Raw genomic sequence first — 126,230 nt, forward strand, 5'->3', positions numbered from 1 at the left:
ACTCAACCCGCTGCGCCTTGGTCCACTACGTACGACGACCGTTACACCAAGGAAATACCCAGTTTAAGTTTGGCCAGCAACCTTTTTTGATTCATCACAAAGCGTGCTGGCTCAGTCCTGATTAAGTTTTAATAACACCATCATGGAGAGTTCACTGAACGTTAAAGTGAATAAAGCAAAAATACTGTTTAATAAAATCCTATTTTCCAGCCCAGAAACATAAATAGACTCAGATTATCATGGAGGTCAGACTACTTTGGATTCTGTGTTTTCTATCTGGAAAAATAAAGGCTTGATAAGCTTCAAAGACCTCTGCAGTTTTAAAGATCTTTGTTCCAAATATGGTTTGCCACTTAACAACCACTTATAATACATTTAGCTTTCTCCATCATGATTTGACTCCCATACTGTTTCATGATGTTGACCTAGACTGCCTCTATAGATAACAAACTATTCCCTCTAATATGACTAGTGATATTACCTGAACAACTAATTCCCACTCCTATCTACTACTTTCTCTTCTGTCTTTCAATTTTTCTTTCCTTTATAAATCCAAAGGGTGGGAGGGTGGGATGGGATATGTTTCATATATGGCTATTTTTCTATTTTCATTTATTTGGTCTTTGTTGCTTGCTAGGTCTGTGCGTATGTTATAAATGTACATGCTCTGACAATCTAATTGTTATTTGTCCAATGATTTATTCTGCCTATTGCTTGAACATATAATACAACAATTGATCGGAAACCGTATTTTTATGCTCTGTGGCTCAATGATTTCACTTGCCATCATTAGTTACTGTAAAGGATCGGAGTTGGGCTGCCTGTATAAACGCAGCCATATTGTCCTGTGACTTGGGCCCTGTATTCTGATTGATCTTGTCTAGGACCAGTTGGTTTGGTAGGTGGGCGGCAGGTAGCCCAGCAGTTAGGAGTGTTGGGTCAGTATCCAAAAGGTTGCTGGTTCTGTCAATGTGCCCTTCAGCAAGGCACTTAACCCTAGTTGCTCTGGATAAGACTGTCTGCTACATGACTAAAATGTAATTAGCCCTGTAATATAAGTCCATTACATTAGCCCATTTCATATAGAGTAAGACAACAGTTTAGGTTGCTTATCCGTAATACCCTCAGTTGATCTGGTCAACACTATTTAATGGAATTAATATGTTATTATGGTATAAACGTAAGTCATTCGGTCCCATAAAAACTCTCTCAACTTTCTGTTCTTCCAAAGGTGCCTATTCATCCTCTTCATCCTTATTAGTCTGTCTGGGATATGTGTGATTTATATAGATACATAAGTAAACCATACTATAGATACTGTAGTGGTGAAGAGTTTTTTAGAACAGTTTAAACACACAGATTGCTCATCTCACTTCCTGTGTTTGTGATTGCTCTGGAAAATATATGCCAAACCATCACGGCTCCACAATACAAAACACACAGATGTGCGACTGATCACAGTGCCATGTAATTACCCTGCGTAACAACAACAACACCAGTATTATCCAGAGACCTAAACCTGCAACAGTCATGAAACAAACACATGTATCTGTCAATGCAGAGCAGGCAATGACTTGCTGAGAAAAGACTCTACCTCTGCAAGAACATATGCTGCTGTGTGTCTGTCTGGCCCCTGTACCCACACAAAAATCAATCACCTTTCAGATGCTCCTTTAAAACTTCTTTGGGATCTGGGGGCAGTATTGAGTAGCTTGGATTAATAAGGTGCCCAGAGTAAACTGCCTGCTACTCAGACCCAGAAGCTAGGATATGCATATTATTAGTAGATTTGGATAGAAAACACTCTGAAGTTTCTAAAACTGTTTGAATGATGTCTGTGAGTATAACAGAACTCATATGGCAGGCAAAAACCTGAGAAAAATCCAACCAGGAAGTGGGAAATCTGAGGTTGTAGTTTTTCAAGTGATTGCCTATCCAATATTCAGTGTCTGTGGGGTCATATTGCACTTCCTAAGGCTTCCACTAGATGTCAACAGTCTTTAGAACGTTGTTTCAGGCTTCTACTGTGAATGGGGAGAGAATAAGAGCTATTTGAACCAGGTGTCACGTTCATCGTAAAGATGGGACCAAGGCGCAGTGGGAATGTGAATACTCATCTTCTTTCTTAAGATGAAAAAAACCAAAACAAACACTTAAACAAAACAACGACGAGAAAACAGTCCTGTGAGACATACAGCTACACTTACGGTACAACTACCCACAAAAACCCATGAAAAATCACCCCTACTAAATAGGACCTTCAATTAGAGGCAACGAGAAACAGCTGCCTCCAATTGAAGGTCAAACCAATAAACTAAGCATAGAAATAGATAAACTAGACACATACATAGAAATAGACTAACATAGAACAATGCCCAACAAACCCCGAAACACATTAAACAAACACCCCATGCCACGTCCTGACCAAACTACAGTAACAAATACCCTCCTTACTGGTCAGGACGTGACACCAGGTGTCTGGAAAAATGCCATGAGCTCAGTCACGCGCGCAACCGTGAGAGTGAGTTGAGTTCCTTTTCATTTCTGAAGACAAAGGAATTGTCTGGTAGGAATATTATTGAGGATTTATGATAAAAACATCCTAAAGATTGATTCTATACATCGTTTGACATGTTTCTACAAACTGTAATGCAACTTTTTTGACTTTTCGTCTGGACTTAGTGCATGCGCCTTCTGCATTTGGAATAGGGAACTGAACATGCGAACAAAAAGGAGGTATTTGGACATAAATATGGACTTTATCGAAACAAAACAAACATTTATTGTGGAACTGGGATTTCTGGGAGTGCATTCCGATGAAGATCATCAAAGGTAAGTGAATATTTAAAATGCTATTTCTGCTATTTCTGACTTTTGTTGACTCCACAACATGGCAGATTATCGCATGGTGTGCTTTTGTTGTAAAGCTTTTTTGAAATCTGACACAGCGGTTGCATTAAGGAGAAGTGCATCTTTAATTCTATGTAAAACACTTGTATCTTATATCAACGTGTATGATGAGTATTTCTGTAAATTGATGTGGCTCCCTGCAAAATCACTGGATGTTTTGGAGGCAAAACATTACTGAACATAACGCGTAAATGTAAACTGAGATTTTTGGATATAAATATAAACTTTATTGAACAAAACATACATGTATTGTGTAACATGAAGTACTATGAGTGCCATCTGATGAAGATCATCAAAGGTTAGTGATTCATTTTATCTCTATTTCTGCTTTTTGTGACTCCTCTCTTTGGCTGGAAAATTGCTGTATGTTTTTTTGTGACTAGGCGCTGACCTAACATAATCATATGGTATGCTTTCACTGTAAGGCCTTTTTGAAATCAGACACTGTGGCTGGAGTAACAAGAAGTTAAGCTTTAAAATGGTGTATAACACTTGTATGTTTATGGAATTTTAATTATGAGATTTCTATTGTTTTGAATTTGGCGCCCTGCAATTTCACTGGCTGTTGTAGAAGTGGGACGCTAGCGTCATATATCCCAGCGTCACATATCCCAGAGAGAGCTGCACCGCAAATAGACTGATTATTCCTCCACCTCCTATAATTATTATACAGTTACAACACATTTACTCTTTATCTTTCCCACCCTAAGTGCGACATCTGTTGAAATTTGCATAAATTAGCAACACTGTTTCCTATTTCCCAGATATTAATTTGTTCATTTAACCTCCTTTAGAATATTCAACGCATTTATCACATGATTTCTGCGTGTTGGTTGCTGGGCAGGACGGGTGCAGAGTGTGGTTAGCATCTTACCAGGGTCTCTGTCTAAAGGAATGTACACTAGGTATGTTGGTGTCTGATGGGTGGATGACATCACATGCATCAGGGCTCTCCAACCCTGTTCCTGGAGAGATACCCTCCTGTAAGTTATCACTCCAACCCTGTTCCTGGAGAGATACCCTCCTGTAAGTTATCACTCCAACCCTGTTCCTGGAGAGATACCCTCCTGTAAGTTATCACTCCAACCCTGTTCCTGGAGCGATACCTTCCTGTAAGTTATCACTCCAACCCTGTTCCTGGAGAGATACCCTCCTGTAAGTTATCACTCCAACCCCAGTTGTAATGAACCTGATGCAGCTTATCAACCAACTAATTCTTAGACTCAGGTGGCTAGATTGGGGTTTGAACGAACAGCTACAGGACGGTAGCTCACCGACAAATTAACCTGGGCAACTCCAGTCCTCGAGGTCCTGATTGGTGTCACACTTTTTCTCCATCCCCTATCATACACAGCTGATTAATCAAATTGCATTCTAAACTGAAGATCATGAGGTGATTATTGGAGTCAGGTGTGTTAGCTGGGGCTGGGGCAAAACTGTGACACCAATCCGTCCCTCGGGGACTGGAATTGCCCACCCCTGTTTTAGACATACAGTAGCTAATTATATCTGTCCATGGCTAAAGGAAGTGTCAAACCTGCCGCTGTATCCGTGTGTGAGAACTAATGTAATATTTATGTTGCCCTACATTACTAAATGTTGAACAGCAGTCAGTGCTTTATGTAATGACACGTGTAATCTTTATTAAACCTAATATACCCTACAGACCTACACCCTACAGGCCTCTCCCAGTCCTAACCAGAGCTTCCTGAACCTGAAAGCCTACAGCTCAACCCAGATCAACACAGTCTCTTTACCCAGGTGTGAGCCCATATAGCCCTAACCCTGTATCCTAGTCGTGTTTACTTGCTATTTAAAAGGTTTGCATTGGTATTAATGATGTAGGTATTCAGCCCTGGATCTGTCAAGTGTGGTTTTACTGTTTATCTTAATCTAATCTTTAAAGCAATGTAAACCTTAATCCAAATTTAGTCAGCTCATGCACAGTGTTAGCTGTCCTAGTGGTTAAATGAGTAACATTAATTGGCACATAATTCAAGATCTAAATCAATAGAATAACCAGAACCATATAAAGTCCCCCTATACTCCTCCTCAACTTCCTCCCACCACTCCTCCTCCTCTCCTACCCTCCCCTCTGTTTCCTTCCCTCTGACTTCACCCCCCCTCCCCTTACCCAACCCCCTTCCATGTGTGGAACATTCCAGCGAGCGACATGGAATTTGGATGAGGCACTTCAAAGAGTGTGTCCGATAGCTCTGCTGGCTGTACGCTCAAATGAATTGTTTGAGCATTCCTGAGGTTTAGCGCTATGATTTCAGAAAAAAAACGCCCACTGATGTAATAAAATAGCAGCCGTGCTGTGAGTGGTGTGTGTGTGTGTGTGTGAGCATATGTGTGTGTGGTCTGTAAGAAGTGCCTGGTTTGAATGCATTGTACTGCCTCTTCACTACCCTGAGCAGTTGGAAGGCAACTCTGCTCTTCTCATTTTTTTACACAGCTTTTATCTTGATCAGCCACTCTTGATGTGCTATGTGGTCCGCAGGCTGCGGGTCTGATGATACAGTATGATACAAGTCTGTACAATACTGAACCATGTCTAAGTTGCCTGCAAAACTGACAGCAAGAAAAAACATTATGTCCCTCCATGTGCTTCTGCAGGAAACAGAGAAATCTAGATTAGGAAGTGAGTACTACAGGTCACTACAAGGTCATGTTCCTCTCTAATGCCATTATGTCTGACAGTTCTATACTGTTTCAAGTCTCTCTCCCCTCCTTCTACCTCTACCTCTTTCTCTCTTTTTCTCTTTCTCTTGTTCCCTCGCTCTGAAGACTGAATGTGGAGCACACATGAGTCATCCAGGTTGGCAGGTAGCCTAGTGGTTAGAGCATTGGGCCAGTAACCGAACAGTTGCTAGATTGAATCCCCGAGCTAAAAAAGTAAAAATCTGCTGTTCTGCCCATAAACAAGACAGTGAACCCACTGTTCCTAGGCCGTCATTGTAAATAAGAATTTGTTCTTAACTGACTTGCCTAGTTAAATAAAGGTTAAAATAAAAAATAAAATCCAGTCACATCTTGAGTTGTTGACCACCCAGAAGGAGAGGAAGTCACAGAAGGTGGGCTGGAGGCTTGTGGGCTGAGAGGCCTAGGCATGTGGGACAAATAGCAGCACATTTAAGTGGAGAAATGCCTTGTGGGGTAAGCATTTCACTTCAGTGCCAGTTGTGTTTTCCACAGAGCAGGAGTGGTCTATTACCAGCCCAGAGCCCAGCCCCGGTCCGAGCTCCAGTCCCAACACAGCCTTGCCCATGGAGAGTCCTGTGGTCCTAAGAGCAAAGTTGTTACAGCCATGCATTCATCCTAGTCAATGCTATTCACTGATTACATTTTAAAGGTTCGCACACATCACATCTGCCGACATGATGCTCTATACCTACATGATGTCTGTTGGAATCTTTGTGTATTTTAAGTGAACACGGAGCTACCCAGACCAGAAACAGACACAGATATCTGAGCTAGGAGAGAGAGGCAGAGCGAGGGAAATAGAGATGGAGAGAGATAAGGTGGGCCAGCCATGCCTCCTGAAACTGAGCAGACGTTACAGTAGGCCACCCTGCCAGACAGAGGGGCTGGCATCATGTACAATCATTCATCTGCCAACACAAATGAGAGAAATGTGTTTACCCAGATAAAACAAGCATGATATCCTCGACAACACCTCAACACAGCCGAGATGTCATGTTCCACCCAGCCTTGGTATAAACTGGAATATAATTAAATAAAATTATGGAAATGTTTGTCGAAACAATCTAGAATGAATCATTTTAACCCAAATTAATCTCTGTTTACTCTTTACTCCTCTTGAATTATCTCAATGCAGAGACACACGTTGGGTTTTGTTCCGGCAACACTGAACTCTAATTAGATTTAACGGTATTATATATTTAGGAGCTTCTGCCTGCCTGGCTGGCTCAGAATGATTCCAGCTCCCTATCCTCTAGATTAGCAGCATCAAATGTATATAACAGAGGTATTATGTTGCTGTCTGACTGACTGTCAGCAGATACCATAACAACACGAATGTGTCCACAATAAAAAGATGCACTATCCTTAAAACCGATGTCCTCGCCCCTGTCAATTTAAGGAAAGAGAGTTGTAGGGAGCAAGGAATGTAAAAAGGGAGAGAAAGAGAGAGAGAGCGATATTAGGGGAGAAAGAAAGGCTACTGTGTTCTGAGCCCCTCACTAATCCTGCAGATTAACAGAGGTGTTTCAGGACTCCGACCCCAGAGGGGACTTCCACATTGCTGAGCAACATGGTTCGAAGGTCTTCGTCTGGATATTTTTAACTATTAGAAAAAGTCCCATTTAGCGCTGATTGGTGTTACACCAAGCCCCCCGAGACCTGTGACCCTTAATCTTACTGGAGTCATGTGGCCTTGGGAGAGTTTCTGCTCTCTACCTCTCTACTCCTCTCTCTGCTGTGAGTGCCAGTCAGCCAGCTCTGACCAAGCGGTGGTGAGGTGACACTTTATCTACAAGGTTGTGTGTTCATACAGTGTTGTTAATATAATAACACAGTGTTAATAACAGGGTTTATGGAATGTGTACTCTAATTAAATAACGTGTGGAAGGGATGACATTGAGCGGACGCTGTTTTTCGCCATGCGGTTATAGTTGTGGTCCTGTAGACTTGAACAGTCTTCAAGATGGACAGGGTGTAATGGTCTACAGATGGCGCTCAGCGGTCGGCTCGGCCTGCAGACGAGGAGCAGCGGGAGGCCAACTGAAAGCTGCTCCACATTTTACTGACTGAGTCCCATGTTACTGAGCCCCACATCTACATTACTGAGACCGGGGCAGGAACTAACTGGAGCCTCACATGGCTGACTGGGGGACCTGACCTGCCACATATCTGATCCCAGCCTACACCAGACCTACGCCAGACCCTCGACCCACCTGGGTTCAAACAGTGTTTGACATCTTTCAAATCTAAGAGCGTTTGCTTGAGCCTGCCTGGACTGTCAGCTGAGTGGGGGTTTTGCACTTACGGGAGTCTGCCATTGGTTCCATTGCACCATGCAAGCTCAAATAAACACAAATGAAATATTGCAAAGGTTTCAGATACTACTTGAACCAGGTCTGGCTCTCGCCACCTCTCCAGCCCAGAGCAGACCAAATCAAATCAAATCAAATGTTATTGGTCACATACACATGGTTAGCAGATGTTAATGCAAGTGTAGCGAAATGCTTGTGCTTCTAGTTCCGACCATGCAGTAATATCTAACAAGTAATCTAACAAATTCACAACAACTACCTAATACACACAAATATAAAGGGATGAATAAGAGTATGTACATATAAATATATGGATGAGCGATGGCCATGCGGCATAGGCAAGATGCAGTAGATGGTATAGAATACAGTATATACATATGAGATGAGTAATGTAGGCTATGTAAACATTATTATAGTGGCATTATTTAAAGTGACTAGTGATACCTTTATTTAGTCCATTTATTTAAGTGGACAGAGATTGGAGTCTGTATGTTGGCAGCAGCCACTCAATGTTAGTGATGGCTGTTTAACAGTCTGATGGCCTTGAGATAGAAGCTGTTTTTCAGTCTCTCGGACACCAGCTTTGATGCGCCTGTACTGACCTCGCCTTCTGGATGGTAGCGGGGTGAACAGGCAGTGACTCGGGTGGTTGTTGTCCTTGATGATCTTTTTAGCCTTCCTGTGACATCAGGTGCTGTAAGTGTCCTGGAGGGCAGGTAGTTTGCCCCCGGTGGTGCGTTGTGCAGACCGCACTACCCTCTGGAGAGCCTTGCGGTTGAGGGGGGTGCAGTTGCCGTACCAGGCGGTGATACAGCTGTTGGGGTTCGTTCCTCCTTGATCCTTGTCAATCATTGGCTCATTGGTGAAATTAGCATTATGACAATATCTTTAATTAAATCATTCAAAAACCTTTATTAATGCAATGCAGACAGAAGTTGACAGTCAGGAACATAGCATGCATGTTTCCAAGTAAGTTCTGCATCAAAGAAAAGGTCCCATGTTATTTTATCAAACCCGAAGTCCAGCCTTTAGTGATGTCACTACCTACGTCATTACCTTTTACTCCTGAGACCAAAACCATGCCTACCAAGCTATATAAACAAGGCTTTTAGTGTTATCTAAAAGCTTAGCAGTAAATGTCCACTCCCCAAAGTTGATTTATTGTGGAATGTCTGACTAGTCTTATCTCCTACACTCCCCTGCAGAGTTCTGTCTCAGTCATACATTTCTCAGAGGGGTTTCTTTATAAGAGAGAGAGAACTAGAAAGCAACTGTGGAACATTTCTTAACCTCTATAATGAATATATATATTGTTATTCTGTAGTCTAGGACCCTATAAATGTAAGGAGGGAGGAGTCTTATGACCCCTCCCCTTTAATTAATACAACATAAGCATAATCAATTATTCTAATACATCAAACATTTGTACAGCCCCAATCATGACCCCTAGGTGAAACTCTAACACAGCCCAACAGGATGCTCTCGATCGTGCATCTGTAAAAGTTTGTGAGTGTTTCAGGTGACAAGCCAAATTTCTTCAGCCTCCTGAGGTTGAAGAGGCGCTGTTGCTCCTTCTTCACCACGCTGTCAGTGTGGGTGGACCATTTCAGTTTGTCCGTGATGTGTACGCCGAGGAACTTAAAACTTTCCACCTTCTCCACTACTGTCCCATCGAAATGGATGGGGGGTGCTCCCTCTGCTGTTTCCTGAAGTCTACGATCATCTCCTTTGTTTTGTTGACGTTGAGTGAGAGGTTATTTTCCTGACACCACACTCCGAGGGCCCTCACCTCCTCCCTGTAGGCTGTCTCATCGTTGTTGGTAATCAGGCCTACCACTGTAGTGTTGTCTGCAAACTTGATGATTGAGTTGGAGGCGTGCATGGCCACTCAGTCATGGGTGAACAGGGGGTACAGGAGAGGGCTGACAACGCACCCTTGTGGGGCCCCAGTGTTGAGGATCAGCGGGGTGGAGATGTTGTTTCCTACCTTCACCACCTGGGGGCGGCCCGTCAGAAAGTCCTGGACCCAGTTGCACAGGGCGGTGTCGAGACCCAGGTTCTCGAGCTTAATGACGAGTTTGGAGGGTACTATGTGTTAAATGCTGAGCTGTAATCAATGAACAGCATTCTTACATAGGTATTCCTCTTGTCCAGATGGGATAGGGCAGTGTGCAGTGGGATGGCGATTGCATCGTCAGTGGACCTATTTGGGCGGTAAGCAAATTGTAGTGGGTCTAGGGTATCAGGTAGGGTGGAGGTGATATGATCCTTGACTAGTCTCTCAAAGCACTTCATGATGACAGAAGTGAGTGCAATGGGGCGATAGTCATTTAGTTCAGTTACCTTAGCTTTCTTGGGTACAGGAACAATGGTGGCCATATTTAAGCATGTGGGGACAACAGACTGGGATAGGGATTGATTGAATATGTCCGTAAACACACCAGCCAGCTGGTCTGCGCATGCTCTGAGGACATGGCTAGGGATGCCGTCTGGGCCGGCAGCCTTGCGAGGGTTAGCATGTTTAAATGTTTTACTCACATTGTCAATGGCACAGTATTGTACTCAAAGCGAGCAAAGAAGTTGTTTAATTTGTCTGGGAGCAAGACGTCTATTTCCGCGACGGGGCTGGTTTTCTTTTTGTAATCCGTGATTGACTGTAGACCCTGCCACATACGTCTCGTGTTTGAGCCGTTGAATTGCTACTCTACTTTGTCTCTATACTGACGCTTTGCTTGTTTGATTGCCTTGCCTTGCCTCAGCCTATGCTGCCCTTCAGTTCCTTGATTTTTTTGGCCCTGACGGAGAAATGGATCACCCCAGAGAACACTGCTACTCCAGCTGCACTTTCTTCATCTGTCTATGTTTTCTCTCATAGTCCGAGAGCATCTGGTCGTCGAGGTTGTGGCACAGGTCTACTCATTTCTCCTAAGTGGAGATGTTCTCTTTTCTCCTTTGCTCACCTGTCTATCTCCTCATTTGAATTCCATGCTGTCACTGTCACTTGTCCACTCAAGCTTAACATTATTGTCATCTATCACCCACCAGGTGCCCTTGGAGAGTTCCTCAATGAGCTTGACACCTTGATAAGCTCATTTCCTGACAATGGCTCACCACTCTTCGTACTTGGCGACTTCAACCTCCCGACATCTGCCTTCAATTCATTTCTTTCCAGCTCTCTCTTTCCCCTCCTTGCCTCTTTTGACCTCACCTGTTCCCAATCCCCTCCAATTTACAAGGCAGGCAATATGCATGAACTCATCTATTCTAGAGGCTGCTCGCCTACTAAGCTCGCTGCAACCTGATCACTAATTTGTTTCCTTCTCTGACTCCCTTTCCTCCAATCCTAACCACTCAGCCCCTACCCAGATGGTCATGTGCCATCACAATCTTCGCTTTCTCTCTCCCACTACTCTCTCCTCTTCTATCCTATCATCTCTCCCTTCTGCTAAATCCTTCTCTCTCCTGATTCTGCCTATTCAACCCTACTATTTTCCATTTCCACATCCTATGACTCGCACTGTCCCCTTTCCTCCCGGCCGGCCCGGCCCTCCCCTCCTACTCCGTGTCTGAGTGACTCATTGGATTTACAGAACAGGGCGGTTTACAGAACAGGGCTGCGGGCAGCTAAGCAAAAATTGAGAAAAACTAAACTTCCGGAGGACCTATCATCCTTTCACTTCCTCCTCTCTGCCTTTTCTTCCTCTGTATTCACTGCTAAAGTCCCTTTCTACCACTCTAAATTACAAGCTTCTGCCTCTAACCCTAGGAAACTCTTTTCCACCTTCTCCTCCCTCTTTAATCCTCCTCCCTCTTTAATCCTCCTCCCTCTTTAATCCTCCTCCCTCTTTAATCCTCCTCCCTCTTTAATCCTCCTCCCTCTTTAATCCTCCTCCCTCTTTAATCCTCCTCCCTCTTTAATCCTCCTCCCTCTTTAATCCTCCTCCCTCTTTAATCCTCCTCCCTCTTTAATCCTCCTCCCTCCTTAATCCTCCTCCCTCCTTAATCCTCCTCCCTCCTTAATCCTCCTCCCTCCTTAATCCTCCTCCCTCTCTGCGTCCCCTATGACTTCAAAATGGCCAGAGTTGCTACCCGTCTCAAGAAACCAACACTCAACTCATCTGACGTCAAAAAATATAGACCTGTGTCCCTTCTTTCTTTTCTTTCCAAAACACTTCAGTGTGCTCTCTTTGATCAACTTTCTCGTTATCTCTCTCAAAACGATCTTCTTGACCCTAACCAGTCAGTCTTTAAGACGGGTCAATCAACCGACACTGCTCTTCTCTGTGTCACGAAGGCTCTCCGCACTGCCAAAGCTGACTTTCTCTCCTCCTAGATCTATCCGCTGCCTTTGACAATGTGAACCATCAGATCCTCCTTTCCACCCTCTCAGGGCTGGGCATCTCAGGCTCTGCACACTCTTGGATTGCATCCTTCCTGGCAGGCCACTCCTACCAGGTGACATAGAGAGGCACTCTCACGACTCGTTCCCCCCAGGGTTCGTTCTAAGACCTCTCCTCTTCTGTCTATGCACCAAGTCACTCGACTCCGTCATATCCTCACATGGTCTCTCCTATCATTGCTATGCGGTTGACACTCAACTACTTTTCTCCTTCCCCCTTCTGACATCCAGGTGACGACATGCATCCCCGCGTGCCTGGCAGATATCTCAACTTGGATGTCTGCCCACCACCTCAAGCTCAACCTCGACAAGACAAAACTGCTCCCAGGGAAGGCCTGCATGCTCAAAAACCTCTCCATCACAGTTAACAACTCTACAGTGTCGCCCTCCCAGAGTGCAAAGAACCTTGGCGTGACTCTGGACAACACCCTGTTGTTCTATGCAAACATCAAAGCAGTGACCCGCTCCTGCAGGTTCATGCTTTACCACGTCCATAGAGTACGACCCTACATCACACAGGAAGCGGCACAGGTCCTAATCCAAGCACTTGTCCTCTCCCCTGTGGAATACAGCAACTCGCTGTTGGCTGGGAACCCCACTTGTGCCATCAAACCCCTGCAACTTGTCCAGAACGCTGCAGCCCGCCTGGATTTCAACCTTCCCAACTTCTCTCATGTCACCCCGCTCCTCCAGACACTCCACTGGCTTCCAGCCGAAGCTCGCATCGACTACAAGACCCTGGTGCTTACCAACGGAACAGCAAGAGGAACTGCCCCTCCCTACCTTCAGGCTATGCTCAAACCCTACACCCCAACCCGAGCACTCCGTTCTGCCACCTCAGGTCTCTTGGCCCTCCCACCTTTACAGGATGGCAGCTCCCACTCAGCCCAGTCCAAGCTCTTCTCTGTCCTGGCACCGTAATGGTGGAACCAGCTTCCCCCTGAAGTTAGGACAGCAGAGTTCCTGCCCATCTTCCAAAAACATCTGAAACCCTACCTTCAAACAGTATCTTAAATAATCCTCACCTTGTTAATCCCCCGTCATTTGGTTACATTCATTTCTGTTAATGAATGTATTAATTACAGTCACGTACCTGGCATGCTGGCTGCTGCGTGCAAATATAGTAAAGTGCCCATTTGGCAATGCCGGATTTTGATTGTCTTAACTCACCACGTCCACCACTAATAAACTAAGCTTCTCAGTCATTTATTCTTCACTTGACACATTTTAAACAGTCTTTTTTTATTATATATATTTTTTTTTACATCCATTGTGAATTATAGTTCCTCACTATTTGAAAAATCTTTCCAACACTCCAGACCTATAATCACTAAGCCTCGTCAGTGTGAAAGAGCAAAATATCATGATCTGATGGTCCTATATGCAGTTGCATGTATTCATGGCTGACAAGGGAAGCCAGGCTGACAAGGGAAGCCAGGCTTCCTCCAAAAAATTAAAAGAAAAATACTTTTAAAATAAAGTCTATTTCTTCTCTGTTTTTCATAAATGTCCTTCAATTTGCAAGAGGCAGAATGTATCTCACTGGAAAAAGCATCCGAGCAAACAAAACAGTGGCCCTCTGTCTCAGTATGTGTATCGTCTCTATCTCTGGTCAGAAACAGTATGACGTTGTCGCCTGTAGTATTGAATGCAAGGTAAGCCAGCAAGCATTTGGCCTCCCTTGATAATAAAAAATAATACTAGTTGCCAATCAGCGTTGAGCTAAACTAGTGAGCTCAGCTGTGAATGGTCCTGGCACACCAAAAGAAAGTGCAAAGCGAAGCCAGTTTGGATTTGGCTTCAGACCAATCACATCACAGGCCAGTATTCATTATTGACAGAAAAAAAATTGAATTCTTGTATCACGTTTAAGTGTTCTCCACTGGCCAGCTAGCTAGCTAAAACCATCCCTTTCCTAAATTAGCCATCAATGGAGATCGGGATTTTCTTAATTCTCCATACTATCCAATGATTATAACGGCAATTCTGATCCAACCCCAAATTCATACATTGTACCCCTGGCCTGAGAGGATGGAAGTTCAACATATAGCTAGATGTAGCATGCTAATGTTAACTAGCTGGCCTAGCATATCATTGCCCATGAAAGTAAGTTAGGCTAGCAACCAAGTATTTTAGCCAGGTAGCCTAGGACAACAAAAACAAGCATGTAGTGTATGAAAGAGTCATAGACCATTTAGGCAACATGAAAGAGGAGGATGGCATGGCATTTCTCTACAAGTGGGGTGAGTCAACATTTTCTTCACACACACACACATAAATCAGTACCATGGACAGCCACATCATATTTAGCTTACGTTGATTGGACTAAATAGTTTTTGGTATCTTTTAGTTGTCACTGTATTAGACTAAGCATAGTTGAATAGATTATGTTGAAATGTTGAATTTGAAATGGTGCTGGAAACGTGGAGGCAGCTACTGTGTTCTTTGCAACTTGCGGTAACTCTGTGGTTCTAAATTAGTAGTTTAGTAGTCAGAAAATGTCAGAAATATTACCTTGCTTGACCATGCTGTAGGTCTTCCCTGTGGCTCAGCTGGTAGAGCATGGTGTTTGCAATGCCAGCATGGTGTTTGCAACGCCAGCATGGTGTGTGCAACGCCAGGGTTGTGGGTTTGATTACCACGGGGGGACAGTACAAAAACAACAAAAAAATATGCATGAAATGAAATGTATGTGTTCACTACTGTAAGTCGCTCTGGATAAGAGCGTCTGCTAAATGACTAAAATGTAACTGTTTGTTACATGTCATATGCTTTGTGGACTTCACCGTACAGATGTTGCTCTCCGGTTTTGTAATGAAACAAATGTGTGGTTGAAGTTATTCTGCCACTGTGTCTTCTTATTGTCTCGGCCTTAGGCCTATACAACGCATTCGGGAAAGTATTCAGACCCCTTCATTTTTACCTCATTTTGCTACGTTACAGCCTTATTCTAAAATTGACTAAATATTTTTTTTTCTCATCAATCTACACACAATACCCATTAATGACACAGCAAAAAAATTTGCAAATGTTTTTTTTTTTTAACTGAAAGTAAAAACTGAAGTATTCAGACCCTGTGCCATGAGACTCGAAATTGAGCTCAGGTGCATCCCGTTTCCATTGATCATCCTTGATGTTTCTACAACTTGATTGGAGTCCACCTGTGGTAATTTTTAACTGATTGGACATGAATTGTAAAGGCACACAACTGTCTATACATCCCACAGTTGACAGTGCATGTCAGTACAAAAACCAAGCAATGAGGTCAAAGGAATTGTCCGTAAAGCTCAGAGAAAGGATTGTGTCGGGGCACAGATCTGGGGAAGGGTACCAAAAACGTTCTGCTGCATTGAAGGTCCCCAAGAACACAGTGGCCTCCATTCTTAAATGGAAGAAATTTGGAACCACCAAGATTCTTCCTGGAGCTGGCCACCCGGCCAAACTGAGCAATTGGGGAAGAAGGGCCTTGGTCAGGGAGGTAACCAAGAACCTGATGGTCACTCTGACAGAGCTCCAGAGTTCCTCTGTGCAGCATCATGCTGTGGGGATGTTTTTCAACGGCAGGAACTGGGAGACTAGTGAGGATCGAGGGAAAGATGAACAGAGCAAAGCACAGAGAGATCCTTCATGAAAACCTGCACCAGAGCGGTTCAGGACCTCAAACCTGCTCAGGACCTCAGACTGCGGTGAAGATTCACCTTCCAACAGGACAATGACCCTAAGCACACAGCCAAGACAACGCAGTAGCAGCTTCGGAACAATCTCTGAATGTCCTTGAGTGGCTCACCAAAGCTCGAATTTGAACCCGATCGAACATCTCTGGAGAGACCTGAAAATAGCTGTGCAGCAACGCTCCACATCCAATCTGACAGAGCTTGCGAAGATCTGCAGAGAAGAATGGTAGGAACTCCCCAAATACACGTGTGCAAAGCTTGTAGTATCATACCCCAAAAAACACAAGGCTGTAATCGCTGCCAAAGGTGATTCAACAAAGTACTTATTACAGGCTCTGAATACTTATGTAAATGTGTCATTTTCTTTTTTGGTATGAAGAAAATACAAACTGTTTTTGCTTCATCCTTATGTGGTATTGTGTGTAGATTGATTAGGGGGAAAACAATTTAATCCATTTAAGAATAAGGCCGTAAAACATAACAAAGTGGAGAAAGTGATGAAATCTGAATACTTTCTGAAGTCACTGTAAATGGAAAGGGAGACTATCCACTCACTGTTATACTGCTCCCAAAAAGGCCTATTTTTTATGAACATAATCAAACCGCATTCACACATCTCCAGAAGCCACGGACGTTGTCACAATAAAATCAGGAAGGTGAATCATTCTAATAAGTTTGGTTGTAATAAAATTCTATGAAAAACAAGCAATCCGTTGTTATTTTAAAACAACAACAATAAATAAATACATGTAAAATGTAATGATATCATAAAATCGCATAATAAAAATGATCAGCCTCCATTATAGTAGGCCTAAGGGAGGGCTTTGGTTTGAACATATCAAACAGAAAAGCAATTTTTTGCAGGTTACAGATATCTTCTAAATATGAGGTTCACCGGTATTCACCAAGGTTCTCATCTTCATGATGTGCATGGACACGTAGCCTAAATCATGGAGGGGGTTTTAAGCACGTCCAAAACGTGACCTGCATGGTTAAAATAATGTGGGCCTGCCTACCTTGCATAGATAAATATGGAATGACAGCTCACTATTTTCCTCCTCTCAAACTTGATATTTTAATAAGGCTTTGGTGATTAAGATGTATTTACAAGCGGTCTCAGGAGCCAATCCCTTTATTGACAGCCTTGACTACTTTGCGATTGCAATGGGCAGACAAAAAAGCCTTCATTAAGAGGAGGGGAGGTTATGCTTGGTTTTTAATAAAATAATACTGAATTGGGAAAAAACATATGTTGTTTATGTTTCTAAATACAAAGTATACAGGCACCAAAAGAACATTAGTCTACTCTAGGTCCATGAGCATATGGGCAGTGTAAGTCACGGCTGGATAGGCTGCGTTTCCACTGTCAACATTTGTACCATAACTAACTGTTACCGCTAAAACCAGCTTTTGGTTGGTCTTAAATATCCCTACCAGCACTGTTTGAAATTAGCATTTTGGATCATGTTTTTAAGGACTAACTTCAAATATACTGCTCAAAAAAAATAAAGGGAACACTAAAATAACACATCCTATATCTGAATGAATTAAATAATCTTATTAAATACTTTTTTCTTTACATAGTTGAATGTGCTGACAACAAAATCACACAAAAATAATCAATGGAAATCCAATTTATCAACCCATGGAGGTCTGGATTTGGAGTCACACTCAAAATTAAAGTGGAAAACCACACTACAGGCTGATCGAACTTTGATGTAATGTCCTTAAAACAAGTCAAAATGAGGCTCAGTAGTGTGTGTGGCCTCCACGTGCCTGTATGACCTCCCTACAACGCCTGGGCATGCTCCTGATGAGGTGGCGGATGGTCTCCTGAGGGATCTCCTCCCAGACCTGGACTAAAGCATCCGCCAACTCCTGGACAGTCTGTGGTGCAACGTGGCGTTGGTGGATGGAGCGAGACATGATGTCCCAGATGTGCTCAATTGGATTCAGGTCTGGGGAACGGGCGGGCCAGTCCATAGCATCAATGCCTTCCTCTTGCAGGAACTGCTGACACACTCCAGCCACATGAGGTCTAGCATTGTCTTGCATTAGGAGGTATTTGTTTTATGTGGTTCAGGGTTTAATGGTATATGTATTTATGTAAGAGGGGTGTTTGATTTATGTGTTCCGGGGTTATTGGGTAATGTTCTTGTTTTGTATTTCTATGGTTTTCTATGTTGTGTATTTCTTTGTGTTGGCCTGGTATGGCTCTCAATCAGGAACAGCTGTACATCGTTGTTGCTGATTGAGAGTCATACTTAGGTAGCCCTGTGTCACCTGTCCCTTTGTGGGAAGTTGTGTTTGCATAGCTGTGTGTTTTAGCCTGCAATCCTGTTAGTTCGATCGTTTTCTTGTTTTGTTTAATTTTGTGTTCAATAAAAGTCATTGTGAGCACTCAACCCGCTGCGCCTTGGTCCACTACGTACGACGACCGTTACAGGACTACAGGAAAAGGAGGATCGAGCACGCCCCCAGTCTCATCAACAGGGCTGTAGTGGAGCACGTTGAGAGCTTCAAGTTCCTTGGTGTCCACGTCACCAACAAACTATCATGATCCAAACACACCAAGACAGTCGTGAAGAAGGCACGACAACCCCTATTCCCCCTCAGGAGAGTGAAAAGATTTGGCATGGGTCCTCAGATCCTCAAAAGGTTCTACAGGTGCACCATCGAGAGCAACCTAACTGGTTGCATCACTGCCTGGTATGGCAACTGCTCGGCCTCCGACCGCAAGGCAATACAGAGGGTAGTGCGTACGGCCTAGTACATCACTGGGGCCAAGCTTCCTGCCATCCAGGACCTCTATGCCAGGCGTGGTCAGAGGAAGGCTCTAAGAAATTGTCAGAATCCAGCCACCCTAGTCATAGACTGTTCCGGAGGGCCAAATCTAGGTCCAAAAGGCTTCTTATTAGCTTCTACCCCCCAAGCCATAAGACTCCTGAACAGCTAATCAAAGGGCTACCCAGAGTCCTCTGTTTATTATCTATGCATAGTCACTTTAACTCCACCTACTTGAACATATTGCTATTGTTATTTTACTGCTGCTGTTTAATTATTTAAAAAAACGTTTTACTTTAAACTTGGTTTTCTTAACTTCTTAAAGCATTGTTAGTTAAGGGCTTGTACAGTTGAAATCGGAAGATTACATACACTTATGTTGGAATCATTAAAACTCATTTTTCAACCACTCCACAAAATTCTTGTTAACAAACTATAGTTTTGGCAAGTCGGTTAGAACATCTACTTTGTGCATGACGCAAGTCATTTTTCCAACAATTGTTTACAGACAGATTATTTCACTTATAATTCCCTGTATCACAATTCCAGCGGGTCAGAAGTTTACATACACTAAGTTGACTGTGCCTTTAAACAGCTTGGAAAATTCCAGAAAATGATGTCATGGTTTTAGAAGGTTCTGATAGGCTAATTGACATAATTTGAGTCAATTGGAGGTGTACCTGTGAATGTATTACAAGGCCTACCTTCAAACTCAGTGCCTCTTTGCTTGGCATCATGGGAAAATCAAAAGAAATCAGCCAAGGCCTCAGAAAAAAATTGTAGACCTCCACAAGTCTGGTTCATCCTTGGGAGCAATTTATGAAAAACCTGAAGGTACCACGTTCATCTGTACAAACAATAGTGTGCAAGTATGCAAGTGTGCAAGTGTGCAAATCAATCCCAGAACAACAGCAAAGGACCCTGTGAAGATGCTGGAGGAAACAGGTACAAAAATATCTATATCCAAAGTAAAACAAGTCCTATATCAACATAACCTGAAAGGCTGCTTAGCAAGGAAGAAGCCACTGCTCCAAAACCGCCATAAAAAAGCCAGACTACGGTTTGCAACTGCACGTGGGGACAAAGATCATACTTTTGGGAGAAATGTCCTCTGATCTGATGAAACAAAAATATAACTGTTTTGCCATAATGACCATCGTTATGTTTGGAGGAAAAGGGGGAGGCTTGCAAGCCGAAGAACACCATCCCAACTGTGAAGCACGGGTTGGCAGCAGCATGTTGTGGGGGTGCTTTGCTGCAGGAGGAACTGGTGCACTTCACAAAATAGATGGCATCATGAGAAAGAAAAATTACGTGGATATTTTGAAGCAACATCTCAAGACATCAGTCAGGAAGTTGAAGCTTGGTCGCAAATGGGTCTTCCAAATGGACAATGACCCCAAGCATACTTCCAAAGTTGTGGATAAATGGCTTAAGGACAACAAAGTCAAGGTATTGGAGTGGCCATCACGAAGCCCTGACCTCAATCCTATAGAAAATTTGTGGGCAGAACTGAAAAAGCATGTGCGAGCAAGGAGGCCTACAAACCTTACTCAGTTACACCAGCTGTGTCAGGAGGAATGGGCCAAAATTCACCCAATTTATTGTGGGAAGCTTGTGGAAGGTTACCTGAAACGTTTTACCCAGGTTATTAAACAATTTAAAGCCAATGATACCAAATACTAATTGAGTGTATGTAAACTTCTGAAATAAATCATTATCTCTACTATTATTCTGACATTTCACATCCTTAAAATAAAGTGGTGATCCTAACTGACCTATGACAGGGAATTTTTACTAGGATTAAATGTCAGGAATTGTGACTAACTGAGTTTAAATGTATTTGGCTAAGGTGTATGTAAACTTCCCACTTCAACAGTAAGTAAGCATTTCAGTGTAAGGTCTACACCGGTTGAATTAGGCCCATGTGACAAATAACATTTGATTTGATTTGACTGTCCGTTGTGTGATCAGTTTTTTTCTATTTTTAAGGACTGTATATTTTATTATGTTAATTATGTAATAATGTAGGCTACTCCTGTAGTATGTTATTGTGATTGTAAACACCTCAAGGCAATGCTACGTCTCTCTCTTGCTCTCTCGCTCTCTCGCTCTCTCACTCTCTCCATCCCTCCCTCACTCTCTCTCAACATCTCTGTGTAGTTCTCTGCCTCACTCCCATGAATGGAAACATTGTTAGGACTACTGATTTCTTGTGTCAGGGGGAGAGAAGAGAGTTTTTACGGTAATATTGTCCTGTCAGACAGTAGAACACGCTCACTGCTGCTGTCACACTAACATTCTCCAAGCAGAGAGAATAGAATCTTTGAGTTTTGACCGTTTTGCCCGGCAAAGACATGCGCCAGAAACTCTTTAAATGAGTCTGACCTCGCTGATGACCTCAGTCTGTTTCTGTGTCTGTACTGGAAAACAAGATTTCATTTTTCTCCTCTTCAACCCTAAGTGTTATTAGAACTTAATCAGGAATTAGACAGCATACTTTGTGATGAATCAATTAAAAGTTGCTGGACTGAACTGTAACTGGTTATTTCCTTGGCCTGTCCCTCATGGTTGTAGTGACCTCTGCTGGCCATGTGATATATTATAGTTATGTCAAATCACATTTTTTTGTGTTTCTATTTCAGAAAAGTATTTGTATTTTTAAAGGTGCAATAACAATAACAACAACAACAACCACAATACACACACACAAAAAAAAACGACTCGTTTTAGTCCAATCTCTTTATTAATTGTTGAATGCATCAGGGCAAACATGTGGAGCCTTGAGTTTTGCCTGGTCTCAAAGGAGAGCTGGAAACATCATTTCAGTTGATCTGACTTCATCCTCGTGTAGGTTAGGCTGTTTAAAATCCCCTTTCTGCAACAACAGGGTTGGTATTATTCATCAGCAATCCATACACATACACAGTGAGGTCCAAAACTATTGGGACGGTGACACGTTTTGTTGTTTTGTCTCTGTAATTGTTTTATCTCAGCACTGAATTTGAAATGATACAATGACTATAAGGTTAAAGTGCATACTACCAGCTTAAATGTTAGGGTATTTTCTTCCATATCGGGTGAACTGTTTAGAAATTATAGCACTTTTTGTACATAGTCCCACCATTTTAATGGACCAAAAGTATTGGGACAAATTCACTTATGTGCATTAATTAAAGTAGTCAAAAGTTGAGTATTTTGTCCCATATTCCTATCAGACAATGATTACCTCAAGGTTGTTGGATGCATTTTCTGTTTGTTTTGGTTGCGTTTCCAATTATTTTGTGCCCAATAGAAATGAATGATAAATAATGTGTTGTTTCATTTTGGAGTCACTTTTATTGTAAATAAGAATAGAATATGTTTTTAAACACTTCTACGTTAATGTGGATGCTACCATGATTACAGATAGTCCTGAGTAAATTGTGAATAAATATCATCCCCCCCAAAAAATGCTAACCTCCCCTGTTATTGTAATGGTTAGAGGTTAGCATGTCTTAGGGGTATGATATAAAATGCTAACCTCCCCTGTTATTGTAATGGTTAGAGGTTAGCATGTCTTGGTGGTATGATATAAAATGCTAACCTCCCCTGTTATTGTAATGGTAAGAGGTTAGCATGTCTTGGTGGTATGATATAAAATGCTAACCTCCCCTGTTATTGTAATGGTTAGAGGTTAGCATGTCTTGGTGGTATGATATAAAATGCTAACCTCCCCTGTTATTGTAATGGTTAGAGGTTAGCATGTCTTAGGGGTGTGATATTTGTGAGTCTAACTTTCTCACTTATCATTATTCACGATTCATTCAGGACTATCCGTAATCATGGTAGCATCCACATTGCTTGGTGCCTAAAGGCGTCCACGTGCTTCCCCGCCAAATCAGTTCGGAAGAGTTTGTGCATATATTACGATGAAATCTTTTGATGTTTATTTTTTATTAATTTTTTTTACGGCTGTTCGGGCACACCAATTTTTTTCTGGAGGCAAGCCGAAGTTCAGAACAGGTCTAGAACAGCCCTTAGCCCTGGTATATTGGCCATATACCACACCCCCTGTGGTCTTATTTAAATGATAATGCAGAGAAGCCGGTGTTTGGAGGATATAGTGGCACAGAGGTTGTTAGGCCCGAGACAAAGTCGAACGAGCAATTTTATACAACAGGTTACACACGTTCAAATAATGATTACACACATGTTCAAATAATGATTGGCATATTTTCATTTAAAAGGTTATTTTGTTGAGTTTATTCATACTATTTCATCCTTCCACAAGATATAGTCCCGACACAAATCTAGGGTTGCCACCCAAGCCGGCCGGTCGTTCGTTCTATCGGTTTGGTCATTAGAGACGCTACCCAGTAGTTCAGTCTTTTTGTTCTGTATCTATGGATGCGACCCAGAGCCACCTTTTGCAGAAATTACAGCTGCAAGTTTCTTGGGGTATGTCTCTATAAGCTTGGCACATCTAGCCAATGGGATTTTTTCCCATTCTTCAATGCAAAACTGCTCCAGCTCCTGCAAGTTGGATGGGTTCCGCAGGTGTACAGCAATCTTTAAGTCATACCACAAATTCTCAATTGGAATGAGGTCTGGGCTTTGACTAGGCCATTCCAAGACATTTAAATGTTTCCCCTTAAACCACTCTAGTGTTGCTTCAGCAGTATGCTTAGTGTCATTGTCCTGCTGGAAGGTGAACCTCCATCCCAGTCTAAAATCTCTGGAAGACTGAAACAGGTTTCCCTCAAGAATTTCCCTGTATTTAGCACCATCCATCATTCCTTCAATTCTGACCAGTTTCCTAGTCCCCACAGCATGAACATCCCCACAGCATGATGCTGCCACCACCATGCTTCACTGTGGGGATTGTATTCTCAGGGTGATGAGAGGTGTTGGGTTTGCGCCAAACATAAAGTTTTCCTTGATGGCCAAAAGCTACATTTTAGTCTCATCTGACCAGAGTACCTTCTTTCATATGTTTGAGGATTCTTCCAACATGCCTTTTGGCGAACACCAAACCTGTTTGCTTTTTTCTCGACACTCTTCCGTAAAGCCCAGCTCTGTGGAGTGTATGGCTTAAAGTGGACAGATACTCCAATCTCCGCTGTGGAGCTTTGCAGCTCCTTCATGGTTATCTTTGGTCTCTTTGTTGCCTCACTGATTAAAACCCTCCTTGCCTGGTCCGTGAGTTTTGGTGGGTGGCCCTCTCTTGGCAGGTTTGTTGTGTTGCCATATTCTTTCCATTTTTTAATAATGGATTTATTGGTGCTCCGTGGGATGTTCAAAGTTACGGATATTTTTTTATAACATAACCCTGATCTGTACTTCTCCACAACTTTGTCCCTGACCTGTTTGGAGAGCTCCTTGATCTTCATGGTGCCGCTTGCTTGGTGGTGCCCCTTGCTTGGTGGTGTTGCAGACTCTGGGGCTTTTCAGAACATGTGTATATATACTGAGATCATGTGACAGATCCTGTGACACTTAGATTGCACACAGGTGGACTTTATTTAACTAATTATGTGACTTCTAAAGGTAATTGGTTGCACTAGATCTTATTTAGGGGCTTCATCCCAAATACATATGCACGCAACCATTTTCCATAAATAGTTTTTATAATTATTTGAAAAAAGTACTTTTTTTCAGTTCATTTCACCAACTTGGACTATTTTGAGTATGTCCATTACATGAAATCCAAATAAAAATCCATTTAAATTACAGGTTGTAATGCAACAAAATAGGAAAATCTGTATGTATCCATATAAATTATGCCAGCTGATTCATGATTTCGACTGGCTGAGAAACGCTGCCTGCCTGTCTGTCTCGTCCTGACTTCTGACATGTTCATGTCTTTGAATATTGAAACAATGTTGCAAATGTCAGAGAGACAGAAAGCAAGGTTTATACAAATCTCTGGTGTTGAAAACTAAATGTTAGTCTAAAAGACATGTGAGATAACATCTAGATGCTTTTTTTGTTTATTTTATTTCACCTTTATTTAACCAGGTAGACCAGTTGAGAACAAGTTCTCATTTACAACTGAGACATGGCCAAGATAAAGCAAAGCAGTGCGACAAAAACAACAACACAGAGTTACACATGGAATAAAAAAACATACAGTCAATAACACAATAGAAAAACTCTATATACAGTGTGTGCAAATGAGGTAAGATAAGGGAGGTAAGGAAATAAATAGGCCATAGTGGCGAAATAATTACAATTTAGCAAAAGATGTGCAGAAGTTGAATGTGCAAGTAGAGATACTGGGGTGCAAAGGAGCAAAATGGGGATGAGGTAATTGGATGCGCTATGTACAGGTGCAGTGATTTGTGAACTGCTCTGACAGCTGGTGCTTAAAGTTAGAGAGGGAAATATGAGTCTCCAGCTTCAGTGATTTTTTTTATAGTGGAGTTTAGAACTTGCCTGGCTGGGCTGATGAGACAGTGGTTTGCTCAGTCAGATGGAACAGAGTAAATAGGCATTTTAATGTCATAGATTTAGCCGTTGGTAACTTCTGGAAAAGACACTGGCTGGTATGCAGTTTTAACCAATCAGCATTCAGGATTAAACCCATCCGTTGTATAATGCTTAATTATAAACTGGGTGGTTTGAGCCCTTAATGCTGATTGGCTGACAGGTTTGGTATATCAGACCGTATACCACGGGTATGACAAAACAGTTATTTTTACTGCTTTAATTACGTTGATAAATAGTTTATAATAGCAATAAGGCACCTCGGGGGTTTGTGAGATATGGCCAATATACCACGGCTAAGGGCTGTGTCCAGGCACTCCGGCCCTTGGCCGTGGTATATTGGCCATATAAATCAAATCAAATCAAATGTTAATGGTCGCATACACATATTTAGCAGATGTTATTGTAGGTGTAGCAAAATGCTTGTGTTCCTAGCTCCAACAGTGCAGTAGTATCTAACAATTCAGTACAATACACAAATCTGAAAGTAAAAGAATGGAATTAAGAAATATACAAATATTAGGACGAACAATGTCGGAGTGGCATTGACTAAAATATAGTAGAATAGAATACAGTATATACATATGAGATGAGTAAAGCAGTATGTAAACATTATTGAAGTGACTAGTGATTCCGTGTCTACAGTATGTACATAGGGCAGCAGCCTCTAAGGTGCAGGGTTGAGTAGCCAGGTGGTAGCCGGCTAGTGATGGCTATTAAACAGTCTCTGATGGCCTTGAGATAGAAGCTGTTTTTCAGTCTCTCGGTCCCAGCTTTGATGCACATGTACTGACCTCGCCTTCTGGATGATAGCGGGGTTGTCACGTCCTGACCAGCAGATGGAGTTGTGGTAGTAGTTTGGGGGTCAGGACGTGGCAGTCTTGTGTGTGTCTTGTGACTCCTGATCAGGAACAGCTGGGAATCGTTGTTCCTGATTGGGAGTCATATATGTAGGAGTTGTTTGTCACTGGGGTTTGTGGGTGGATGTTTTTACACTGAGTTTTGTATGCCTGTAAGACTGTCACTGTGGTTTTTATTGTTTTTTCAGTGGATGCTCTACTCCTTTTTTGAAAATTAAAATATGAGTATCCACACTTCCGCTGGGCCTTGGTCCTCCTTACAACAGCACGAAGGATTTTGTGACAGGGGTGAACAGACCGTGGTTGCTTAAATAACCCTTGCCGAAGACCAAAACGAACAAAAACGTCACAAAATGTCATCATAATATATGCAGGAACTGTTCCAAACTGTTCCGGCTGGGAAGGATCCGAACGCCTAAAGATAGGGGCCGGTGTGCCGGCGACAGGCTACTACAGGCCACAGTTACACCTAGAGCAGACACTGCTGTCAAAGTAATACCCCAGAGTCCAGTGTTGAGAGCAACTTTGTTGCATTTTCTGGGGAGAAAGAATACTTTATTTAACTTTTCAGCATTGATTTAGTTGAGCGCTCTCCCTTAGTAAACTATTGGACTATGTTCAGATACACAGACAGACAAACAATAAGTCCGATTGTTTGTTTGATTGATCAATTGGTAAACCGGAGCGGAGAGGTCAGCTAAACACCAAGCAGAAGTAGAAATTAAGGGAAAGTGAATAGACAGACCAAGAGATATAGAGACAAACACTATCAGTTTAGATGATTACAGGTGTGGCACAGGTAGTTGATGGGGAACAGAAATGGACAGTGTTAGTAATAATCCTTGGAACCCAACATTAGAGTCTGCCCGACTGCAGGTGTTGCTGCGGTGACCAGAAGATTGCTGGTTGGAGCCCACTGAGAGACGGACATAACCTACTCTGTTACAAACACAAGTCATAAAATATTCCTGCAAATTCATCTTTATACTATATATAGTATTATACTGATACTATCTGTAGACTGACTGTAAGTTAGGCTATTTTATCAACGTCTGTCTGGGTCCTCATGCCGACCGTGCCAACATCCCAAAAATATGGGCATGTGCAATGACATCCACACTCCACTGGACTGCAGTCTAAGCTTGAGACAGGTCGTTTTTGACGCATAGTCTAGTTTAGTAGTATGTCAATTGGTTCAATACCAGACCAATATGAACTACGTTACCTAACATCTGATTTATTTATTTCTGGTCAGTCCATAATACTCAATTTGTAACAATGATTAATGTTTTAAATATTACTTTGACAAACTTTGTTACTATCAAAGTGACACTTCTGATCTTGACCAAACTGTTATGATCTCAAATAATACAATTATTATAGATCCTACATAACATAGTAATATCTTAAAGTCATGGATATTTTTCAGATCCAACTTTAGGCCTAACTCCCACATTCTGTTTGAGGCCTTAATCAGAATGAAATGATATTCACTTTTGGTTTCTTTATAGTACACACAATAACACAACAGGCCTAGAGTAGAAAAACATGAGTGTTTAGAATGATGTTTACAGTTTGAGGGGAGGAGGTAGCTTCACACACAGAGTCAACAGACACCCAGCAGGTCAAGAGATGCTCCCGTAGCCTCGCAGCCTGGAGCAGAGGGCTGGGCTGCAGCTGTTCCGTTCTGCAGGCGTCTCCATGCCGCCAGAATGCAGACAGTAAACCTGCAGACACAGCTTCACACATACATACGCACACACACATACATAAACACACACACCATGACCATGCTGCTTTATACAGTTACAGAATTCTCTATCCTCATGGCTGGCCCTGAATAACTTGGTGTCTCTTGTCTTTCTTGGCACATTATGTGGATCTCTCTAAATTATTTCTAGTGAAAAAAATAGGACAAAGGGGTGTAAACCAGTTTGTATTATTCAGTGAGTGAATGATGTATGATTTTTAAACTAGGTTATTGTTCTCAGTCAGATTGAATCGTTTCAAAATGCTTAGGCTATAAAGCAATAACGCCCGAGGGGGTGTGGTATATTTAAGCAATAAGGCCAGAGGGGGTGTGGTATATTTAAGCAATAAGGCCAGAGGAGGTGTGGTATATTTAAGCAATAAGGCCAGAGGTGTGGTATATGGCCAATATACCATGGCAAAGGGCTGTTCTTATGCACGACGCAACGCAGAGTTAGAGCAGTAAAAATACATGTTTTGTCATACCCGTGTTATATGGTCTGATATACCACGGCTGTCACCTAATCAGCATTCAGGGCTGAACCACACAGTTTATAATGCTTATTATAATGCTTATTATAAACCAGGTAGTTTGGGTCCTAAGCATTATAAAACTGGGTGGTTCGAGCCCTGAATGCTGATTGGGTGACAGCCGTGGTATATCAGACCATATACCACAGGTATGACAAATCATGTATTTTTGCTGCGCTAATTACTTTGGTAACCAGTTTATAATAGCAATATGACACCTCGGGGGTTTGTGGTATATTGCCAATAAACCACGGCTAATGGCTGTATCCAGGCACTCCGCAAGAACAGTCCTTAGCCGTGGTATATTGGCCATGGCATCGCGTCCCCTGGCGTCTTGGAGGACGGGTGTTTTGGGAGGGTTGAAAGCTGAAAACGTTCACGCAGGAGCTCGATGATGTCATCTGCGAACTCACTCCCCCAAGTCAGAGGCACCGATTTGTTGTCTTCGTTTTATTTCCCCGCTGAAGTTTCACCAATGCGTCGCGGACCGCAGCACAAACCGAGGAAGTCAGATAACTAAACTTTGCCGTCTAAACGACGTGGGATTTAAGGGATTTAGCGACTGGACATAGACCCGAACAGCCCCTTTTCTGTGGGCGCGCGCGTGAACTTTTACTGGAACCGCAAAAATGAATCGGAGTTTTAATAAATCCCAATCTTCCCTGCAATATTTTGATTGCATCGCGGTTGAAGTGAAAAGCAAGGTAAGCCGACTAGCCTGTCGATGGAACACATTTAGACACCATCATGATCATTTTCTTTGAAGTAGGCTAAATAAGTTAGCCTAAGCTACTTGACATGCTCTGGAATGGGGTTTCTGGCTAAATAGACTCGGCTGTGGTGGAAGAGGTAGTAGACCGTACTGCTACTTGTCTAGATTCGACCTGCCACATGCAATGGGAAAACTCACAAACTCTCAACAATTAAGCCACAGTTGGTTAGTTGATGAATTGGTTGTAAACTACTGTGATTTTTCCAGAAGGCAACTTTTTCACATTTCTAGTGGAAAACCCGCTGAGGATTGGGACTATTCATGCGAATCCAGATGCCATGGCAGATGTTCTAGAAAAACTGGTTTTGCATTGAAGGGTCGATTAAATGTGTTAATTATTCTAAGGAAAGTCTCCTGGTAATTCGCAAGAGTAGCGGTCGAGATATGGTTATTTTTTGCAACATTTGTTGCAACTACACTTGATTGTTTTGCTACTAACAGAGTTGACACTGACAGCGTGTTGATTTCAACACAACAATACGCCGACTGACTTTACAATATTATAGCCGAGCTTTCTCAACCAAATTACATTCCAATAGACCCAACACCGAGCTATTTAGATATGTTAACACAAATATGCTCTCTCATTGTTGCAAAACTAAAATGTAATCGTCTATCGATGTGGGCTAGATACCGAGACACGTTGTATTTATTAGGACAAGCAGCTCTTGACCTGCTGGGTGTCTGACTCTCTCCTCACACTGTAAACATCACTCTACATCTGGAGTGTGTGCCAGATGCCTACCAACCAACAGACACTGGTGGGTGATAAGACGAAAATGTGCCGTTGAAGCCATTGGTGGAATAGATCAGTTCAGACGACTAGATCTCTTACTACTGGCCCATGTCGTGTCCTTCCTCCATCCTGACATGTCAATATATTGTACTGATAGTATATTCTTCTACTACTATGATATCTGTTGCCCAGGTTATGTTCCTCCATCATTCCTCTCTTTCCTCCTCTCGTACAAGGTTTAGGATGGTGCTGATGTTTAGTTTATCCTCAGGTGGATTTCACAGCCTGTACGCTTCATAGGCAGGTTGTATAATCTTTGTGTAGTATTGTGGCTGGCAGTGTTTTGAAGGCTCAAGGCTCTCGTTGGTGAAGTGCATCATTGCACCGTGCCTGCCCGCCGCAGAGCTGATCCCCTCTATTGCTTCAGAGGGCTGAGTGAGTATTCAGCTCTAATTCAGAGTTAATATTCAGTCTCACTAATTCATACCGGGGCTGGAATCCTGCTGACCCATTGTCTGTCTCTCTGTCTGTGGTGAAAGGAGGTCCTCTATCAGGAGCCCTATCAGAGGGTTAGGGCCCCCTTCTGGCTTGTCTCTCCTGGGAACCCCTTAAGGAGCAAGCAGTTTAAAGTTTTGTTTGTGTGTTTGAAACAACCTCTGACAGGTGGAGAGGAAACTTGTCATCAAGAGCCGTATTGGGTTGGGCTAGGTAGGGCAGGACTAAATATGTCATCACAGAACTAATTGGCTGTTGTAGTGAGTCAACCAGTGTCATCCTCTAGTGACACAACCTAACTCACCATCACCACTCTATTCAGGCCTGTTGGAGTGTGACCTCAGTCAGGCACCATCTCTCCCCACTGAGGGAGTCAATCGGTATCAGCCTCTTAGTGATGTCATAAAGGAGTTTAGTTCCTGTTTTTCACCGACCCAGGAGGAGAACCTATTCTCAGGTGGTGTTCTGATAACACCAGACTAGAACAACGTGGCTTCTCAAAGACGAGCTGTGTTGCAACGGGCTGGTTTGTCTCAGCGCCAGGTGTTCTCTGTAGAGCTGTCTTAAGATGGTACTGTAGCATGTCTTCACTCACCCGGCAGTATCTCTCACCCTCTCCCTCCCTCACCCATCACGGTTCATCTCTCAACCACTGGAATTTGCATCTCCACACAAAACTGTCTGTAGCTCGGCTGGGTAGTTTAGATTGTCACACGGGGAAGAAACGTGATAAGACAGAGAAGCCATTAGCAAACTTAGTCTGGCCTCCATCCGTGTCAGTCAGCGTGTCGGCCTAATGCTTGAGCAGCGCAGCCTGTCAGTCTGTACCTGTCAGGACCCGATAACATTCTCCTGTGAAAGAGGAGGAGGTGCTCTTTGTTAGTGTGATGTATTATTTTCAGGTTCTGATTCAAATTTAGCTCATGATCTTGTCCAGACTTGTAGCTGGCTGATTCCCTTCAGGCTGTGTTCATGTTTTAAACACAGGCTGGTTTAACAACTCAGTCACACGGATGACACGGTAACATACTGAACCTGAAAAAGTACACTGACGTCTACTTTTCAACAGCTAACATATCTAGCACTTTTTTAGGATTCTGTTTTTGAATCCATTTTATTTCGGGGGTTTTTCTCATAAAATCATATCATGACTCAGTGGTTTTCACAAGACCTCAGCCCACAAGCTGAGCGAGAACAGTCTGTCACAAACTCATCACTTATTGTTAAATGTAGGTTTCATTTGATTTATTTTGGTGTGTGTGTGTGTGTGTGTGTGTGTGTGTGTGTGTGTGTGTGTGTGTTTGGCATCAGTATGAGTTGGATAACACACCTGGCATCACACTGCCTCACCAACATGTTCAGATGATATTTCGCGTTGTAATGACAAACTGCATGACAGGCCCAGTCTAACACTAACCTCCCAGCAGTCTAACCTAGGCCTTCCTCTCTGAGAAGATAATTACCGTACCATAGCATACTGCAGCACAGTGCGCCACCATCTACAAGTGACTACTGTTATAATGTGACTGCTATTGTCAGAGACAAAGCCTAGCTTGTGTTATGCAGGCCCAGTGCCCACGCATACAGTGATAGTTTCTACTGGCCATGTCAGTCACATGACCAGAGCTGTGACCCCTGGGTCACCCCAGCTGCTCTCCATGGTGGTCCAGTCTCTCTCTCTCTCACACACACAGACACGCCAGTACAGACAATCACGCCTCTGGGCATCCTGTCTGAGCAAACCTTGGTGTGTGTGTGTGTGTGTGCATGCTCAGTCAGTTCGTCCACCCCCGTATAATGTTGTTCTGACCCGAACTGTTTTGTCTGTTGGCGTCATCTCATCCAGATAGGCTTGTTTACTGCTGACTCATTCACCTGCATTGTTCCTTTTGTTTCAGGTTCCTTCCCAAATGGCACCCTACTCCCTATATAGTGCACTACTTTTGACCAGGGGCCTTGATCAACAGTACTGGACTACAGTGAGCTCCAAAAGTATTGGGACCGTGACAATGTTAATGTTGTTTTGGCTCTGTACTCCAGCTCTTTTGATTGGAAATGATACAATGACTGAGGTTAAACTGCAGACTGTCAGCTTTAATTTGAGGGGCATTTTCATCCGTATCGGGTGAACCGTTTAGAAATGAAAGCATTTTTGTACATAGGTAGCATCCACGTTAATGTAGAAGTGTTTAGAAACATTCTATTCTTATTTACAATAAGTGACTCAAATGACACTACATTATTTACTATTAATTTATATTGGACAGGAAATGACCTGAAGCACAACCAAAATAAACAGCAAATGCATCCAACAAGTTTGTAGAGTCACAAGCTTGATGTAATAATTGCGTGCTAGGAGTACGGGACCAAATGCTAAACCTTTGACTACTTTAATACACACAAGTGAATTTGTCCCAATAATTTTAGTCCCAACATTTTAGGGGACCATGTACAAAAAGTGCTGTAATTTCTTAACGGTTCACCCGATATGGATGAAAATACTCTCAAATTAAAGCTAATTAACCTCATAGTCATTGTATCATTTCAAATCCAAAGTTCTGGAGTACAGAGCCCCCAAAAAAAAAATTGTCACTGTCCCAATACTTTTGGAGCTCACTGTGTATTTAGGGAAAAGGGTGCATTTAGGACAAGCCTAAACCTCCACTTCCCCCTTGCTTCAGTGGGATAAATGGAAGACGTGGACATAGCAATACGGCTCTTTTCTTTACCTGTGTCGTGGCTTGTTTTGAGCGTTACATTGTGTAAATAGTTTTATTGTGGTTAGACTGTCTGTGAAGTTCAGGAAAATCATCTTCTTTAGCCATCCTGAAGGAACATTGTGTCTGTCTGCCAAATTCTGTTTTGGCTGAACATCGTCTAACCTTGGTGGTGGATTAGAGAAGAATGTGAAACAGTTGTGACACTGTGATTACTTAGCGTTTTAGGACTCTGTCCCACTGAGGTCTCTTATGTCTTACTATACGTTTATAGGCCAGGTCGATATCGATCGAGATTCAAGTATAAGGTTGGCTCAAATTGTGTTCAGGGCTGTGCTCTGTCACCAAGCAGCTGTCTTGCTAACCCATCCCTACGTGTTGTCCCTGCAGTATGGAGCAGAGTTCCGGCGGTTCTCCGTGGACCGTGTCAAGCCGGGGAAGTTCGAGGACTTCTATAAGCTCATCGTGCACGTTCACCGCATCGCCAACATGGAGGTCATGATTGGCTACGCTGACATCCACGGAGACCTGCTGCCAATCAACAATGATGACAACTTCTGCAAGGCGGTGTCTACGGCCCACCCGCTGCTCCGAGTCTTCATACAGAGACAAGGTGAGGATGAGCTAGACTAATATATGGTGTTGCAGTTTGCTCTATCGGAAACAATCGTTTTCTTCTACGTAGTCATTGGTTATGTAATGATTAGGGACTGTTTTCTCACCTAGCGGTCAGGATCCTTTTGTTTCCCTCACACTGGGGGGGGTTACTGTCCTGTACTGCTGGTCCTCCATGTGTGTGTGATGGATCAGTCCTGTGTGCTAACTAAAAGGGGAAATGCTTGCAGGCGAAAGGAGGTCGATGGGAACGTCTTCTTTCATGCCAGACATTACTGAACAAAAGCCCTGCTTGAATGATATGCTCCTCACTATGTAAGGCTGAACTGAGCGCTGCTCATCCAAAGGCACCGCTCCTAAACACTGAATGGGAGCCGGCATCCCTCCCCCATATACACAAGGCCTGCGGAGGCCTCTTCCCCTGTATACCAGGCATGGGACCGGGCATGGGACCAGGCATGGGAAGTCGACTGCAGCCGGCCCCAGCATACAAATGCATCCATCACCTTTCATGTGGAATGTTCACGTCATTGGCTGTGTTGTGTTTCCTGGTGTACTGTCCCGCTACGTACTGCTACAGTTCGTTTTATGACAATACTCCCAATGATTTTAATACAAGAGACTGAACAAAGTGGGGTGTTATCATGGCACATTGCTGACACAAAGGATTTGTCTGTTGAAAGGGTGCCGCTCCAGTAGGAAGGAAGATTATACAATGCCTCTCCTAACAAAGAGTTAGTTTTATCAGGTGTTTTTTTTTGTGAAGGGTTAAGTAATGATAGTGAAGTATTCATATGTGTGCAGCAGGGCAAGGTGAACTTATTGCACTGGAACTCATGGTGTAAGCGTGAGTACTATTTACAGGAATTCGCACTGTAGTTTCTTTGGAAATGAGTCAGCATTCTGGAGCTGTGTATTGAACCTTACTGGAGGCCATTGTTCTAACATCTAGTCATACTGAGGCCTATTCCTGCCTGTGTATCTGGGAGTAAAAATCCCCTGTGGTGAGTAGCGCTGGGTAGTACCAACCTACAAGCACCACAGGTTTCAGTCACGCTGTCCAAGTATCTCCTGACCACCCGGAGAACAATCCAGGCCTATGTCAGAGACGGTCAGTAGCTAGAAATACTGCCCTCTGTCAGGGCCTCGCATAGAGACATTAGTTTGACTCAGCGTCACGACTCTGTCACTCTGATCACACTGATCCTATTCTAATGCAGTATGGGTCGTCTGGACCCGCAGACTGACTGAACAAACACTTAACTAGACTCTAACCTCACAGAGACAACAATACTGCTCATAACAGCAACAGTCTTAAACATTGTCCCTCTCTATGTTTTGCGAGAAAGCTGGTAAGGAAATTCCTTATGCAAAACACCCCCTCTCTGAGTGAAACTCTGGAATGGGTTTATAAGACTGAACAGAGCAGGTAAATATCCCTGACAATGGAGTTCCAGAACCCCTCACTGTCTGTCAATTTATAGTCTTCTCTCTTCCACCACATGACCTCGGACCCAGCCAATCAGAGTAGAGACATAAAGTCAAATGAGGCCCCTGGGGCCAGGGTAGGGTGGTCACTAGATCACCTCCATGGTCCACTGCCATGACAAGGATCCATTTGATGTGCTGCTGCAGAGGTGCACTTCTCCCCTCTGCCCGGGACCCACTAAGACCCTCAGATCTCTGGGTAATGACTAATCTGAGTACAGGGGGGAACTGAACCTGGAAGAGCCCCGCAAAGGGCCCACTTCCTCCTGGTTTAATTTGAACTCACCACCCCACCCCCTACCTTTCCCAACCCCCTCCCGCGTGTGAGTGTGGAGACCTTGCTGCTGTTTTTACAAGGTTGTCTCTCTCTCTGACTGGTAACCAGGCCTGTCGTTAGTTTAGATGGATCAGTCAGTAGCCACATGCATCATTGCATCTGGCTTTCACCCATCCTGCCTGCGCTCTCTGTTGTTCAGTGAGTTATGAGGTTGTAGGACAATCAACATCAGACTGAGGAAGAGCGGGTTAAGGATCTTTCTCCTCCTGCTGTTATACAGTAGTTTCCTCTTAACCTCTCTTGGGTATGTGGGACGTGACCGTCCCACCTACGGGACACACTATTCAACAGCCAGTGAAATAGCAGGGCGCCAAATTCAAAACAACAAAAATCTCATAATTCAAATTTCTCACACATACAAGTATTTTACACCATTTTAAAGATAATCTCCTCGTTAATCCAACCACATTGTCTGATTTCAAAAAGGCTTTACGGCGAAAGCATAGCATTAGATTATGTTAGGACATCACCTTGACAAGAAAAACCACACAGCCATTTTCCAAGCAAGGAGAGGCGTCACAAAAAACAGAAATACAGCTAAAATTAATCACTAACCTTTGATGATCTTCATCAGATGGCACTCATAGGACTTCATGTTACACAATACATGTATGTTTTGCTCGATAAAGTTCATATTTATATCCAAAAATCCCATTTTTACATTGGCGTGTAATGTTCAGAAATGTTTTGCCTCCCAAAACTTCCGTTGAATGAGCACGTCAATTTACAGAAATACTCATCATAAACGTTGATAAAATATTAAACTGTAATTCAAAGAATTATAGATACACTTCTCCTTAATGCAACCGCTGTGTCAGATTTCAAAAAAACTTTACAGCGAAAGCACACTTTGCAATAATCTGAGTACAGCGTTCAGACACGAAACCAAACCCGCCATTTTGTGGAGTCAATATAACTCAGAAATAATATTATAGATATTCACTTACCTTTGATCTTCATCAGAATGCACTCCCAGGAATCCCAGGTTCATAATACATGTTTGTTTTGTTCGATAAAGTCCATAATTTATGTCCAAATACCTCCTTTTTGTTTGCGCGTTCAGTCCACTACTCCAAATGCAGGAAGTGCGCCGAAATGTCACGACAAAAAGTCAAAGTTCTATTTATGTTCGTAGAATTATGTCAAACGATGTATAGCATCAATCTTTAGGATGTTTTTAACATAAATATTCAGTAATATTCCAACCGGACAATTCCAATGTCTTCAGAAAAGAAAAGGAACACAACTGACGTGAGCGCGCGCCTCTGAGCTCATGTCATTTCCTCACTCATCTACTTCCAGGCCCTCTTGTTCGCTTCAAATTCACAGTAGAAGCATGAAACAACGTTCTAAAGACTGTTCACATCTAGTGGAAGCCTTAGGAAGTGCAAAATGAACCCTAAGTCACTGTAGTTTGAATAGGGAATCAATTGAAAAAAAACTACAATCCTCAGATTTTAAACTTCCTGGTTGGATTTTTCTCAGGGTTTTGCCTGCCATATGAGTTCTGTTATACTCACAGACATAATTCAAACAATTTTAGAAACTTCAGAGTGTTTCCAAATCTACTAATTATATGCATATCCTACCTTCTGAGCCTGAGTAGCAGGCAGTTTAATTTGGGCACGCCTTTTATCCGGACGTCAAAATACTGCCCTCTACCCTAGAGAAGTTAAACGGGGAGATCCAGGGAGATTGGAATCATTTCTTTGCATAATTTACTAATCCTGTTACTGGAGCCACATCTGTTTGCATAATCATGATTAATAAAGTGCAGAGATGGGGAAGCTGTGGCCTCGACTAGTAAGCTGGTTACGGAGGGGGAACAGTATTAGGATTGTCCTGTAGACGTATAGAGCAGAGACAGTTGAACTATTCTAGTGTATAACTGTTACAGTTCGGGAGCTTTGGAAGATACAGCATGAGTATGAGAACAGAGGGGAAAGGAGTAGTGGAAAGCATGCCTGTATTCAGGCTCCCTGCCTGAGACAATGTGTGGGTGTGATTGTAGCTGTCCAGTCATGTGGAGCCTGCTGGTCACTCACATTAGCTCTGGGTCAGAGAGCTGCAGGGGTAGAGCTTTGTCTGGCCTCCCTTGTTCTGCAGTGGTGGAGCTTTAGGTTGTCTCTGAAATGTCACCCTATTCACCATATAATTCACTACTTTTGACCAGGGCCCTATAGGGAGCCATTGTGGAAGCGGCCTTAGTCTGGCCTCTTCTTTAGACCAGCTCTGGCATGACCACTTCTAATGTAGCTCAAGCTGATAATTGCTGCATAGGGTTAAGGTTCAACTTGTGAGTTGTAACTTTTAATAAAAATCTTTGCCACAATGCAAATTGATTCAAATTGCATTATAAATACAGAATGAAATAGCTGGCACTCATGGTATGTATCAGGGGTAGGCAAATAGATTCAGCTGTGGGATGATTTATGTCAGAGTGAAATGTTGTGGGGGCCGGAACATAATTCTAATATTGACCCCAAAAAAATTGTATTTGAAAATAACAATTTCATACAGTGCCTTCAGAAAGTATTCACAACCCTTTTCCACATTTTGCTGTGTTACAAAGTGGGATTAAAATGTAATTTCTTTTGTAAATGTTATACACAAAATATTCCCGTTCCTCGATCCGGCCCTGTGGATGACATGGAAAGAGAACGGTTGTAAAGCAAGAAACCATCTGGCTATTCGGTTGTTATTGTTTCTCTTACCAGCCATCCACGTGAGGGGCGCATGGTCCGTAGCTAATGCAAACCTCCGACCCAGTAGGTAGTACCGGAGATAATCGAGGGCCCACTTAATGGCTAGGGCCTCTTTCTCTACAGTAGCATATCTCTGTTCCCGATCGCTGAGCTTTCTACTTATAAAGAGAATCGGCCTCTCAGATTCGCCTTCACCCTGAGCTAGTACGGCCCCGAGCCCCGTATCCGAGGCGTCTGCCTGTACAATGAACTCTTGTGAGAAGTCCGGAGCCTGTAGGACGGGATCAGAACACAGGCCCTCTTTTAGCAATTGAAAGGCCTCCTCCGCCTCATCTTTCCACTCTACCCGGTTTGGCAAGTTTTTCTTGATGAGGTTTGTGAGGGGGTTGGCAATGGTTGCATATCATGGGATAAAACGGCGATAATATCCCGTTATCCCTAAGAAGGCCCGAACGCCCCGCTTGGTCTGGGGTCGAGGCCAGTCCCGAATTGCCCTGGTCTTCTCTGCCTGTGGGCGTATTTTCCCATTCCCCACGGTGTACCCCAGGTATTCCGCTTCGGACAGACCCATCCAGCATTTTTTTGGATTGGCCGTCAACCCTGTGGCTTCCAGACTCATGAGCACCGCCCGTAGTCGTAGGAGGTGACTATCCCAGTCCTCGCTGTGGATGACCACATCGTCTATGTACGCCGCTGCGTACTCTTGATGGGGCCGTAGAATGGCATCCATGAGGCGTTGGAAAGTTGCAGCAGCACCATGCAGTCCGAAGGGCATCCTCACATACTGAAAGAGCCCCTCCGGTGTGGCGAAGGAGGTCTTTGGGCGGTCCTCTGGAGCCACCGGCACTTGCCAATATCCCTTCGTCAAATCCAGGGTGGTGATGAACTTGGCCTTTCCTAAGCGCTCCAAGAGTTCATCCACGCGGGGCCTGGGATATGCGTCGAATGTAGAGATTGCATTCACGCTCCTAAAGTCGTTGCAGAGTCTCATACTACCATCGGGTTTGGGGACCAGGACTATGGGACTGGACCACTCACTCGTCGATGGCTCGATCACACCCATCCTCAGCATCTCCCTTACCTCGTTCTTGACGATGACTCGGCGGGCCTCAGGAATCCTGTACGGACGGATATGCACCTTCTTGCCGGGTTCAGTGTGGATATGGTGGAACAAGACATCTGTTTGTCCTGGGAATGGAGAGAATACCCGGCCGAAGTGAATAATCAGCTTGTCTAGCTGTCTCGACTGTTCCGGCAAGAGAGTTTGGCCATGGCGCACCTGTGGTAGAACCTCTTCTTTTCCTTGGCCCTCCATGGCCATCAAAGTCACCTCCTCCTCTCTTCCATGGTACTTCTTCAACAGGTTTATGTGATAGAGTTGGGCCTTCTTCCTCCTGTCGGGTTTGGTTTTTTTCTTCTTTCCTGTCCCCCTTCTTCCCATGCATAACGTCATCTGCCGCAGCTCTTTTATATAGAGGACAGTCTCTCCCTATCAATAATGGCACCTTCAGCTGGGGTACTTTCCCTGCCCTGACTGTACACCTTCCTTTCGGAGTGAGAATAGACAGATTCACGGTGGGGTAATAGTGGGTGTCTCCATGGATACAGGACACGGCTACTTTGTCTGGTATCAGTGTTGCTGAGGTCACCATCCGCTCCTCTACTAACGTAACCATACTTCCCGAGTCGAGAATGGCAACCACATCTTGTCCTTCTACTCGAACCGGAATCTCTGGGGCTGGGGCTATTTCTGTTAACCAACAGTGTTGATCATGCCCTCTCGAACCGGGATGCGTGGAGATGGGCAGCGATGACTCCATGACCATGGACTCGTCCTTGCTAGGACATTGTGAGGCATAATGGTCTGGAGACTGACATTTACAACACCGACCCTGCTGTGTGGGGGATGACTTCTCCCACCTCCGGAGGGGGTTTGGAGGTTTCGGTGGCGGACGTGCCGGGGAGAGTCGTGGTACGGGATTAGCAGAATCCTTCCGTTCCTTCTTGTCCTCTTTTAACAACTCCCCTGTAGATCGGTATGTTTCCACCGCCTGGGCTATGTCGTCGGCTGACAACGGGTTGGTTTGACCCACAACCCTTTTTAAGTCACTGGGTAATTCCCTCAATATCTTGTCCACAACGAGGGTCTCTATTACATGTCCTACTCCCTTTCCGGGTTCCAGCCACTGTTTCATCAGTCGTATTAGAGCGAAGATCTGGGCACGGACGGGTTGGTCAGTCATATAGGTCCACTGATGGAACTTTACAGCTCTATCTCTGGCAGTCAGCTGGTACCGGGACAGGATCTCGGTTTTTAGTCGCCCATAGTCCGCAGCTTCGCCGGAATCCAGGTCAAAATAGGCTTCCTGGGCCACCCCGGTCAAAAGAGGGGCTAATGCGCTCGCCCATTCTGTGGGCGGCCACTCTTCCAAGGTGGCCGTCCTTTCGAAGGTCATGAGGAAGGCCTCGATATCATCCTCCTTGGAGAGACGAGGTAAGATGGCATGAGCAGCCGCTCTAGGCTTCACTCTAGGTTCTTCTCGCCCACTCAGCTGTCGTTGCAGGAGTTCTATGGTTGTCTGCTGTGCCGTGATCAACTGTTGTAGTAGGGCGTTGTCCATCGTTCTTGAATGGTTCCTCTGTGTCTACTGGAAGAATCTTGATTTACTCACTTATCCTTGTCACTCGTCCACCTAGTGCCCACATTCTCCACCAATGTGAGCGGACCAAGTCATTTGGTGTCACTCTGAAGTGGAAAGGTGGAATAAACGAGTCCAGAGTAGGTTATCTTGATTCAACACAGTTCTCTATTGAGGGATTTCTGACAATACAAACACTCCAACACAGTCAATGAGAATCTCCAAAGGAACAACATACATCTTCTTTAGATGACACAGGATCACATTACGATTATCTTCAAACTATAACAACAATCACATATTCATCACCGTCTTAATGGCTCTTCATGGATAGCACCTCTCTCTCCGTAGCCATTCCCCAACGATAGTTTATCTTCCTCCTTTCTTGCTGGTTCCATCCTCTCTCTTGTAGGGGAAAGAGAATATCTCATTAGTACCGTCAGCTGTGCTTAATTGACTCTGGTTACCTTGTCTCACATGCCTTGTTGGGCTACTATCCGTGAGCCCAGCCTGCCCTCTGGTGGTCCTTTCACAGTGATTATAGCTGAGAGTCTTTCTGGGTAAGCCCATTTTATTCTTTTCAAAATACTTCTTGCTCTGTCAAATTGGTTGTTGATCAATGCTAGACGACCGTTTTCAAGCAGATATAGGTCATCTGTAACTCGGCCACACAGGTGCGTTCACTGTCTTGGTAAACAACTCCAGTGTAGATTTGGGCTTGTGTTTTAGGTTATTATACTGCTGAAAGGGGAATTCATCTCCCAGTGTCTAGTGGAAAGCAGACAACCAGGTTTTCCTCTAGGATTTTACCCCTTGGCTCCATTCCGTTTATTTTTTATCCTGAAAATCATTAAGTAATGGGGAGTTTAACGGGGCCCGACTGGCGCAGCTGTCTAGGGCACTGCATCGCAATGCTAAAGGCGTCACTACAGACCTGAGTTCGATCCTGAGCTGTATCACAACCGGCCGTAATCGAGAGCCCCATAGGGCGATGCACAATTGGCCCAGCGTCGTCCGGGTTAGGGGGGGGTTTGGCTGGGGTAGGACGTCATTGTAAATAAGAATTTGGTCTTAACCTTTCTGGGAAGGGGGTTCCGCTAGCGGAACACCTGGCCTACAGCCAGTGAAATTGCAGGGCGCCAAATTCAAACAACAGAAATCTCATAATTAAAATTCCTCAAACATACAAGTATTATACACCATTTTAAAGATAAACTTCTCGTTAATCCAACCACAGTGTCCGATTTCAAAAAGGCTTTACGGTGAAAGCGTACCGTGCGATTATGTTAGGTCAGCGCCTAGCCACAAAAAACCATACAGCCTTTTTCCAAAGAAGGAGAGGTGTCACAAAAGTCAGAAATAGCGTAAAAAATTAATCACTAACCTTTGATCTTCATCTGGTGGCACTCCCAGGACTCCATTTTAGACAAATGTTTGTTTTGTTCGATAAAGTTAATCTTTATGTCCAAAAACCTCATTTGAAATTGGCGTGTTATGTTCAGAAATACATTGTCTCAAACAAACATCTGGTGAAAATGCAGAGAGCCACATCATATTATAGAAATACTCATCATAAACATTGATATAAGATACAAGTGTTATACATAAGATTAAAGATACACTTCTTGTTAATCCAGCCGCTGTGTCCAATTTCAAAAAGGCTTTACGGTGAAAGCACACCATGCGACTATGTTAGGTCAGCGCCTAGCCACATAAACCATACAGCCATTTTCCAACCGAGGAGAGGTGTCACAAAAGTCAGAAATGGCATTAAAATGAATCACTTACCTTTGATGATCTTCATCTGACGGCACTCCCAGGTCTCCATGTTGGACAATAAATGTTTGCTTTGTTCGATAAAGTTCATCTCCAGTAATCCAAATGCACAAAGCGCGGGCACAAAGTCTAGACGAAAAATCAAAAAAGTTCCATTTGAGTTCGTAGAAACATGTCAAATGATGTTTCTAATCAATCCTTAGGGTGTTTTTATCATAAATATTCAATCATGTTTCAACCGGACAATAATGTTTTCATTAGAAAGGAAAGGGAACAGAGCTCGCACTCACGGACATGCGCGTGACTAAACTAAAGGCTTTCACCTGGGCCATCTGCTTAGAGTGCTCTTATTCACTCCCCTTTCACAATAGAAGCCTGAAACAACTTCTATAGACTGTTGACATCTAGTGGAAGCCCTAGGAAGTGCAATCGGACCCCACAGACACTGGATATTCGATAGGCATTCACTTGAAAACTACAAGCCTCAGAATTCCCACTTCCTGGTTGGATTTTTCTCAGATTTTCGCCTGCCATATGAGTTCTGTTATACTCACAGACATTATTTTAACAGTTTTGGAAACTTTAGACTTTTCTATCCAAATCTACCAATTATATGCATATTCTAGCTTCTGGGCCTGAGTAACAGGCAGTTTACTCTGGGCACAAAATTTTCCCAATGCTACCCCGTATCCCTAAAGAGTTTTAACTGACTTGCCTAGTTAAATAACTATTTTTTTTAAATACAATCGTACCCATAACATGATGCAGCCACCACTATGCTAGAAAATATGGAGAGTGGTACTCAGTAATATTTTTGGGGCAAATCCAATATTAGCACAGTGAATTGCTTTGCAAAAGTTTTTGCAGTATTACTTTTGTGCCTAGGATGCATGTTTTGGAATATTTTTATTTGCTACAGGCTTCCTTCTTTTCACCCTGTCCTTTAGGTTAGTATTGTGGAATAACTAGAATGTTGTTGATCCATCCTCAGTTTTCTCCTATCACAGCCATTAAACTCTTTAACTGTACTTAGTCACCATTAGCCTCATGGTGAAATCCCTGAGCGGTTTCCTTCCTCTCCGGGAACTGAGTTAGGAAGGACGCCTGTATCTTTGTTGTGACTGGGTGTATTGATACAGCATCCAAAGTGTAATTAATAACTTCACCATGCTCAAAGTCATATTCAAAGTTGGCTTTTTTTATACAAACACACACACACACACAAAAACAAACAACTTTGGGGGGACCAAAATAAATGACTAGCTGGCTGATTTTTGTGACAGGCCACCTGTTGCAACCACTGGTATACATGCAAAGCATAGATAGATGGGTTTTATTGTTTTACATTGGGTCAATTCCACAAGAATGGAATTTCAATGTTTAACAAACCATTCAACTCTATGCACAAGGATTACTTTTAACAATTTCCACAGAAAAATGTATTAAAAATAATTTAGTGGAAGAGCTGTGCTGATGTAAACTTTGGTAACAGATTTTTTTAAAAATCTCCCTCAGGTTTTAATGCGACCACGTTTGCCAAGAACTCTGTTAGATATCTGCTCCGAATTTTACTTTTACCCCCTTTTCTCCCCAATTTCGTGGTATCCAATTGGTAGTTACTCTCGTCTCATCGCTGCAACTCCCGTACGGACTTGGGATAGGCGAAGGTCGAGAGCCGTGGATCCTCCGAAATACAACCCAGCCAAGCCACACTGCTACTTGACACAATGCCTGCTTAACCCGGAAGCCAGCCGCACCAATGTGTCAGAGGAAACACCGTACACCTGGCGACTGTGTCAGTGTGCATTGCTCCTGGCCCGCACAGGAGTCGCTAGAGCACGATGGGACAAGGCCATCCCTGCCGGCAAACCCTCCCCTAACCCGGACGACGCTGGGCCAATTCTGCGACGCTCCATGGGTCCTCCCGGTTGTGGCCAGCTGCGACAGAGCCTGGACTCGAACCAGGTTCTCTAGTGGCATAGCTAGCACTGCAATGCAGTGTCTTAGACCACTGTGCCACTCGGTAGGCATCTGCTCCAAATTAACATGACGCATGGTTATTGGTTATTGAACTACAGTAAGTGAAGTGGATTTACACCCAGTAATGGAATTACATCACGGGTCCCTGATCTGTACTACACAGAAATGCATAATTATGGATATGAATGAGATTCTCCAAATGTCATGTTTCACAAGTTTCGACAGCACAGCAGAACAGTGTAGGGTTCCGTACAGTGCAGTACAATCTAGCAGAGTATAGTACATTATACTTTACTGTACTCTTTCTTTACTGTATTGGACTGTACTCTGCTCACTGTATTGTCCAAACTTGTGAAACGTACGTCTATGATTGGTTCAGATTTGGTCCAGTCCATCTGTGGACTTTAACAGCAAGGCCAGGGGGGACTGACCAAATTTCAACTACTTTTCAACGTCCATGGATGTCCGGTGTTGGTCGGTGCTCAGTGGGTGAGAATGCTGGTTACAGTAAATGGAAAGAGAGGGGGGTGGCTCATGGGTAGGTGAGTGAGTGAGATTCTCCAGACTCTTAACACTCTCTTGGTTTTACCAAAGGACAATAGAAAGACAGAGAGAACTGCTATGAGCTGAACATAAGTATGCCAGTGGAATGGAGGACAGTAGCAGGTGACCCAACTGTGGTTTGTGACTATTATTTCCCATTGTTGCCAATTCACTTGTAGTAATTCTGTTACTTAATCTAATTTATTTATAAAGCCCTTTTTACATCAGCAGATGTCACAAAGTGCTATACAGATCCCAGCCTAAAACCCCAAACAGCAAGCAATGCAGATGTAGAAGCACAGTGGATAGGAAAAGTCCCGTGTGGCTCAGTTGGTAGAGCATGGTGTTTGCAACGCCAGGGTTGTGGGTTCAATTCCCACGGGGGACCAGTACAGGGGGGAAAAAATGATGAAATGTATGCATTCACTATTGTAAGTCGCTCTGGATAAGAGCATCTGCTAAAATGACTAAAATGTCATGTAAAATGAAAAACTCCCTAGAAAGGCAGAAACCTAGCGAGGAACCAGACTCTGAGGGGTGGCCAGTCCTCTGCTGGCTGTGCTGGGTGGAGATTATAAGAGTACATGGCCATTAATGCTAGATTGTTCTTCAAGATGTTCTAACGTTCATAGATGACCAGCAAGGTCAAATAATAATCACAGGGGTTGTAGAGGGTGCAACAGGTCAGTACCTCAGGAGTAAATGTCAGTTGGTGTTACTAATGTTTTAAAATTATTTTATTATTCTGAATTTTAATCAGTTAATAATGAATAAACAAAATTGAAATCAGTTAAATCACTACAAGTAATTGGTAGGTCGACCATTACTTGTTACTTTTGTGAACTTTCATTATCCTCTCTCATGAGGGAGCGAAATTAGAAAATATCTTAAAGATGAGTGGGATTTTGATAATTGAATTACAAGGCGTATGGAAATATTTCTTACATTTACAGAAGCTAAAAAAATTCTACAAAACTATATATAAGTGTTGAAATTAGTCGGCATGGCTCTTTACGTCAACATGTTTGTGTTTTGATGTATTTCTCATATGGTCATTTCCATGTAAAAAGACCCATGAACACCAACATGTGAAGTTCACAGAAGCATTTCAAATTTGGTGTCAAATAAATGCTAAGAGTCTCTATATTTCAGGAAAATTAAGGCATATATACATTTTTCAGCCATTTCCATCCTAAAAATTAGGACTAAGCAAAAGGCTTTGCTTTCTGATCAAACAGAAAACATCTTCCAGAAAAAGTCTTAAAGGTATTAGAAATGCAAAGCACAGTGATGTTGAAGTAAAGACCCCTGCCAACTAATATCAACACTTATATTTCGTTTTGGAGATATTATTCTGCCTGCTTTAATTTTAATAAATATTTCCTTGTGCCTTAATTCCATTACCAAAACCCAAATCTTTCAAATAAATTCAAATTTCTCTCCCTCATGGAGGATAATGAAAGTTCACAGAAGTAACAAGACATATCAATTACTTAGTGTTTTTACTATCACTTTTGTTTGTTTATGAATTAAGTGATTAAATGTGAAATTCTGTTACCTTTTTGGTCGTGTCAGGTAAGTGTCTTGCACTTTTGTCGTGTAGCTGTTTTTGTTTGTCTTTCTGTTTTTTCCTTTGCGAGTTTGACTTTGAGCATCTCTGGGTGTTAGCATGTCCTCATGGATGGGTAGGTTGGTTCTGATGCGACGTCCCATCAACATTTGCGCTGGTGAAAGTCTGTTCTGCAGCAGTGCGCTGTGGTAGATCATTAGACTTTTCAGGAAATCCTCCTTCCCATCGTGTGCCTTTTTTCATCAGACCTTTGCCAATTTTGACTGAACTCACTGCTAAGCTGTTGGGGCTGTAGGTGTTGTCTGAATCCCCAATCGGTAGCGAATGATTGGAATTCGGAACTTGAGAACTACGGGCCATTGTCGGAGTACAGTTCAGACGCAACCCCATGTCTTGTGAAGACTGATTTCAGGTAGGTGATTACAGCTTTGCTGGAGGTAGTTGGCAGTGTTGCTACTTCAGGGTAGTTTGAGTAGTAGTCGGTAACAACAATGTGACTTTTGCCATTGCAGTCAAAGTCAACTCCAACTTTGTGGTAGAGTCTGTTGGGTGCTGGAGGAGGCATTAGCAGCTCTGCTTGCTGCTTTGGCCTGTAGGTCAAACGCAGTTCACATGAAGCAGTGGTCTGGCTGAGTTCCTGGTTCATTCTTGGCCAGTACATCACTTCTCATGCTCGTTGTTTGCATTTTACCTCAGCCAAGTAGCCCTTGTGTGTTTTCTGTAGCATTGCTTTGCGTAGTGTCATGGCAATGACAATCTTGTTGCCTTTGAACACTGTCATCCACAACAGTGAGCTCTGCTCTGCACATCCAGCAATCCTGTATTTTCTTTGGACAGTTGTTTTTCTGTGTGGGCAATCCTATCAGTATTGTTTCTTTCTACTCTGTCATTCTTTGGTCAGCTGCTGTCTCTCTTTTGATCTGCTCCATTCTCTCAGAAGTCACAGGAAGTGATGCTACGATCATATCGACATAGGCCTGAATCTGATTTTCTGTGTGTCGGCGCTCTCTTTCTTGTCAACTACTCGAGAAAGAGTGTCAGCGGCAGACATTTCACTTTCACGGGGTGTATATCATCTTCACGTCATACTTTTGCAGTCTGATCAACATTTTCTGGATTCTTATTGGACAATCATTCAGTTGCTTAGACATGATTGACACCAGTGGTTTGTGGTCAGTTTCTACTTCAAAGGCTTATCTGTAGACTTATTGGTGAAACCTTTTGCAAACGTATGTTCGCCAGTAGTTCTTTCTCTATTTGTGCATACCTTGTTTCTGTGCCTGTCAAGGCTCTGGACGCATAAGCAGCGGGTTGCCATGTGTCGTCATGCTGTTGCAGAAGAACTTCTCACAGGCCAAACTGTGACACGAATGCAGAAATCCTTGTGCTTTTCTCTGTATCATAGAACCTGAGCACTCGCTCTTCTGTGATTGTCTTCAGGTTGTTTTTTAAGCAGTTTTCCTGTTTGAGTCCATATCCATTTGTTTGTCTGTTCCAGAAGACATCTGAGTGGTGTGTACTGTGCTGACAGTTGAGGTATGAATTTTGCAAAACTTTTCAGACGCTTCATGCCCATGAAGCGTCTGACGTCGTCCTTGTTCTTCGGGTACTCCATATTGTTGATGGCTGATGATTTTCCTCGGCTTTGGTTTGACTCGATCCTCTGAAAGTGCGTCTCCCACAAAGGTATGTGTTTTCACACCAAACTCGCATTTGTCCTTGTTTAGTTTCAGGTTGACTTTCCGTGTCAGGTCCAGCACTTGTCTCACTCTCACGTCATGTTCTTCTTTTGTGGACCCCCAGACGATGATATTGTCCATCATGGTCTCTAGTCCTGGAATGTGCTCATAGATTGTCTTGTGGTAGGCCTCTGGCGCTGAGAGAATCCCATATGGCAGACAAAGAAATCTGTACCTTCCCTCAGGTGTGTTGAATGTGCCTAGCCTTGAGCTTGCATCATCTAGCATTATTTGCCAGAATCCTGATGAGGCATCAAGCTTACTGAACCACTTTGCTCCAGCAAACTGCAACATTATCTCTTCTCTGGTTGGCAACTTGAAATGCTCTCGCTTGATAGCTTTTTTGAGATCTCTCGGGTCTAGACATATCCTGAGATCACCGTTCTTTTTCACCACAATAACCAGTGAGCTTACCCAATCTGTAGGTTCATCCATATTTGTGATGATGTCCATCTTTTCCATGCGTCCGAGGTCCTCCTTGAGCTTTTTTCATGCACAACTGGAGTATTTTTGTCATCGATACATATTTTGTGTTCTCCAGGTTAACATCCGAGACCCTAAAACACGTCCTCGTACTCAGTCAGTAGTGATTCTTGGTCATTTTCAGTCTGTCACTACATACTCTTTTCACCAAATTTAGCTTTTCACAAGCACTGATTCCTAGGATAAGCTGAACACTCTTTTCCACGTTCAGCAGCTGTGCTTTGAAATGTTTTTCCTTTGTGCTGTAAAGTTACTATGTAGCTTCCTTTGACTGCTATGTTCTCCCCAGTATAACTAGTAACCTCGATTTTCATTGGGTGTATTTTGCTCTTCACATTCAGTGTTTTGTAGTCATCCAGCGACAACAGGTTTACCTGCGCTCCAGTATCGAGCTTGGATGGTATTGTAGTTTAATTCGCATTCAATGGCACAATCCATTCAGCTTTTGTAGTTATATAATTTGCCATATGCAGGGCAATTTTTTTGGCTTGTGGATAACTCCACATTTTCCCCATGTGGTATTTCGATTTTTCTCTTTTGGTGGTTTTGTGTGTGTGTGTGTGTGTGTGTGTGTGTGTGTGTGTGGCTCCTCTCTTTGTATTGCATACACTGACGTCTCATCCCTGCGCAGCTCTTTAGCTTGTGCTCTGGTGGTTTCAGCTGCTCGACACATTCACTACTTTATCCAAAGTTACATCTTGCTCACGCAGCAATCTCTCCTTGAGTCAATTATCAAGTATGGCACAGACAATCCTGTCTTTCACTAGTGAATTTGAAAATCTGAAAGACACATGTTTTGCTCCGTGTGTTCAGCTCAGCCAAGTACTGGTCAACTGACTCCCTGTTTCTGATCATTAGATCAACTTTTATCTCTCGAACGTGATGTTCTGGCTCGATACAAAGTGCTGCTCAAATTAAGCCATGAGCCCTGTCAATGTCAAGTTTGCCTCGTCTAGCTGAAAGCTATTGTAAATGTCCAATGCATCCCCAACAATAACATGCGGAAAAATTGAAAGCTTCCATTTATCTCCCCTCGCTCCACTGGTTGCTATGTAGATATTGGATTTCTGCTTGAAGCGTTTCCATTTGTCGGCTAGATTGCCTGTTAACTGCACAGGAGTAGGAGGACTAAGCCTATCTATGACCGGGAAACGGGTACAGTTTCAATTTCTCTTCCGTTAGTTGCTCATCAACTTGCTCATCAATATATTCCAATACAGCCCCTGTTCTTCGTTTGATGACAAACCGGAGCGTAGGTTTAACTACTTTTTAATAAACAGATACGTCAGCTAGAAATGTCCTTGAAGTATGCATGGCATGGCTACACAACTCCCCCACCCTCGCATAGCCTGCTGGGTGACATAGTCTTAATGTTTTTAACACGTAACAACACAACTAATGTTTAATTCTTAAGATGGACTTAACATGTTACTGAGGTGCACACAGTCAACATACGTTTTCCTTAAGGATCTTATTGGCCTCCATTGTCAGGTACAGTTAACTGTTTTTCTTCTGGCTCAAAGCACTGCTTGTTTGACGTACCCGAATCCCCTCCACTGCAAGGAATGAATAAAAACAAGACAAAAACACTTATGTAGAGTTCTAAAGTTAATGTTGAGTGTGTGCCAGTCATAATCCTACCTACAACTACACTAATGTAGTGGACTTCCTGCCTTCAAGCAAAATATGTTTTTGCTTTGGTTTTGGGGGAAATGTTTTTTAAGACAATGCCAGCGCTGAACAGACTGAACTTTAAACAGACGTCAAGAGCATCTCTTTCGCAAAACCCACAGTTTAAATAAATACTGGGAACTTGGGAACGAGGAGGTCGGAGATATAGGCCAAGGTCGTCTCGGTGGCAGTGTAGCTTGTTTAACATGTGGTGTTATGGGTACATAACCTGATTAACCTTCTGGAAACCCACCTGGGACACTAGACTGATAATAGTGTTAGCAAAACAGTGTCTCGTTTTAGTACAAATGCACAGTACTGGCTGTCAGAAGGAAACTGCTTTATCAACATTTTAAGTTGAACTCTTAGTGCATCTTGAAGCGTTAAATGTGGATGAGCTATTGTAGAATTCTCTTCGCCATTTCCTGGTTGCAAAAATTCTAATAGTTCTCCGAATTTCAGTTTGTGACAAAGCAAGCAAGGATAGTGTAGAGAATCATTGTACCATCCAAACCGCTGTGAAATATATTTTCCATAACCAAAAATATTGTATTTTCATCTGTTTTGAAGCTGGTGTACAAAAGTAAAAGACACAAAACCTAAACTTAGGAACCGGAATCATAGAACTAGCGCACATAGAACATATCTACCGCTTTTTAGACTTGCTTTAAATGAGAATGACAGATCTATAACACACACACACACACACACACACACACACACACACACACACACACACACACACATTTCTATGTGGGTTTGGTCAGGTCGCCCAAAAAGATATCTATTGCAGCTTTAATGTGGCAAGGAGAACTAAAATTCAGTCCATCATAGTGAACCAATTGTTACTATTGTTTTTGCTGCTTTTAGACTCAAACGTGTATTGAGTTGTTTGCACAGCAGACGTTCAGGGAAAGTATTATTCTAATTACACTGAGTGTACAAAACATTAAGAACACCTGCTCTTTCCATGACAGACTGACCAGGTGAATCTAGGTGAAAGCTATGATCCCTTATTGATGTCACTTGTTAAATCCACTTCAATCAGCGTAGATGAATGGGAGGAGACAGGTTAAAGAAGGATGTTTTAAGCCTTGAGACATGGATTGTGTATGTGTGCCGTTCAGAGGGTGAATGGGCAAGACAAAAAATATAAGTGCCTTTGAACGGGGTATGGTAGTAAGTGCCGGGCACACCGGTTTGTGTCAAGAACGGCAACGCTGCTGGGTTTTTCACTCAACAGTTTCCTGTGTGTATCACGAATGGTCCACCACTCAAAGGACGTCCAGCCAACTTACATTTACATTACATTTTAGTCATTTAGCAGACGCTCTTATCCAGAGCGACTTACACTTGACACACCAGTGGGACACATTAGAGTCAACAAGGGCCAGCATCCCTGTGGAACGTTTTCGACACCTTGTAGAGTCCATGCCCTGACGAATGTATACTCAGTGTATAGACTATTTCAAGCATAAATCGGTTGTTGAGGAATGTAAATTGGCATGGTCTGAATAGAGGAATGTCATACACACTGCAACAGAACCCTGCTGTGGGGCAGTGACTGGACTGAGTGAACCAGCTGCTTTGTTATATTTCTGTAATTGCTAATCAAAGTGTGGTGGTGCTTTACAAAGTGTTCGAAACAAACATCCCTCTCCTGTAAGTATAATTTAATTCCCCAGAGAGGATGTGACTCCAGACCAGTGTCTGAAGTCCCAACAGAGGTCTAAGATGGGGAGCCAAGACTGCAGACTGTATTGGCCAGCTAGAAACATAGAGAAGGCCCAGATGACATCTAATTGGGTCGAACTTGTAACGAGATGGAAGTAAAATTGTTATTGCCATTTTAGATTTAAATTTTATCCATAGTTAATCTTCCGTGACGTTGTTTTTCTTAGATCCATAAGTTTCTCCTTCTCATCATGATAATGTGTTATTGTTGGAGGAGAGTCCTTTTGGCATTTAGCATGCCTCTGTTAGCAACACGTCTCCTTTCCCCCAGGTGTAGCCCCCCTCCCAAATTCCTGAAGACTTGCCTGTAGCTTCACTGCGCCATTAGTCTGTCAATGCATCCCTCCTATGAAGGCTGGGTATTATTTGTGTCTGTCTACCACAGCAGCCAACCACGGGGTACTGTCTGAACATCTGGTCTACCCAGACCCTTCACGACGACGGGGCTTCTGAGAACGCTCCCTGGAACAGGACCACGATTTGTTACCACCGTCATTGTACTGGAGACTCCTCCTGAAGAGACGCACACCTGACAGCTGTGTTTTCACCTCTCCACCAGTGTAGTGTACAAAGCTGTGCCCTCTGAGCGTTTTGAACCAGGGTGTAGAGTCATATAGCATTAGCCCTTTATCCCCCCCAGTCAGACCAGTGACAGCAGAGCAGGGTTAGGGATGTCACTCCTGTGCTGAGCTTGGATTAGATGTCTGATTAGTTTAATGTAGTATTTATTCATGCGAGAGTTCTGCCTTTCTCCTCCTCTCCAGGCCTTATGTAAGTGTGCTACTGGATTATGCAACTCACATGCTGCCTGGCCAGAGGAGAGGACTGCAGCAACCCTTGTATTATCGGCCATGGCTCCCTTCCAGAGGACAAAAGAACGGCTACAGCGTGAAAGTGGAGGCCTGCTGTCAGGGCCACGTTGACTTGAAATAAAAAAGAATCTGAGCAAGAGATGGACAATGAGACAAGTCTACTGCACAGTTAATTAGTGATGCACCGATATGACATTTTTGACTGATACCGATATCCAATATTTTCCTTGCCAAAAAAACTATTTTATTTTTAAATCTTTGCGGCCTTTTAAGCATTCTAGTACAGTTAAAGAGTTAACACACACACACACACACGGACGCAGCGGTCTAAGGCACTGTATCTCAGTGCAAGAGGCGTCACTACAGTCTCTGGTTCGAATCCAGGCTGTATCACATCCGGCTGTGATAGGAAGTCCCATAGGGTGCCGCACAATTGGCCCAGCGTCGTCCGGGCTGTCATTGTAAATAAGAATTTGTTCTTAACTGTCTTGCCTAGTTAAATAAAGGTTACATACACACCACACTGACCCCAAAAATATTTTGTTGGCATTTTACGTATGTCCCCATTACCAGTAAAACATAATCAAAACCTATTTCTTTCACTTACTCGCTGTGCTGTTTCGTTGTTCAGTCATTTCATTCTCAACCAGGATTTTTATGGAACCCTGTTTGGGTCTTTTGCATGTCAAAAAAGATACACGTCAAATAACACGACATCATCTGTTTCAGTAGCTATAGTTAGCTAGCTAACTATACAGCTTGGTGTCATCTAAAATAACCCTAATTTATAAGACAGTTCTTATTTGATTAATGGTGGTTGGACCCATCTATGTGAAGCTAGCCACAATAAGGATTAGCCACAATAGTGGACTTTGCTGTTAGCCTTCAAAATAAAAGTATGGCATAATTCTACTATTTGTATTCACTGTCAATGACATACTTTTATTTTGAAGGCAAACCGCAAATTCCACTATTGTGCCTAATCCTTATTGTGGCTAGCTTCACAACACATAACAAGGTCCGGTCGAGCATCACTAGCCAGATGAAGCTAGTTGGCTGCTTATAATGTTAGCTTTGGGCAACAGGGTTAAGTAGCTGGCTAGCTATTGATTTTTATGAACTGAAGTTCAATTTCAATAGGCGAACAACAAGTAGCAACCTAGCTAATACTTACTCACAAGGATTCCTAAATCATTGCTAAGTATAATGAAAATGACTGCAGTTTCTACTGGTCATTGTTTTCAGGCTGGTTGTATTGGTGCTAGCTAGGTACCAAGCTAAAGCTAGCTACCCCAGATGTTGCGGTCGAAGAAATGATGCTTTATTACCAATGCGGTATTGTAAACACATCGTTCGTGGCCGGTGTTTGCTTGTTTGCAGACTTTGTTTTGTACATCTTTGACAGTGTTACTGTATAGTTTATGACACTCAAAGACTCAAACGGCGTTCCATAGTATGTATGTCGTGAAGCTAATAGCAGTGACGCTATTACTGTGTAACTCCGGTAGGGCAACATCTGAAAAATAGCACCCTTGGTAGTGTGTACCGGTGCTCGACCAGTCATCGGAAGCCAACATTACCCACAACGGAGAACGGTTGATTGTCAAGGGCAATGAATTCCATTATCTTGGCTTTGATGGATTTCGCATTTGAGTTGTCACGCTGAAATGTTCTTACACTTTCAAATGACTGCTGGACTTGTTGACTGCTCGATCCACACAGCAGACATTGTGGGCTAGGTTAGGAATGCTGTGTTGCACGTGCAGCGCAACATTTTACTTGGTGTAATTACGTCATGTACCTACATTATATAGGTATGCACAGTAGCTTTTACATCGGTGTTAAAGTAGACATCGGGCCGATACCGATGTTGGCATTTTTAGCTAATGTTGTCCAATTTCGATATGTTCACCGTCTTTTTTAAATTTTTATTAAAATGTATTTATTTTTTATTATTTTTTAAATATATATATATATATATATATCTCGTGCATCCCTACAGTTAATGCATTTCCGATGTCTGAATGCTCTGCAGGGATAAAAGCCTGGTTCTGTTTGGAATAGAGTGGTTATGAAATGGGTCCATATGTATGAGCTGGTCTACATGTTGCTCTTGAAAGGGGAGGAAGAGAACCAGCTGTCAGTAGCCCCTCCACCCCATGTGCCCCTCCCCCACTCCCCAGCATTAGGTTTCTTTCCTCTCACTTTGGTGAAAGTGCTGAAGCTGACAGTATGACTGTTCAGAGAAAGTCTGAAAGAGGTTGAACCGAAAGGGAGAGAATGGCCTCTACAGGTTTAGGCTAGTCCAGTCTGCTGTGGTTCTGTTATTCCTCTGTCAGACATCAGACAGCCCTGTCTGGGTCATTGGTAATCCCAGTCATATCCAGAGGGGAGACAGTCTGAGCATCACAACACCATGCTGGACAAATAACTCCCAGAGAGGGGGGGCACTGGCTGGCTGCAGATGAACAGACCGACATGCTGTTCATTGAAATGCCTTCTACCTTCTTATATGTTTTATAGCAGGTCTGTATTTGGCTTACCTCTACAGTATATTTGGTTATCCTGCCTGCTTCTCGTAGTAGGCTGTCCTTTGTGTGTTCCTGGACCATGTCAAGTGTATCTATGCTAAGGTGGCAATTATTTATTTATTTATTTATTTGTAATAATGACAATTACAACAATACTGAATTAACACTTATTTTAACTTAATATAATACATAAATACTATCAATTTAGCCTCAAATAAATAATGAAACATGTTCAATTTGGTTTAAATAATGCAAAAACAAAGTGTTGGAGAGGAAAGTAAAAGTGCAATATGTGCCATGTAAAAAAGCTAACGTTTAAGTTCCTTGCTCAGAACATGAGAACATATGAAAGCTGGTGGTTCCTTTTAACATGAGTCTTCAATATTCCCAGGTAAGAAGTTTTAGGTTGTAATTATTATAGGAATTATAGGACTATTTCTCTCTCTACGATTTGTATTTCATATACCTTTGACTATTGGATGTTCTTATAGGCACTTAAGTCTTGTCAGTGTAACAGTATACAGTGGGGGGGAAAAGTATTTGATCCCCTGCTGATTTTATACGTTTGCCCACTTACAAAGAAATGATCAGTCTATAATTTTAATAGTAGGTTTATTTCAACAGTGAGAGACAGAATAACAACAAAAGAAATCCAGAAAAACGCATGTTTGCATTTTTAATGTGTTCTTAATCTGACTTGCCTAGTTAAATAATGGTGTAAAAAAAAAAAAATTTAAATCGGCGAATCGGTGGCCAAAAATACCCATTACCGATTGTTATGAAAACTTGAAATCGGCCCTAATTAATCGACCATTCCGATTAATCGGTCGACCTCTAGTTAGCACCATGCCTGATTGGGACAGGCCCTCTCTGTCCGCCTCCGGCTGCCTGCTCTGTTGTAGCAGGACCATTATCGACAGTTTTAGTTGGGGCCCTAAGTCAACCCACTTGTTAGGGTCTCAGTCGTGCCACACCACCCCCATCTCCACCCCTGCTCTTCCCATCAACAGGGGGCCAAATAGTTTGGTTTAGTTTACCCAGGCAATTTTTTTTTCTTTTTTTTTCACCATGGCTTTACTTTGACGTGTCTTGGTGTTTGTTGGTGTTTTGTAGTTTAATGGTTGTTTGTGGAGTTAGTCATTATACGTTCATGCCAACAACAACACAGCAGCTGCTTGTTGTTGTTTAGGAGTTTGACAGGAGCAGGGATGGTTGGGATGAGAGCAGACGTGTGGAGGATTGGTGAGAGGAATCTGCACTCCTTCCTTTGTTCATCTTCCCCCCCTCCTTGGATTCCTACTTCCTGGTCGCCTCTCTCCTCTGTCTGCTCCTGAGATCACACACACTCCTTCCCATCCTCTCTCTCTGATCCCTAAACTAGAGTGGAGGGAGGAGTGTGTTCACTTTAATTAAACTCTAAACGTGTGTTATATTTGGCAAACTTGGAATGTTTTTTTTCTCTCTCTCCCTGCTTCGTTTTGTTTAACGACCTGCTTTGAAAAGGCCTCGCTGTGTCAGCTCCCACAACCTATGTTTCCAGACACACTGCCATGATTCCTGTGTGAGTTTCTCTCCCACATAATCTGAGACTGTTTCTGTACCAGTACATGTTAGCCTATACGACCTGTTATGGCTGTAGTTCTCCAGAGACTCACAGTTTAACAACTACCACCAAACCCTTTCTGCCAGCTGTCAGCGCTGTAAATACATCCGTCTACCTATTCCTTTCAATCCTGCAGCAGCTTCAACCGTGAGTGTATGTTTTTACACTGGGTAAAGGAGGGGAGGTTAAGCCTAGAGCGAGGCTATCGTTGTTTATAGCCCCAGCCAGGCTGTGTTTAGTGGATTCTGGACCCGACCCAGTCACATGTGGTTTAGGAGAGAACTATCCCTGTGCTGGGCGAACCCTGGAAGAGGTTCATTGTGGGTGCTGGTCGGGGAGGGAAGCGTTTAGTGTACTTTGTCTGCGGGCTATTTGAGCAGAGGGAGAGGTTAGGATGGGAGCAGGCAGTGTATCTATGCAAACCAGAGACCAGCTCTCTCTAGTTCCTCTAATTACTGATCTACTGTAGGACAAGGCCGTGTGTGTGTGTGTGCGTGTGTGCGTGCGTGCGTGCGTGCGTGTGTGTGTGTGTGTGTGTGTGTGTGTGTGTGCGCCGTCACAGCTGAGAACAAAAGTGCGTGCTTGTGTGGGGATTATGGTGCCCTTAACCTAGTTCCTTCTCTATCTTGTTAGAACGTCTCGCTGCTTGCTGCATTCACTGTAAATTGGCACAGACATGCCTCGTCTCCTGTTGAGTGCTGTACTGACATGACGTCCTTTATTCTAGTTCTCACATTTTTTTAACCATGGAGTCTATTTCTGTTAGTTTTACTGTCTCGTACATCGTGGTAAGACTATATTAAGGTTAACTTTTGCTTTCAGCATTTTTCTTGTCTTTCACAAAAAAAATGGGTCTCTCTCTAAAGCATTCTGGAATGCTGTAAACATGAATATCTCTGTCCCTGTAGATTCCGGTGGTGTTTGATGACCGGGCAACGGAGAGATGAGTTCTGTAGCAGTCGTAATCAGCCCCATCTCTCTCTCAGGCAGCACAGCTACATGTGCTACAGTGTCCAGGCCCTTTAACAGTCCCAACAGCTTGTGAACACACACACAAAAAAAACAACATTTTTTTTAATGTAACCTTTTATTTAACTAGGCAAGTCAGTTAAGAGCAAATTCTTATTTACGCAGACGGCCTACCAGGGAACAGTGGGTTAACTGCCTTGTCCAGGGGTTTGAGCTGTGAGGAAAAAGTGGTGTGAGTGTCAACGGAGTGGTGCAGGGAGAGTTGTTGTGTTCGAAACATCGCCACTGCCTCCTCTGCCACCGTTTTTCTTTCTGGAGGACATAATTACTAAGGAGGGCCTCTCCTCCTCCTCTACTCACAACACCAAACACCCAGCAACACACTGGTCTGTCTGGGAAGCAGAGATATGCTATGGACCATGAAACAAGGAATTAGAAGAACAGAATTGCTCTAGGAAGCTTAGATTTTATTATTTAGGGACGTCCACATGTATTCCTTGCAGTATTGCCCGATACCTAGTATGTAGGGATCTGCATATCCCGTCACCTGAAAGCCATCACATCTTCATCCACAAGACCAGCCACCCTGTGTACATGTTGGCGACAGTCAATATCTAGTCCATGAAGCAATGAACAACAACATATCTGCATGGTCCCAAATTCACTTTGCCTGATCAAGCCCTGCTGGGGGGAGGGGGGGGGGCTCTCACTACATATGTTTGTCCTACAAAGGCTCAGTTGTGACTTGCAGTCAGATGGGGTGTTCTACAGGGTGTTTTCACTATTGTTTATATGCTCTGCCGTTCCCCCTGTGAGAGAACAGCACTGAATCAGACATTTGTTGTTTTGTTTAGAGTGGGAGGGGGATTGTTCATCTGCTTTATTCTGGATCACCTTGGCGATAGCATGTTACATTCTGATTCTCTGTTTGTCCTTGTTTCTCTGATCTCCAAATGGTGTGATGTATAGATTAAATATGAACAGGCTAAAACAACACTCTTCGGACTGTAGTATGGGCTTCCAGTCCACGGTTGGTGTTTGGGAGTGGTAGTTGGGGGGGGGGTGGGGGGGTGTGTGCTGAATCCGCTGAAGGGGAATTAAAGGAACAATTAAGCTGAGTTTAGAATGTGTTCAAAGAAGAGGCATATATAGGTCATCGTGCTGTAAAACAATGAGACAGCCTGCTATGCCATACCCCCCCCCCCTTAACTCTAACCTCCCCCACCCCACCAGGACCAGGGAGGCACATGTTTGATTGGCTGCAGTGGATCAGGAGAGCTGTCAATCACAAAAATATTTTTGCTGATTGGCTGAGCTGGGACGTGCAGGCAGGCAACAGACCTGAGCATGAACTTTTGAAATAAAACACTGATGCCCAACCTCTTAGTCATATTGCAGAAATTATATTTTAGAGTGTGACTGCACCCCAATAACTGACAGCAGACAGACGCAGAAAGGGAGGTAAGGAAGGAAGGATGGAGGAGACGGCCCCTTTTACAAACATCTGGGCTTTTGGCCAATCAGGCCAGCTCAGCAGTTCAACCGTTCAGGGCAGTGGGATGGCGGGAGGAGGAGAAAGGAGCTCCGACTCTTCTCAGGTGACTCGTGGAGACTAGACTTGTAGACAATATGAATCGTTTACATTTGTAGACGATAGATACTGACAGCTAGAATAGAAGCACTTCTGTTGATCATACAGAAGTTTGGCTCTGCAATCTGTGGAAGTTCTGATGCTACATTATAATACCTCCATTTATTGAGTACAGTTTGTGTTCCTGTCTTATCACTGTTGTAAGCAGCCCTGACATTTAAAGTAGAGGCCTTCACTGGTCCAAAATCAGGTCTTAGGTATTTGGGTACAGGTGGATCCGTGACGACCACTACTCTAAACTCTTTGGATATTATCTCAGGGGGCCCATTGTATTTCACTTTTTTGCTTTGTTGGAGAAATTGAGATGTGGGCAGGGTAGGATCTCGTTAGTGTGTGTCATCGTCTGCAAACAGAGTCAGTGGAGCCTGGCAGGAGGCGGGCAGGAGTGGAGAACCTGATACTTCAGAAGCACACAGGAAGCAGTCTGGTTGTGTACAAAGGTGTGGATGGTTCAGGTGTAGCAGCAGAGCTCCAGACCAGTCCTGTTGTTGTTTCAGGTGTAGTTCTAGACGGGCCTGTCCCAGCATGCAGCCTGCCTAATGGTTACCCAACAACACCCAGGGAACGTGAGCCTCAACTGGGGAGGAGAGAGGCTGACACTGCCCCGTGCGGACAGTACCAGCCTCTGTGTCTTACACAATGTAAACAGGGGAATTTCACAATGTGATACAGTATTATGGCATAATAATGAAATATATGCTCTGCATCGTAGGACCTAACATACGCAGGATATTATCAGATTATCTCACGTTGTTATGGAGATGTGATTTACATACAGTAAATTGAATTTCATATTCTTGTCAACCACAGAATAAGATGCACCTGTCTCTGAGAGGGAATCATAGTCAAAGCAGTTTTACTGTGGTGGAATTAACCCCTAATCAGCATTAGCTTACTGTGTGTGTGTGTGTGTGCTTTGTCTTTCTTTAATGGTGGATGAAACATGAAGCTTTGCTACCGTTAGACTGCAATTATCCATCCAAATCCCTTCTTTCCCGTTCCACCCCCCCCCCCCCCCCACCATCGTTTTAATGGTACGTACTAGTTCACTTCTCTCAGTGCCTGACATGAAAACCACACGTTAATAGGCTGCGGGTGAAGTCCCAACTCCACTTGGCCGCTGGTGTAATTCTCACTAGTACGTGAGTTTGTGTTTGCCAGTGTGAGTCGTGTGTGTGTGTGTGTGTGTGTGTGTGTGTGTGTGTTTGCCAGTGTAAATTGATAGAGCTGGAATGTGAATGTCAACCTGGATTGTTGTGCTTGGACAGGCTGGGTATTAGGATTAACATCGGTAACCAGGATCCTGTCCCGGTAACACTCCACATTTTCAATAATGCAATTCCCCAAAATACACATGTGCAGTAGCAGATTAGCAAAACAATAAAAGAACACATTATCCAAACAGGTTGTAGCATGGAAGCCACAAAGCCGCCATAAATTCAAAGCGCACGGTTAATTGACACTGCCGACTACACACATGACCCAAATGCAGTTAATAAAACCCTACAAGAAACCCCTACAGTATAGCCAATAAAATATGTGCCTCTGATCTGTCATTGTGACTCTTCAGACAGTCACAAATGTGATCGGCCTACACACAATACACTACTGTTAACAATTCAGAGAGACATGAATGAAAACGCTATTGTCCTAGAACCTAGGCTATTTTTCTATCCAGTCCCAATGCCACTGAAACCCAAAATCATGACTCCTGTCTTGCGTGAAAGTTCCTAACTTTATTCTGTAATCCATAGGTTGCATTATCAAAGCACGTCTCTCACCTATGCATGTGATCAACAAACGGTATGAGAGTAGTGATGAATTTTTAAAACGCAGTTGGCCACCGTTAAGAGAGCTTGCTATTTAAACGATTTCCACCCTTCATCTCACTGTTTATTCATGGGCTCATTCATTTGAAGGAGGTTCTCTAGCAAGTTCAGTGTGTGTGATTCTATAACGCTATAGGCTTACTCGGGGTGCGCCCTGAGCGCTCTCTGGGTCGAGATAATTGACTGCTGAATTAATTGAGGAACATGATAAAGGCCTGCTTGGCAATTCACAACAATGTCATTGGTGTTCAAAGGTAGTTACTCTATCATTACTAAACATCAGTTTAATTTATGCTGAAATATTCACATAGTGGCACAGCCAATCCTTATTTTGGGAGAACCCTAGCATAGTGACCATATTTTGGTTTTAAACCCTTTAAATTTCCCGGGACTCTCGGGATAAATGAATTATTCCCGGTATTAAAACATGGTAGATTTTCGGGCACAATATTCATCCCTACTGGGTATAGAGCACCATGTGGCATGGTAGTCAGACTCCCCAGATCCTCTCTGATGAGGGGGAGAAGTGGGGTCAGGAGGAGATGTTGGATGGGGATAGAGAGAGATGGGGTGTCTGTCGGTGGGGGCACAGTCTAGAGGTCAACCGATTGATGATTTTTCAACACCGATACCGATTATTGGAGGACTAAAAAAAGCCGCTACCGATTAATCGGCCGTTGTTGTTTTTTAAAATTAATCTTTATTTATTTATTTATTTGTAATAATGACAATTACAACAATACTGAATGAACACTTTTATTTTAATTTAATATAATGCATAAATACTATCAATTTAGCCTCAAATAAATAATGAAACATGTTCAATTTGGTTTAAATAATGCAAAAACAAAGTGTTGGAGAAGAAAGTAAAAGTGCAATATGTGCCATGTAAAAAAGCTAACGTTTAAGTTCCTTGCTCAGAACATGAGAACATATGAAAGCTGGTGGTTCCTTTTAACATGAGTCTTCAATATTCCCAGGTAAGAAGTTTTAGGTTGTAGTTATTATAGGACTATTTCTCTCTATACGATTTGTATTTCATATACCTTTGACTATTAGATGTTCTTATAGGCACTTTAGTATTGCCAGTGTAACAGTATAGCTTCCGTCCCTCTCCTCGCTCCTACCTGGGCTCGAACCAGGAACACATCGACAGCCACCCTTGAAGCAGTGTTACCCATGTAGAGCAAGGGGAACAACTACTCCAAGTCTGAGTGAGTGACGTTTGAAACGCTATTAGCGCGCACCCGCTAACTAGCTAGCCATTTCACATCGGTTACACCAGCCTAATCTTAGGAGTTGATAGGCTTGAAGTCATAAACAGCGCAATGCTTGAAGAATTGCGAAGAGCTGCTGGCAAAACGCACAAAGGTGCTGTTTGAATGAATGCTTACGAGCCTGCTGGTGCCTACCATCGCTCAGTCACACTGCTCTATCAAATCATAGACTTAATTATAACATAATAACACACAGAAATACGAGCCTTTGGTCATTAATATGGTTAAATCCGGAAACTATCATTTCGAAAACTAAACGTTTATTATTTCAGTGAAATACGGAACCGTTCCGCATTTTATCTAACGGGGGGCATCCCTAAGTCTAAATATTCCTGTTACATTGCACAACCTTCAATGTTATGTCATAATTATGTACAATTCTGGCAAATTAATTACGGCCTTTGTTAGGAATAAATGGACTTCACACAGTCCGCAATGAGCCAGGTGGCCCAAACTGCTGTATATACCCTGACTGCTTGCACGGAACGCTAGAGAAGTGACACAAATTCATGTTAGCAGGCAATATTAACTAAACATGCAGGTTTAAAAATATATACTTGTGTATTGATTTTAAAGAAAGGCATTGATGTTTATGGTTAGGTACATTGGTGCAACGACAGTGCTTTTTTCGCAAATGCGCTTGTTAAATCATCAACCGTTTGTCGAAGTAGACTGTGATTCCATGAGAAATGTAACAGGCACCGCATCGATTATATGCAACGCAGGACACGTTAGATAAACTAGTAATATCATCAACCATGTGTAGTTAACTAGTGATTATGTTAAGATTGATAGTTTTTTTATAAGATCAGTTTTAATGCCAGCTAGCAACTTACCTTGGCTTCTTGCTGCCCTCGCGTAACAGGTAGTCAGCCTGCCACGCAGGCTCCTCGTGGAGTGCAATGTAAGGCAGGTGGTTAGAGCGTTGGACTAGTAACCGGAAGGTTGCAAAAACGAATCCCCCCTGAACAAGGCAGTTAACCCCCGTTCCTAGGCCGTCATTGAAAATAAGAATGTGTTCTTAATCTGACTTGCCTAGTTAAATAAAGGTGTAAAAAAATTACAATTAAATCGGCAAATCGGTGGCCAAAAATACCGATTTGTTATGAAAACTTGAAATCAGCCCTAATTAATCGGCAATTCCGATGAATCCGTCAACCTCTAGTACAGTCCTTATCCTAACTTCTCTCAGGACCTGTTAGTTGTTACCCAGAACCTGGGGAGATTAGAGAGAGGGTTATGAGGAGGTTAGGTTTAGGAGGTCTGGCTCTGCTCACTGACAGAGACAGCCAGGCTAGTGAGGGGGTGGAGAGAGGTCAGGCTAGGCCACACCAGACCAGGCCAGGCCAGGGAGAGGCTGTATCTAGTGTCCAGGCAGGGATGGGATCATCGGTACACCCTCATTGACCCCCACACTGAGTTTATCAGTGGGCCCTCTTCCCTCCCCTGCTGCCCAGGCAGATGTCTCACTGGGACAGTGGTGGAAAGACTTCTCTTTGGAGTTTAGGAAACTCCATTATTGGGCACTTTAATCAAATGGCACGCCCTCTCACCCCCTCCCCTGAACTAATAAATCATTCTGATATCATTACTGGAACATCCAATGATGCCGTTGATTTACAGTCTAAATGAGGCTGTCTATGACTAATACAGCTCTGTGAGTCTAGTTTATTAGGTTACTCCTCTTCAGCCTGGATCAGTGTAAATTAGTTCTAATGTATCCACTAAGGACACATACATGTTCTCTCATAATGAACAGTGTGAACCAGATCGAATAGAAATCTAATCTTTCAATCCGGAGCTGGTTAAACATTATTAAAGGACTAAAGAGTCTGAAGCTCTCGCTAATTTAGCTGTCCTCTGTCAGTGTGCTTTGTCTGACTCCTACTCTATAGTGCTGTCTCTGTCTGTCCCTTCCTGCTCTGTAGTGCTGCCTCTATTCCTAAAGCTAAAAGCTCTATTGTAGCAGGCTAGAAACGGCAGCAGTCTCCTGCTGTTGTGGTTCAAATAACATCTGTCCCCAATGCACCATGTCTCCCCTCACTCTCACGCTCTAGTGGACTAAGATGGCCATGAGCTCTAAATATGTCATTTTTTATAAAGAAGATTTTTGGACATCCTTTTTGGAAGCTTTTAGAAATCAATTTTTTCCCCATTTTTGGAAAGTAGGAGGCCGTTGGACTCCCTCCCTGGTGAGGTCCAGACTCCGATGCCTATTAGGAGAGATGTATTCCTGTGTTTTCTCTCTCTCTCCTTCCAGTCTCTCTCTTATTTGTAAACAGACAGGTGGCCCTGACTCCCAGCATGCCACTGTAATTTAAGTCACCCTGCTCCGATACGCTGCCAAAATCTGTCCCACAACCTTCTCTGTTTCTAAATTCTGCTGTGTTTGGCTGCTGCTGTAAATGTGAAGTGGACAAAATAACAATGCTTTTAGCCTGTATTCACAGATCACCTGAGATCTAGGATGACCCCCCCCCCCATATTCATTTTGATCTAAATGGCAAACTGCGATGTCAAATATGGTCCCTGAACTCCCAATTTACTGCTAAAAGCCTTGCCTTCCATACTTGTGGACAGTGGTAAGAAAACACTCAACATTAACCGCCAACACGTGTTCTGACTTCTCTGGGTGGAGACCATTTATCATTTAACCCCCCCAACCACTAGACAAGTCGGCAACTATGACCTGTGTTAAAAAATGTGATGCGTCTGAAAAAGAGGAGGAGAGAAGGCCTATCCTCCCTCGTAGTGTTGCCATTCCTATTCTCCACCCTGATCTCTTCAGCAGCAGCCCCCTAACTGGTCCCAGATGTCTGGTGGTAACAGGCAGGGGGAGAGGGGGAAGGGGGAGGGCCGTGCTGCTGACTGTGCACTCTCAGGGAGCACGAGCTCCTCCCTCGCCCCGTCTGTCTCTTGAGAGTATTTGAGTAAAGTCAAATCTCCAGAGGCTTTCCTCTGTCTTCCCCTGTCTCCAGCCTCTAGCTCTGCTCCCAGTTATGGAGGAGCGGTGGCTGGAAGGGGTCAGACTAATAGTTCTTGCTCGGATTCTTTGAATTTTGTGTGTGACGAGCGAGACGACAGGATATTTCTGTGGTTATGGTGGAGCTGGAACTTAAATAACTTCCTCCCTCAACGGCCACTCTAGCTGTCATCTACTATGTATATGTGCTTAGGCCCCTAAACATTCCCCCCCTGACCCTGCTACCGTGGGAAACATGTTGGCTTATTTTAAATTCTAGGCGATTCCCTTTTTCCAAGTTAGTGTTAAAGGAATAAGGGATGCCTTGGCAGCAGTCTTCCTGCTGCAACTCAGACCTCCCTGATGCTGGAGGGACAGACGTGATCACACAGGTTATAGAACTTCTAACTGACCCTTTCCCTGCAGGTGATGCAACACCTCTGGTGGCTGGTGTGGAGATGAGTGGATGGGGAATTTCTCCAGTACTCTCTGGCCAGGGCCAGGCTAGCCACGGTAGCCAGTGACATAATGGGAAAGGCAGCTGTGTCCCGTGCCCTGCATACCCTCTATACACCTCTCTGTGGTGGTTATGGTCTTTACCACGTGTCAAACTCATTCCACATCAGGTTTTCGCTCCTCCCTTGCACTTGATTGATTGAATTAAGGTCACTAAAGAACTTCCCTCACCTGGTTGTCTAGGTCCATGGAATGAGTTTGACACCCCTGGTCTATACTGGCAGTAAGAGCAGTTAGTCACTGTTTAGTCCGTGGGTAGTCACTTTGTTCATGTGGTGGTGGAGGAAAGACCCTTTTTATTGTCTCTATGGAAGATGGATAGCCTAGCTGTGTTGTGTGAGTGGTGTTTGCTTAAGCCAGAGTACAGCCAGAGTAGTTTGTTGGCCCAGAGTATTGGTTACCCATGCTGTTTTTAAAGGAGGCTCTTGATCTTTGAGGTCATGTGTTCTTCAGTGAGCTGGCTGTTCAGGCCTAGCAGGGGTCTGTAGCAGGGTCACGTCTAAATACTAACATCTCTTCCAGGGGTCACTCCCAGTGGCTAACCCAAGCCTGGCCTGGGAGGAGGATGTTCTCACCCCTCTCTCTCCCTGACCTCTAACCTCCGATCTCTTACACCAGCCTGGCAGAAACCTGCTGGTTTGTTCCTCTCTGGCTACTGCTCGCTGACCAACATGGTTCTGAGGAGTCTCTGTTTAGTAACGTACTCAAACTGAAGGAACATTCAGGGTCTAGTTCCCGTAGGCTACACCCGGTGAACAGAGGGGATCCTAGATGCCTACAGTATACCCGGTGAGCAGAGGGGATCCTAGATGCCTACAGTATACCTGGTGAGCAGAGGGGATCCTAGATGCCTACAGTATACCTGGTGAGCAGAGGGGATCCTAGATGCCTACAGTATACCTGGTGAGCAGAGGGGATCCTAGATGCCTACAGTATACCCGGTGAGCAGAGGGGATCCTAGATGCCTACAGTATACCTGGTGAGCAGAGGGGATCCTAGATGCCTACAGTATACCTGGTGAGCAGAGGGGATCCTAGATGCCTACAGTATACCTGGTGAGCAGAGGGGATCCTAGATGCCTACAGTATACCTGGTGAGCAGAGGGGATCCTAGATGCCTACAGTATACCTGGTGAGCAGAGGGGATCCTAGATGCCTACAGTAGACCTGGTGAACAGAGGGGATCCTAGATACCTACAGTATACCTGGTGAGCAGAGGGGATCCTAGATGCCTACAGTATACCTGGTGAGCAGAGGGGATCCTAGATGCCTACAGTATACCTGGTGAGCAGAGGGGATCCTAGATGCCTACAGTATACCTGGTGAGCAGAGGGGATCCTAGATGCCTACAGTATACCCGGTGAGCAGAGGGGATCCTAGATGCCTACAGTATACCTGGTGAGCAGAGGGGATCCTAGATGCCTACAGTATACCTGGTGAGCAGAGGGGATCCTAGATGCCTACAGTATACCTGGTGAGCAGAGGGGATCCTAGATGCCTACAGTATACCTGGTGAACAGAGGGGATCCTAGATGCCTACAGTATACCTGGTGAGCAGAGGGGATCCTAGATGCCTACAGTATACCTGGTGAGCAGAGGGGATCCTAGATGCCTACAGTATACCTGGTGAGCAGAGGGGATCCTAGATGCCTACAGTATACCTGGTGAGCAGAGGGGATCCTAGATGCCTACAGTATACCTGGTGAGCAGAGGGGATCCTAGATGCCTACAGTATACCTGGTGAGCAGAGGGGATCCTAGATGCCTACAGTAGACCTGGTGAGCAGAGGGGATCCTAGATGCCTACAGTATACCCGGTGAGCAGAGGGGATCCTAGATGCCTACAGTATACCCGGTGAGCAGAGAGGGATCCTAGATGCCTACAGTATACCCGGTGAGCAGAGAGGGATCCTAGATGCCTACAGTATACCCGGTGAGCAGAGGGGATCCTAGATGCCTACAGTATACCTGGTGAGCAGAGGGGATCCTAGATGCCTACAGTATACCTGGTGAGCAGTGGGGATCCTAGATGCCTACAGTATACCTGGTGAGCAGAGGGGATCCTAGATGCCTACAGTATACCTGGTGAACAGAGAGGTACTGAGATTCCCAGACATCTCTGCATCATAACTATTGCGTAACGGAGGTGTAATATGCCACGTGTTGTCGTCCATCACAAACACCAACAAAGACCCTGAATGTTCCCTCAGCTCAGATCGTTAGGCTCACGTCAAACTAATTACTAAACAGGTTACGCAACGGAACAAGTCAACATGTGAGTTATGTTGCTTATTAACATTCTGTAAAGCTAGTGTTTGGTGTTTATTAACGTTCTGTAAAGCCAGGCTTATGATTGGTTTGTCACAGAGGTGTAGAATGTTACCATTTATAAACCAGTTTTTGTGTCATCGGTACCAGTCTTTGTTATGCAGAGTTTATTTTTTACATTTTAATTTTTTTACCATTTATTTAACTAGGCAAGTCAGTTAAGAACAAATTCTTATTTACAATGACGGCCTAGGAACAGTGGGTTAACTGCCTTGTTCAGGGGCAGAACGACAGATTTTTACCTTGTCAGCTCGGGGGTTCGATCTAGCAACCTTTCGGTTACTGGCCCAACGCTCTAACCGCTAGGCTAAATCAAATCAAATCAAATGTATTTATATAGCCCTTCGTTTATCAGCTGAAATCTCAAAGTGCTGTACAGAAACCCAGCCTAAAACCCCAAACAGCAAGCAATGCATGTGAAAGAGGCACGGTGGCTAGGAAAAACTCCCTAGAAAGGCCAAAAACCTAGGAAGAAACCTAGAGAGGAACCAGGCTATGAGGGGTGGCCAGTCCTCTTCTGGCTGTGCCGGGTGGATATTATAACAGAACATGGTCAAGATGTTAAAATGTTCATAAATGACCAGCATGGTCAAATAATAATAATCATTGTAGTTGTCGAGGGTGCAACAAGCACGTCCGGTGAACAGGTCAGGGTTCCGTAGCCGCAGGCAGAACAGTTGAAACTGGAGCAGCAGCATGGCCAGGTGGACTGGGGACAGCAAGGAGTCATCATGCCAGGTAGTCCCGAGGCATGGTCCTAGGGCTCAGGTCCTCCGAGAGAAAGAAAGAAAGAGAGAAAGAGAGAATTAGAGAGAGCATATTTAAATTCACACAGGACACCGGATAAGACAAGAGAATACTCCAGATGAAACAGACTGACCCTAGCCCCCCGGCACATAAACTACTGCAGCATAAATACTGGAGGCTGAGACAGGAGGGATCAGAAGACACTGTGGCCCCATCCGATGATACCCCCGGACAGGGCCAAACAGGCAGGATATAACCCCACCCACTTTGCCAAGCACAGCCCCCACACCACTAGAGGGATGTCTACAACCACCAACTTACCGTCCGAAGACGAGGCCGAGTAAAGCCCACAAAGATCTCCGCCATGGCACAACCCAAGGGGGGGCGCCAACCCAGACAGGAAGACCACGTCAGTGACTCAACCCACTCAAGTGATGCACCCCTCCCATGGACGGAATGGAAGAACACCAGTAAGTCAGTGACTCAGCCCCTGTAATAGGGTTAGAGGCAGAGAATCCCAGTGGAAAGAGGGGAACCGGCAAGGCAGAGACGGCAAGGGCGGTTCGTTGCTCCAGCCTTTCCGTTCACCTTCACACTCCTGGGCCAGACTACACTTAATCATAGGACCTACTGAAGAGATAAGTCTTCAGTAAAGACTTAAAGGTTGAGACTGAGTCTGCGTCTCTCACATGGGTAGACAGACCATTCCATAAAAATGGAGCTCTATAGGAGAAAGCCCTACCTCCAGCCGTTTGCTTAGAAATTCTAGGGACAATTAGGAGGCCTGCGTCTTGTGACCGTAGCGTACGTGTAGGTATGTACGGCAGGACCAAATCGGAAAGATAGGTAGGAGCAAGCCCATGTAATGCTTTGTAGGTTAGCAGTAAAACCTTGAAATCAGCCCTTGCCTTAACAGGAAGCCAGTGTAGGGAGGCTAGCACTGGAGTAATATGATCAAATTTTTTGGTTCTAGTCAGGATTCTAGCAGCCGTATTTAGCACTAACTGAAGTTTGTTTAGTGCTTTATCCGGGTAGCCGGAAAGTAGAGCATTGCAGTAGTCCAGCCTAGAAGTAACAAAAGCATGGATTAATTTTTCTGCGTCATTTTTGGACAGAAAGTTTCTGATTTTTGCAATGTTACGTAGATGGAAAAAGCTGTCCTTGAAACAGTCTTGATATGTTCTTCAAAAGAGAGATCAGGGTCCAGAGTAACACCGAGGTCCTTCACAATTTTATTTGAGACGACTGTACAACCATCCAGATTAATTGTCAGATTGAACAGAAGATCTCTTTGTTTCTCGGGACCTAGAACAAGCATCTCTGTTTTGTCCGAGTTTAAAAGTAGAAAGTTTGCAGCCATCCACTTCCTTATGTCTGAAACACAGGCTTCTAGCGAGGGCAATTTTGGAGCTTCACCATGTTTCATTGAAATGTACAGCTGTGTGTCGTCCGCATAGCAGTGAAATTTAACATTATGTTTTCGAATGACATCCCCAAGAGGTAAAATATATAGTGAAAACAATAGTGGTCCTAGAACGGAACCTTGAGGAACACCGAAATTTACAATTGATTTGTCAGAGGACAAACCATTCACAGAGACAAACTGATATCTTTCCGACAGATAAGATCTAAACCAGGCCAGAACTTGTCCATGTAGACCAATTTGGGTTTCCAATCTCTCCAAAAGAATGTGGTGATCGATGGTATCAAAAGCGGCACTAAGATCTAGGAGCACGAGGACAGATGCAGAGCCTCGGTCTGACGTCATTAAAAGGTCATTTACCACCAAACAAGTGCAGTCTCAGTGCTATGATGGGGTCTAAAACCAGACTGAAGCGTTTCGTATACATTGTTTGTCTTCAGGAAGGCAGTGAGTTGCTGTGCAACAGCTTTTTCTAAAATTTTTGAGAGGAATGGAAGATTCGATATAGGCCGATTTTAGTTTTTTATAATTTCTGGGTCAAGATTCGGCTTTTTCAAGAGAGGCTTTATTACTGCCACTTTTAGTGAGCTTGGTACACATCCGGTGGATAGAGAGCCGTTTATTATGTTCAACATAGGAGGGCCAAGCACAGGAAGCAGCTCTTTCAGTAGTTTAGTTGGAATAGGGTCCAGTATGCAGCTTGAGGGTTTGGAGGCCATGATTATTTTCATCATTGTGTCAAGAGATATAGTACTAAAACACTTTAGTATCTCCCTTGAGCCAAGGTCCTGGCAGAGTTGTGCAGACTCAGGACAATGGAGCTTTGGAGGAATACCCAGATTTAAAGAGGAGTCCGTAATTTGGTTTCTAATGATCATGATCTTTTCCTCAAAGAAGTTCATAAATGTATTACTGCTGAAGTGAAAGCCATCCTCCATTTGCGAATGCTGCTTTTTAGTTAGCTTTGCGACAGTATCAAAAAGAAATTTCGGATTGTTCTTATTTTCCTCAATTAAGTTGGAAAAATAGGATGATCGAGCAGCAGTGAGGGCTCTTCGATACTGCACGGTACTGTCTTTCCAAGCTAGTCGGAAGACTTCCAGTTTGGTGTGGCGCCATTTCCGTTCCAATTATCTGGAAGCTTGCTTCAGAGCTCGTGTACCAGCCGCAACATTATACAGAGCCGACAGATTAGTCTAAACTAATGCATGTTAGTTTCCCCATCAACGTGAACTTATTATCACGACAACACTACATCACAACAATATGCACTGTTCTTAGATTTGAACTGAACAAATGGGCTCAGAAATAGTGGCTCAAAATATAACGTTTCATTTTCTACTTTGTGTTTATTGTTGTACTCTGTGCTGGCCAGTAGGCTACATTCAGCTTTCTGGCCAACACATTCCACTTGCTGGCAAATACATACATTCAGCACTAAACGTACAACAAAGTGTTTTGAGAACAAAGCACATGGAGAGGCCTAATGACTGATCATAAAACCCTTTATTGGACTTGAAAAGAGGCTCTTTTTCACAGGTACAGTTAACAAGGAGGAGAGGAGAGCACTGTAGGGAATAGGATGCCATTTCAGACCTAGCCCAGCCTAAAGGGGATGCAGGATTAGGACTAGGCAAGGCTAGAGTAGCCACAGCTACAGAAACTGAGTTAAGTTAAACCTATCCAGAGATATCTCCATATCCATCAAGCACCACATTCCTGACCGGTGAAACCCTCCAGAGCCAGCCTGACAGTCTGACCGGATTGTGGGTGGGAGGCCCTCTCGGCCCTCTTACAAACAGAGAAATTTAGGCACTTCACCTTTAATCCCTAAACCCTGACCCATACTGGGATGCGAGAGCCAGGTCAGGTGACTGGCCAGCATCACATGGCTTGTTTGAGGCTGTTTATTGTTGTTGTACCTTAGAACTTAATTCACTGTGACGCCATCTGAAATGGCACCCTATTCCCTAAATGGTACAGTACTTTTGACCAGAGCCTATGGGGATGCCATTTCGGGTGCCACCTAGTTAGTTTTCAGATTAGTTCTCTTGGGGAAGATGCAAAAGTTTATTTGGTTCATGTCAGTGTTTTCAGTTCCATACCAAACTATTTAGCTGTATTCCCTTGGCTCCGCATTAGTACCTTTATTACATGTTTTGTGCTGCGTCAGTCAACATCAGGCTGAAGCTATTGACTCTGGAAGCATTCGGACCTTTTCTAAATTCCTTTTCCCCCCCCGATGCTCTAGAAGCCACATCATCATTCTCTGATGATCATTCTCATTTATCCAATAGGGTTGCAGCTCTTACATTACTGGGCTAATTGTCCTTCCATCTTACCATCCAATTATTTGTTGGTATAAATTCTCTTTCCATTCTAGTCAGCAGTCTGTTCATGTGGCCTGGATCTTGGTGAGATGCCACCCTTTTTCGCTCAACTTTGTTAGTTTGGAAAGGACTTTGGGATTCAGTGGGGGGGAGATACGTTGTTCAGTTTCATCAGTGTGTCGCGTGCCTGGGGTTTTGGGACGAGGTGTGCCTGGGGTTTTGGGACGAGGTGTGCCTGGGGTTTTGGGACGAGGTGTGCCTGGGGTTTTGGGACGAGGTGTGCCTGGGGTTTTGGGACTAAAGGCGGGACAGTGGAGGGAAGTGTTGGTACACCAGTCCACCTTATTAATGAGATGGAGCAGTACAGCCTCAATGTGTTTCCCATCAGCAGACTTGCACTTGTGGCATAAATTCCTCCCCATAATAAAAGCCTGTCTGGCTTTAATCTAAATAATTATACTTCCTGCTGCCTCGACCGACAACTAAGAATAATTTCTGCACCCTACTTTGATGATATTCAGAAGCTTTGGGAAGCATTCTTAAAAACACGAGTTAAAAGCAGCAGTGAAACAGAAAAGGGTGTCTACAGGTATTTTCCAGCCTCTCTCTGACAGGGTGGGCAGGGCAGGAGCTGGAGCTGGCAGGGTGGGCAGGGCAGGAGCTGGAGCTGGCAGGGTGGGCAGGGCAGGAGCTGGGGTGGGCAGGGCAGGAGCTGGAGCTGGCAGGTTGGGCAGGGCAGGAGCTGGCAGGGTGGGCAGGAGCAGGAGCTGGCAGGGTGGGCTGGAGCTGGCAGGGTGGGCTGGAGCTGACAGGGTGAGCTGGAGCTGACAGGGTGGGCAGGGCAGGAGCTGGCAGGGTGGGCAGGGCAGGAGCTGGCAGGGTGGGCAGGGTGGGCAGGAGCTGGAGCTGGCAGGGTGGGCAGGAGCTGGAGCTGGCAGGGTGGGCAGGGCAGGAGCTGGCAGGGTGGGCTGGAGCTGGCAGGGTGGGCAGGGCTGGAGCTGGCAGGGTGGGCAGGGTAGGAGCTGGAGCTGGCAGGGTGGGCTAGAGCTGGCAGGGTGGGCAGGAGCTGGCAGGGTGGGCTAGAGCTGGCAGGGTGGGCAGGGCTGGAGCTGGCAGGGTGGGCTAGAGCTGGCAGGGTGGGCAGGGCTGGAGCTGGCAGGGTGGGCAGGGTGGGTTCTATATGAAAATCCACAGTAGAGCTGGCCAGACTGGGTTCTGTACCTTCGATAGCTGTGGCTAGAGTTGCACATTTTGGGGAATATTCAGAGGTGGAAACTTTCCTTGGGAATATATGGGTATTAATGGAAATATATGCAAATTCATATTAATATCGTTTAAATGTTGATCTTTTTTTGCATTGGGTATATTTACCATATTATATGGAGACAAACATAAACCTTTTACCTAATCATAAGTAGACATAATTGCAAATGATTAAATCCTTCCAATAGAAAAAAAAGCTATTTAGTTACGAATTGAACTTTAATTGAGTTGACTTCACATGGGATGATTTCAATGAACAACAAAAGAAAGGGAATATTCAATGATCCGTCGCATCTCCCAAAAACATTTTCAACATACATCTGTAAAATGATTGAACTAAAGCTTTGGTTGTCTTCCTCTCAGGCTTCCATGTCTTCTCCCTCCTCAATGTCCACCTCTTGAACATCAGACTGAGGGCTCATCTTCCCTGTCACTTTCCAACCTTGTTGAGGATGGCTTGTTGTCAGGCTCAAAAAGCCTCAAATTTGCCCGGATGGCCACCAATTTTTCAACTCTTGTATTGGTCAGCTTTGGTGTGTGTGTTCCCAAACAAGGACCAGTTGCGCTCTGAGGCGGCTGATGTTTGTGGGATTTGGAGGAAGATGGAGGAAACGGGAAAGAGCCTCAGATCCACAAAGTCCCACCAGGTGGCTGATGAGATATGTTGGCACGAGTGCCATATTGCATCTCCATCCCAAAGCCCTTGCTTGTAAATGTACTTTGCCAGACTGCCAAGAACCTTGCCCTCATCCAGGCCAAGGTAGCGAGACACGGTAGTGATGACACTGTAGGCCTTGTTGATCTCTGCACCAGACAGGATGCTCTTGCCAGCATACTTGGGGTCCAACATGTACGCTGCGGTGTGTATGGGCTTCAGGCAGAAATCTTCACGCTTTTTAATGTATTTCAGAACTGCAGTTTCCTCTGCTTGGAGCAACAGTGAAGTGGGCAGGGCAGTACGGATTTCTTCTCTTACATCTGCAAGCAGAGTCTAAACATCAGACAGGATGGCATTGTCTCCCTCAATCCGTGTAATGGCTATTGCTGTAGGTTTCAGGCTGCTTACCACTCTCTCCCAAAATACATCATCCAGGAGGTTCCTCTTGATGGGGCTGTCCATATCGGCAGACTGTGATATGGCCATTTCTTGGAGAGACTCCTTCCCCTCCAGGAGACTGTCAAACATGATGACAACACCACCCTAACGGGTGCTGCTGGGCAGCTTCAATGTGGTGCTCTTATTCTTCTCACTTTGCTTGGTGAGATAGATTGCTGATATAACTTGATGACCCTTCACATACCTAACCATTTCCTTGGCTCTCTTGTAGAGTGTATGCATTGTTTTCAGTGCCATGATGTCCTTGAGGAGCAGATTCAATGCATGAGCAGCACAGCCAATGGGTGTGATGTGAGGGTAGGACTCCTCCACTTTAGACCAAGCAGCCTTCATGTTTGCAGCATTGTCTGTCACCAGTGCAAATACCTTCTGTGGTCCAAGGTCATTGATGACTGCTTTCAGCTCATCTGCAATGTAGAGACCGGTGTGTCTGTTGTCCCTTGTGTCTGTGCTCTTGTAGGAGATGTAGTTAATTATTCCTTGTCCATGAACATTTGACCACCCATCAGAGATGATTGCAATACAGTCTACTTTCTCTATGATTTGCTTGACCTTCACTTGAACTCTGTTGAACTCTGCATCCAGCAAATGAGTAGATGAAGCATGTCTGGTTGGAGGGGTGTATGCTGGGCGAAGAACATTCAGAAATCTCTTCCAATACACATTGCCTGTGAGCATCCGAGGTGAACCAGCTGCATACACAGCTCAAGCAAGACATTAATCCGCATTTCTCTGACTACGTTCCTCCATTGAGTCAAAAAAAAATTGATTCCAGGAGGAACATGAGCTGTTGCTATCGATAAGGTGTGTGTGTGTGAGTCATCATTTTCACCTCGAATAGAAATAGAGGGACTTTTGTCAGAGGTTGCTTGTTGTGAGCGCTGAGGGAACTTTATGCACTTGGCCAGATGATTCTGCATCTTTGTTGCATTCTTCACATATGATTTGGCACAGTATTTGAAAATGTACACAGCTTTTCCTTCTACCTTAGCTGCAGTGAAATGTCTCAACACATCAGATAGTACCCGTGGCATTTTCCTGTAAAGATTAGACAAAAATGAGTAAAACAAATATATACAATTCCATGTACAGATAAATAGTTAAGCAAATTTGATTAAACTCCTTTGTAAGATAAATGTTTTAAAATGAAACATGTATGGAAACAGGTGAATTAACACTCCTCAGTTAGCAGGCTCAAGCAAGCTAAAACCCACATGGTAGCAAGAACTAACTAGCAGAAATTGTTAACAAGTTAGAAATGATTTAAACACACTTTGCTGTAGGCTACTATTTACTAGTTAACAAAAAATCATGTATGGCATATAAAATATATTCATCCCACCCAGTATTGTAATCAAAACTTACCAGAAAGCATGTTGTCCTTGGCTCAGACAGTGTAGTAGTGTGGGCTCAATAGCATCTCATTAGTGTGCAAGATCTTGAGAATCAGCTGCACATGTGATGGAAGAATGCACTGTGCATGCGGAGGGTTGCAATTCCATTGAATTGGGGATAGTTTAACCAAAATATGCCACAAGACCTAGAATTGCCTTATATGTATCCCACAAAAAAGGTTCACTGTTATAAGCTAACTTTTTTTGATGAATTTAAGCAAAATTCCCGGGCTTAAAGTCCCATGGAAAATTTCTGGGAAAATTCTAGAAATTTACCGGAAAGTTACTGACCCTTTGCAAACCTAGCTGTGGCCATCTGTATCTGTAGCAAGGAGTGCAGCAGTTTGCTTTCAGAACAGTGTTATTAAAACAGTGTATTGTGTCCTGTCATTAGATTCCTTCATTAGTGGGGAGGAGATGCAGAAAGTCATTAGTCAGCCTGGGAGTTATGGTGCAGTACAGTGGTGCACAAAATACTCCCACTGAAACTATTAGCACAGAGAATTGTCCACAAAAAATACTTCAGCAAGGAAGTAACACACTTTTCCAGCAGAGGGAACACATCTATACCATGTGACCATATAGTTATCCCACTTGCATATGCTATAACGTCAAACACATACACCCAGGCAAGTGTCCACCCCAGTAGGGACTATGACTCATGGCCTATTGCCATGGAAGTGGTGGATGTCCCCCCCCGTTGGACCTCTAGTTCCTGTTCCTGCAGCACTGTTCTTCACACCGTCCGGACAAACTTCCTCCTTGGATCTGGATCAACACATCTAGCAGTACAGACATGTCCTAGAGGAAGGTCACAGGATGAGTTTATTATGCCTGAGCAGTCCTCTCACTATCATACTGTATCTCTGTTTCTGGCATTCTCTGTCTCTCCATGTCTCTCTTTATTTCTCTTCCTGTCATTGTCAAGTTGATTAGATAGTAGCTACCTAATGTCATTTTCAGTGAGTGTGGACATTTTACCATCGGAAGTAAACGAGAGAAATTGTGCAAATGAACAAAGTTGTGATGAATGCTTTTCTGAAGGAAGAGCATTATGTGTACAAGGAGCAGAGGGGAGAATAGAAAACCGCTAGTAGGAAGCACAGGGAAAAAATGGCAGCTGTACAGAACTCATCCAGAGCTTTTTGACTTCTCAAACATGGCAGAAAGACGTAAGATATCTGATGGCAAAAATGTAGTAGTGAATTGCATACAGGTGTAACTTCATCACCTCATGTGTGCTGCACAACAGAGACTTGCCGAAAGATATACAACGCTATGGACTCACCAGCTCCCGCTTTCTCATGTTGTGCTATTTACAAACAAACACGTGACTGGCTCAACTGTTCATAATGTGAGGGGTGGAATGAAAAAGGCAATCTGCTTTGTCTCCTAACGTATTGCACAAGTTGACTGTAGGTATTAACTTAAAAAGTTGCTAGAAATATTCAAATGTATTGAACAACCTCAAAGGAGTAGTTTTGACGGTATTGAAAAACCATCCTGTTTTTTCCCCCCCAAATACCCCAGTATATCGTGTATAGCCTAAGCCTAGACATATTGGGTTGGTTGAAATGTTTTTATATATTTTTTGAACTGTGAAAATAGTTTTGCGTGAACACACTCCGTTGCCCTTGCTTGCAGACAGCGAGTCGTGTACAACTGATGATCAGAATGATCGGTATTCCAACTGTAATCCCATCCTGGTGTTTGGTTTGATTACAACTGTTCTTCCCGTGTTCCACCCCACTGACTGCAGAGCTACACCAGACCAGCACAGCACTCGTCAGGCTTTCTCTATGGCCCAGAGTGCAACAGGGTCTGCCACAAGTTCAGCCCAGTTAAAGCTTTGTTCTGAGGTGGAGGGAAAGGATTTCACAGTAAACAAGCTGAGGAGTTTTAATGATACACTTCCCATTGTCCTCAACTCCTTGTGTGGGTGTTTCTTTAGACTGGGACTGGTAAACAGTCAGTACGCTGTGACTCTGGTCCCATTTTGGCCATGGTTTGGCTTGGCAGGCAGGCAGGGCCTCCCCAACAGCAGCTGTCTAAGCAGTACCAGTAAAGCGGGACAGCACTGTCAGCACAGACAGGAACGCCCCACAGACACACCCCCACACTGTCAGCTCTGCTCTGCCCTCTCAGCGTTTTATTAATGACTCTAGGACTGCAATCTGGAATGTATTGGCAGCTTCACTATTCTGTTGTGTCGATGTCCCAAGTCTGGAATAAAGTTAATCTGTGTTCATGTTGTCATCTTGCAGTTTTATGTGTGTTTTGGTCATTTGTCCATTTTAAAAACATGAAGGGTTTATGCTTGCTTTACCCAGGGGTAGAGTTAGAGGAGTTTGGACTAAGACCTGTTGATGTGTATGGTAATGAGCGCTGCGTACATTTCTCGCTACAAATAAAACCTGTATGTATTGTGTTCTTTCAAAGGAAAACATCTGCTCACCATTTGAGGCTCATATGCTTCAAGTGAAGTGTTCCTGAGAGCTAAGTAGTTCTGTTCCGTGTTTCAGACATAGTTCTGAGCAGTTGTTTTCTCCTGTCTTCCAGAGGCCTTAAGGGGTTCTATATTTTCTGTGTTTCAGTTCTTAGCAGTTCTGTTCTGGGTTTCAGTAAAGGTTCTAACCATTACTATTTCTCCTGTTGTTTTTCAGAGGAGGTCGACTACAGCAGCTATGGGACTCACTCGCTGACCCGAAAGAAGAAGGCTGTGGTGGCGCTGCGGAACGACGTCAACAGGAAGCGACCTCACATCCGCATTGGCATGCCGCAGGACTTCCGGCCAGTCTCCTCCATCATCGATGTGGACATCTTGCCAGAGTCCCACCGCCGCGTTCGTCTCTACCGCCATGGTTCTGACAAACCCCTGGGGTTCTACATCCGGGATGGGACAAGCGTACGCGTGACGCCCCATGGCCTGGAGAAGGTGCCTGGGATTTTTATCTCCCGCATGGTGCCTGGGGGCCTGGCTGAGAGCACGGGCCTGCTGGCCGTCAATGACGAGGTCCTGGAGGTCAACGGCATTGAGGTGACTGGGAAGACGCTAGACCAGGTAACGGACATGATGATCGCCAACAGTCACAACCTGATTGTCACAGTGAAGCCGGTGAACCAGCGGAACAATGTGGTGCGAGCCAGCCGGATCTCCGGCAGCTCCGGTCAGTCGTCAGACAGCAGCGGTTCCACCGGCTACCCCAGCCTGTCCACCGCAGCAATGGCGACCGGTGCCCACGGCTACCCCGACGAGCTGGAAAGCGATGAGGAGTCCGACATCGTCATCGAGAGCAGCCTCAAGCGGCCGTCGAGGCGCTCCAGCGCGTCAATGGTGTCCGTGGCTTCAAGAACGTCACGCTCCCATACCCAAGCCCCTCCCCAGGCCCCCGTGGAACCCACCAACCCCCCGATCCGACCCCTCTCTGTGGTTTCCACCTCCTCCTCCCACTCCCAGCCCTCCTCCCACTCCCAGCCCTCCTCCCACTCCCAGCCCAGCCTCAATGGCCTCTCCCACCACGGCAGCCTCAGCTACATGCTGCACAGGGACCTGAACCTCCAGCACCCCCAGTTACAGACCCCCCAGCATCACCAAACCCAGCACCACAGCAGCAACCCAGCCCTCCGGGAGAGCAACAGCAGCCTGCACAAAATCCTCAGCACCATGAGGACGGACCCTCGACACAGCCTGGCCCTGCCCCGGGGAGGGGTGGAAGAGGATGGCACCGTCATCACCCTATAATACACACACCTACACTAATAATACACACACACATTGGACGTGAGCTGGAGCATCCCCTGCCCGGTATACCCACCATGAGAATGAACGTTGTTCCTCAAACCTCCTACTAATTTTGTTACATTTTTTATAAAACAAATAAGGACTGTTTATTCTGTGTTGTTTGAGTTTTAAGGTTTCCTATGTCTTGTAAATGAGCATTTTAGGCCACTAATGTGTAGGCCTGATGGGATTCACCTGCTATCCTTTAGTGGCCACTTTTAATCTGAACCTCTATCTCCTTTTTGGGACCAACTTTGAGCTTTTGTTTTTAAGAACAATTCTATGTTTCTGTACAATGCTGCCTGTCTACTGATTCTCTATCTCTGTATTTTACCTGTGTATTCACAGATGATTTGTCTTCTCCAATAAATTATTCTAAGCTTTAATAAGGAGAAGTGTTGGATCATCACATGTACTAAAACTCTTACTTCCCTTACCAGCAGTCATTTATACCTGGTACATTTTGAACTGCTATCAAGCAATACTTCCTACACTGAACATAGTCTATATCCTGTTTCGTCTTCTCCACTGGTTGTCTGTTTTTGGAGCTCCAGGAATGCAACATGCTCTCTGGAAAAAAAGCCACTAGCCGACTAGCACCCCTCTCACTTCACCGCTAATGAATCCTTATCTTTACTGTTTACTCAACTCATCTGCTTGGCTGTGAACCCTGTTAGTTACAGCAGGCAGGGGGATGTGAACCCTGTTACAGCAGGCAGGACTGCTAAGAGGTGAAGGTGATAACATCTGAATCTGCATCTGCTTAACCTCACTCATTCACTTTCCTACACTGTGTTGGGCACACACATTGAGATCCATGTACGGATCCAGTGGTACTTTGGTTTACAAGTGCAATCTATCCATCCATGGTATGGTTAACTTTCATAGAGTACATGGATTCTGTGGGACACTAAGCCATCCATCGGTGGTTTGATTTTTGTATGGGATTCTTCTCACCATTATTCACATTGTAGTTCAAGGTTTTTAAGCTGGTTTGCAAAGTAGTTTTTTTTTTTTTTTTTTTTTTTTAAGTCTTATTGTTGTTTCAACTTTAAATCTCCATGTTAGTACCAGGATTAACATTGGATTATCAACCTATTTTGGTTCACAAATATGTAATTTTTGTTGCTCTTTCCTTTTTCTTTCCCCATAGGCTGCTTTGGTTACCTTGACACTGTTCTTATGACCATAGTGATGTTATTCCATGCATATCTTTACTATGCACAGTCAGTTCAACCCTATTGAGTAGTGCTATAATGTGTTGGTCACTTCCCCCTACTGGTAGTACCCTGTACCATCGACTCAGTGTGAGCCCACATATTCACGCCAAGGAAATTACAGGTTTTATATTTATTACAGAAACATCTAGATTTTTCTGGAATAATGTCTATTGTTTTACTTTCTCTCTTAATGTACATAAGGATTTTATAATAGATTTTTACAAGGGAAAAACAATGACATATGAACAAATAATTCCATGCGGTATTATGGTACGAGGATGATTATGATGGGGAATATTTCAGCATATGATGTAAACTGGACTGTTTTTATTCTATGAGATGATGATGATGATGATGCTGTACAGACATTGATATACATTCTCCACACATATTGGAGGAAAGGTTTTTAAAACACTTTGTGCCTTTTAATTCATTTTAGTCCAGATATGTACTGAGCACTCAAATGTAAACAACAATTGAATGGATATTAGGGCTTGACCTGTAATTGCTCAATCAATATTTAGTAGGCCTAGTTGCTCTTTCAACATAGTAAACCATAAGTATCACTTCAACTAATTTCCACAGTTGAAATTCAAACCTTAATGCAATTAATTTGAATTGTATTGTGAATATTGTGTTTTATATTTTCTTACTGTTTTTTTGTAAGTTTTGGGAGATACATTTTGAAATAAAGGTTTAAAATGCACTTGCTGTCCAGTTTTTATTCCCATTTTCTATTGTAGAAAGTTGACTCGTGGTTTGCTGTGTTTCTACACGTTTAATGGCGATTGAGTCATCAGATTTCAGTATTCAACTTCACAGGAAATTAGTGAGAAAGAGCCCTGATTTAAAATAGCGCCTTTTCGCTTAGTTCTACTTGATCCTTGTGAGCCGCCATCAACAGATTCAACCACGTGACTTAGTCAGCTGACAATCGTAACACGGTAGCTGAAAACAAAAATAAACAAAAGGGGGAAAAAAAGATGGAGCCTAGGATGGAAAATAGGGTAGATGTTCTCTCCCCGCTGGAGGAGTCCAGTGCCGAGGTGAGTCGGGACAGTGGCATCGTGTCGCAGAGTGTGAGCAGTTTATCCATGTTGAGCGAGGCCCTAAGCAATGGTACCGTGTCGCAAAGCCCCAGCTTCGACGCAGCAGTCTTGCGGAGTCCGAGCTTCAACTCCGAGGAAAGAGACACGGACCCAGACCACAACGAGGAGGATGAGATACTGAGACACACTGCCCTCAGTTACTCCTCTTACATCAGAGATACTGCTGGAGACGAGGTTAGAATTAATCAACATTTCCGATGGATGTCAAATATATCATCCTGTCTATGCTGGGAGGTGCAATAGCGCTAGCCAAAGCTAAGCTAGAACTGGATACGCGTGACAAGAGAAATGTCACTTGACTGGTTATAACCATGTCCTGCTTTCTTTACCCCACAGATCCTGGGTTTGGAGAAAAGTCTGGAGGAAATGCTTACTAGGGTGGATGAATTTGTTGGAATGCTTGACATGGTACGTGCTCAGAGATTGGCAGTATTTGAAATATGTATTTCGTTTACTTGAGTAATTTGTATTACACAAGGCTGAACTGCACTCTATTGTATTTTTTAACAAGATACTTTCAGGAGCTGTAATTTGTATTTTCAAAATACTAAAATTCTTTTCTATACCATTTATTTTTTATAGCGCTTCACAGTTTTGTGGGCCCCTCTCACCCTGCATTGGTATCAGAAGTCTGATGGCGCTATGGTGTGATAAGAGAATCTGTGAAATCAGGGCTGTCCAACCCTGTTCCTGGAGAGCTACCATCCTGTAGGTTTTCACTCCAACCCTAATCTAGCACACCCGATTGTAATAATTAGCTGGTTGATAAACTGAAACAGGTTAGTTACAACTGTGGTTGGAGCGAAAACATACAAGGTACCTCTCCAGGAACAGGGCTGGACACCCCTGTGCTAAATTAACTAAATATAATTGTATATGTAGAAATTGACATTTGCAAAGCATGCTGAGTATTATTGTAATGAGTTCTGACTGACACAAGGCCAATAATATCCAGTGTGCTTTGCAGTTCATTTTGGTATGTTCATTTTCATATTTACATTTCGGTCATTTAACAGACGCTTATCCAGAGTGACTAACACACAGTGCATTCAACTAAAGTAGATAAACAACATATTACAATTAGAGCAAGTCAAATGTTTCTGTAACCGTTACTTACTGAGAATGTTGTTGCTGTTCGGGCCGACTACTTGGAAATGTATTTCTGTATTTTGTAATTTGATACATAGTTTTTGATGGTATATTGCCATTTGTGCGCATCCCTGTATGTGCTGCTCATGTCTTTGTCTGTGAAAGTGGGTGAGAAATGTAATTTTCTTCCTCTGGTTATAGATCCGCAACGACACATCGCAGATTGTCAACGAGAACCTACCTCAAATACACAGAAAGTCAGAAGAGATGAGGCAAATATACAGAAAGATTGACAAGTTGGATGTAAGTGTGATTTACTTAACGTTAATGACCAGGATGATGTCATTGAAATCCTGACATGATCTGTGTACCAAATGGCACCCTATTCTCTATATTTGGGGCACAGATATGGTAGTTCTGTATCTGAGCCTGTTCCCTGGTGTTGTGTCCAGGTGTTTGTGAAGATGGTGGGTGCCAATGTGAATGTCATGGAGGAGCATGTCACTCAGGCAGAGAAGGAACAAGGAACCCTGCCGGGCGCCTTCAGAAAGATCTTCCGTACCATTAGTGTCCCGAGCTTTCTAAATGTGAGGATTCAATCAATCAATGCACATCTCAGTCAACCATTAAGGCAATATCCATTTGGAATGTAAATGCTGTATTCCTATACTTAATCACTATTCCCCCTGAGCCAGTATCTCTGTGTTTTTTATTTTATTTAACCTTTATTTAACTAGGCAAGTCAGTTAAGAACATATTCTTATTTGCAATGACGGCTTACCCTGGCCAAACCCTAACCCGGACCATGCTGGGCCAATTGTGCACCGCCCTATGGGACTCCCAATCACGACCGGTTGTGATACAGCCTGGAATCGAACCAGGGTCTGTAGTGACGCCTCTAGCAAAGTCTTCTCTAACGCCCAAGAAGCTCCGACTCAAACTGTCATTCACCAGCTCTGCAAGCGTTATGTCAAAATACGTTCGCTGATCACCAAATGTGGAGTTTCGCTGAGCAACTATCTTCATTTGCTCCCGTTACGGCCGGTATGTACTTCCAAAAAAAGCTATAAATAAAAATGTACAAGCATCTGAAAGAAGCCTACTTGGCACCTCCAATCACTCATTATTGCCACGCACAGGTCGGAAGTCTACAACAGCTCAAACATTGAAGGTGCCGAAGAGACATTTTTTTCAGTTTCTTATAAAAATGTCCATAACGGGAGTACATCAAAATCAAATGTTATTTGTCACATGGGGGCAGCAGGTAGCCTAGTGGTTAGAGCGTTGGACTAGTAACCGAAAGGTTGCAAGATCGAATCCCTGAGCTGACATGGTAAATATCTGTCGTTGTAAATAGTCCGGGTGGCCATTTGATTAATTGAGGGTAGAAGCTGTTAAGAAGCCTTTTAGACCTAGACTTGCGCTCTGGTACCACTTGCCGTGTGGTAGCAGAGAGAACAGTCGTTGACTAGGGTGGCTGGAGTCTTTGGCAATTTTTAGGGCCTTTCTCTGACACCGCCTGGCATTGAGGTCCTGGATGTCAGGAAGCTTGGCCCCAGTGCTGTACTGGGCAACTATCATCACAAAGATGGTTGCTCAGCGAACTCCATATTTGGTGATCAACAAACGTATTTTGACATAACACTTGCAGAGCTGGTGAATGGGAGTTTGAATCAAATCTTTCTGGGCTTTATAGAAGTCTCTAACGCACAGATACTAGTTCATATCTCCCCCTAATTACAATATATCTTAAAATATTTGTTGAACTTTTTGCCAATTTTTCTCCCCCAATTTCGTGATATCCAATTTGTAGTTAATCTTGTCCCATCGCTGCAATTCCCGTACGGACTCGGCAGAGGCGAAGGTCGATAGCCATGCGTCCTCCAAAACACGACCCTGCCGAGCCGCACTGCTTCTTGACACACTGCTTGCTTAGCACGGAAGCCAGCCGGACCAATGTGTCAGGGAACACCGTACAACTGGCGACTGAAGTCAGCGTGCATGCACCTGGCCCGCCACAAGGAGTCGCTAGAGCGCGATGGGACAAGGACATCCCTGCCGGCCAAACCCTCCCCTAACCCGGACGATGCTGGCCCAATTGTGTGCCGCCTCATGGGTCTCCCGGTTGTGGCTGGCTGCGACATAGCCTGAGATTGAACCCGGGTGTGTAGTGATGCCTCTAGCACTGCAATGCAGTGCCTTAGACTGCTGCGCCACTCGGGAGGCCCCATAATTGCTTCTTTATTTAATTTTTATTATTGTTAAATGGTAGTTGTCCTGACCTATACATTGCTCTCAGTGGATGTATTTGTATTTTCAGAACTGCATTGTTAGTTAAGGGCTTGTAAGTAAGCATTTCACGGTAAGGTCTACAACTGTTGTATTCAGCGCATGTGACAACATTTTATTTTATTTAAATCCATAACTTTTGTCTCTGCAGAAACCAGCCAGCCCCAGAAGGCAGCAGCATCAGGAGCTTCCCCCAGTGTTGAGAACAGATGATTATTTCACCCCACACCCAGAACACTGAAAGTTTGTCTCAAATGGCACCCTATTCCTTACATATTGTATTACCCATTGTTTTCTGGTCAACAATAGTGCACTATATAGGGAATAAGGTGCCATTTTAGGAGGCTACTTGAAACAGATACCTGCAGCTGCCACACATTACACATGCAATAGTCAGCCTGACTCCTCTAGGTCAGGTGACCTCAGTCTGCATGGCTGTCTTGACTGGACCGGAACCATAGATGGATACGGCTCTGGACCTGACTACAGACAATAATACTAGTGTCCTCTGGACTGGAGGATCTGACAGTACAACAGTTTCAACAAGCAATATAGTGTTGGCTCTCTCACTATCAAGTGGCTGTGAAGACGCTGAAGAAATCAGACTGGATGCGGACACCTGAAAAAGGAAAATTGTGTTATTGATCTAAAGACTTTTCTTCTTCAAGACTCTGTTTTTCAAGTGCCTCTGAGTGTTTCCCTTTATTTTATTGCGTGATCACCTGTTTAATTAAATTGCTATAAGGAAAATGTTATTAATCATCACACTTGTACTCTCACCAATAGTATGATTTGAAGTATATGATGTTCAAGCTTGAGTAAACCTTAACATGATGTTTTTATAATGCTATTGTTTCCTGTTTGTATGGCCTAATACTGGAGTGGAATTGGCACTTTGTAATTCTCAACACACTGCACCAAGCAACATTTATTTGTTGAACATATTTTGTCATAGTTGTATGTTATTTGATACTTTTGTCACTAATGATCATCATACTAAATAATTATCAACAAAGTGGTTTCTTATTGACTTTATTAGTAAACCCTCATCTGGAAAGATGTTATTGAGTTTCACACCACCACAGATATCAAAATATATCAGAGGAATATACAGCTAGCTGCTACATAAAGCACTTGTTGAAAACTGAACTATTTTATGTCACTTTCTCTTGGCTACAAAGAGCTCATGTGTAAAATAACAAATTAACTAAATAAGAATTTGTTCTTAACTGACTTGCCTAGTTAAATAAAGGCTAAATAAAAAAAATCAGATTCTCAATGCTATACAAAAGTATACATTGTCATATCCATTAACTCACAGTTGTCCATGTAGGAATTTGTTCTTAACTGACTTGCCTGGTTAAATAAAAAAGATTCTCAATGTTATAGAAAAGTATAAATTTTCATTAAACTTAACATTTAATATACATTTCATAATCAATGGGCTGAATATAATTGAGCTACCAAGGTTGGTTGCACTTTGGCATTTCTCCCATATCATTTTGATGGAAACGCCCATTTGGGTGCCATTCACGCTGGTAGGTACCCGTCAATCAAACCGAAGAGCGCATCTATTGGTTGTTTAGCCCCAGTATATGACAACACACGTTTTTTTCTCTGGACGAAGCGGGAGAGACCTGTTGTGCATCCACATTGGATTACTAGCTAGTTGCATATTAAGGTAAGTTTCATATTAAGTTTTAAACAACCATTCAACAATTAAACATGTAGTTTATAGGGGAAATAATTATTTGCAACACAAAGTAAAAGTTTAGCTGTCTTTTTCTGAGTGGAATGATGTTCTGACAAACTAGTTAGTTCGCGAGCTAGCTTGCTACTGTATATAACTAGTTCGCTATGTAACGCAGTATTCATTCCGTTAACTGACGTTAGCTAGTGTTTCCAGTTTTGAGATCTAGATAGCCATTCTCGTGCTCATGTTCTCTTGATAAGTAGATAAGTACATGATGACAAACTGTGAAGTTTTATCTTTTCCATTCATTGCAATTCCAATAATTCAGAATGATTCTGCAACACGTGGAATGTGCTCATCAGGGATGCGCTGTTGGCTACGTCATATTCAAGTCGCTTTTTCCTCTCCAGATTCCAACCTGCACTTTGAATCATGGCAAGCAAACCGGTGTGGGAGCAGATAGGTGCAGGATTTGTGCAACATTATTACCAACAGTTTGATTCTGATAGAACTAAACTCGCTGATCTCTATGTGAGTATTTACAGTTCAACACAGTTAGAGATGTGTAATGGTGTTTCATGGACCAACCTTGTCATCTGGAAACCTGGGGTGACTCTCCTCTCTTAATTCCTTGCCTCCTTCACCTGGACTCTCTCCTTCAAATAACCCTACAGTTTTCAGCTTTTAGCTTCGCTCATGTGAACCACAATCCCAACGCTGTGTTTTAACGTTTAGAAACGTCAATCATTGCTTACAATATGGCTTTCGAAACATATGGCCCTTTCATCATTGAGAAATAATCCTTAAACTAAAAAAGATACACTTACTGTTGCAATTTTGCAAGATCCATACAGCTATGGGTACCGCAAGCGATGCGTGTTAATGTTCAGATTGAGTGTTAAGACTCTTAACAACTCCCCTGTACAGAAGACACCTTCGTCCAATGACTTATGTGTAATGGATTGGAATTGAGTCGTGTTCAAGGGCTATCCTCCAAAGTGCTTTGAGAAAGTGGCATGAATGGAGAGGATAGAAGGAGTCGAGGAAAGACTTTTGAGATGGACCCCTGGGGTGTATTCATTGGTCAGATTCCGTTGCAGAACGTTTGGGTTGGTAACCGTTTACTCCAAGCGGAAAACATTTTACAACGAAAACAAGAATTTCTATTGGTCAAATTCAGGTAGGTCCCTCCCATTCTGCAAAGCCTCTTGCAACGGAATCTGACTAATGAATACACAGCTGCTCATGTTGTTCAGTGTGTAACTGATGTGAAATCTCACTGTCTTAATAAATTATTAATGTTTGTGTGTCCAGACTGATGCGTCATGTTTAACATGGGAAGGAGTTGGTTTCCAGGGACATAAAGCCATTATGGAGAAGATCACTGTAAGTGACGTCTTCATTTAAACTTCAAAGTAATTATAATGTATAGCCTAAGTATTTTAACATGGTACAGACATAAGACCTCTTCTCTCCCTTACTGCAGAGCTTACCGTTCCAGTCAATTCAGCACAGCATCACCGCACAGGACCACCAGCCCACGCCAGACAGCTGTGTAATGAGCATGGTGATGGGACAGCTCAAGGTAGGTCATTTCAAAAGTAGTGGACGCACGTTGAGTGACTTGCTGGTGTAACAGGGAGATCATACCAGAAACTCACCCACAGCTTGAGGTGGCGCCAGTGATTTGCATCCTTTTCAGTGGCACAACTGGTGTATATATTGTCAAGTTGGCAGTCACGTGTGTTAACTATTTGTGAAGCAGAGGATTGTAGTCAAACCAAGTCAGAGGCGAGTTGAGAGAAAAAGCTAAGCTAACACAGTGACCCGGGTTACAGTGGTGCCGTGACCCGGATTCACAGTTAAGCTTAGATCAACGGCTGGGGTTACTAGTGCAAGTTGAGGGGCGAGAGTAACTGAGTGACATCGAACCACAAACTCACCAACTGCTTGAAATGACCCTACTTTAAGCCTAGTCAAAGGCAAGTTGAGGGAGGGAATGAAGCTGCTAAGCTAGCATAGTGACGCCGGTGAACCTGGGTACAACAAATGTCATGAAATAAAGATGGATATCTGCACACTTGGGCTGAAACGTTGCACAATAAATTGCAGGGACATTCATCAGTGTCTTTATTTCACCGCTGAACATGGAAGGAGCTGCTCCTGTTTTCATTTTAATACCACCTAAAGACACTTGTTGAGCTTAACTGTAATCAATTTGAAAATCAAATCTTATTGTGGTTAATTTCTACTGTATGTAATGATTAGGGTTGCACATTTTGGGGAATATTCAGAGGTGGAAACTTCTGTGGGAATATATGGGAATTAACAGAAATATATGCAAATTAATATTAATACCATTTAAATGTAGATGTTTTTTTGCATTGGATATTTACCATGTCATATGGAGACAAACATGTTTACCTTAAGTAGACATAATTGCAAATGATTAAATCCTTCCAATAGAAATAAAGAAACAATTTAGTTACAAATTTAACTTTAATTAAATGAGTTGACTCTTCACATGGGAGGATTTCCCTGAATGAGAAAAGGAATATTGAATGATCCTCAATGATCCATCACATCTCCCAAAAACATTTTCAACATAAATCTGTAAAATGGTAGTCCAGAAACTAAAGCTTTGGTTGTCTTCCTCTCAAGCTTCCATGAGTTCTCTCTGGACCTCCTCAATGTCGATCTCTTGAACATCAGACTCTGAGGCCTCATCTTCACTGTCACTTTCCAACCTTGTTGAGAATGGCTCGTTTTCAGGCTCAAAAAGCCTCAAATTTGCCCGGATGGCCACCAATTTTTCAACCCTTGTATTGTTCAGCCTGTTGCGTGCTTTGGTGTGTGTGTGTGTGTGTGGGTTCCCAAACAAGGACCAGTTGCGCTCTGAGGTGGCTGATGTTGGTGGAATTTGGAGGATGATGGAGGCAATGGGAAAGAGTCTCAGATCCACAAAGTTCCTTCCACCACGTGGCTGATGAGATATGTTGGCATGACTGCCAACATATCTCCATCCCAAAGCCCTTGCTTGGAAGTGTACTTCAGTGGTCGGCAACTTACCGATCACTGTACCTGTACACAGCCAAACTGTAAATAGCACACCCGACTACCTTATCCCCATATGGTTACTGATCCTCTCTCTTTTGCACCCAGTATATCTACTTGCCCATCATCATCTGCACATCTATCAGTCCAGTGTTAATGCTAAATTGTAATTACACTGTTCAAAAAAATAAAAGGGAACACTTAAACAACACAATGTAACTCCAAGTCAATCACACTTCTGTGAAATCAAACTGTCCACTTAGGAAGCAACACTGATTGACAATAAATTTCACATGCTGTTGTGCAAATGGAATAGACAACAGGTGGAAATTATAGGCAATTAGCAAGACACCCCCAATAAAGGAGTGGTTCTGCAGGTGGTGACCACAGACCACTTCTCAGTTCCTATGCTTCCTGGCTGATGTTTTGGTCACTTTTGAATGCTGGCGGTGCTTTCACTCTAGTGGTAGCATGAGACAGAGTCTACAACCCACACAAGTGGCTCAGGTAGTGCAGCTCATCCAGGATGGCACATCAATGCAAGCTGTGGCAAGAAGGTTTGCTGTGTCTGTCAGCGTAGTGTCCAGAGCATGGAGGCGCTACCAGAAGACAGGCCAGTACATCAGGAGACGTGGAGGAGGCCATAGGACGACAACAACCCAGCAGCAGGACCGCTACCTCTGCCTTTGTGCAAGGAGGAGCAGGAGGAGCACTGCCAGAGCCCTGCAAAATGACCTCCAGCAGGCCACAAATGTGCATGTGTCTGCTCAAACGGTCAGAAACAGACTACATGAGGGTGGTATGAGGGCCCGACGTCCACAGGTGGGGGTTGTGCTTACAGCCCAACACCGTGCAGAACGTTTGGCATTTGCCAGAGAACACCAAGATTGGCAAATTCGCCACTGGCGCCCTGTGCTCTTCACAGATGAAAGCAGGTTCACACTGAGCACGTGACAGACGTGACAGAGTCTGGAGACGCCGTAGACAACGTTCTGCTGCCTGCAACATCCTCCAGCATGACCGGTTTGGGGGTGGTTCAGTCATGGTGTGGGGTGGCATTTCTTTGGGGGGCCGCACAGCCCTCCATGTGCTTGCCAGAGGTAGCCTGACTGCCATTAGGTACCGAGAGGAGATCCTCAGACCCCTTGTGAGACCATATGCTGGTGCGGTTGGCCCTGGGTTCCTCCTAATGCAAGACAATGCTAGACCTCATGTGGCTGGAGTGTGTCAGCAGTTCCTGCAAGAGGAAGGCATTGATGCTATGGACTGGCCCGCCCGTTCCCCAGACCTGAATCCAATTGAGCACATCTGGGACATCATGTCTCGCTCCATCCACCAACGCCACGTTGCACCACAGACTGTCCAGGAGTTGGCGGATGCTTTAGTCCAGGTCTGGGAGGAGATCCCTCAGGAGACCATCTGCCACCTCATCAGGAGCATGCCCAGGCATTGTAGGGAGGTCATACAGGCATGTGGAGGCCACTCACACTACTGAGCCTCATTTTGACTTGTTTTAAGGACATTACATCAAAGTTGGATCAGCCTGTAGTGTGGTTTTCCACTTTAATTTTGAGTGTGACTCCAAATCCAGACCTCCATGGGTTGATAAATTGGATTTCCATTGATTATTTTTATGATTTTGTTGTCAGCACATTCAACTATGTAAAGAAAAAAGTATTTAATAAGATTATTTCATTCATTCAGATCTAGGATGTGTTATTTTAGTCTTCCCTTTATTTTTTTGAGCAGTGTATTTTGCCTCCATGGCCTGTTTATTGCCTTACCTCCCTACTCTTCTACATTTGCACACAGTGTACATAGATTTTTCTATTGTGTTATTGACTGAATGTTTGTTTATGTGTAACTTTGTTGTTTTTGTCGCACTGCTTTGCTTTATCTTGGTCAGGTTACAGTTGTAAATGAGAACTTGTTCTCAACTGGCCTACTTGGTTAAATAAAGGTGAAATAAAAACTTTGCCAGACTGCCAAGAACCTTGCCCTCATCCAGGCCAAGGTGGCGAGACACGGTAGTAATCACACCATAGGCCTTGTTGATCTCTGCACCAGACAGGATGATCTTGCCAGCATACCAACATGTATGCTGCGGTGTGTATTGGCTTCAGGCAGAAGTCTTCATGCTTTTTGATGTATTTCAGAACTGCAGATTCCTCTGCTTGGAGCAACAGTGAAGTGGGCAGGGCAGTACAAATTTCTTCTCCTGTCATCTGCAAGCAGAGTCTAAACATCAGACAGGATGGCATTGTCTCCCTCAATCAGTGCAATGGCTACTGCTATAGGTTTCAGGAGTTTCAGGCTGCTTACCACTCTCTCCCAAAATGCATCATCCAGGAGGATCCTCTTGTTGGGCTGTTCATATCGGCAGACTGTGATATGGCCAATTGTTGGGGACTCCTTCCCCTCCAGGAGACTGTCAAACATGATGACAACACCACCCCAATGGTGTTGCATGGCAATTTCAATGTGTTGCTCTTATTCTTCACACTTTGCTTGATGAGGTAGATTGCTGCCATAACTTGATGACCCTTCACATACCTAACCATTTCCTTGGCTCTCTTGTAGAGTGTATCCATTGTTTTCAGTGCCATGATGTCCTTGTGGAGCAGATTCAATATATGAGCAGCACAGCCAATGGGTGTAATGTGAGAGTAGGACTCCTGCACTTTAGACCAAGCAGCTTTCATGTTCGCAGCATCATTGATGACTGCCTTCAGCTCATCTGCAATGTAGAGACTGGTGTGTCTGTCCCTTGTGTCTGTGCTCTTGTAGAATACTGGTTGAGGGGTGGAGATGATTTGGTTAATTATTCCTTGCCCACGAATATTCGACCACCCATCAGAGATGATTGCAATACAATCTACTTTCTCTATGATTTGCTTGACCTTCACTTGAACTCTTGAATTCTGCATCCAGCAAATGAGTAGATAAAGCATGTCTGGTTGGAGGGGTGTATGCTGGGGGAAAAAAACATTCAGAAATCTCTTCCAATACACATTGCCTGTGAGCATCAGAGGTGAACCAGCTGCATACACAGCTCGAGCAAGACATTCATCAGCATTTCTCTGACTACGTTCCTCCATTGAGTCAAAAATAATTCTGATTCCAGGAGGAACATGAGCTGTTGCTATTGATAAGGTGTCTGATTCATCATTTTCACCTCGAATAGAAGTAGAGGGACTTTTGTCAGAAGTTGCTTGTTGTGAGCGCTGAGGGAACTTTGTGCACTTGGCCAGATGATTCTGCATCTTTGTCAAGTTCTTCACACATGATTTGGCACAGTATTTGCAAATGTACACAGCTTTTCCTTCTATATTAGCTGTAGTGAAATGTCTCCACACATCAGATAGTACCAATGGCATTTTCCTGTAAAGAATAGTTTAAAAAACACACGCAATTCCATGTACAGATAAATAGTTAAGGAAATTAAACAACTCCTTTGTAAGATAAATGTTTTAAAACGAAACATGTATGGAAACAGGTGAATTAACACTCCTCAGTTAGCAGGCTCAAGCAAGCTAAAACCCACATGGCAGCAAAAACTACTAGCAGAAATTGTTAACAAGTTAGAAATGATTTAAACACACTTTGCTGTAGGCTACTATTTAAAACCTCTTACATCTAGATGTTCCGCTAGCGGAACACCGCTCCAATATCCAATGATAGGGCGTGGCGCGATTTACAAACTCCTCAAAAATCCCAAAACTTCAATTTTTCAAACATATGACTATTTTACACCATTTTAAAGACAAGACTCTCCTTTATCTAACCACATTGTCCGATTTCAAAAAGGCTTTACAACGAAAGCAAAACATTAGATTATGTCAGGAGAGTACCCAGCCAGAAATAATCAGACACCCATTTTTCAAGCTAGCATATAATGTCACAAAAACCAAAACCACAGCTTAATGCAGCACTAACCTTTGATGATCTTCATCAGATGACACTCCTAGGACATTATGTTATACAATACATGCATGTTTTGTTCAATCAAGTTCATATTTATATCAAAAACCAGCTTTTTACATTAGCATGTGACATTCAGAACTAGCAAACATACCGAAAACTTCCGGTGAATTTACTAAATTACTCACGATAAACGTTCACAAAAAACATAACAATTATTTTAAGAATTATAGATACAGAACTCCTTTATGCAATCGCCATGTTCGATTTTAAAATAGCTTTTCGGTGAAATATTCTGAGTAGATAACCCGGCCATCATGGCTAGCTATTTTGACACCCACCAAGTTTGGCACTCACCAAACTCAGATTTACTATAAGTAAAGTTGGATTACCTTTGCTGTTCTTCATCAGAATGCACTCCCAGGACTTCTACTTCAACAACAAATGTTGGTTTGGTTCAAAATAATCCATAGTTATATCCAAATAGCTGCGTTTGTTCTTGCGTTCAAGACACTATCCGAAGGGTGACGCGCCGGCGCGTATCGTGACAAAAACATTCAAAATATTCCATTACCGTACTTCGAAGCATGTCAAACGCTGTTTAAAATCAATTTTTATGCGATTTTTCTCGTAAAATAGCGATAATATTCCGACCAGGCGATGTTGTTTTTGTTCAAAGACTGAAAATGTAAAATGGACTCTTCACGTGCACGCCCGTTTCATTGTTCTCAGATCGACCACTACCCAAATGAACTACTGTTTTTCAGCCAGGGACTGCAGAGTCATCATTCAACGTTCTGGCGCCTTCTGAGAGCCTATGGGAGTCTTAGAAAATGTCACGTTACAGCAGAGATCCTCTGTTTTCGATAAAGAGGCTATAGAAGGCCAAGAAATGATCAGAGAGGGCACTTCCTGTTTAGAATCTTCTCAGGTTTTGGCCTGCCATATGAGTTATGTTATACTCACAGACACCATTCAAACAGTTTTAGAAACTTTAGGGTGTTTTCTATCAAAACCAAACAATTATATGCATATTCTAGTTTCTGGGCAGGAGTAATAACCAGATTAAATCGGGTACGTTTTTTATCCAGCCGTGAAAATACTGCCCCCTATCCTAAACGGGTTAACAAAAAAATCATGTATGTCATAAAATATATTCATCCCACCCAGTATTGTAATCAAAACTTACCAGAAAGCATGTAGTCTTTGGCTCAGACAGTGTAGCAGTGTGGACTCAATAGCATCTCATTAGTGTGCAAGATCTTGAGAATCAGCTGCACATGTGATGGAAGAATGCACTGTGCATGCAGAGGGTTGCAGTTCCATTGTATTTGGGACAGTTTAACCAAAATATGCTACAAGACCTAGAATTGCCTTACATGTATACCACAAAAAAGGTTCACTGTTATAAGCTAACTTTTTGATGAATTTAAGCCAAATTCCCGGTCTTAGCTTCACATGGAAAATTTCCTGAACATTTGCAGAAATGTTCCAGCAAGTTTCAGACCCTTTGCAACCCTAATAATGATAGATGAGCGTTGTCCTCTATAGTTTACTCATCTGTTCTCTTTTCTTTAAAAGGCTGACACGGACCAGGTGATGGGTTTTCAACAAACGTTCCTGCTGAAGAACGTGGATAACAAATGGATCTGCACAAATGACATGTTCAGATTGGCACTACATAATTTTGGAGCATAGGAGGAAATAGAAGGATCACGTACCTTCCAGAGTTAGCTTTTTATATTACTTTTGAACTTTACATGTGTGTGTGAGAGAATGATTGTCAGATTCTTGTCTTCAATAAACTCATTAACCAGTTATTTTGTATTAGGAGGAAATTGAGACAAATGTGTTCTGGACAGTTAACTGCATACTGTTAGTGGTGGTGACTTGTGATGTCCGGACATGGTGCATAGGAATACAACATAATAAATTCATTCCCAAATACGTTTCTGGTACGATTTGCCTTATTCTGTTATCATTCAAACTATACCTATTAGTTCCCAATATTGGATAACATTTCATCCATACATGCCTTGTTATTAGGAAATGGCACCCTATAAAATGCTCAAACTCAACTTTGGACCTCGAAGCCAGTTCCACTTCATTTTTTCATTGTTCCTTTATAATCAGGGACTGATGTAGACCTGGGACACCAGGCATGAGTAATTCAGGTAGAACAGAAAACCAGGAGGCTCTGGGCCTCGTAGGGTAAAAGTCGAGTATCCCTGCTATAAAGTATAGGGTGCCATTTCAGACGCAGTTTAACTAGGAAAGATCTCAATTGGATACTCCTCGCGTCCTCTCATCTCAAAACCAATTAGATGAGAAAGCCAGAGGTCCCTCCCCTCTGACCTCCAATGGGTTGAGAAGGAGACTAGTAGAGGATGTGAGGATTATGCAATTGATCTTCCCATAGTCTCCTGCAAAGGTATAAACTGCCTCCTACATGCAGCCCATCTGTAAATAGCCCAACCAACTACCTACCTCATCCCCATATTTGTTTTTGTTTTTCTGTTCTTTTGCACACCAGTATACCTACTTGCACATCCTCATCTGCACATATCTCTCCAGTGTAAATTGCTAAATTGTAATTACCTCGCCACTATTGGCCTATTTATTGCCTTACCTCCTTACTTCATTTGCGCACACTGTATACAGATTTTCTATTGTGTTATTGACTACGATTGTTTATCCCATGTGTAACTCTGTGCTGTTTTTGTCGCACTGCTTTTCTTTATCTTGGCCAGGTCACAGTTGTAAATGAGAACTTGTTCTCAACTGGCCTACCTGGTTAAATAAAGGTGAAATACAATTTTTTTTTTAAATTTAACTAGGCAAGTCAGTTAAGAACGAATTCTTATTTACAATGACTGCCTACCCCGGCCAAACTTGGACGACGCTGGGCCAATTGTGCGCCACCCTACGGTACTCCCAATCACGGCCGGATGTGATACAGCCTGGATTCAAACCAGGGACTGTAGTGACGCCTCTTGCACTGAGATGCAGTGCCTTAGACCGCTGCGCCACTCGGGTTTGATGCTGATCATGTGAAGCACATGCTCAAATGAAGGCTAGCCAGCTTCATCCTCACTGTTTTCAGTTTCCTTTTTGTGTTATGAAGATCCCTTGACCCACAACCTTATACACTTTTATAGTAATGCATGTCAACCATCATGTAAACTCCTATAAGTTGACCAGGCTATGCGTATGTTGTCCTGCAACACAAAACAAATGTCTGCTTCTGAAATGGCACCGTATATACCTCCTATATGGTGCAATATTTTTGACCAGGGCAAGTAGTGCCCTATATAGGGAATAGGGTGCCATTTCAGATGCAGTCAAGCAAATTATGACGGCAGGCTCTAGCTAAGGCCAAGACATGGGCCCAGATGACCTATTGACCCTGGTAGTAAATGCAACCCAGACACCAAATCCTCTGACAGGAAGATGAGCAAAACTTTGTGAATGCATTCTGCTACAGTACTTAGTTTGTCACTTCTGAAACAATATACACCAGGGGTGTCCAACTCATTCCGCGGAGGACCTAGTGTCTGCGCATTTTAGTTGTTTCCTTTCAATTAAGACCTAGACAACCAGGTGAGAGGAGTTCCTCACCTGGTCATCAATCAAGTACAAGGGAGAAGCGAAAACCCGCAGACACTCAGCCCACCGTGGAATGAGTTTGACACAATGTACACTGTCATCTCGCTACCTTGACTGGCCCCTTGTTCACATATGACGCATAGGCCATTGTGCTGAGTATTGCTCTTGAAAATACATTTCCATCATGAGGAATACAATAATACGTAAAGAATGCTGAGTTTTTATTTGAGGAGATAACAGTAGCCTGTAACAATTTTGGGCTAGGTCAGCAATATTAGTGTTGGCCTCCAGGGGGCGATCACAGGTGGCCAGAAGTTATTTATGTTCAACTGAAGGTGGCGATTTGAGGAGACATTGTGGCTATGCAACTGTTGACAATAGAACCCTGACTATAAGAGTGAAAGTTGAGGAAAGTTCAATTGACTGGCGAGTGACTATGGCGCTAGGGCACCAATCAAGACATTTACAAGCATATATGATGAACCAATTAACAATTTGTAAATCTGTGTTTATGTCTCGTTACCAAATATAGTTTTACAGAATGGTGGTGATTGAATAGCTTTACATGGCGAGCCAAATTTCACTGGGGCTAGAACTTTGGATTTATCATTTTTTGCGTAACATACAAAATATAACCATAATAAGAAAAGTATTGTTATTCTTGATTTTTACCTTTCAAATACCATTGCAATTTTATTTTAGACAACACACATTACTTCATTCTAATAAATATAGCTATGTACTCACGTTCTTACAAAAACATTTTCTTCAAATAATGGACTGGAAGAGTCGTCTACCATTGGCTGATGAACAGTGGCATGATATGACGTCACCATACTCTCTTTGGCCCTCCCCTTTGCCTCAATTTCCGGACAGCCTATTGGTTGTTTTGAATTGTACCATGTGACTAGCTAGCTTTTTCCAGAGCCTTCATTTTGTCTGTAGCCACTCCCACATCTCTTCAGTGCTCTAATATAAATGTTTACTAGCCCAATTAACTAATCAATTAAGCGTGAAATGGAATTAAATCTCCACGAAACTTCAACTGTGTTTGGAACATTCCTCAATTTAGTCCACAGCTAACTTCAATCTCATTGGTCATCTTCCGTATATGCTAATTAGGACCCAAACGTCATGTCCTGAACACAGCGCCATTTTTTTTTTTTATACTTCAGGAGGAGGGTGAAACAGCATAATACATCAATTATTTCACTTTAATGTAAATCATTTTTTCCTGAATTAACTTTGGTGGCTGCATGTTGTCTGGAGAGGTAAGTCGCAGAGCATTGTCCAGGTGGATTGATTGCACACTTCCGTGACACCGAGACTGAAGCGCTTGCGGATTGGTGAAACTATCCAGATAGGGGGAAAAAAAGACGCGACAGCCATCCTTTTATAACCGGAGACGCCAAAGCAAAGGTAATTTTATGTCATGTGAGCATCCTCAACAGTTCATCACAAATCTACACCTATTGTAGCCATTGTCAACAGTTGCGCAGATCCGCTGTCACAAATCAGCCAACCAGGCATGTGTGTATGCAGTTCAACCAATGATTTATCATTGCGTTCAAGACAACTAGCTAGCATTTTAGCTAATGTGTCTTTATTCCCGCCAATGCGTACAATAAGATGGGTTTAGTTATATTTTTGTTCTCCGGTCCCCCGGCCGTTTTTGATTACTGTTAATGGCACAGACGTCCCATTCGAATGGTAGTTGCCCTTTCAACTTCCATGGTAGTTTCTGTGCCTACCTACATGGTGACCACGGGTAGCTGCGAATCAGGATTTAATTCCGGAGAGGGAGTCTGGAAAACGTCTAGCACATCCAGGGAAAGTACCAGGAACGCAAATGATCAACTCCCGACTCAGGGAGGCAAGTAACTGACGTTAGCCAGCTAGTGATGAAAATAGCAATACTGGACCTTTTGGAGTTCCTGTAATTGGAATGAGTACACATAAAATACTTGAATGAGGATCCATTACTGATTCTTAGAACTGATGTTTAGAGTAATTTTTTTTAGTGGTCAGAAATGTACATTTATGTTTCAAAAGTAACATTTGATTGCCAGTTGTGTATCCGTGTGACAATGTCCAAATTGGTTCACGCCAAAAAATGAAAGCAAAATAAGTTAAATAAAAAATAATTAAGTATGAGGGGGGTAACTTTATCGCGGTTTAGTGAAATTACTATGAATCTTACCAAAATGTAATAGCGAGAATACAAGGAATTTGTTTTTCAATTGAAATGCCAGATTATGATTACCGATTTTAAAGACAGAAGTAACTAAATAGTAACAATTATTTTCTTGTCTATTTGGGAATCATTCGACCTTTTTATATTAACATTTATTGTAACGTCACACCAGATGACACATTCAAGGCACCAATACATGACATTGGATATTCAATTGGATATAAACTAAACATTTAAGTTGGCCAGTTTAGACATTATTTTTTCACTTTTGTTTTGGCCATATGGCAGCTACCAAATTTGTCATGTTATCTTGCAGTGGGTTGTGTGTTTTGATTTGGAGAGCAGCTATATTAGCTAAAGGATGATGCTGGGTGAGTGTAACGTTATCTAGCTTAATGAATGCATTTACAATTCTTACAATTATGTCACTAGGTTATATGGGCCATAAACACATGAATCCATAGGCTACATTCATGGGTAGTGTATTTTCATTTAGGCCTATCCATGTTAACAATTTGAAATGGACCCAGGTTGTTATACTAACCATGTCCCCAGGCTTATTGTTATGGTACTTTTATGCACAGTTTATGATGAACTAATAGGCTAACAGATCTGGGATAACTGAGTTAATAAGTGTAAAGTGTACTGTAGGTTATATTACCTGGCCTAACAAGATGCCTCTCTCTTTTAGGAAGCTGAGGAGCAATGTATCAAGTCCCTGTTGGAAACTTGGAAAACATCAGAAAAACAAGGAGAAAAGTTAAACATATTTTGAGTGACTTTGGACTGGAGAATTGTGAAGTCCTTCTGGAAGTATGTATTTGTTGTGCAATTTTTATGTTTAAAACTATCAGATCCGTGTAGCAACTATTGTTTGGCGGCTAGATTAATGCCTAATTATTGCCATTTTACCCATTGTTTAGAGTCATGATTGTACTTTTCCCACAACTTTTAAAGATTCTGTGTCCCATATGGCACCTTGTTCCCTATGGGCTATATAGTAGTGTACTATAAAGGGGATAAGATGCCATTTGGGATGCACAACAGTGAACGATCAGAGATCATTGATCAGTGTTGTTTTCTTCCTGTGATACTTAGCTGTATGTTGTCTGTCACCATCTTCCAGGAGCTGCAGAAGGAGAAGGAGAAAAACGCTGATTCTGATGAGGTGTTTCAGGAGACCGAGTGGGTGGACCTCAGTGAGCCCTTTCCAGGCAAGAGAAAGAAAAAGGTAAAATAGCACCTGGAAAGATTAGCTAGTCTGGGGATGTCAACAAACCAAGCAAGTGTTTTAAATTGAAACAGAATAGTTTATAGTTCAACTGATTGATTAACCTTTCTGGGAAGGGGTTCCGCTAGCGGAACACCTGGCCTACAGCCAGTGAAATTGCAGGGCACCACATTTAACCTGTCTGGGCTAGGGGGCAGTATTTTCACGGGCTGGATAAAAAACGTACCCGATTTTAAACTGGTTACTACTCTTGCCCAGAAATGAGAATATGGTGTCTGTGAGTATAACAGAACTCATATGGCAGGCAAAAACCAGAGAAAATTCCAAGCAGGAAGTGGCCTGTCTGAGAATTTGTAGTTCTTCTTTTGATTCTCTAGCGAAACTACAGTATCTGTGGGGTTACGTTGCACTTTCTAAGGCTTCCATTGGCTCTCTAAAGCCTTCAGAAAGCGGATTGAGGCGTCTCCCGTCTCTGGGCAGAGTGTAGTAGCTCAGTTTCTCAGTGGTCTGCCTGGTGACAAAGAGATTGGATATACGCGAGCACGCTGTTTTTTGTTTTCCTCTTTGAATGAATACACTATTGTCCGGTTGGAATATTATCGCTATTTTACGAGAAAAATACCATAAAAATTGATTTTAAACAGCGTTTGACATGCTTCTAAGTACGGTAATGGAACATTTAGATTTTTTTTGTCTCGAAATGCGCTTGCGCGTTACCCTTTGGATAGTGACTTGAACGCACGAACAAAACGGAGGTATTTGGACATAACTATGGATTATTTGGAGCAAAAACATAATTTCATGTGGAAGTAGCAGTCCTGGGAGTGCATTCTGACGAAGATCAGCAAAGGTAATACAATATCTCTAATACTAATTCTGAGTTTAGTGTGCACCGAACTTGGCAGGTGTCAAAATAGCTAGCCATGATGGCTGAGCTATGTACTCAGAGTATTGAAAAATGTGCTTTCGCCGAAAAGCTATTTTAAAATCTGACATAGCGATTGCATAAACGGGTTGTGTATCCCGTTTATGAATCTGATTATGTATTTTGTCAACGTTTTATGATGAGTAATTTAGTAAATTCACTGGAGGTTTTTGGTGGGAATGCACGTTCTGAACATCACACGCCAATGTAAAAAGCTGTTTTTGGATATAAATATGAACTTGATTTAACAAAACATACATGTATTGTATAACAATGTCCTAGGAGTGTCATCTGATGAAGATCATCAAAGGTTAGTGCTTCATTTAGCTGTGTTTTGGGTTTTTGTGACACATATGCTTGCTTGGAAAATGGCTGTGATTATTTTGCTTTCGCTGTAAAGCCTTTTTGAAATTGGACAATGTGGTTAGATTAACGAGTATTTTCTTTAAAATGGTGTAAAATAGTCCTATGTTTGAAGTTGAAATTATTGCATTTTTGAGGTTTTTGTATTTCGCGCCACGCTGTTCCACTGGCTGTTGAATAGAGTGGGACGGTCACGTCCCACCTAGCCCATAGAAGTTAAACAACAGAAATCTCATAATTAAAATTTCTAAAACATACAAGTATTATACACTATTTTAAAGAAACTTCTTGTTAATCCAGCCGCTGTGTCCGATTTCAAAAAGGCGAAACAATGAAAGCACACCATGCGATTACGTTAGGTCAGCGCCTAGCCACAAAAAAACCATACAGCCATTTTCCAAAGAAGGAGAGGTGTCACAAAAGTCAGAAATAGTGTTAAAATGAATCACTAACCTTTGATCTTCATCTGGTGGCACTCCCAGTACTCCATGTTAGACAAATGTTTGTTTTGTTCGATAAAGTTAATCTTTATGTCCAAATACCTAATTTGAATTTGGCGTGTTATGTTCAGAAATGCATTGTCTCAAACAAACATCTGGTGAAAATGCAGAGCCACAACAAATTACAGAAATACTCATCATAAACATTGATATGAGATACAAGTGTTACACATACGATTAAAGATACACTTCTTGTTAATCCAGCCGCTGTGTCCAATTTCCAAAAGGCTTTACGGTGAAAGCACACCATGCGATTTGTGTTAGGTCAGCGCCTAGCCACAAAAACCATACAGCCATTTTCCAACCAAGGAGAGGTCACAAAAGTCAGAAATAGCATTAAAATGATTCACTTACCTTTGATCTTAATCTAATGGCACTCCCAGGTCTCCATGTTAGACAAATGTTCGATAAAGTTCATCTTTATGTCCAAATACCTCCTTTTTGTTCGCATTTAGTCCAGTAATCCAAATGCACAATGTCTAAACGAAAAGTCAAAGTTTCATTTGAGTTCGTAGAAACATGTCAAATGATGTTTCTAATCAATCCTTAGGGTGTTTTTATCATAAATATTCAATAATGTTTCAACCGGACAATACTGTTTTCATTAGAAAGGAAAGGGAACAGAGCTCGTACTCACGCGCGTGACTAAACTAAAGGCTTTCACCTGGGCCATCTGCTTAGTGCTCTTATTCGCTCCCCTTTCACAATAGAAGCCTGACACAACTTCTAGAGACTGTTGACATCTAGTGGAAGCCCTAGGAAGTGCAATCTGACCCCACAGACACTGGATATTCGATAGGCATTCACTTGAAAACTACAAGCCTCAGAATTCCCACTTCCTGGTTGGATTTTTCTCAGGTTTTCGCCTGCCAAATGAGTTCTGTTTATACTCACAGACATTATTTTAACCTGTCTGGGCTAGGGGGCAGTATTTTCACGGCCGGATGAAAAACGTACCCAATTTAAACAGGTTACTACTCTGGCCCAGAAACTAGAATATGCATATTATTAGTAGATTTGGATAGAAAACACTCTGAAGTTTCTAAAACGGTTTGAATGGTGTCTGTGAGTATAACAGAACTCATATGGCATTCAAAAACCTGAGAAAAAGTCAACCAGGAAGTGGAGGATCTGAGAATTGTAGTTCTTTCTAGTCCCTTTCGAAACTACAGTATCTGTGGGGTTACGTTGCACTTCCTAAGGCTTCCATTGGCTGTCAAAAGCCTTCAGAAAGTGGTTTGAGCATTCTTCTGTCACTGGGCAGATAATAGGAGCTCAGTTTCTGAGTGGACTGCCTGGCAACAAAGGGATTGGATATGCTCGATCCCACGAGCGCGCCCCTCCTTCTTTTTTTCCTTGAATGAATACGCTATTGTCCGGTTGGAATATTATTGCAATTTTACGTTAAAAATACCATAAAGATTGATTTTAAACAGCATTTGACATGCTTCTAACTACAGTAATGGAACATTTTCACTTTTCGTCTCTGGTACCACGCTCGCGCGTTATGCCTTTGGATAGTGCTCTGAACGCACGAACAAAACGGAGGTATTTGGACATAAATATGGAGTATTTAGAACAAAAACAACATTTCTTGTGGAAGTAGCAGTCCTGGGAGGGCATTCTGACAAAGATCAGCAAAGGTAAGAGAATATTTCTAATACTAATTCTGAGTTTAGGTTGCCCCGAACTTGGCGGGTGTCTGTATAGCTCTCTGTGATGGCTGAGCTATGTACTCAGAATGTTGAAAAATGTGCTTTCTCCGTAAAGCTATTTTAAAATCTGACACAGCGGTTGCATAAAGGAGTAGTCTATCTATAATTCTTTAACCTCTCTAGGGTCGGCGGGACGAAATCGTCCCACCTACTCAACAGCCAGTTGAATCTCGTGGCGCGTTATTCAAATACCTTAGAAATGCTATTACTTCAATTTCTCAAACATATGACTATTTTACACCATAAAGACAAGACTCTCGTTAATCTAACCACACTGTCCGATTTCAAAAAGACTTTACAACGAAAGCAAAACATTAGATTATGTCAGCAGAGTACCCAGACAGAAATAATCAGACACCCATTTTTCAAGCTAGCATATAATGTCACATAAACCCAAACCACAGCTAAATGCAGCACTAACCTTTGATCTTCATCAGATGACAACCCTAGGACATTATGTCATACAATACATGCATGTTTTGTTCAATCAAGTTCATATTTATATCAAAAACCAGCTTTTTACATTAGCATGTGACGTTCAGAACTAGCATACCCCCCGCAAACTTCCGGTGAATTTACTAAATTACTCACGATAAACGTTCACAAAAAACACAATAATTATTTTAAGATTTATAGATACAGAACTCCTCTATGCACTCGCTATGTCCGATTTTAAAATAGCTTTTCGGTGAAAGCACATTTTGCAATATTCTGAGTAGATAGCCCGGCATCACAGGGCTAGCTATTTACACACCCACCAAGTTTAGCACTCACCAAAGTCAAATTTACTATAAGAAAAATGTTATTACCTTTGCTGTTCTTCGTCAGAATGCACTCCCAGGACTTCTACTTCAATAACAAATGTTGGTTTGGTTCAAAATAATCCATAGTTATGTTCAAATATCCTCTGTTTTGTTTGTGCGTTCAAGACACTATCCGAATGGTAAAGAAGGGTGATGCGCACAACGCATTTCGTGACAAAACATTTCTAAATATTCCATTACCGTACTTCGAAGCATGTCAACCGCTGTTTAAAATCAATTTTTATGCCATTTTTCTCGTAAAAAAGCAATAATATTCCGACCGGGAAAGCGTGTTTAGGTTCAAAGAGAGAAAATAAAAACATGGGATCCCCTCGTGCACGAGCCTCAGTCTGATGGCCCTTTGATCGACCACCATCCAAACGCGCTAAAGTTTTTCAGCCAGCGGCTGGAATTACATCATTCAGCTTTTTCCCGGGTTCTGAGAGCCTATGGGAGCCGTAGGAAGTGTCACGTTACAGCAAAGATCCTAAATTTTCTTTAAACAGAGCCAAGAAGCCCAAGGAATGGTCAGAGAGGGTACTTCCTGTTTGGAATCTTCTCAGGTTTTTGCCTGCCATATGACTTCTGTTATACTCACAGACACCATTCAAACAGTTTTAGAAACTTTAGGGTGTTTTCTATCCAAAGCCAATAATTATATGCATATTCTAGTTTCTGGGCAGTAGTAATAACCAGATTAAATCGGGTACGTTTTTTTTATCCGGTCGTGTAAATACTGCCCCCTAGCCCTAACAGGTTAAATAATTGTTATATATTTTGTCAACGTTTTGGTGGGAATACATTTTCTGAACATCACGCGCCAATGTAAAATGCTGTTTCTCGATATAAATATGAACTTTATCGAACAAAACATACATGTATTGTGTAACATAATGTCCTAGGAGTGTCATCTGATGAAGATCGTCAAAGGTTAGTGCTTCATTTAGCTGTGTTTTGGGCGTTATTGACACATGTCCTTGCTTGGAAAATGGATGTGTGATTAGATGTGTGATTATTTTTGTCTATGTACTCTCCTAACATAATCTAATGTTTTGTATTCGCTGTAAAGCCTTTTTGAAATCGGACAATGTGGTTACATCAAGGAGAATTGTATCTTTAAAATGGTGTAAAATAGTTGTATGTTTGAGAAAGTTGAATTATGACATTTTGTTTTTGAATTTGCCGCTCTGATATTTCACTGGCTGTGTCCCGCAGGTGGGACGCTAGCATCCCACGTAGCCCATAGAAGTTAACAGTTTTGCAAACTTTAGAGTTTTCTATCCAAATCTACTAATTATATGCATATTCTAGCTTCTGGGCCTGAGTAACAGGCAGTTTACTCTGAGCACTCTTTTCATCCAAACTTCCCAATGCAGCCCCTATCCCTAAAGAGTTAAATGTGCCAATATTTCTGGGGTCTGTCAAAATGGATAGCCACGTGTGTTTAAAAAAAAAAAAAATGTTGATTCAGTTCTTACTGAATCATCTGAAATGGATGCCTATTCCCCAAATTCCCACCCTATCCCCATAGGGCTCTGACAAAAGTGGTGCACTATGTAGGGCACACCCTTTTCGGACAAAAAAAAACTAACAATCTTCTTTTGCTAATCACACTTGTTGTCTGTGCATTTACTTCCCCAGTGGCCATACCGCACGCGGCTGTTGTGCTGCACCCTCTGTAAGTACTCTACCCGGAACTGGTACTCCTACAAGAGTCATCTGCAGCGGAACCATGAGTATGAGAGGAAACTGTGTGTCCTGGCTCCCTGCCAGATCTGCTCCTTCGTCGCCCACCCCCGAGTCCTCAAGAAGCACCTCCTCCTCTTCCATGGCTCTCCGAACGTGGACCAAGATGCAGAGTCTCTGCATTCAACTACCAAGAAAGGGGACCGGTTTAAGTGTCGTAAGTGTCGATATGTGGACTCAAACCTGTTCTCAATGAAGAAGCACGTCATGCTGAACCACCTGGAGAAGCTGTGGCACCACTTCTCAGGACGGATACCAGACACTAAGTTCCCCCATACAGCCTCTAGGCAGTTCTGTAAGGTGTGTAAGATGGTCATCGAAAGCACGGAGCACATGCTGCACCACATCCTGTCCTCTCCCACTCACCAGTGGGCCTGCGCTCAGATAAGGACCTGGATCTTAGAGAACACTCAGTACGCCAAGCCTTCAAATTACCAAACACTGGCCCCTAAAAACCAGCTGCCACAGGTATCCAGTCCTGAGCAGCTGGCCGCGGCCAAACAGAGCTTCCTCCCCCCACAGGCTTCAACCCTGGTTCAGCTGGCCAGTGCTGAGGCTAAAGGCCTCCTCCAGCCTGGCGCTACTGTCAACCTGCAGAGTGCTATGCCACAGGGGGCCATCTCAGCCACCATGCCCATCGGCCAGACCATGGTCAGACTGCCCTCTGGCACCTCACTACCTGGTGCTCCTCACAACCAGGTGCCTTTCACCATAGGGGTCCAAGGTCAACAGCAGCCCCAGCAGGTCTTCCTGCCCCCGAGGGTGCAGATCAGCATTCCAGGGATGTCCCAGTCCCTCATGATGACTCAGCGCCTCCCCCTGAACCACGGGACCCCCCAGGGTACCATGCTCCAGAGCACCCCTCAGGGCACTATGCTGACCTCCCAGTCCCTCCTCAGCCACCTCATCCCCACTGGCAACAAGGTCAACGGCATGCCCACCTACACTTTCTCCACGCCGGTGGGCATGCCCGGCCAGACAAATAACGTCCAGCTGATCAGCAAGGCTCCTCAACCCATCAAACCAGCAGGTAACCCCGCTCTCAACGCCAAAGCCAAGAAGTGGATCACCTGTCCCATCTGTAATGAACTGCTCCCCTCCAATGTCTATGAGGCTCACCAACAGGCTGCCCATAAGGCCCAGCCCAGAACAGCCAAGCAGCAGGGCCTGGCTGCCCGTGCTCCCTTCCTCAGGAAGATGCCTGACAAGACAGTCAAGTGTTTGAAGTGTAAGATCCTCCTGTCTGAGAAGGGCCTCTTTGAACACCTGCTGCACGGGCTCAACTGTCTCTACTGTCCTGGGATGTTCTACTCCATCCAACAACTGGTTGAGCACACAAACGCACAACACAACCCCACACAGAAGGCCAACTGTGACTTCATGAGGCGGGAGTATAGACTGTACACAGACGACAGCGGTAACCTTCTGTTCCCCTACTTTGACATTAACACCACGGCCCCCAAAGAGATCCTAGGAGACGCAGAACTGAAACTAGCTCTGGTCACAAACTCCCTGGACCTGATCTTCCTCAAGATGCAGCCTGGTGGTAAACAGGAAGTGTGTCGGAACCCCAGTAAAACAACGCGGACCGACTGCCCCTTCTGTGAAGAGAAGTGTGTCACAGTGGAGAACTACCAGGCCCATCTGAGTGGGAAGCACTGCATCGCGCCCACCGTCCATGCCATCCTCAAGACCGCAGCGTTCAAATGCATCTACTGCAACGGCGTTTACACAGGCAAGACCACACAGAAAGCTATAGTCATCCATCTACAGCGGTGCCGCCGTGCACCCAGGACCCCTAAAGATGCAGACAGTCTCCAGTCCACCCCCACCAACGGACGCCAGCAGCAGGTCATGGCCTTTAACCAGATGATCCAGGTGCCAGGTCTGTACTCTGCCCAGCTCCCTCCCGTCCCCATGGCAGCGCAGGCCTCCGTCCCCGTCCACCAGCCCTCCGAGTCTCCTGCTGAGCTGCAGAGCAAGCTGAGGCTAGAGGCGGCCTTCAGGGAGGCCATGGAGGCCAACAAGAAGGAGAGGGATGCGCGGACAGCCTTCCGTAAGCAGCGAGAGAAGGAGAAACGAGAGCAGGCACCCCTGACAGACCCCTCTATTCAGCTAGCACTGGACCCCAGTGGGATGGAGAAACGCCCCTCTGAGGAGCGGAAAGACTTCCTCACCAGATACTTTCACACTAAGCCGTATCCCACAAAGAAGGAGTCTGAGGAGCTCTCCAAGAGACTGTGGTTGACCCGGACTGAGGTGTCCACCCTGTTTGGAATGAAGCGCACCAAGTGCATGAAGGCCATTCAGAAGAACAGCCCTACCATCTTCTTGGGCTTCAACATGACTGAGCTGAAGAAACTTAAGCACGACCTCCTCATCCCAGACGTGGAACCTGCAGAAACTGAGAAGATGGCTGACCTGGAAGTGGAACCAGAACAGGCAGGTTCCTCAGAAGGGGAACCAGCTGAACCAGAAAGGTCTCTTCCAGAAGAAGATCCTTTAGAACCACATCAGAAGGATGTTCCAGAGATGGATCCTTTAGAACCAGAGGCGATGGCTGTCTGAGTTGTCACTTCAGAGTACATGTACAGTGTATATAGATCCCTTTACCTGGCTGACTGCAGCAGATTGCAGTGCCCTGAAATGTATACTTTTATATTGATGTTGATCTGCCTGCTAGTGTTGTCCAGATTAAATGTCAACTTAATTTTAGGTGTTTACTTATTATTCTCCTTTTCGTAGAACTGTAATTCAAATGTTGACATTCTCACAGGCTACATGTTAGAACAAACCTCTGTATTAGTGTAAAAAATATAAAGCCAGGATTTTATTAGTTCAACGAAGGGTATTGATTCTGAGTGACACTCCGTTTTCAGGGGTTTGTTGCGAGAGCTGTGTTACATACAACCAAGGCATGGTTAAATCCACCATTTCTTTCTAGGGGCATCTTTTAGAGATGTTTTTCAGCCCATTGACCATGATTCAGTTTGAAAGATATTTTACTTGCTGCTTGTTTTGAAATACAGTCTTAACTGTTAAAGCTATACCTGTATTTAGTATTATGGAATACTCATACTATACAAACTGGGATAATTGATTAGACTTTTTAAGCAACTAAACTATTAACTCTCCTGTTCAAAATATAATGAACAGTATGTGTAAATGTTTATCAGAATACCTTTTTTCTGTTAGTGATGTCATTTTGTATGATAGTTACTGGCCATCGTTCTCAATAGAAACTCAAATCTATTATGTGGTTATGAGTCCATTGACTAGATGAGACTGAGTATAATCATAACTGTAAGATTCTGTCTAGCTTTTTTCTTTTCAGAATGTGTATCAACAGGTATGCTATTCTTCCCTTTCTTGAAACTACGTCATGAGTTACGTATGAGTTTGCTCAGATACTGAATTTTTCCATAGCCTCCATCACTTTCAACTTTGCTTTCCTCACCCTTGTTAATTTGCTGTTTTGTTTTGTCCACTCATTTTGTTGAATGTTATTTTTGGAAAACAGAATACCTCACCTGGTGTTTTTACCATTATTTTCACATGTTAATTAATCTATGGCAAGGATGTCAAACTCATTCCATGGAGGGCCTAGACTAGAGTCTGCTGGGTTTTTTGGGGGGGGGGGTTCCATTTAGGACCTAGACAACCAAGTGAGGTGAGTTCCTTACTAATTAGTGACCTTAATTCATCAATCAAGTACAAGGGGGAGCGAAAACGTGCATACACTCGGCCCTCCTTGGAAGAAGTTTGACTAATGTGCTATGATTTTGTTCTTTTTTTGTCTTTGTTTCTACTTCTTCCTGTCTCATTTGCAATTGATTGTTAGGTGTATGTACTGTATACCTGTTGGGTTTTCTATGGTTTCAGTCCTTGAGAAGCAAAACATGTATTTAGTCTTGAAGGTTTGAACCTGCTGATGCATTGTGGCAGAATTGTGCAGAATAAAAACTTTTTCCAATAAATATGGATTTTACTCCTGCAACTTATTTCTCATGAATGGCTGTCCATTTGATAAAGTTTGTCTCTATCCAAAGTGGGATATTGTAAAATCAAATAATGGCTAGCTTTTATTTCTCTGTGTAGCCATTAATTGTCTGACAAGTACCATGGATAACTTCACCAAGATACACCACAGCCCGTCGTTTCAAATGGGAACAAACGAGTCATAGTGGGCAGAACAAGCACGAGCTAGTGAGATCCTATTGGCGCGTTCTAGCATATATTTTCGTTCAGAGTAGCTGAAGTGCGCGTGTGCAATATCTCAATTCGCCTTTGCGCTCCTAAATAACGCAACAACTTTGGCAAAGAGTAAAGTCTACAAAACATAGTCCAATCTGTTCGTAACAGATTGCAGTTTCGGGAACAAACTGTATTGAGATCAAATGTTGATTTGATGAGAAAATGTGCAGAAAAACGGCCAAAATCCGTGTTGGTCCATCCTCTCCCACTGTCGGACACCATATTTAGTAGGGAGTGGAAACGCCAAGCGGATGCTTCACATTTATACATCCGGTGAAATATCTGTATCATTGTTCTATGCATGTACTGACTCGTCTGGTATGCGCCGTGCATTCATATTGTCGTTTATTAGTGACGTAATCAACAGGATTTCCACTATAGTTACAAAGTCAACATTTTCTATATCGTAAAAATCCCTGGAAAAAAGAAAGTCGCTTTTGGTCTTAATTTAAGGTTAGGCTTAGCAGTGTGGTTAAGGTGACGGTTAAAATCAAACGTTAAAATAAATTGTAGAAATAGGCGGGGTTTATGACTTTGTGGCTGTTATAACTATACGACCAAAATAGAAGCCACTTTCTTTTTTTTGTTCGTCTTTTCACTGACAGACCCAGGCTACCGGTTTGTTTCAATTCACGCTTTGGGGCTTGAATAATTTCATACGGTAAGCGTGTTTTTGAAACCTTAATACTTCTATATTTTCAATGCTGTAATTTTACTTGAGTTCTTTCAACTTTGACTTTCTGGAAATTTCCATGCCAGTGCTAGCTAACGTTATCTAGCTAGGCTTCCAACAGTGGCAATTGTGCTTTCTCGCTTTTAGCCTCAGTTATCTAATTTTTATCTAATGAAACGGGTGTTCCGCTGTTAAATATAGTTAGTAACAACATTTTGATATTTCTCCGAAAAACTACGTCGTTTTAACGTTAAACGTGTTACTTTCCAACATGCCTCTCCCAGGAGATACGTGCTAACACTGCAGCAGCAAGATGTCGTACATGCTACCGCATCTCCACAACGGCTGGCAGGTCGACCAAGCCATTCTATCCGAGGAGGACAGAGCCCTGGTTATTAGGTTTGGACACGATTGGGACCCAACATGTATGAAAATGGACGAGGTGTTGTACAGCATAGCTGAAAAGGTAAAATATATGTTATTGTACCAAAGTTGATGTTTGCATTTCACATTTTTGAAATGCATTTTTTCAACGTTTCATTGAACGTTGCTATTTTTACAGTACAAACATCACTATTCCTCCCTACAGGTGAAAAACTTTGCAGTCATCTATTTGGTGGACATCACAGAGGTGCCGGACTTCAACAAGATGTACGAGTTGTATGACCCTTGCACTGTCATGTTCTTCTTCAGGTGAGTTTCAAGTTATCGTGTCCGCCTTCACTTCAGAGCCCTGCAACCAATCTCTAGTTATGACTTGCTAAATTAATGCAAATGTTAAACAAAAATGGGTGTTGTGAACACAGGCCATATAGGCAAGTTGTGTAAAGCAAAGGTATGCTCAGCTTTAACAGTCCCACGCTGCTGTTTTAGTCTTGCATGACTGTGAAACTAAAATATTCCTTCTCTCGACTTCTGCGCTGTTCCAGGAACAAGCACATAATGATAGATCTTGGGACAGGTAACAACAACAAGATCAACTGGACCATGGAGGACAAGCAGGAGATGATTGACATTGTTGAGACCGTTTACCGAGGGGCGAGAAAGGGACGAGGTCTGGTCGTATCTCCGAAGGACTACTCCACAAAATACAGATACTGATTGGTCCTTCGCATTGCTTTGTGTGATGCCCAATGGGAGCAAATCTGTCTTTTCAATATTATACTTTCTGAACAGCTGGACTACAGACAGGCTCTCTTTATGTTACAGACAAGTCACCTTTTTTCCATCGCAGTTATTAAAACCATTTGTTATTTTTGTATTTAATGTCGTGTTCATATTTGATACTGCCATTTAGCTATCACTTCACAGCCTGTATTCTCAGACTCAGATTAAGGCTAGTCCTCGATTAATATATATATTTTTTTTTAATCATTCACATTTAATCTCAATTGAAAGTGTTTCACTTCAGGGTGGCTTAATCTGGAAAATTAGCACATATGTTTAATCTGTGGTGTATATGTGATTTGGGTAGTGATGTGCCTGGCTGCGTCGCACTCCCTTCCTCAGGAAGATGACTGTCAAATGTGTTGTAAGATCCTCCTGTCTGAGAAGGGCCTCTTCGAAAACCTGCTGCATGGGCTCAACTTGTCTCTACTGTGCTGGGATGTTCTACGCCACCCAACAACTGATTGAACACACAAGACAACCACACACAGAAGGCCAACTGTGACTTTGTGAGGTTGGAGTATAGACTCTAAACAGATGACAGCAGTAACCTTCTGTTCCCCAACTTTGACATCAACACCACGGCCCCCAAAGACATCCTAGGAGACGCAGAGCTGAAACTGGCAGTGGTTACCAACTCCCTGGACCTGATCTTCCTCAAGATGCAGCCTGGTGGTAAACAGGAAGTGTGTTTGAACTCCAGTAAAATGACTGCTCCTTCAGTGAAGAGAAGTGTGTCACAGTGGAGAGCTACCAGGCCCATCTGAGTGGGAAGCACTGCATCCTTTCCACGCCATCCTCAAGACCACAACATTTAAATGTATTTACTGCAACGGCATCTACACAGGCAAGACCACGCAGAGAGTGGCTACTCTATATGAACGCAGCTGCCACTTCATTAAAGCTGTTGGATGAACTATCGGGGCAGCAGGTTTAGTACTCATCTTAGCATTCTCTACCAGAATGTATTTTTTGCCCACCTTTGATATCATGTACGTCGATACATTGCTGTGTTTTCATTTATAAAGCCCTTTTCCAAAAACTCACCCTGTACCAAACGTCATTACTGACCTTAAGACATTTACGACACCCGGTCTCGGCAAAGGCTAACTGGAAATTCCTTCTGTGTACTGAGTTAGGTAAATATGTGTGTTGGGGTGCAAGTATGTATGGGTAGAGTCCAATGTGTGTGCGTAGACTGCAAAAAAGGGTCAATGCAGGTAGCACGGTTAGCCATTTATATTTAGCATTAAAGTTTAGCAGTCTTAAGGCTTAGGGCAGTGACACTCCGGGCAGAGCAAAATTCTGTTGGTGGTACAGTAATCGGAAAAGGTTGGGTAGAACTGCTTAGGGGAAGCTGTTCAGGGTCCTGTTGGTTCCAGACATAGAGAACAGTCTATGGCTTGGGTGGCTGGAGTCTTTGACCATTTTTGGGGCCTTCTTCTGACACCACCTGGTATAGTTGTCCTGGATGACAGGGAGCTCGGCCCCAGTAATGTACTGGACCATACTTGGCACTGTAGTGCCTTGCAGTCGGGTGCCGTACCAAGTGGGGAAGCAGCCAGTCAAAATGGTGCAACTGTTCAACTTTTTGAGGATCTGAGGGCACATGCCAGGTCTGACCTGCTCCCTATAGGCTGCCTCATCGTCGGTGATCAGGCCTACTACCGTCGTGTCGTCAGCAAACTTGGCGTTGAAGTTGTGCATGGGTGAATAGGGAGTACAGGAGGGGACTAAGCACACACCCCTGAAGTCTCCCCATGTTTTATAAAATTAAGGTTAAATTAAAAAATAAATGGTAATCCATTTACAGCGCTGCAGAGCAAGATGAGGCTTGAGGTGGCCTTTAATGAGGCCGTGGAGGCTAACAAGAAAGAGTGGGAGGCCCGGGCAGCCTTCCATAAGCAATGAGAGCAGGCAGCTCTAGCACAGGCCTAAACTGCTGCCCAGTCTGAGATTTAGCTAGACCCCTCTATTCAGCTGCCATTGGACCCCAGTGGGATGGAGAAACGCCCCTCTGAGGAGTGTAACAATTTGCCTGGGCTGCATACATTAAAAGGTAATAGAACGTTCAAGTGAACGGAAATGGTGCTGTACTGAATGGACAGTTGAAAAACGTGGAAGGGTTGGGTTGTGGGTTCAAAATGCACAGCTGCGCTTTAAATACGTCATTCATTGCTTGAAGCCATACCAAGGCACACACACCCAACGGAGCAAACTTATCTCGAAGTCTGTTCAAGAACGTACAAGAACATTTTGGGAAAACGTGTTGGTCAGTACAAACTGTTCCGAAACGTAGCAAACGTTCAAGCGAACTGAACGCACCCCTGGCTATCCAAACTTCTTGCTACTCCACGCCCAAGGACGTTCATTTTTTTTCTCCGCAATGAGTCTGGATCTGAGTGCCTCCTCGACGATTTCTAGAACACATTCTAGCCGTTCCGTTTGGTCCCAGAAACCGATGACCTTGTTTTGTACAAACACTCCTCATTTTGATGTCACTTCAACAAAGTGGCAGTCTAGATTGAAAGTATTAGATTAGATTTTTATTTAGTCACAAGCACAGGGTCACAGATGTAGTTGCAGTGTACATTGAAATTCTTAAGCTCCGGAATCCAGAAGTGCAAGTGTGAATGAAACAATGAAAACGTAATATACTGCTCAAAAAAATGAAGGGAACACTTAAACAACACATCCTAGATCTGAATGAAAGAAATAATCTTTTTAAATACTTTTTTCTTTACATAGTTGAATGTGCTGACAACAAAATCACACAAAAATAATCAATGGAAATCCAATTTTCAAGCCATGGAGGTCTGGATTGGGAGTCACACTCAAAATTAAAGTGGAAAACCACACTACAGGCTGATCGAACTTTGATGTAATGTCCTTAAAACAAATCAAAATGAGGCTCAGTAGTGTGTGTGGCCTCCACGTGCCTGTATGACCTCCCTACAACGCCTGGGCATGCTCCTGATGAGGTGGCGGATGGTCTCCTGAGGAATCTCCTCCCAGATCTGGACTAAAGCAACTCCTGGACAGTCTGGTGCAACGTGGCGTTGGTGGATGGAGCGAGACATGATGTCCCAGATGTGCTCAATTGGATCCAGGTCTGGGGAACGGGCGGGCCAGTCCATAGCATCAATGCCTTCCTCTTGCAGGAACTGCTGACACACTCCAGCCACATGAGGCCTAGCATTGTCTTGCATTAGGAGGAACCCAGGGCCAACCGCACCAGCATATGGTCTCACAAGGGGTCTGAGGATCTCCTCTCGGTACCTAATGGCAGTCAGGCTACCTCTGGCAAGCACATGGAGGGCTGTGCGGCCCCCCAAAGAAATGCCACCCCACACCATGACTGAACCACCCCCAAACCGGTCATGCTGGAGGATGTTGCAGGCAGCAGAACGTTGTCTACGGCGTCTCCAGACTCTGTCACGTCTGTCACGTGCTCAGTGTGAACCTGCTTTCATCTGTGAAGAGCACAGGGCGCCAGTGGCGAATTTGCCAATCTTGGTGTTCTCTGGCAAATGCCAAACGTCCTGCACGGTGTTGGGCTGTAAGCACAACCCCCACCTGTGGACGTCGGGCCCTCATACCACCCTCATGGAGTCTGTTTCTGACCGTTTGAGCAGACACATGCACATTTGTGGCCTGCTGGAGGTCATTTTGCAGGGCTCTGGCTCTGGCTCCTCCTGCTCCTCCTTGCACAAAGGCGGAGGTAGCGGTCCTGCTGCTGGTTTGTTGCCCTCCTACGGCCTCCTCCACGTCTCCTGATGTACTGGCCTGTCTCCTGGTAGCGCCTCCATGCTCTGGACACTACGCTGACAGACACAGCAAACCTTCTTGCCACAGCTCGCATTGATGTGCCATCCTGGATGAGCTGCACTACCTGAGCCACTTGTGTGGGTTGTAGACTCTGTCTCATGCTACCACTAGAGTGAAAGCACCGCCAGCATTCAAAAGTGACCAAAACATCAGCCAGGAAGCATAGGAACTGAGAAGTGGTCTGTGGTCCCCACCTGCAGAACCACTCCTTTATTGGGGGTGTCTTGCTAATTGCCTATAATTTCCACCTGTTGTCTATTCCATTTGCACAACAGCATGTGAAATTTATTGTCAATCAGTGTTGCTTCCTAAGTGGACAGTTTGATTTCACAGAAGTGTGATTGACTTGGAGTTACATTGTGTTGTTTAAGTGTTCCCTTGATTTTTTTGAGCAGTGTATATTCAGCATGCTAAATTTCCATTGACGTGGTGGCATGGCAGATGTCTGTTCAGCTGGTTTCTCAAATGATTGCCTCGCCTGGTTTACCAACTACTCTGATAGAGTTCAGTGTGTCAAATACGCAGACGCCACCATTCTGTATACTTCTGGCCCCTCTTTGGACACTGTGTTAACTAACCTCCAGACGAGCTTCAATGCCATACAACTCTCCTTCCATGGCCTCCAACTGCTCTTAAATGCAAGTAAAACTAAATGCATGCTATTCAATCGATCACTGCCCGCCCGTCCAGCATCACTACTCTGGACGGCTCTGACTTAGAATATGTGGACAACTACAAATACCTAGGTGTCTGGTTAGACTAAACTCTCCTTCCAAACTCACATTAAGCATCTCCAATCCAAAATTAAATCTAGAATCGGCTTCCTATATCGCAACAAAGCATCCTTCACTCATGCGGCCAAACATACCCTCGTAAAACTGACCATCCTACCGATCCTCGACTTTGGCGATGTGATCTATAAAATAGCCTCCAACACTCTACTCAACAAATTTGATGCAGTCTATCACAGTGCCATCCGTTTTGTCACGAAAGCCCCATACACTACCCACCACTGCGACCTGTACGCTCTCGTTGGTTGGCCCTCGCTTCATACTTGTCGCCAAACCCACTGGCTACAGGTTATCTACAAGTCTCTGCTAGGTAAAGCCCCGCCTTATCTCAGCTCACTGGTCACCATAGCAGCACCCACTCGTAGCACGCGCTCCAGCAGGTATATCTCACTGGTCACCCCCAAAGCCAATTCCTCCTTTGGTCGCCTTTCCTTCCAGTTCTCTGCTGCCAATGACTGGAACGAACTGCAAAAATCACTTAAGCTGGAGACTCATATCTCCCTAACTAGCTTTAAGCATCAGCTGTCAGAGCAGCTCACAGATCACTGCACCTGTACATAGCCCATCTGTAAACAGCCCATCTATCTACCTCATCCCCATACTGTATTTATTTATTTATCTTTCTCCTTTGCACCCAAGTATCTCTACTTGCACATTCATCTTCTGCACATCTACTATTCCAGTGTTTAATTGCTATATTGTAATTACTTCACCACCATGGCCTATTTATTGCCTTAACTCCCTTATCTTACCTCATTTGCACTCATTGTATATAGACTTTTTGTTTTCTTTTGTTCTACTGTATTATTGACTGTATGTTTTGTTTATTCCATGTGTAACTCTGTGTTGTTGTATGTGTCGAATTGCTATGCTTTTTCTTGGCCAGGTCGCAGTTGCAAATGAGAACTTTTTCTCAACTAGCCAACCTGGTTAAATAAAGGTGAAATAAAATATATATATTCTTAAATGTCCATTGTTCCCAATAGTAACTTAATCTATTAGGTGGTTATATGGGTCCATCGACCAGATGGGACTGACTGTATGAATTACTGTAACTGACCTTGTACTGTAATTACTGATTGGTCAGCTAACTTATTTACAGAATGTGCATCAACAGCTATTCTTCCCTCTATTGAAACTATGTAATGGATTACATAGTTCACTCAGATACTGATTTGTGCCATAACCTCCAAGTTCACCTTTGTTTTCCTCACCATTGTTGTGTTTTATGTTTCTTTATTTGTTTGCTTCTTTGTTTTTGTCTACTGAGTTTGTTCTATGTTATTATTTGGGGAAAACAGAACAACCTCTAATGTTGTTTTTACCATTATTTTAATATGTTCATTCCTCACTTCTACTTCTTGTGTCACTTTTTTTTCTTTTTTTATTTCACCTTTATTTAACCAGGTAGGCAAGTTGAGAACAAGTTCTCATTTACAATTGCGACCTGGCCAAGATAAAGCAAAGCAGTTCGACAACATACAAAAACATAGAGTTACACATGGAGTAAAACAAACATACAATCAATAATACAGTAGAAAAATAAGTCTATATACAATGTGAGCAAATGAGGTGAGATAAGGGAGGTAAAGGCAAAAAAGGCCATGGTGGCAAAGTAAATACAATATAGCAAGTAAAACACTGGAATGGTAGATTTGCAGTGGAAGAAAGTGCAAAGTAGAAATAGAAATAATGGGGTGCAAAGGAGCAAAATAAATAAATACAGTAGGGGAAGAGGTAGTTGTATGGGCTAAATTATAGATGGGCTATGTACAGGTGCAGTGATCTGTAAGCTGCTCTGACAGCTGATGCTTAAAGTTAGTGAGGGAGATATGAGTCTCCAGCTTCAGTGATTTTTGCAATTCGTTCCAGGACCCATTTACGGATGCAGGCAATCCTGGTTGAAGATCCTGGTTGAAGACAGCAGAGGTGTATTTAGAGGGCAGGTTGGTCAGGATGATATCTATGAGGGTGCCCGTGTTTACAGATTTAGGGTTGTACCTGGTAGGTTCCATGATAATTTGTGTGAGATTGAGGGCATCTGGCTTAGATTGTAGGACGGGCGGGGTGTTAAGCATATCCCAGTTTATGTCACCTAACAGTATAAACTCTGAAGATAAATGGGGGGCGATTAATTCACATATGGGGTCCAGGGCACAGCTGGGGGCTGAGGGGGGTCTATAACAAGCGGGAACAGTGAGAGACTTATTTCTGGAAAGGTGGATTTTTAAAAGTAGAAACTCGAACTGTTTAGGCACAGACCTGGATAGCATGACAGAACTCTGCAGGCTGTCTCTGTAGTAAATTGCAACCCCACCCCCTTTGGCAGTTCTATCTTGGTGGAAAACGTAGTTGGGGATGGAAATTTCACAATTGTTGGTGCCCTTCCTAAGCCAGGATTCAGACACGGCTAGGACATCAGGGATTGCGGAGTGTGCTAAAGCGGTGAGAAAAAAAAAACTTTGGGAGGAGGCCAGGATGGTGGCAGGTTTCTTCCAGAAGTGAGGCTTGGCATTCAGGCCAAAGAGTTAACACACACTGGCAGACCAGAGAAGCTGGTTTCTATCTTGTTTTTCATGGTCTGAGAGTCCTGTAGGTGCCTTTTGGCAAATACCAAGCTGGCTGCCATGTGCCTTTTACTGAGGGGTGGCTTCCGTCTGGCCACACTACCATAAAGGCCTGATTGGTGGAGTGCTGCAGAGACGATTGTCCTTCTGGAAGGTTCTCCCATCTCCACAGAGGAACTCTGGAGCTCTGTCAGAGTGACCATCGGGTTCTTGGTCACCTCCCTAACCAAGGCCCTTCTCCCCCGATTGCTCAGTTTGGCCGGGCGGCCAGCTCTAGGAAGAGTCTTGGTGGCTCCAAACTTCTTCCATTTAAGAATGATGGAGGCCACTGTGTTGTTGGGGACCTTCAATGCTGCAGCTATTTTTTGGTACCCTTCCCCAGATCTGAGCCTCGACACAATCCTGTCTCGGAGCTCCACAGGCAATTCCTTCGACATCATGGCTTGGTTTTTACTCTGACATGCACTGTCAACTGTGGGACTTTAATATAGACAGGACTGTGCCTTTCCAAATCATGTCCAATCAATTGAATTTACCACAGGTGGACTCCAATCAAGTTGTAGAAACATCTCAAGGATGATCAATGGAAACCAGTGGTGGAAAAGGTACCCAATTGTCATACTTGAGTAAAAGTAAAGATACCCTAATAGAAAATGACTCAAGTAAAAGTTACCCAGTAAAATACTACTTGAGTAGAAGTATTTGGTTTTCAATGTACTTAAGTATCAAAAGTAAATGTAATTGCTCAACTATACTTAAGTATAAAAAGTAAAAGTACAAATAATTTAAAATTCCTTATATTAAGCAAACCAGACGGCACAATTGCCAGGGACATACTCCCATCACTCAGACATCATTTACAAACAATTGGACCATTTTCTGTACTGCTAAGCATTTAACATTTAAATGTGGGTGTCAGGGAAAATGTATTGAGTAAAAAGTACATGTATTTTCTTTAGGAATGAAGTGAAGTAAAATAAAGTAAAGTACAGATACCGAAAACAAATACTTAATTAGTTCTTTCAAGTATTTTTACTTAAGTACTTTACATCACTGATGGAAACAGGATGCACCTGAGCTCAACTTTGAGTCTCATAGCAAAGGTCTGAATACTTTAATTTTTAATGAACTGGATTACAGACAGGCTCTGATCTAGGGGCCCTGCTCTCTTTTTTATGTTATAGCCAAGTCACCTTTTTTTTCTTCCAACAGCCATTATAAAAAACATCATTTGGTTTCTTCTTTATGTAATAAATGTCATGTTCGTATTGATAGTTGTCACTTCACAGTCCGTATTCTTGGACCCAGATTGAGGCTAGTCCTCGATTTAATAATAATAATTTTCAATGAAGAATCTCCATTGAAAGTGTGTTATAGTTCAGGACTAGACTTAATCTGGGCCTGGAGAATTGGCCCTCATGTTTAATCTGTATGTCTATGTGACCTGTTTCTCCTGAAATGCTATGGGTTGTGATGTGATGACAGGAAGATAGAGGGAAGACTTGGAATTATCCAACCCCAGCATATTGTTTTCAAAAATGTGAATACACATTTATTGTATTATAGAAAAAATGATGAATTGTGTCCATGTGACAATTGTTTACGTGGTAAAATCCACCTAAGTGAATGCCTAAGCACCTAAGCAAATGCCGTAGGCTGATGTTACACAACAATAGATCAGTAATAACTAGCCTCTGTGTAGCCCTTTGTCATGGCATATCTTCTGTCCCAGAAATCAGGTGAAGTTAGCCGATCTGATGTGTTAACCCGAGGGCTTGGTCACTTAGAAGTCTGCTGCTCCTCCATACCAGCCTGGGTCATCAGGTCAGCAACGTTCTTCTCCAGGTCATCAATTCGAGTCCCCACGTCATCCAGGGGGTTGGTTAAGGGCAGTCTCGCAATATATGTAATTACATTATTATTATAATACACTGTGCATAGTTAGGTTGTACATGAAACAGTATTTCTTAACAGAGAAAATAAATGAAATGCATAATTTATTCTCTGAAAAACCACTGGATTTTCATAAACCTCTTTTTAATCTCTGATTAAAAAAACAGCTGCAATTTTGAGATTAGGTCTATTGCTTGAATATCCTATTATCTGTATAAGCTCAACGGCAGCTTTTAGATGCTGTTCTTCAATAGCAGAGAGTCATTATATACAACAGTTGCTAGTAGTAGGGTATGATTAAAATTATATTTTTAGAAACAATCTGGTCAGAGATGCTTTGAAATTTATTGTGAAGGTTCTGCATCGTCGCTTCCATCTGTGGGAGAGACAACACAAACAATAATTTCTTAGATACCAATTTTCATCGGCGTAAGAAAAACGCTATACAGATAAGAAACTGTCAATTCATTTGTGGCTTTTGAGTTGGATTCGGACATCCTGATTCAGCTGTGGTTTCAAAGTCAATGGGATTTGTCTATGAAGTTGTGCGTCCCTGTCCCTGCGCGTCATTCTTGGCAACATTGTTTCAACTGAAATGCACAGCCGGGAGTTAAACATTCCTTTGGGAGACCTTTACTAAAGAGTGTGTGTGTAGTCTCCATCAAATCTATAGAGTGTGTACCTTTTCATAAATCATTAAGTAGGCTAACAATCAGATGTTTTTCAACAAAAGACATGTCTAATTCAGAAAATTATACTGAACAAAAATATAAACGCAACATGTAAAGTGTTGGTCCCATCTTTCATGAGCTGAAATAAAAGATCATAGAAATGTTTCATACGCACAAAAATAATATTTCTCTAAAATTTTGTGCACAAATGTGTTTACATCCCTGTTATTGCGCGTTTCTCCTTTGCCAAGATAATCAATCCATCCACCTGACAGGTGTGGCATATCAAGAAGCTGATTAAACAGCATGATCATTATATAGGTGCACCTTGTGCTGGGGACAATAAAAGGCCACTCTAAAATGTGCCGTTTTGTCACACAACACAATGCCACAGATGTCTAAGGGAGCTTGGAATTGGCATGCTGACCGCAGAAATGTCCACCAGAGCTGTTGCCAGAGATCACATGTAACCACGCCAGTCCAGGACCTCCTCAACCGGCTTCTTCACCTGCTACTTCACCATGACTGCACCCTTGTTCAGTCAGGTGAAGTCCATAGATTACGGCCTATTTATTTCAATTGACTGATTTCCTATGAACTGTAACTCAGTAAAACCGTTAAAATTGTTGCATGTTGCATTTGTATTTTTGTTCAGTATAGTTAATGCATTGTGGCCTACTAGGCATGGTTATACAGCACAGAATGGTTGGTAGTCAAACTGAAACCAAGTTTAAGAAGAATGGACTACAGAACGGTAGACTCAACTAACTTTTTTGTTTCAGTCTCCATTTTAAACACCAATTCATTTCTGTTGCTGACTTTTCTGACCTTTACCAAGATGTTCCAGCTTTGTGATGAGTGATGACCTTTAGGAATTTCTCTCATGACACCAAGTTAAAACCCTTAGGTGCACCTCTCTGTGTTGATCTCAATGGATATTTCAGATCCTTTGGGACTCTCCATGCCAGTTTTTTATATAAGAGACCATCCATTTAGAATGTTATTCTCTGACAGATGACAGTCATCCACCATTATGTAAACTCAGCAAAGCTTCTTAATCCGGGCTCACTGCAATCATCCCTTATTCTCATCATGAAAATTATGTAAGGAAAGTACAAATAAATAAATATAGGCCAATGTACAACGTCTCAAAATAGGACAAGTACAATAGGCTACACATATGCTAAGAAGTCGATATCCCCTTCCAAATTAATTCTGTCTAGGACAATGAAACCAAACTCAGATATTGGAAAAACAGGGAGTGACGATCTTGACGTACAAGGAAGCGCTGCTCGAGCTTTCGGTTTGTAGCTCGGGGAGAGAGGCGGTGGACGCAGGTGTTTTAGCACTTTCGGGTCAATTCATGCTCTCTCGATTTTAGCTGGAATGATATTTTCCAGATAAAAGGGATTTGTTTGTAAATAACAGTCATGTGCTGCATGGATTCCTGCTGCCGTCCAGTTCAAACTACAAACCCATCCAGAGCACTGGGGGATTTGAGTCGCTTCGACTAGCCTAGGGACAACTGGAAAGGACATTTCGAGCGTCGACTATTTTAGTTTTCTTTACAAATCGCGATAAAGCCAGTAAATTGAAGCTGCTTTTAAATAATACCGCATTCATTTGATTGGTCGACCGACCTGCTGTAAGTTTGAGTTCTCCGGCCGACGATGTGCTCAATTGTAACATTCAACTTGTTACATTGTGCTATTCTAACCTCTCATATATTTACAGTTGTATCAGTAGCGCCACGGGAATGTTTACTGATATATGATCAACTCGCCATTTCAACTCTGTATTTCTGCTAAGGTAGACCCTCAGGATGTTACGCTAAACTGTTCAATAGAACATCATTGATGGACATCGTTCTTCCTGCTTTACATCCGGTTTGAAAGAAGGGACTTTTTTTCAATGTCAGGGACGCATCATTATGTCCCCTTCACTGGTTATTGATCCAGTAGTTGACTGTAAATAAGCATCCAAAGGCACCACTCTATCCACATT

At 43.3% G+C, this 126,230-nt stretch overlaps 5 protein-coding genes across 7 annotated transcripts; all 5 read left to right on the forward strand.

The window, feature by feature from the left end:
• The first annotated feature begins 28,783 nt into the window (after positions 1–28,783).
• LOC115173713 (partitioning defective 6 homolog gamma) lies at positions 28,784–82,850 on the forward strand. The gene is made up of 3 exons (XM_029732048.1): positions 28,784–29,097; positions 33,504–33,726; positions 79,807–82,850. Exons 1-3 carry the CDS (start codon positions 29,023–29,025, stop codon positions 80,883–80,885), a joined length of 1,377 nt encoding a protein of 458 aa, XP_029587908.1. The 5' UTR covers positions 28,784–29,022; the 3' UTR covers positions 80,886–82,850.
• Positions 82,851–82,948: 98 nt separating this feature from the next.
• LOC115173714 (biogenesis of lysosome-related organelles complex 1 subunit 4) lies at positions 82,949–87,646 on the forward strand. The gene is made up of 5 exons (XM_029732050.1): positions 82,949–83,427; positions 83,590–83,661; positions 84,544–84,645; positions 84,795–84,929; positions 86,783–87,646. Exons 1-5 carry the CDS (start codon positions 83,128–83,130, stop codon positions 86,870–86,872), a joined length of 699 nt encoding a protein of 232 aa, XP_029587910.1. The 5' UTR covers positions 82,949–83,127; the 3' UTR covers positions 86,873–87,646.
• A 588-nt stretch (positions 87,647–88,234) lies between these two features.
• Positions 88,235–97,246, forward strand: LOC115173715 (nuclear transport factor 2-like). Of its 2 annotated transcripts, XM_029732051.1 has the most exons (5): positions 88,235–88,312; positions 88,735–88,855; positions 89,639–89,710; positions 89,811–89,909; positions 96,881–97,246. In XM_029732051.1, exons 2-5 carry the CDS (start codon positions 88,757–88,759, stop codon positions 96,995–96,997), a joined length of 387 nt encoding a protein of 128 aa, XP_029587911.1. In that variant the 5' UTR covers positions 88,235–88,312; positions 88,735–88,756; the 3' UTR covers positions 96,998–97,246. The 2 variants fall into 2 exon arrangements, with proteins under 2 accessions (XP_029587911.1, XP_029587912.1); XM_029732052.1 differs by lacking the exon at positions 88,735–88,855 and having other exon boundaries at positions 88,259–88,312.
• A 2,812-nt stretch (positions 97,247–100,058) lies between these two features.
• LOC115173716 (activity-dependent neuroprotector homeobox protein 2) lies at positions 100,059–112,381 on the forward strand. Of its 2 annotated transcripts, none has more exons than XM_029732053.1 (4): positions 100,059–100,324; positions 101,791–101,912; positions 102,226–102,330; positions 108,278–112,381. In XM_029732053.1, exons 2-4 carry the CDS (start codon positions 101,805–101,807, stop codon positions 110,948–110,950), a joined length of 2,886 nt encoding a protein of 961 aa, XP_029587913.1. In that variant the 5' UTR covers positions 100,059–100,324; positions 101,791–101,804; the 3' UTR covers positions 110,951–112,381. The 2 variants fall into 2 exon arrangements, with proteins under 2 accessions (XP_029587913.1, XP_029587914.1); XM_029732054.1 differs by lacking the exon at positions 100,059–100,324 and adding an exon at positions 100,565–100,778.
• A 656-nt stretch (positions 112,382–113,037) lies between these two features.
• On the forward strand, positions 113,038–115,522 carry LOC115173717 (thioredoxin-like protein 4A). The gene is made up of 4 exons (XM_029732055.1): positions 113,038–113,297; positions 113,594–113,775; positions 113,899–114,002; positions 114,239–115,522. The coding sequence occupies exons 2-4, from the start codon at positions 113,623–113,625 to the stop codon at positions 114,408–114,410; spliced, it is 429 nt and encodes a 142-aa protein (XP_029587915.1). The 5' UTR covers positions 113,038–113,297; positions 113,594–113,622; the 3' UTR covers positions 114,411–115,522.
• Positions 115,523–126,230: the final 10,708 nt, after the last annotated feature.

The sequence above is a fragment of the Salmo trutta genome, chromosome 34 (genome assembly GCF_901001165.1).
Source record: "Salmo trutta chromosome 34, fSalTru1.1, whole genome shotgun sequence".
NCBI lineage: Eukaryota > Metazoa > Chordata > Actinopteri > Salmoniformes > Salmonidae > Salmo > Salmo trutta.

What these genes read in the sequence shown, in the direction of transcription:
- LOC115173715 (XM_029732051.1), top strand. Translation starts at nt 88,757, where the DNA reads ATGGCAAGCAAACCGGTGTGGGAGCAGATAGGTGCAGGATTTGTGCAA. An exon ending in CCATTATGGAGAAGATCACT is followed by an intron (nt 89,711 to 89,810) that starts GTAAGTGACGTC and finishes CCCTTACTGCAG; the next exon opens with AGCTTACCGTTCCAGTCAAT. An exon ending in TGGTGATGGGACAGCTCAAG is followed by an intron (nt 89,910 to 96,880) that starts GTAGGTCATTTC and finishes TTTCTTTAAAAG; the next exon opens with GCTGACACGGACCAGGTGAT.
- LOC115173716 (XM_029732053.1), top strand. Translation starts at nt 101,805, where the DNA reads ATGTATCAAGTCCCTGTTGGAAACTTGGAAAACATCAGAAAAACAAGG. An exon ending in ATTGTGAAGTCCTTCTGGAA is followed by an intron (nt 101,913 to 102,225) that starts GTATGTATTTGT and finishes ACCATCTTCCAG; the next exon opens with GAGCTGCAGAAGGAGAAGGA. An exon ending in CAGGCAAGAGAAAGAAAAAG is followed by an intron (nt 102,331 to 108,277) that starts GTAAAATAGCAC and finishes TTACTTCCCCAG; the next exon opens with TGGCCATACCGCACGCGGCT.
- LOC115173713 (XM_029732048.1), top strand. Translation starts at nt 29,023, where the DNA reads ATGAATCGGAGTTTTAATAAATCCCAATCTTCCCTGCAATATTTTGAT. An exon ending in CGGTTGAAGTGAAAAGCAAG is followed by an intron (nt 29,098 to 33,503) that starts GTAAGCCGACTA and finishes TTGTCCCTGCAG; the next exon opens with TATGGAGCAGAGTTCCGGCG. An exon ending in AGTCTTCATACAGAGACAAG is followed by an intron (nt 33,727 to 79,806) that starts GTGAGGATGAGC and finishes GTTGTTTTTCAG; the next exon opens with AGGAGGTCGACTACAGCAGC.
- LOC115173714 (XM_029732050.1), top strand. Translation starts at nt 83,128, where the DNA reads ATGGAGCCTAGGATGGAAAATAGGGTAGATGTTCTCTCCCCGCTGGAG. An exon ending in GAGATACTGCTGGAGACGAG is followed by an intron (nt 83,428 to 83,589) that starts GTTAGAATTAAT and finishes TTTACCCCACAG; the next exon opens with ATCCTGGGTTTGGAGAAAAG. An exon ending in TTGTTGGAATGCTTGACATG is followed by an intron (nt 83,662 to 84,543) that starts GTACGTGCTCAG and finishes CTCTGGTTATAG; the next exon opens with ATCCGCAACGACACATCGCA.
- LOC115173717 (XM_029732055.1), top strand. Translation starts at nt 113,623, where the DNA reads ATGTCGTACATGCTACCGCATCTCCACAACGGCTGGCAGGTCGACCAA. An exon ending in TGTACAGCATAGCTGAAAAG is followed by an intron (nt 113,776 to 113,898) that starts GTAAAATATATG and finishes TCCTCCCTACAG; the next exon opens with GTGAAAAACTTTGCAGTCAT. An exon ending in ACTGTCATGTTCTTCTTCAG is followed by an intron (nt 114,003 to 114,238) that starts GTGAGTTTCAAG and finishes GCGCTGTTCCAG; the next exon opens with GAACAAGCACATAATGATAG.